At 54.8% G+C, this 135,643-nt stretch overlaps 3 protein-coding genes across 6 annotated transcripts; 2 read left to right on the top strand and 1 right to left on the bottom strand.

Annotated features, from left to right (window-relative positions):
* Nucleotides 1-1,548: 1,548 nt before the first annotated feature.
* STING1 (stimulator of interferon response cGAMP interactor 1) lies at nucleotides 1,549-8,125 on the bottom strand. 2 transcript variants are annotated; one of them, XM_074883983.1, is made up of 7 exons: nucleotides 7,952-8,125; nucleotides 7,378-7,622; nucleotides 6,043-6,223; nucleotides 5,028-5,136; nucleotides 4,632-4,870; nucleotides 2,862-3,048; nucleotides 1,549-2,012 (listed from the first exon to the last, which is right to left on the bottom strand). In XM_074883983.1, exons 2-7 carry the CDS (start codon nucleotides 7,620-7,622, stop codon nucleotides 1,819-1,821), a joined length of 1,155 nt encoding a protein of 384 aa, XP_074740084.1. In that variant the 5' UTR covers nucleotides 7,952-8,125; the 3' UTR covers nucleotides 1,549-1,818. The 2 variants fall into 2 exon arrangements, with proteins under 2 accessions (XP_074740084.1, XP_074740085.1); XM_074883984.1 differs by having other exon boundaries at nucleotides 7,985-8,125.
* A 15,057-nt stretch (nucleotides 8,126-23,182) lies between these two features.
* Nucleotides 23,183-53,704, top strand: UBE2D2 (ubiquitin conjugating enzyme E2 D2). The gene is made up of 7 exons (XM_074883967.1): nucleotides 23,183-23,571; nucleotides 34,404-34,467; nucleotides 39,190-39,221; nucleotides 39,310-39,387; nucleotides 39,476-39,581; nucleotides 50,867-50,960; nucleotides 52,836-53,704. Exons 1-7 carry the CDS (start codon nucleotides 23,548-23,550, stop codon nucleotides 52,879-52,881), a joined length of 444 nt encoding a protein of 147 aa, XP_074740068.1. The 5' UTR covers nucleotides 23,183-23,547; the 3' UTR covers nucleotides 52,882-53,704.
* A 42,853-nt stretch (nucleotides 53,705-96,557) lies between these two features.
* CXXC5 (CXXC finger protein 5) lies at nucleotides 96,558-135,103 on the top strand. Of its 3 annotated transcripts, none has more exons than XM_074883861.1 (3): nucleotides 96,558-96,604; nucleotides 128,026-129,073; nucleotides 134,090-135,103. In XM_074883861.1, exons 2-3 carry the CDS (start codon nucleotides 128,288-128,290, stop codon nucleotides 134,129-134,131), a joined length of 828 nt encoding a protein of 275 aa, XP_074739962.1. In that variant the 5' UTR covers nucleotides 96,558-96,604; nucleotides 128,026-128,287; the 3' UTR covers nucleotides 134,132-135,103. The 3 variants fall into 3 exon arrangements, with proteins under 3 accessions (XP_074739962.1, XP_074739958.1, XP_074739959.1); XM_074883857.1 differs by having other exon boundaries at nucleotides 96,570-96,604; nucleotides 134,087-135,103; XM_074883858.1 differs by lacking the exon at nucleotides 96,558-96,604 and having other exon boundaries at nucleotides 127,847-129,073; nucleotides 134,087-135,103.
* The last annotated feature ends 540 nt before the right edge of the window (nucleotides 135,104-135,643 follow it).

The raw sequence follows: 135,643 nt of genomic DNA, 5'->3' as shown, positions 1-135,643 counted from the left end.
TTGCCATCCTGCCCCATGGCACACAGCTCTGGCCACACTGTCACCCGTGTTTGGTTGCCGGAGGGACCAGATGGCTTGCCTGCCCCAGGTCATGCGGGGCACCTTTGGGATTTTGCTATCTTCAGGGCTGGGAAGGCTCCTGGCAGCAGCCCACCACAGGGACTGTATTTTTCAGCCACTTCCTTGGCCCTGGCAGCCCCCCAGGAGCAGGCTCTGTCCCCTCACAAGCCGAGTCTTTTCAGCGAGTGTGGCCTTATGTCGGGTGTCCAGGCATTGGGGCTGGCCCGGGAACAGCCCCTTTTTTAGCCTAAGCATCTCCAGGCAGATCCTGAGTACCATGTAGGTGGGTAGAGCCAAGAAATCGTCTGTCTCAGAGCCACGCTGAGCAGAGCGGCTGCACATCCTCTGCTCTGCTTCCTCCTGACCACAGAGAGCAGGAAGGGAGGGCCCAGGCTGCTGGGCTTGTGGGGGTAACACCCCCAGGCACAGAGGGCTGAGACATGTGATGTCTTGCACCAAAACCCACATGCAAACTGTCTCAGGACTGCACCCTGCCCCTTCCCCAGAGCTCCAGGGCGTCCGGCACATCCTTTGGAGCTGGAGAAACATTTCTGCAGAGCCCCTGGGAGGAACGTGGGCATGAAGGGCATCCGCAGGCACCAAAATGGCAAAATCACTGGCTGGAGCAAAGGCTGGGAGGTTTCTTGCGCTGTGGGGCCACTGAATGTCAGAGTTCCCCAGGCCAGAATGTTACTGTAAATCTGGTCTCAAAAGAACCCTCTAAGCCTTGGTTTGAAGTTTTAGAAGGCAGGCATTCCTTCCTATGGCACAGAGGGCTGCTCCACCCAGCGTGCGTGCCACACGTTGCAGCATGCAGAGCTTATATTGTGCAATAATTTATAGATGCATTAGATTTCCCAGAAGAGTCATACATATTCATTCTTTTTCCTGGAACTAATTGTAATATTTACATCCTAATTATGCATCCGCTTGGAGTCTCTGAGGGTCTTTCCTGGGGGTCTTTGGTGGTCTTCAGGGGTGTCCTTTAGCTGAACTCTCCTCTGGAGCAGGCGCAGTGTGGGTTAACCTACACCTTTTTTTTTTTTTTTTCTATATGGTTGGCTGGTTTTGGCGAGTTCTGACTGCAAGGTTCTCTGAGCCCAGTGTCTGATTGTTCTGAAGGTTTGACACATGTTAAGCAAACATGGATCAATCATACGAGGGTGACTTTAAAAGGTGTAACAGGACATTTCTTTCTACCTGTTGCACAAGGCATCAAGACCTCCTCTTCTTCCACCTTCACATCCCAAATGGGTGGAAAGGGAGGATGTTTGTATGTGACTGCACAGTGCGTCAGGCTGGAGTTTTGCACACACTCCTTGTGCCTGCAGAAGCCATCAGATTCGTCAGGCCATGCTGGCTGGATGTGTTGGACTCAGCACACACAGACACACTCACGGATGGGGTTTCCAAAGCTGCATCCAACACCACAGGATGTCCAAGGGCAGACCGCACGCTGTGCCCGAGATTCAGGATAATACAACTCACTCCAGAGGAAAATGCTTTATATGACACAAATCAAAGCAGACTGAAAAAACAACCATCCACGGATTAATATACGAGATATACATAACAAAGAAAATGGGAAGCATGTCCCAGGAGTGCGGTGTCAGTGATGCGCAGGAGGTTCTGGTGAGCAGTTCCCGCAGGAGGCTGGGGATCGCTGGCACGGGCAGCACTTGCTGCGAGAGGAAGGGGCGTGGGGAAGGGGGACTGGAGCCCTGAGGTGGTGGTGTGGGGCTGGGCAGCGCTGGAGCTTCAGAAGCAGTCGCTTCGCAGAGGGTGCGGCAGGTCTGAGGCGCTGATCTGGAGGTTGAGGTCCGTGGAGTCGAGGGTCGTGGATGGGGCACGCGGGTGGTTCCCCTCGCACACGGCATACTCCTCGTGGTGCTGCTGCCAGAGGTGCCAGAGGATCTCTCTGGACAAGAAGTGGGTCTCTGCTTCTCCTGGCTCTGGAATAGAAGAAAGACAAAACCCCACCTTCACTGGTCAGGCCCGAGGCAGGGGTCTGGGCAGGGAGCAGAGTCTCTGCGAGATGCCCCAAAATACGCAGAATTTCCTGAGAAGTTAAAACACAGTTCTGACTTCCCCCTTTCAGCACGCCAGAAGAAAGAAATTAAAACACAGAGTGCATGAAGGAGAGTAAAATACAACCACAATGTGCTGAATTCCTAGTAGTGCTTGTTGTGATGGGAACTACCTCCCCCATCAGGGAGAGTGCTGAATTTCCTCTGAAAAACGAGATTCATTCCAGCACGAAGCAGCAAGCTGTTTTTAATCCCTGCCGCGCTGGCAGAGGTGAGGAGAAGGGAAACGAAAGCAAGATGGGAAGAAGGGAAAGCCTCGCTTCTTCCCATCCCATCAGGAGGAATGCCACTGAGTCAGCACACGCATGCACACCCATCCCACTGCTGGGGAGGGCTTGTCAGCCCCAGCCATTCCTCCCACGAACATCAGCAGTGAAGGGAGCTGCTCCTTCCCCTGGAAGCCCACTATTATACTTAATCCTTGAGGCAGCGTTCCTGCTGCCCCAGGGGAAGACTGCTTGTCTCGGGTGCCTTCAGCAGGGACCAGCTCTGCTAGCACCCTCCCTGCTCCTCTGAGACCCGCAGCAGAAGTCCTTCTGTGTGGGCAGGCTGCCCCTTCCTCCCACAGGGCCATCTGAGAGCGGAATATCAGCCAAGCACTGCACAGATCCTGCCTACTTCGCCTTGTTTGCCCTGATCTGACATCAGTCAGGGGGCTGGGAGGGCAGAGCCGCCGTGCTGGGCACTCCTGCCCCTCTTCCCCTCCTCACTCACCCTCGTACGCAATGAGCCGGTAGGTACCCGCGCACTCCTTGGAGCCTTTCAAGATCTCCTCTAAGGTCCTGTAGAAAAGTTTGGCCTGCTCCAGGCGCTCCTCCCGGCTGAAGGCAGCGCACTCGTCCTGGGACATGGCGTAGAGGGACTGCAGCGGGGTGGCATACTCCACCGCGCAGTGCCAGAGCTGCAGGGATGGAAGAAAAAAGACATGGGGGCAGGAGCACCCAGCAAAGGGCTGCTGGGGGACCCTGGCGCTGCGCAGAGCCCTCGAGAGCTCTCTGCGGGTCCTTGGCCTGCCCTGCACTGGTGCTGTGTGCTGGACGGCCGGGACAGGGACACAGGTTCTGGCTGCAGGGTCCCCCTGCCCTGGGTTCAGCAGGTACAGCTGTGCCCCACGCTCTGGGTGGCCTCAGGGAGCTGCCCCCCTCCCTCCGGGCCCTGGGGTGCAGCCACCGGCTTTGTCAGTGCTCCCAAGGTGCAGCCTGGGGGGGGATTTTCCCCATGGAAATTGGTCCCCTATGGAGACACCCCTTGCCCGTGTCTGATCACACCTTCTTGGTGGCTTCTAGACAAGGGGAAGTCTGAGAATCCTAATGGAGAGTAGGAGAGCAGAGAAGAGGATAAACACTGGCAAGATGAACGCACAGCTAGGAGGAGGCTGACCAAACCAATGAGGAGAGACTGGTTAAGGCCGTAAAAAATTCCAAGGAGGAGCAGTGTGACCAGTAAGTCTTATACTGGGTAAACTGGAAAGTTTAATGAAGTGTGTTAGAAGGAAGAGGGCCAGGATCCCTGGGTAAATACAGAGCAGCAGGAAAAGCTGCCAGGCTTGGCAGGCAGTCACCACAGTGACCCGGAGCAGGTGCCAAGGAGGACCTGCCATGGACATGTTCACCAGTGACTGGGCAGCAAGACGAGGGGTAGATTTTACCAACAACACCCAGCAGGTCAGGACAGGTCCAGGCTGCAGAGCTACTGGAGCTCACTTAGTGCTGAGTGACTCAGCAGGGGACTGGCAGATGAAACACAGCATCAATGCATGCATTGTAGCGGGAAAAACCCGATGCTGCTGTACTTCCCCAGGAGCAGGGCCAGGAAAAAGGCCCTGGAGTCGCTGCAGACAGGGCTTTAAAAGCAGCAGCTCAGCACTCAGCCACCATCAAAAGGCAAATTAGGGGGACCCAGGCTCTGCCGACGCCTTCATCCACAGCTGTGTCAGCAGGACCAGTGTGTTCCCCTCCAAGGGTGCAGGGGCAGAGGCCCATCTGCCTGGAGATGTGGAAGGAGATGAATCCAGCATGAGATGGGGGGATTTGGGGCTCGTCAGCCTGGAAAAGAGGTGACTGGGGGAATGGGAGAGAGTCAAATTATACAACGACTCACACGGACATTTTCAAGCACCTCTTCACAACAAAAGGAAATATTCATTCGTCCCGTGGGATGTGATGCTTTGTATCTCACATCTGCTTTTTTTCTGCTCAGTTTTCTGCTGTTTTCTGGACTTAAATCAACTCCAGGAGGGGTTAAGTGAGCCCAACATCCCTGCAAGGGCTGAGCCTGGGAGGAGGCAGCCAGGAGGAAGGGGTGCAGGTGGCCAGCACCAACAGGACCTCTCCATCTCGCGGAAGCCTGCTGAAATCCTGGAGTATCTAATAGGAGAGGGGACACTGTCCTGCCCTTACGCCTATTCTGGGCTGGGATCTGAGGCCAGGAAGACCTCTGGGCTGACGCATCCCGACTGCTCTTCTGACACCACACTCAGTTTACCTTGTTGTCTTTATCCCTGATTGTGTAGAGGCTGTGTTTGTAGACCCTTTTTTTGGTGCCAGCTCGGGTCAGGGTGGTTTCGGTGAGGTCTGTCAGGTACTGGATATTGCTGTCAGCTTTCTCCAGGTCATCACAGACGTCACAGCTCAGAGGGACCAAGATGTGGAGCTTCCAGGTCTCGCTGCATGCCAGCACATTGGGGTTGGCTCTGCTGAATTCCTCCATCGACTTTTTCACCCCTGGTTGAAGAGAGCATTGCACAGAGGGGCCTGGTGTGAGTTTAGCTGTTTTCTACCTTGCTCCCCATTTCCCAGCTAATGCTGTAAAAGTGGGAGGATTGTTATTAGGAGCTATTTCTATCTGTAGGCATGATAATGCAGGGAAACAGTTACGTACGTGGCAGGACTATTTTTAGGTACCCAATGTAATAAGACCAGGCAAGTCCATGAGCGACATTCTGCTTGGACTTTTCAGACATCTCAGACACCTCCACTGCTGAGGGCTTCTGCAGAGGGAAGGAAAGACAGACCAGTGGTGATGAAAGCAGCCACCTGGGCTCTTCTGCAACAGTCGGTTCTCTACAGTCATTGGAGAACGGCCGCCCTCTCCAAAGAGATCTGGAAAGTGAGCAATCCTGCTGCCCCCTTCCCTCACACGGCGAGCAGTGGGGCCCTGACAGCCCATGCAGCCCCTGCAGATGAGGAAGGTGATGCTGGGGAGAGCCATGGCTGCACCCTCCATTGGGCTCGTGTGTCCCAGTGCAATTTGTGCATCTGCCCAACGCTTCCAGCATGCAGGAGCAGCCATCCCAGTGCCTGATGGTAGGATTTCCAGGGCCATCAGTGGCCCCTGCCAGCTCTGTGTGTTCATGTAGGTGGAAATAGGTGTTGAGCCCCCGCAGGCGCCTGGTGGCTGCCCTCCCCAAAGCACCCTCCTGTAGCCTGGGTGACCCCTCTCCCCCTCCAGCTGGGGTAAAGCAGAGCCCTCCCAATGCTGCAGAGGAACCTGGAGCTGGGCTCTGCCGCCCACAGTGTGTCTGATAATCAACCCTTTGGGGACCACACAGGCTACCCTTTCCCCTCAAGCACCAGCTTGACTGACAGATTTAAAAATACACTTTTTTTTTTTTTTTTTTTTTTTGTGTCAGCGGGGCTCTTGGCTGCAGCAGGGCCATTGCCAGCACCCTGGGATGGCTGTGCTCATTAAAGGCAGCCTGGCCCTCCTGCTGATGCCTGTGGCACTATGGGGCTGAGGAGATCAGCTCTTCAGGGCTGAGCTAACGAGAGCATTTCTCCTGCCGCGGGGCTGTACGTGCAGGGACCATGCAGGGCCAGGCCAGGTGCCCCCACAACTGCTCAGGGCTGAAGTGCTCCCCAGGAAGCTGGCCAGGCTAGAGGTGTTTGTGCCTTACGTGGAGCCCCAGAGCGAGGATGAGGAGCTGGCACAGGCTGGCGAGGCCGAGGTGGAGGCCGAGCAGCTGCCCATCTCCATCGAGAAGAGCCACATAGGCTGAGCCACAGACGAGCAGCATGAGCCCATGCCAGCGCTGGGGGAGGCAGGCATTCAGGGCCCTCCAGAAGCTGCCGTGGTGCCTGGGTGGGAGAGGGAGACAGAAGTCAGGTTGGTGGCCACCCACCCACCATCTGCAGCCCACAGGGCACAGGCCAGGGGATGCTCCCACCTCCCTGCCAGGGTCGCTGACCCTCTGGAGCAGTGTGGAGCCAGGGAGCCCTGTGGGACCCTGCTCAGCGCACCCCAGGTGCCCCGAGCCAGGAGAGCGCTTAGGCCTCTGGCAGCACCCGTGGGTCTCGGAGGGGAGCAGGCGTAATGTCACCCTGGACAGCAAGGGCAGACTGTCTCCAACAGCCCTGTGCCCTCCGGTGCTGGGTGGTGAGGAAAGGCTGGGGGCCAAGTTCTGTTCCCCAGGGAAAGGGCACACTAGGGAGCTACCACGGAGAGGAAAGGGTGTCCTGGTTTCGGCTGGGATAGAGTTAATGTTCTTCCTAGTAGCTGGTATAGTGCTGAGTTTGGATTTAGGATGAGAATAACGTTGATAACACGCTGATGTTTTAGATGTTGCCGAGCAGTGCTTACACTAAGTCGAGAACTCAGTAAGCGAGGAGGCTGGGACGCACAAGAAGCTGGGAGGGGACACAGCCAGGACAGCTGACCCCAACTCGCCAAAGGGATCTGACATCACGCTCAGCATATAAACTAGGGGGAAAGCTGCCAGGGGACCACTGTTTGGGAACGGGCTGGGCATCGGTCAGTTGGGGGCGAGCACTTGTTTTTCTTGGGTTTTATTTCTCTCTCTTTTTGTTATTTTCCTTTTCATTACAATTTCTTTATTTTAATATTTAAAAATTTTATTTCAATTATTAAACTGTTCTTATCTCAACCCATGAGTTTTCTTACTTTTACCCTTCTGATTCTCCCCCACCCCACCGTGGGGGAAGTTGCTCGCGAGCAGCTGGGGTTAAACCACAACAAAGGGAGAGGTCCATAGACATATGGGGGATCTGGGCAGGCAGGAGATGGGGAGAAGAGGGAGGAAGAGATGAGAGAGACAGGAGGCTGATAGGGAGCAGTGTGTGCTGCCGGGGGCACGGCAGGGCACGGGCACAGCCGGGCATTGCCACAGAGGGGATGTGTGGGAGCGCAGACAAGGAGCAGATCCCCCCCCAACACCCTTGTCCCCAGGGTGTTCCCAGGAACTGGGGAGACAGCCACCCCCACGCTGGCTCACCTGGATTGGAGGTGGAAGATCTCCTCCGCCAGGTAGCAGGTGCCCTTGAGCAGCACCCCGATCTGCAGGGCCGTGAAGTGGAAGGTGAGGCTGCGGGCGGTGGGCGCGAGGGGCTCCCCGCTGAGGTACAGCGCCGCAGCGCCCAGAGCCAGCAGCAGGTACACGGCACGCTGCGCTCGCCCTGCCCGCGCCTTGGGGATGAGCAAGGCGCTGGGGTGGCTCGGCCGCCACGATTCCTGAGACATCTGTGGCAGAGAGGGGAGGTCAGCAGCAACTCTTGTCCCCAGCACCCACAGCAGCACTGTGGGGAGTGGTGAAGCGGGGGGACACACACCCAGCGCTCGCTGAGCACCCCAAAGCACACAACAGAGCCCCTTTGCGCGCTGCTGAAATGCTTCTGGGCAGGTTCCTTTGGGCGCTGCCCAGGCCATCTCAGGGCTTCCCCCACCCGTGCCCAAACGGGCTCGGCAAGACAGACCCTGGCTGGCCTCCCTGCTCCCAGAGGGATGGCAACCACAGGCCAGCCCTCCCTGCTCCGCAGCCACCCGGCCCTCACGCCTCTTGTCGCACTCACCGGAGCAGTTACCAGCGTGACACCGGGCGCTACCTGGGTTTCCCGCGCGGCGGTTTGTGGGCTCTGTGCTCCCGCCTGGGCAGCCACAGCTCGTTTTGGAGGCTCCTGCCGCAGATGGAGACCGAGAGCCTCTCCACCACACAGGCTTCTGATGCCACGGGTGGAGCTGCACAGTTCCCAGCACTGAGAAAAATGAAAATGAAAGCAGCTCTCGCTGCAGGCAGCTTGCAGAGAGCATCAGAGCCCTCCTACGCAGGGCACCAATGAGGTGTCCGAGGCCACTGGAAATCCGGGCACTGGGCAGTGCTGGGTGGATGTGGCAGGTTTCAATGCTCATGAGCTCACGCCTCTGGCAAGCCCCAACATACCTGTCAGGTCATAATGCACCTGAGCCAAAATGGAATGAGGAGGGAAACAAGAATTTATTGAGATTTAATTTATTAAGTGCAGCAGGGTTCCAGCAGTGAAACACAAGCAAATTCCTTCTAGCAGAGAGGGTGACTCACAGCACCCTGGATCCCCGCACCCCACACAGCTCTGGGAGATGCTGTCTCGGGGGGCAGTGCCCATGGGCACTGGAAACACTGCAGGGGGTTCCTGCAGCTGGGCTCTTGCTGGCCAGTAAGGGCCCTCAAGCCTCTCGGGTCCCTGGTCCTAGTGACACAGACCCAGGACAGCCGAGGTACACAAAGCCTTTGACTCAGCTGTTATTGCTGAGGTTTGCCCTCAAGCCTCCCAGGTCCCTGGTCCTAGCAGCAGAGTCTGCAGTGAGGCATTACCCATCCTCGAGGAAGACTGACTTAGGGCACACATACACAAGCCCAGAGGACCAGGTGGGATGCACTCAAGGATGCTGAGGGAGATGGCCAACGCCCTGCTCTCTGATGTCTTTGGAAGTTCACAGAATCACAGAATCATCTCGGTTGGAAAAGCCCTTGAAGCTCCTCCAGTCCAACCATGAACCTCACACTGACCGTTCTCAACTCCACCAGATCCCTCAGCGCTGGGTCAGCCCGACTCTTCAACCCCTCCAGGGATGGGGACTCCCCCCCTGCCCTGGGCAGCCCATTCCAACGCCCAACAACCCCTTCTGCAAAGAAATCCTTCCTAAGAGCCAGTCTGACCCTGCCCTGGCGCAGCTTGAGGCCATTCCCTCTTGTCCATTACCTCCTGTTTGTAGCAATCAAGAGGTTCCTGGTGAGTGGGAGAAGGCAAACATCACACCCAGCTTCGAGCGAGGGAAGAAGGAGGGCTTGGTGAACTACAGCCTGCCCAACCTCACCTCTGTCCCTGGGAAGGTGATGGAGCAAATCCTCCTGGCAATCACTGCCAAGCACCTGAAGGATGAGAAGGGCACAGCCAGCAGAGATTTACAAAGGGCACATCGTACCTGACCAACCTGAGTGCCTTACAGCCATGTGGATGAGGGGAGACCCTTCACTCCAGCATGGCCTCCTATGGCCTCCATGAGCCAAACTGGGTAGATTCAGGCTGGGGAAAGAGGTGACTGTCCAGAACGTGCTCTGGGTCCAATTGCTTTCTGCCCAGGAATGCCTGTGGATGTAGGGAGGCTGCCTGGAGACCCTTGCAGTCCCCACAGACCTGCAGACTCCTTGCCAGGGGTCTGCACAGGCTGCAGCAGGCACACAGCACAAGGATCTTGATTCAGACATGCCCACAGGTCACATTTAATTCAACCATTTGCAAACCCAGAGAGTGGAAGAAGGAACAGATGCCCAGAGAGACTGGCAGTGTGCTACTTGCGCTCGTCTCAAGGTTGTCAGAGTCTGTTTTGGTGGTACCTTAGAAACCCCAGCAAACCCACTTTACAGGGCATCTGACCTGTGTTCCTAGCTGGGGAGGGCTTGTGGATATAGCCAACATGTTGTTTGCTTCTTCAACACAAAAGCTGGCTAAAAAATAGAATCATAGGGTGGTTTGGGTTGGAAGGGACCTTAAAGATCATCCAGTCCCACCCCCCTGCCACAGGCAGGGACACCTTCCACTAGCCCAGGTTGCCCAAAGCCCCGTCCAACCTGGCCTTGAACCCTTCCAGGGAGGGGGCAGCCACAGCTTCTCTGGGCAACCTGTGCCAGTGTCTCACCACCCTCATAGGGAAGAATTTCTTCCTTATATCTAATCTAAATCTGCCTCCTTTCAGTTTAAAACCATTAACCCTCATCCTGTCCCTAGCCCCCCAATAATGAGTCCCTCCCCCCCCTTTCCTGTAGCCCCTTTAAGTCCTGGGAGGCCGCTCTGAGGTCTCCCTGGAGCCTTCTCTTCTGCAGCCTGAACTCCCCCAACTCTCTCAGCCTGTCCTCACAGGGGGATGCTCCAGCCCCCCCAATCATCTTCGTGGCCTCCTCTGGCCCTGCTCGAGCAGGTCCATGTCCTTCTGATGTTGGTGCTCCAGAGCTGGACACAGCACTGCAGGGGGGGTCTCACGAGAGCAGAGTAGAGGGGCAGAATCCCCTCCCTCACCCTGCTGCCCACACTTCTCTTGAAACATCAAGCAAATCACTTCTTCCTCCTGTGCTGGGTTGTCCCTGCCAGCTGGGATTCACTGACCAGCTCTGGCTGCCTCTTGCAGTGCAGTGGAAGAGGCTGCCTGGCTCCCCAGCCCCCTTCTCGTGGGTCCCTGAGCAGCTGGGTGGCAATCCTGCCCATGGAGCCTGGCCTCCTGCTTTCAGTTCTACCTTCAGCATGCTAACACCTCTGGTATTTCTTTCTCTTTCACTCTGCTCTGAGCCAGCCTTTGCCTCACAACCCCAGACCTGCCTTGTAAGTAGGTGTTGCTAGGGTGCTAATTGCAAAAAAAAAAAGCACCATGGAAGAGCCATTTTGTCTGCCAGAGCCTGCAGAAGCAGACTACAAGGCTGGAGGGAGGTGAGGATCGAAGCAAAGAGGAATTTCATCTGCAGCTTGTGGGCCAGCTGCAGATGGGGACAAAATGAGAGCTCACATGCTCTTAACCATGTCGCATCACTTCCACACCACTTTGGTCTTGAACAACCCTCCCAGCCACCCCCCAGCCTTTCCAGGCTCCCTGCCACACTGTGCTTGGGACTATGTTTGAGGTGGGCAGTTCAGAGCAGAGCTGTGGTGCCTGGTCCGAGAGCCGAGCCTAAACTCCAGGAATGAGATTTGAATGTCTCCAGCGGAGGCTGGACATCTGCGACATCTGAGCTTGCCTGGGAATGGACAGCCCAGTACTGCCCAGTGCCTCTGCATAGCCAACGAGAAGCAGCAGCACCAAAACTGCCCACTTTGTCACCCTGGTCTTCTGCTCCAGCCAACAATTTGCGTTTCCAGATCGTGTCTTGGTTGAAATTCCCTCTTTCCCTGCTTGCTGTTATTCTCTCAAGTGGAGGGAACCAGAAGTCATGCATGATGCCAGAAGATTTCAGATGCATAAAAAACCATGGCAAGTGACCTCCCTCTCCAGCCCAGTGCCATGGCACTTCCAACCAGACTAGTGTTGATACCTGTAAGATTTACTTGGGCAAAGAACTCAGCTCTCTGTAAAGCAATCTACAAAACCCACCTACACTGCAGACCTCATGGAGATTAGTAATTTCTCACCGTAGAGGTTTTTAAAACACCAAAGTGGCAGGCAGCATAAACCCCTCATGCACCATGTGCCATGGCCTTTCGCTAACCACAGAGCAGCACGTGCATCAGCTGCTGCTTAGGGGACGCATGGGGCACCTTCACCTTCCCCACTCCCCGTGTCTCGGGGCATGCGTTGTCCTAGGGCAGTGTCCTGGCAATGCATCCTTGGGACGCTCCGATGCAGCCAAACCACAGCAAATTATGTTACTGGAGATGTCCACGCTCAGCTGCTGGACTCATCAGCACCACACTAGTTGGCACTGACCTCCCAGTGCGGCCTGGGCTTGCTGGTTTTCACACTGCTGCTGTGCTGTGCAGTGGAGATGGGCCAGGGCCAGGGCAGCTCCACGCCTGCTGTTACCTGGGTGCCTGTTCCTGGCCTCTGCAGCCTGCTCTGTGTCACCTTTCGGGGCACCCAAAGGACCCTATAGCATCTCTCTGTTTGTACACACCCAGGCAGAGATGTAGGAGCTTGTGGTCCAAACTCGCTGTCCAATCCATCCATGGTTTAATTCCTGTCCAAACACAGCAAGAACTAAGCTGTCTGCCAAGCGGCAGAGGTACTTGCAAAGGCAGGGGAAGACAACTTCTACCCTTTGGAGCATCCAAAAGAGCTGGCCTGTAACACAACACAGGCTGGTTTCTAGAAGGGCCTTGGCGTACCAGGTGTACTCGTTGAGGCTGGGAAAGACCCCAATGGCCACAGGTGGAGTGGACAGCTGTATCCAGGACTTGGTTTAGACAGGAAAGAGTCTTGGTGAAATGCTTGAGAATTTGTAATAACCTGGAAAAAGAATGTAAAAGTCCCACAGTGATAGGAGGTAAGATCCCTCGCAGGCAGCCAGATGCTGCGAATTTCCTTGAAGTCTCCCCTGACCTCTGGAGACGCCCTGGCTGCTCTGTATGAGGTGCCTTCGGTATAAGGTGGATTAACCCAGGAGCTGGGCCTGGTCGCTGCCCCCGTGCAAGGCTGGAGGAGGTTGGGAGCAGGTGCTGGATGCATGTGGCGTGTCCTCAATCCAAAGCCAGTCCAGGAACACGGCGCTTTCCCTGGTGTCTCCTGGTGACGGGCACTGCAGCAGCGTTTGCTTACTCCCCTTTTTTTTTTGCATCATGTGCTGCTGCTCTGCAAAAGCGAGTAGAGCTGCTGGCTTCGGCCGCAAGGCAGGCTGCCCAGTGACAGCTTTACAGCCAGGATGCCTGTGGGGACAGGGTTCGGCTGCCACGCTGGTGTTAAGAGTGCCGTTGGTCTCTTGGCTAAAAAGTGCTGCAGTTGGTGTTTTTAGTGCTGCAGTTGCACCAGCAGTACCCTCAGGTCCTGCGCACTGAGAGGGCTTGCTTTATCGCCCACCCTAGCAAAAATAAAGTGCTCTGTAACACCCTGTGTTGCACTGGGCTGTGTGAACTGGATCAGCCTCTCTGATGCAGTCAGGAGCCATCCACATACTGGGTAAAATCTTATGGAAGCAAGAGATCTGCTTCCTCCATCTCCCAAACACGCTTTGTCTCTCACTCATTCAGCAAAGCAGTTTAATTGCAGAACAAAAGAGGTGACAGTCAGGGGAGCCAGGGAGGTGTCCTGGACAGATTTTCTGCTCTGTCTCCAGATGATGCAGGGCCCTCATCTTTGCTCACAAAGTCCATGTGGAGATGGGATGCCTTTCCAGGAACATGCCCAGCTTGGGAGATCCTTTGCCTCGCCCTGACCTGGGGCTGTGACCCCTCAGCAATTATGAGTTTAAAATCCTGATGGCAGCATGGACCAGTCCTCCATCCCCGGATCATGGGGCTGCTCTGAGTGCTGCACGTCCCTTATCGATTAAGGTTCTTCCTTCCTCTGTGGCACCAGAACTTCCTGCCTAAGAGAGAGTTTTTATCCATCTAATAAACATCAGTGGATCAATCTGTGATCTATTCAGTCTTTTGACCCCTGTCTACTGTCAGCACCTGCAGTATCCTGTGGCACTGAGTCCCCAGTTACACGTTGGGTGGAGAAGTCATTTTTTGCTTGTTTTGAAGCTGTCATAGGCTAGTGTGGTTTGGGGCGCCACTGCTCTTGTGCTGGGAGAGACATGAACAACCAGCCCTTTCCTCCTCCCCAGAGCACTCATGGCTTCAGACCTCAGCCCTCTCTTTCCCAGGCTGAAGCATCTCAGATACTCAGTTGTTCTTTGAAAAGAAGCTGTTTTCTACTTGATTGTGCTGGTCAAAATGCTTTGAATAATTCCTCCAGGTCCCTTCTGGGTCTGACTCTTCCATGTCACATGTGTTAAGCTGCCCGGGTCTCAGCACAGGTCTCTGGGGAGCTCCCACTGGGACCCCTCCACTCACAAACACATGTACTCTTGCCCTCTGTCCTCTCACAGTCATGTACTCTCCTACCCTTTGTCGCCAGTCACGCTGGCACTGAGACCAAGGAAAGGGAAGTGGCTGTTTGTGTCTCCTCTGGCCTCCCACCACATGTCCCCTGGGGACCCAGCCAGGCTGAGCTGCAAACAAATGAAACTACAACACAATAAACGGCTGTGTACATGTGTGCCTTTTGGGTTCTTTTACAGGTACCTTCCAGCCTGAAGGTCAGGCAAAGCTGGCTTTGGGGATGAAGCCACCAAAAACTTGCTGACAGCGGGTGGTTGCTGAGTGCTGCAGTCCCAGGGACCCCTGGGAAGCTGCTCTTGCCCTAACGCATCCTGACTCCCACCTTTGCCGCACGGGAGGGGACAGCCTTTGCAAAGACAGGACCCCATGATGGGGTAGCCCCAGGAGCCAACAGAGCATCTTCTGAACTGGGTGTGAGACCTCGAGCAAAACAGTGCTCCTCGCCTGAACCTGCTTTTCACTGATGGTGTTCCCCCTTCCTCTGCAGCAGCGGGCTTGCAGCTTTGCTGGGATTGTCCTGTGCAACAGGGCGGCACAGAAAGCCCAAGCGAGGCCAGATCCCCCTGGGCAGTGTTATAAAGGCACGGAAGAAGACCTGGCAGCTGACCCTAGAAGCCTGCCATTGATACAGCCAAGGGGGATGAAAGGGGGATAAAACAACTTGGGGATGAAGAGAGGAGAAGGTGAGTGTGTGGTATGGAGGGTGATTGTCTCTCTGAAAAAAGGAATTGAAAGTGGCAGGGAGCCGCATGGGAACTGTGCTTGCAGCTCCCAGGGATCTCCTCTGTGAGGGCTCATGCAGAAGGAGGCAGCCGTGGCGGGGAGATGCTTGGTGGAGGCGAGGAGGCACTGGGGTGAGGGGGGGCCTCCAGCACAGCAGTGCCCGGCGGCACTGGGAGGGCAGCAGGCACGCAGAGGGGCTGAGCAGGGCAGCCCGTGGCATCAGAGCAAGGGGCAATGGCTGCGTGGAAAATGGAGCCAGAACCTGACTGCCAGAGATGGGAGCCAGGCTTTCTTTTCCTATGCAAGCAGGTGTAATGACCTGTGTGAATATTCTGTTTCTTTCCTTGTTCCTCCTCTCTCAACCACTTACAGGAAATTTATTGTTGCCTACTTGGTCAGGACATGCATCCAAGGGAGATTTATTGGCACTCTCATGGCCGGAGAGGAGAGAGATATAGGAGCCCGTCCCCACAGCACAGACAGGTAGACCCAGGGCATAACATGGAAGTCTCTGACTTACTGTGGTAAACGGTGGAGGTACCAGCAGGCTGACTGGCAGGGCTGGGATGCTCACTCGAATACGAAGCCCAAACTGCCCAGGAGGTTTTTAGCAAGCTGGGAACAGGGAATGAACAATTCAGGACCTGCTATAGCTGTCAGCATTGCCTGAATTTTTGCCCAAAAAGCTCCTGTTGTTTCTCTTTGACTATGTTTAACGATTCCACGACTGCCCTGTCATTGTCCTCAATATCCCACGGAGAGCACTGCAGTGGTGGCTGAGCTCAGCAGCTTCCCAGCCTGGGACTGAGGTAGAAGATCTGGGTCTACCCCTCTTCTTTTATTTTCTGCCTCTGATGTCAATCCCCCGGCCTCCTGCTGAGATTGGCACGGCAGTGGGCTTGAAGCGGGACAAGACTCTGGGATTGTTTGCTCCAGAAACATGTGCCTTGAGGAGGGGAGTTGGGAGAGGATGAGTCTGATCTTGAGTGATGGGGAAGTTTTTGACCATCTTGGTCAAGTGAAGTTTTGGTATTCATGTTTGTCTCCTGATGCAGGAGATGTGGTGGCCGTGGCAGGCTGAGGTCCCCACTGTGCCCCCCATGCTCATAGCTGTTTGTGGGACTGTGCTGTGAGCTACATCCATGTTTGCACCAAAACCAGCAAAAGCCTACAAAAGAAAAATTGGAGCTTGAGAGAAAATGGGGTGGTAAATATCAAAAAAGAAAACCACACCAGCAAAACAGCAAGGTGGGCTTTTTCAATCTGTAAAACCTGGCAATACTTTTTTTCAGGTTTGGATCTTTTTACACTGAAAACTCCATTAATACCTTTTTTTCTTGTGGAAAAATTCATGAAGTTTAAAATAAAAAAGCAAAACCCCCAACCCCTGCTTTATTTAAAGAATAAAAGTTTTCGCAGCTTAACACACCTCTGCAGCAGAGAAAAATGCAGCTCTAGCAGCTGCTTTGGGCATCTGTTCCCCAGACAGTCAAAGAGGGGTGAGAAGGTGGGGAGGAGATGCCCTGCAAGCCCCAGCAGAGCTGCCTGCTGCTGGGCAGCTTCAGGAGGGCAGATGGCAACGTGGTGAGGGTCTAAGGAGGCCCAAACAGAGACTGAGAGTATGGAAAAAGGTATAATAAAAGCTAACAGGGGCAATGAGAGAGGAAGGGAGGAAGTGTACCTCAAGGAGGAGACATCAGACCTGGCAGAGCTGGTGAGAAGGAACATGGCTCAGCTCTGGGAGCAGTCCTGGGTGGACTGAGGAGGTGGGCTTAGCACCGGGGGACTCTGGGGCTCAGCTGTTGGCTTCACTTTCACAAAGCAGACTTTGCTGGTGACTGGCAGGCTTGGCGACTGCTGATGGGAGCCTTCTCTGGGACATCTCCAAGCAGCCTGAAATGCAACTGAGGAAGTTTCCTCAGTGCTCCTCTTTGTATTGTAAGGATTTTCAGGCAATGCTGCCAGTGAAAGACATGGTTTTGTCCTCTGCCGGAGGCTTCCTCCAGCCCATTTCCTTGTGTTGGCACGAGTGATTCCAAAGAGAACCAGATCAGCTCACAGCCCTAGATGCCATGTCATGCTGGGTGAAGGTAGAAATTACTTTTGGATCAAGTGATCCAGCTTAAGCACAACCGCATGTCAGAGAACAGCTAGCCATTTGCTTGCGGGGCGGAGGGCAGGACTGCTTTTTTCAGCAACAGCTTGCAGTTAGATCTTTTAAAGCCATTTGTGAATTTGTACCTTCTGCCTCCAATGCCTGAGACTACGAAGCATAATAATACGCAAGGAGAAGGGTTCTGTCCTGCTTGTTACACCAGGTCCAGGATATCCAGCCCCAAGAGAGCTAGAGATGGGCACCATGCCTCTTCCATGACACCAGTAAAGGTGCCACTGAGATTTACAGTTGTGATACCTTCAGCCCACATCAATGGATTGCCTGCTGGAAAGTTTCTCGTGGACAAGATGGTGGTGGTAACTTGTAGATTCTGCTTTGTGGTTGTTTCAGTTTGTTCTTTGCCTTTCTCTGAAGTTTAAGGTTGTTCTCTCTTCTAGACTGGAAGAGTTTATAATGGTGTGTTACGAGAAATCCCATCTTCTATGTTCCTACACTTGGCAATCTTATAGTCATGTTCAAGCCTGGGATAGCTGGTGCCACAGGACAGATTAGCAGAGACCTTGCTGCTGGGTGCCCTCAGTGGGTGATGGAGAGCACAGCTGTTGGGCTCAGGTGGCCACTTTCACCTTTCTGCCATATACCATCATAAACTCAGGGCTCCTGGACTGTTCCCAAGCTTCTGTTTTCAGTTTTGACTTGGAGTGCAATCATTTTATACGAAGACTCATCTGTGAATTTCAAAACGAATATGGGAATGATTCCATGTATTTTCTTTCTGGTTGTGATCTCCCATGTTCTAACAACACACAGTCATGGACACATACTCCACAGGATTGGGCCAAGGCTAAAAAGAGCATTTCTAGAGCTCTTTATCTGGGCTGAAAACCCACAGAATTAGCTTCTTGATAACTTTTGCTGTGGATACTGACCTGTCTGGTCTCTTGGTGGAGAGGACAACAAACAATGCTATAGCTGACTTACAGGTTGCCCTGGCATCTGAGTACAGCCAAGCCTAGGATTTGCAGCAGGAGAGGGGAAAAGTGTGTTTTATGTGGTGGGAGTCTCCATGTGACATACATGACAACTTATGTATATAAGTTCAGTCCAGAAGTTCTTTTTAGAAATGCTTTGAACTGAGGTGCCGAAGAATCCTCTCTGAGACTGAAAGGCTTTTAGCTGCTCGCCTGGCCAACTCACCTCAGGATCTGCAAGCTTCTGCACTTGAATTGCCGTGGTTCCTGCTTCTGTGGATAACTCTGAGCCAGACTGGACCTCGGCTAACTCTCCTGTTGGCAAATGACTCTGCAGGGTGTAACACAGGGAAGAATTTGTACGAAATCGTACATTTGGGTGGCACTGCTGGGCAGAGCACCTTTGGGACAGGAGCTGTGCTGCCTATAGCTGAGAGCAGTCTTCACTACACCCGCTCTTCTGCCTGCAGGTCAGCAGCCAGGGCTTCAGCTGCTCCTGGAGGAAACACCAACGAGCAAGGGGTAAAAATGGCCTCTGTGCCTGTTTTTTAAAGACACCAAGGTTTTAGCAGCTATGGAGGCAAGTAATTCTCCTCAGTTCATGGCTGCACAAGGGGATGCAGGTCCTTTGCTGTTTGCTGAGAGGCAGAGGCAGAGCTTTCTTCTCCCTAACCCTTCACTTCACTTTCTCCTCTGCTCCAGGTCCATTTTTCTGGGAGTTTTTTTCTTTGAAGCTTGACCACTAGTGTGAGCCCAATATTGGTAAAGTGTGGGGTTTTTCCTTTTCCACATGTGTCTTACCTCCTTTAGAGTTATCTTTTTTCACCTTCTAACAAAGGCCTCACTGGTTACCGAAGCCTAGAAAAATCAGATTTAGCTAGCTAGGCTGGGAAGTTTGTTTAAATTTTAAATTTTTCCTTTAAATTTTTGTGCCTTTGCGTAAGCATGTCTAGGTTTTTTCCCTGTTACAGCACCGCAATCTGACCCTGTTGAGCAGAGCCGATCAGAGGAAGATGGTGAAGGAAAGGCACATGGAGGCAGGAGTCATCTGAGGATAAGGCAGGACTCCGCTCACTCCCCCGGTGATGCTCTGCTGTTCTGTAGTGGGTGATGTTGGCATGGGATGGTGTTGGCAGGCACAGACAGCAGATCACTCAGTGCTTTTCTTTGGAACAGAAGGCAAGAGCACAGTGGTGCCCCTGGGACGAGAGACCACAGTGCCCTGGGTCTGCAGGGCCAGCTCCCTCCTTGAGAAAGAGAAGGCAGAGAGCTGCAGGTGGAACACCTCCTAAAATGCTGTGGCGAGGTGCTGCACAAGGGACTAGCACAAACTAGTGTGGGGAGACAGCATCGGCCTAACAATCAACGCTCTCTCTGCAGCAGGGCCTGCTCTGGATGGGGATCAGCCATGAATTCTCACAGCAGATGCAGCCCAAAGCATTTTCTCTGGTGCTGGTGGACTGAACTCATCCTTTCGAAGAAGAGGACCAGGATAGGATCTGATGTGGGATACAGAAAAGTGCGTATGGATCAACCGCCCTGCCTTCATGTTTGGGCAGGGGTGGGAAGAGATGGAAACCTGAAGGAGGACACTGGCAAAAGTGACAGGCGAGGTGGAAGAGAAGCAAGGGAGAAAGGCAGCAGGTGGGATAAGGAAGTCCTAACAAGAGAAAGTAGAAATCAAAAGCCAGCAGGGAGACAGACAGTGAGAAAGTGCTGCAGACAGGACCACGAAAGGAAAATCTAAACAACCAACCTCAGCAACGAGAGAAAGCAAAGGGGAAGAGAGTGCAAAGGACATGAAAACCATAGTGCGATGGGTCGAAGAGCCAGGAGAAATCCTGACCTCAAGCTCAACACGGCCAGGTGTTCCCTGGCTCTGCCCCCTCTGGTTGTAGGTTAATGTTTATTTGGCCTGATCTTTCTCACATCTCATGGCATTTTTAGACATGTCCGAGCTCTGGTGGAAAACATTTAATCTATTGCCACATCAGACAAAGATCTAACTGTGAATCTTGAAGAAATTACCTTCTGGATAAGACACGTCCCTGTCTTCGACTCCCTGCAGCCTACACCCACCAAGTTCACATCTACCCGTTACAGCTACAGGCCACATGTCAGAAGCTGCAACTGAGATTTGCCTTTCAGCAACTCTAAGGGGACTGACCTTGTGAATAACAACGATGAAAATTACTTTTCTACTTCAATTTCTTATCTCTTAGAGAAGTTCATGCCCATCTGGTAAGAAACAGCAGATCATAGTTATCCTGGGTACTAAACCCACAACAAAATTATTTTCTTATCTCTTTTTTATTTTCGTTTATTCTCTGTATTGAGTTTTATGATGCTTTACTACTCAGAGAGGACTTTTCAAAGCTCGACAAGGAAAAAGCAGCAATCCAGACTGTTTCTGTTGCTACTGTGAGCCAAAAATAATTTTCCAATTTCAGGACAACATCCGACACTTTTCCTGAGAATACTGGAAAAAGATTAATCTTGGCTGATGTGCAGACCTCTGAAGTGAAGTCCTTAGAGGCTGTGACTTGAAGGTATTTTGAAAAGTGCCCCAGAGACATGACAAGGTTGCTTCTGGAGAGATGCTGGAGGAGAGGGAACCCCTTGTGCCCCCAGCAGTCACCCCTATGACCGCAGCTCCAGACATGATGTTTGCCCTGCCAAGGTGGGCCAAGTTTGAGCGAGGGGCAAAGCTGTTGTGGCTGTACAGCTCTCAGGGACCCAGGCAGCATCTCCTAGTAAAGAGGAATTTGGGATGTCACGTCTAGTAAGTGGGATCAGACTGCCTGACTGGGATCAGACATTGGCTGGGCAGTAAGAGAGGAAAACAGAAAACGATGGAAGAAAAGCAGTTTTGCCTCTGCCCCAGGACTGGAGGGAGCCTTAAGGGCCAGAACTACTTGAGATTAGTTTTTGAGCATTTCCAGCTCCCCAGGCTGGTGGAGACCGGTGTGGCAAGGAAGGACCGCAGGCTCCCTTGTGCTGGGTGTGGCAGAGCAATGAGCTGGCGCGCGGTTGTTGTCTGCTCTTCTGCAATCGAAGGGTGTCCCGCAACCCAAAAGGTGACAGAAAAGAGGGAAAAGAGCAAGAAGCCACAAAATTAACCAAAGAAGTTGACAAAAAAGCCCCAGAAAACCATTTTTATGAATCTGTGATGTATTTTCTCCATACCAAATGCGGAGGAGGAAAGAGAAATTAATTCAAAACACACCCTATGCTAAAGCCACCAGAAAAGAAATCTTGAATTGTTGCAGAAAGGCTGGCGGCAAAGTCAGCATGAGAACAGACCACAGCTATTGCTGAGAGGCAGCTCCTGAGAGGCCAGGGAAACACTACCAGAGCTCCTCACCTCCGCCGGGAGCAGCAGCTACGTGGGCAGGAGGAAGGAGTAGGTGCTTTGGGAGGAGCAGGCATGAGTTCATCATCACCAACACATGAGAAGTAGTGTGGGGTTTCCAAATCTTGCCCGTTCAACAGCAGCCAGCAAATTAATCCTGTGGGTAGCTCTGCTGGCTACAGGGACCAGGTGGCAGAAGGGTGCTTTAGCAAAGGGGCAGTCTGGCCCCAGGGGACGTTCTGGAGCTTCTTGCTGCTTGGAGTTGAGTTACCTACCTCTAAATTTTCTGTTTAAGCCTTTCATCTCTCTCTGCCAAGAGATGCACAGGAGGTGTGGGATTGACAAGAACAGTGGAAAACACCCCTGCTGCAGTACTAGGTGAGGAAAAGATAGGCAATAAAAGAACACTGTAGTATACCTCACTAAAAATATTAGTTACACAGGAGAGAAATCCATAGGAAACCAGGCTTTCCTGTAAAGGAACAAAAACTAATGTCTTCTTGGAGTCTTATGACTTCCAACCCTGATTAAAAATGCTCTTGGTGTGTTTCTGACGCGACTCAGTAGCAGGACTGCCAACTTGGAAGGGTCCAGACAGCACAAGGCACCGGCCACCCCAAGCCCGAGAGGGAGGGGCAAGCATCCAGTCCCAGTTCATGATCCAAAGCTGGCAATGGGAAGAGAAGCAGGACCAACAGAAAAGACTCCAATTTCATGTAGATTTTAACATGTCTTACTGTTACAAGATGTCCTATGGGTTTGTGCACGTGCAGGCCGTTTGGCTGTTAGGCTGAACTCGCCTGCAAAGGCACCTTGTTTGAACGTGTGCTTGTCCCAAGCAGTGTCCTGTTCCCAGCCCTGTTCGCTCAGTTTTTGATGATTCAGACCCGAAGGGAAGTTGCCCTTTTGTTTGAGCTGGCTGTTTACAGCTTTGATCACGCAGTTACGCAAACAGGACGTGGTTATGGGGCTTGGAGTTTGGCTGAAGCTGCGCAGAACCCCTCAGCTTGCTGGAAGCCATCAGGAAGATTATTTGATGGAATTTTTTTATACAAGCTGCTCAGTCATCTGACAAGAGTCATTATTTTTGCCTGTATCTGTGTTCTCCATGGGGACGCTGGATGGAAATGAGTTCTTCTTCCCCCTCAGGCCACTGGGGCTACGGGTGCTGTCGCTGCTGCAGAGCCTTTGCCGCCCTCCGCGATGCTGCTGGCCGCTTGCCTCAACACTCTGGGTTTGGTACGCTCAGTAAGCCTGGTATTTGAGACACTTTGCTGTATAAATAAAAGGCCATTTGATGGTTCGAACTTTTATTATGCAGCCACGCTGTGATCTACTTGGTGTACTTAGTCCATGTGTCCTCCCAGGCCTACACAGGAATTGCTGTGTGCCAGTTCCCTGCCACTACCCCCAGGGAAGGGATGAGGAGCAATGTGCCACCCCTGCTAGGTACAAGGTGTCACCAGCAGGGCTTAGTGCCACTTCCCGTGTTCCCGGATGCCCCCCCCAGGGCGGGTACACCGCCGGCCCGCGCCCCAGAGGCCCCGGCCTTCATCCGAAAAGGGGCCTCGGGCCCTCCGCGGCCTCAGCCGGGGCACCTGGGGCCGGCCACCATCTCGCGGTGCAGGGTGCACCGCAGGGGAGGGCGGAGGCTCCCCCCAGGGCTGCCGGGGCGCGGGGTCCCGCCGAGGCCACCGGCACCACCTCAGGCCCGGCCCGGCCCGGCCCGGCCCGGCCCCGGCGCCTCAGGCCCTCCCCGGCCCCACAGCGGCGGCGCGGCCGGGACTTCTTCCCGCCCGGTGTTCTCGCGAGAACGCGCCGTCACACGCCGCCGCCGGCCAACCCGCGCGTCACGCCGCCGCCGTATCCTTCCGCGATCTCCCCCTCCCCCTTCTGGAGAGTTCTGCACGGCGGCCGCACGACAAATAGTCCCCGCCGTCCCCCGCTCCTCCTCTCTCTCTCGCCCGGCCCTCCCCCTTCGCTCCTAGACCGGTCTCGGCCCCCGTCGCGGCGGCCGCCTCCGCGCCGCCAACCGGCGGCGGAGCGCGGCAGCGGCGGCGGCGGTTGGGGAGCCACGGCGGAGTGATACGCGGAAGGCCGGCGAGGAGGCGCCAGTGCATAAAGAGGCGGCGGAGGGATGCGGTAGGAGCTGCGGCAGCGGCAGCGAGCTCCATCCCAGCGGCGCCGCCAGGGGAGCAGCGCGCCAGGCCGGCCCGCCCGCAGGCCCCCCGCCCCCCCCCCCTCCGCCGCCGCCTTCTGGGGGGGCCCCCTCCTTCCCTCCCCCCCTTCTCTCTCTCCTTCCCCTCCCCCCTTCCCCTCCCCCCCCTCCCTCTTCCGCGCCGCCGCCACCTCCGCGCTCCTCCTTCCCCCCCTCCCCCTCGGAAAATAGTCCCCGCGGGCTGCCCCCTCCCCGCCCGCCCCTCCTCGCCGCCTCGCGCACACAATGGCGCTGAAGAGAATCCACAAGGTAAGGGCAGGGCCCCGCCGCCCCGCGCCCGGCTCCGCGCCCGCCCGCCCCGGCCTAGCGCTCGCCTTACATAACCCGGGTAGGCCGCCGCCGCCCCGGCCTGGCGGGGAGGGAAGGGCCGGGCCGGGCCCTGCCCCGGCGGCGCGGGGTCCCTCCGGTGCCCGCCTCGGCTCGGGGGGGGTACGGGCGCCTTTCGCCGCCCGCGCTGAGGGGACGGGCGGCCCCGCCGTCAGGAGAAGGCGGCAGCCGGGCCCAGGGAGGTGGGAGCCGCGGGGAAGTTGCCCGGCTCCCCTCGGCGGCGCGGGCCGGGCCGCGGCTGCCGGAGCTGGGCTCGGCGGCTCCGGCCCAGCCTGCGGGGCGCTTTGTTCGTCCCCCCGGGAAGGTCCGTTCTGACCGGGGTGGGGTGCGGGGCTGGGCCCTGACCCGCAGGGCTGTTACCCCGCGGGCGGAGGCCGGGGCCGGCGGTGGTCTGCGCGGCCGGGCCCCTCCGAAGCAACGTGGCCCCCGGAGCCCGGGCCCTGGGGCCGCGAGGGGGCGCCGGGCGGCGGGGCAGGGCGGCGGGCCGGGGGTGGGCAGCAGCCGCCGCCAGCTGTTGCAGCCTGAGGGGCTGCTCCTCGCCCTCCGGAGTCGCTGGGGGCGTGGAACCGGACACGCGCGGGGGTAGTGAGGGACCCCGCGGTGGAGCGGGGGCCGCTGCTCTGGGGAGAAGGCGCCCGGAGGAGCGAAACGCTGCCCGCGCTGGAAGTTTTGGCATAGCTCGGTCGGGATATCGGTGGTGAAAGGCCCTTCTTCCTCCAGGAGCGGCGGGCGGTCTTGGTGTTGGATACTGAAGCGCTAAGCGTAGTAAGCTTGTCACGTTCAACTAGTCAAAATAGTGTGATTTATTATTTTAATGGAGCCAGTGCTGCTCTACGACCTGAGTCATCTAGCAGACTTGTAGGGAAAGGCATGCGAGGTGCCTTTTCCTCCTGGAACAGGAGGTGCACAGCACTTGGCCTTTTAGAAAAACACTGCTGCCGAATCCCCTGTTGACTTCAAACTGTACTTTGCTTGATCATCATAGTATCTTTTACCGGGGGGAGCGGGAAGAGGATTATTGAAGTACACTTTTATTGCCTTGGTGAGTCAGGCAGGGAATTTCTATCCTTTTTCCCTGCAAAGCACCTAGCTGTCAGTTTGGAGTCTCCATTCAAGGTTCAGGTGTAGAAGCCACTCCTCCCACAGGGTTTCTATGTAAATCTATTACTGTGTCAATCTAATTACTATGTAAATCTAACTTTTGTCTAGAACCAGATGTGAACCCGCTACCTAATATTTAAGATCAGTTTGCCAGCTCTGTTTTATGTATGTAGTATCAGATTTGGATTACGTGTTAACATCTTTGCTTTGATTGTAGGTTATCCTGAAGTTTTGGTGAAGCTTCATGTGTCGTATTGGTCTAATTAAGGTGGAGAAGAAAGTTGAAGAGAGCGTGAAGGCTTGTGTATGCTTGTGGAATAGGTAGAGCTTGAAAGGGAAGGATTTTTGAGTATAATTTTAGTGTATTGAAATTTCCAGATGAGCACATGGTAGCGGGTTACATAAGGAAGTTGTGCTCCAGCTGAGTATTGTTTGTCTGCATCATTCTGTCCCTTACTTTAGTGACACTCAGTACGTTGTGAAAACTGTTCCACAGTGTGTTTGTGGGCTTGCAGGTGTTTCAGAAGAGTGCTTCCTCCCTGGGAGCGTGTCGTGTGCCTGCCATTGGGATAGACCTAAGAGACACAGCAGTGAACGCTGAGCAGGGTAAATGTGGCTGCTGGGGGCGGGGGGGGGACGTGCAGACAGTGCAGGGCTCTTGTGGGGAGGGTATATCTTCTATCAGGTAACTCGGGAAGCAAGGACAGCTGCTCTGTTGCAGCTTGTGTGCTGAGGTTCAGGATTCAACACTCTGAGCACTTCTGTTTCTAGCCTGTGGTTTTTAACAGGAGAGAAGCTGAATGTGTTGAGTCTGTTAAAATTGGGTGCTTGTGGACCGATTCTTTATGCTGCTTTTCAAAGAAGGAATCCTGATGGGTAATGGGGATTGTGTAAGGTTATGAGAGCCTTGGGAAGCAGTGAGACCATTGCCCAGGCAGTGGTGTATATTGAGCTCTGCAAAGTACCAAGTGTTTCAGTGGAGTAAGAGTGGTGGTTTTTGAGGAGAGGGGAGATGATAGGGTTGTAGGTGGCATTTCCAACAAGTATGTGAAGGGAAATAAAACTGTGCCTACAGTCTGGATGGTTTAAAAGCTAGATGGTAGTTAAGCTACGGACTGGAGAGGAGTACTCTTAATTTGAGTTACTTCCTTAACTACTTAAGTAATAGAATCATAGGATGGTTTGGGTTGGAAGGGACCTTTGAAGATCATCTAGTCCCACCCCGATGCCCTGGGCAGGGACACCTTCCACTAGCCCAGGTTGCCCAAAGCCCTGTCCAACCTGGCCTTGAACCCTTCCAGGGAGGGGGCAGCCACAGCTTCTCTGGGCAACCTGTGCCAGGGCCTCCCCACCCTCACAGGGAAGAATTTCTTCCTTATATCTAATCTAAATCTGCCTCCTTTCAGTTTAAAACCATTAACCCTCATCCTGTCCCTAGCCCCCCAATAACGAGTCCCTCCCCCCACTTTCCTGTAGCCCTTTTAAGTCCTGGGAGGCTGCTCTGAGGTCTCCCTGGAGCCTTCTCTTCTCCAGCCTGAACACCCCCAACTCTCTCAGCCTGTCCTCACAGGGGAGGTGCTCCAGCCCCCCAATCATCTTCGTGGCCTCCTCTGGCCCTTCTCGAGCAGGTCCGTGTCCTTCTGATGTTGGTGCTCCAGAGCTGGACACAGCACTGCAGGGGCAGGGGGGTCTCACGAGAGCAGAGTAGAGGGGCAGAATCCCTTCCCTCACCCTGCTGCCCACACTTCTCCTGATGCAGCCCAGCACACAGTTGGCTGTCTGGGCTGTGAGAGCACATTGCTGGCTCATAGTCAGTTTTCCATCCACTAACACCCCCAAGTCCTTCTCCTTGGGCTGCTCTCCATCCACTCCTTGCCCAGCCTGTGTTTGTGCTTGGGATTGTCCCGACCCACAGGCAGGACCTTGCCCTTGGCCTTGTTGAACTCCATGAGGTTTGCATGTCCCACCTCTCCAGCCTGTCCAGGTCCCTCCGGGTGGCCCATCCCTTCCCTCCAGCGTGTGACCGCACCACACAGCTTGGCGAACCTGCTGAGGGTGCCTCGATCCCACTGTCTGTGTCTCCAACAAAGATGTTAAAACAGCGCTGGTCCCGACCCCTGAGGAACGCTGCTTGTCACTGCTCTCTACTTGGACATCGAGCCATTGACTGTAACTCTTTGATCACTTAATAATCACTGGTTGTTTACACTCCAGCTCTCTTAAACCCTGTGGAGAGTGTTTGTATCATCATCTTGGTTTTGTTCTGGTCTTTGGGAAAAGCAGCAGTATCTGGTGTGTAGTGACTGTACCATCCCTGTCAGGATAACGAGAGGAACAGTGGCAAGAACAAAAGCCTGCAGAACGTGGATCAAGTAGAAATAATCCCAATAGACTTGAGTACAGAGAAGCAATGGAAGGAAAGCTGCTGCTTAGGCATTTTTAGAGGGTATTATCGGACTCGATAGATCAGTGTTTAGGTCTCAATCTTGCCACTGGCTCTTGTGCTTGGCAGTTTGGATTTTATGTTCAACTGCAGCCTGTGAGCTTTTTGCCAAAATTTTTGTGTCTTTGGACAATATAGGGATGAGAACGTGGAAACAAGCAGGAAATCCTAAGAGTAAACCTTTGATACAGTGTTACCTGAAATGGCCTCTTTCATGTTGAACTTTCCTGAGCTGGCAGAGGGGCAGAACAAGAAGGTTTTTGCAGCTGGGTAGGTAATGTTGCTGGTGCGTGAGGTAGTGCAAGAACCTGCACTGTCCATCTTGGCATGTCTCTGGTAGCACGATTGCTCTTGGGCTTGTCCTGAGACTTGAGCTTGAGTTTCTGCACGAAGCAGCAGCAGCTGTTCTTTAATCAGATGCTCCGAAAGAGCTCAGGCTTGAGACCTGCTATCAGATTGCTGCTTGTATTATTCACTGCAGTCTTCCAGGCTGTGGTGGTCTTAATTCTTGCTTAGGTGCTTACTGGCTCTCGGGTCTAAAACTTGGAACTCTTTTTCTTGTGAGAAATGTTTGGGGTGTAAGCAATGATACTAGCCAGGGTCCCCATGAAGTGTGGGGATAACAGTGAAGTATAACAATTTCAGTGTTACTTTAATGTATATATCGATATTTTTTTATCAAGGATATATTTTATAAGAAATGCAACGTGAAGATATCCAGGGGTAGGGTGGGAGTGATACTGGAGGGCAATAATGAATGGCTTCCATTTTAAGGTTTAAGGCGAAGCACTTTGTATTCAGCCGCATCCCATTTGTGTTGCTTATCTTTAGGAAATGCATTACCTGTGACTGAATAACTAGGGCACTGTTTGGGATTCTTCGAATGGGAGAGCACGTAAAAGACAGTGGACTAACATGGGAGTCCTGTATGAGCTGCTGGATGGACCCTAGGGTTGAGGGGGAAGGAGAAAGTGGAAGCTGTGCTTCAGCCCTGCTGACGTGAAACTTTTTCTTATAGCGGAGGAGTTTATAATGTAGAAGCCTAAAAAACAGGTAATGCTTTGCAGAACTAAACTATATATTTCCTAATGATGTCCCTGTTTAGCTGCGGAAGATGATGGGCTTGCCTGTTGTCCAGAGCTGCTTGCCCTCCTGAGATGCTTAAGTATCACTTCTGCCAAAATAAACACTACCCGCAGATGGGGTGCGTTAGATGGACTGGCTAGCTGAACAATGTTAGTGTTCACCGAGTTGTGTGCATGCTACCTGTGCTGAGCAAACTTTGTGTTATTTCTGCGCTACCGGTTCTGCTTTACAGCAGCCAGTGGGAACAACTTGTTTCTTCCGTTACGGCCTCTTGCTGTGTTCATGGAGCTGCCAGCGCAGCCCATCTGTGTTAAGTATCTTGTGTGTTGCTAGTACAGAGAATACTGGTTAAGCTTCTGTTAGCTAGCTAGGCTTTTTGATACTCAGATTCCACACCAGGAGGAAGTTACACATTGTTTTGGTCTTCTTGCTGTTCAAGTTTTAAAAAAAAAAAGGTGACAGTTGCATCAGAGCTTGTTTATAACATGTACCTTGGTTATTCCCGTATTTCATGCAGCTTGACTTCTCTCATGCTGCTCACTTAACTGCTTGCCTTCTAACTTCTGCAGAGTCTTGTGGATCTGAGTCATTTCAAGCATTGAAAAGGCAGATTCTCTCAAAGGGAGAGGATTAAAATCTCTCTGAAGATTAAAATATTTCTGTTAATAGGGGTAGTAGCCTTAGAATGACAGATGTTCTGGAATCACAGAAGTCCTGTAGACCAGGAGAGCACCGACGGATGCTGCAGGGCATCAGTGATCTGACCTTGGTGTGCACACGTGAGCGCTACCTTGTGCAGAGTTACTGCTTGGCAAGTAGAGAGCAGAGCTGAGTGAAATGTGTGGTGGATGTAGGCTCTTACACCTTGCCCTACATGGTACCTTCAGCAACAGGTAAGGGTAGAACCTGCTGGCCCAAGGAATGAGCAGCAGGATCTCGCCCTACGTAGCGACTGTGTCGGACTGCGCAGGTAGCTGGCAGCTGCTCATCTGTGCTGTGGTCTTGCTGCTGAGGTAAGGCAGAGTGCTGTTGGCTTGACTTGGGCCCTGATTCTGGCACTGCTCTGTTGAAAGCTGCTAATGATTCATGGCTAAGTGGCTGAAAGTTCCTTTTTGGTTAGGTAAATCACAATTTTGTAACATAGTGTTAGACTACTTGTCACAGAAGGGTTCAGGGACTTGCTAAAGTCAGATTAAAAGCTTGCTTCACTTAACAGAAGCAACCTGAAGAAAAATTAGGCTTATAATCGAGCTAGTGATGTGATCTGAGTAAATTACAGCTTGAAAACAGCTCAAACTGGAGTAGGGAGGAAAGGCTATGGAGTCCAAGCTAAAAGGACTTTGGATAATCTTTGAAGGCGTACATCTAGTGTGTTGGGGTGTATTTGGGGAACTCTACTGTGTACCAAGGTTTATTAAAATTGCTGGAACTGACTGCTAAAGGATGCTGGCTTTTTACTTGCTTGATTGGCTTCTTGATGTTGCCAGTTATGTTGGTTATTCTTACTGAAGGCTGTATTAGCCTTAATTTAATCCTTAAAACTAGTCTTATCTTCTGGCCAGAGCAGTTTTTACCAGGAACATGCTAGACTGAGGAGGGAATTGTCTAGAATAAATCTGAACTTTTAACAAATGTCTTTGGAGTTTACAATTAAAACTAACTTGAAACATGCGCAGAGTTAAACTTTAAGGTTAAGACTTAAAACGCTTGTGTTTGATAGTGCTTTAAAAACTTGTTGGGCAGTTTGTGAACTTCTTGAGGAAGATGCATTTTAAATGCTGCTGGGAAATGTACTAAGGGAGGAGGGTAGGAGTGAGACTTGTGACACTGGCTTTCCCCTGTGCCCTGAGGCCTCACTGGCAGCTGATGCCTTTGGTGACTTGGGAAGCACAGCTGGGGAGGGTGTCTGGCATAAGCACACATCTTCCTTACAATGCTTTCCTGGCACCCCTGCGTAGGGGGTTGTTTTGTTGGGAACTTATGAACACAATTAAGTCTTCTTTTGGAGCCTAAATGTCAGTTTCTTGGGAGGGTTTTGAGGCTTTTAGGATATCTAGTTCATGGATGTACTGGGAGCAGTTGCATTCAACTTGGCCTTTGGGCAAGACACCTTGAACCATGCTTTGCTTTGTGCTGTGCTTCCACTTCCTCATTTTTGCTGAGGAACTAATTAATCCTTTTAACTGTAAGATGGGTTGAGGTGATGGTATGATCCACAGCAGTGGGCCCAACCTCAAGGGTATTTTGCTGTAGGGGAGGTGGCAGAAGCTTTAAGTTCTGTAAGTTGGCTTTCCAGCTGAAGGCAATTCATGGTGAGGTAGCCCCCTGGGTGCTGAATAACTCAAACTGAAACTTCATCTAAAGGCTGCTTGAGTCTTCACTTTTAAGTTCCTAAAGCAAAACCTTCCGCATGTGCTTAAGGATCAGAAACTGTCTTGAATGGTAACCAGCTACAGCTCTCTTTGGGTTTTGGTTTAAAATCAGCATTGTCAAGATCAGACTTGATCATTCACCAGCAAGCCTTCCCAGGTGACAGGGAAATAGAGCCGGCCTTGCAGCTTAGGATCTGGTACATGCAGTAATAGCTGGCTTGTGGATGATACCAAACTGTAATTGAATCCTCCATGCATTATGAGTTCCAGTTTTATGTGAACTTGAGTCCTTTGTTCTGAGTTACAAACCAGCTGGTTCTCAGTCTCCCTCAGCAACATCTGGAAGCAAAGACTTCACTAGGTCTGGTATTGTGCTAGCTGTACCTTGAAAACTGCACAGGAGTTTTCAAAAGGCAAAGTAACCTCTTGGATGCAAAAGCTTGGCACTGTGCTGCAGCAGTGAACGCTCCTTTTCATTTGTACCTGGGTAAATGCAGCTATATGTAGCTACCATTCCTGTTTAGAACTTGGCTTTGCAGGTCTGACAAGTGAGTAGTGGGAGTCTTACTAGCATGTTGGTAGCTTCAAGAGAACGGCATGTTCAAGCCATCATCTGTGCCCTGCCAGGAAATCTGGTGATGTGTTGGCCTCTCCAGTGTGCAGAGGCAACTGGTGGTCTGCTGCAGCTAGTGGCTGTGCCCCAGAGGTTTCTTGTGAGGTTAAACTTCCTTCTTGTTATCCGAGCTCTTGCTCTACAAAAGCTGGGAGGTTTTTTATTGCAGGGGCTTGAATTGAGAGTTGTTGCTAAACTTTTCCAAGTGGAAGGAGCTTATGCATTGCTTTTTACAAGGGCCTTTTAATCTGTGATGTTTCAATCTGAATTTATAGAGCAGAACCTGAAATGCTGCCTTAGGTGAGAGCTGCATCACTAAGACAAGTAGTATGAGTGTTCATTGCAAGTAATCCCTTTCCGGTGAGATAATATACACGGCTTCAGAAAACCAAAGTATTCCTTCTAGCTGGAACTGAAGATTGAAGAGAGAGTATTTTGATGAGGAACAGGGCTGCCACTAACAACTTCATTGTTACCTCTGCATCTGTTGTGAGAATTACCTCGTGGTATTACTGAAGGTGTGTTGTTTCATCCAGTTTGGTGAAATGATGCTTTTGAGCAGCAGGACGTAGGGTGAATGTTGGGGCAGCTTTGGAGCTGTGCATTCTACTAGCTGGCAGAATATGTGCTCAGGCTGCAGCCTGTGTTTGTAACTATTTCCCCTTTATAGTAGGGAAGGTCCATGCTAGGTTCTTATTATAATCCATAGTAGGTTGTGGTCTTACATGGAAAACATGGATTCTTACAGTTGTTCTCTTTCTGAGTCTAGTGTTGCATCTTATGCACAAAACAGGAGTGAAGGGGATGAGAAGTGGTAAGGAAGAGAGGTTAGATGTGTGTGGTTTTTTCTTTAATAGATGTGTTTGGGGTTTTGAGTACTGTAGTGTTAAATTGTTTCTTCCAGAAGATTAGAGTCCAGTGGCATTTGGAAATGGATTGTACTCTATACACCTTTAGATGGAGTAGGTGCATTCCTGTTTCTAAGTTTTCATGCCTGTACTTCTGAATTTGTGCACGTGGAGATACACTTCATTCCTTGTAGCCACGACTAGACTGACCACCAGTGGAGCTGTAAGTGGCTTCCTTCGCTGCAGTGATGGCACAGGCTGTCTCTTGGCTTACCGATGCTGAAGCAGAGCACAGTGCAGTCAGCTACTCTGTATTTTTCAGACTGGCACTATCTGAAAACTCCTACAGTACATGCACTTCTCTATGGTAGAGCAGTATCCTGTTGTGCAGGATGGTGCTCAACATACTTCATGTTCTGGAGTTAAAGCAGAGAGGTGTACAGTGGGTGCTGGGAAGTGTGCTGTGGGAAGTGAGAGCACACTACTGATCTCCATGCTAGCTGGTACTTGCAGCTGGGAGGTGAGGAGGGAATCCTCACTTGGCTAAAGTTGGCTGCTCTGAATTGCCATGCATAACTGACAACTCTGAGGGCTTTCCTCCTTCAGAGGATATCTGGAGATGCTCTTCACCTTCAGGAGGGAGCAGGCTCTTCAGCTATACTGCATGTTCAATATCTACTCCTGTCCCAAGTCCATGCTGAACCGTGAAGGGTGGGAGCAAGGTTTGCTTGGGTCAGCACTGTAAGGAGCTCACTAAGATCAGTAGAAAACTGTCAGGAGGCCTTCAGCTGGGCTCCTTAGGAGTTGGGAGCCAATGAGAGCAAAGCCAAACTTGTGTATGCTTTACAGTAGTCAGGGTATGTGAAGCTTTGTATCTCCACTGCAAGGCTTTTGGAGAACAGCATACTGAGGGGAAAATCCTGAGATTTACCTGTTTGATGTGAGGCAGCATTCCTGTGCTGTAATAGAGGATTTGGTTAGTGGTGGCCTCCCAGTTCATGGGAAGTAGAAGCTGGAATTCCAGACATCATCTATTCCAGAGCTTAAATACTTCCTGTAAATAGCAAAAAGCCATTAAGTGGCAAGCTTTTCCTGTTCCTGCAATCAGCTTGTCTTGATCATTGTCCTTAAATGTTTTGTCTATCAAAAGCTTCAGATAAGTCTGGTATCTGCGACTCCACTGTGGACTGTTGCTGGTAACCCTTGCAGGCTGTGAGGTGAAGAGCTGAACCGCAGGGCCAGGGACAGTATGGGAGTGTTTCCTGAATGCTACATTTAGTTGCGCTTGTAATGGTTGTCTGGTATGTTTAGCTCTCTAGACTGAGTTAGCACAGAAAAAAGTTAATATGTTTGGGCCCATCATGCAAAGTAGGTCCGTGGCTGAGCCAGAAATAGAACAGACAAAGTTTGACTTCAAAACTTTACTCTATTTGCATTTCCCACTAAATGTCCACCTCCTGAGCAAATTGCTAATGTGAGTTACTGGTGACAATGTGTGGACGCTCTTTCTTGATGTGGGCTGAAATTTTGCTTCAAATTGAAACTTGATATAGTTGAGAAGTATTCTGAATTACTCAACCTGTTTAGCCAGAGCAATTGAGACTCATAATAGGATTTCTTCAGAGGAAAATCTGACTGACACAGCTACTTGAAAAGTGAGTATTTCCATTCATGGGTTAGCAGTTCTATAGGTACAGAAGGCCTTGTGTCTTACTCCATTTAACCACCTATGTTCACTGATGCATATAGCTGGAGATGAAGCAACCACAGGTTATTGAAGCTTTGTATACTACAAAAAGGCCACCGAAGGCTTGAGACGATGATAAACTAGATTGTTGCAGCTGGAGCAACCTGGGAGCTGTTACAATACAGGGGATAAAATGAGGCTGATACTGAGAGTCATTGGATTGAGGCCATCTTACCTCTCTGACCTGAAGATAGTAGAATATATAATACCTTGGTAATGCTTGGGATCTCTTAAGTTCTATTATCAATCAAGGCAAATTGATAGACCCTATGACTTGATGAGGATTGCTGTGACTTAGTACTCTGTGGAAACCTAGAAAGGTAACTGATGCATATGCCGAACGTGGTACCTGGATTTAAGATGCAACTTTGCTTTCTGGGCTGTTAGTCTTGTGGTGTTGCCATTCTTGTGGTTTCAGAAAACTCCCTAATGTGAGCATTATGTTCGTGAGTGAGAATGATAGCCAAAGTGCCACTAGTTTTTTTTTAGCAATGACGTGATTGGGTCTGAAATTAAATGAAATAAACTGTTCCTGTTTTTTTAGGAGTTGAATGATCTGGCACGTGATCCTCCAGCACAGTGTTCAGCAGGGCCTGTTGGTGATGACAGTAAGTATGCTTCTATCAGCAAACACATGCAGTGTCTAACTTTTTTTTTCCTTCTAAAATGGGATGTCTGGTTCCTTAGTAAGGAGAACCCTTCTGTTTCTTTTGGTTAGAGTACTAAACATTACTCCGCATACTAATCTTAAATTTGTTGCCCTTCTGTATCTCTTAATACTTCCCTTGTGTTTCACTAGAGATGTGTGTTAGTCCCATTTTATTGATTGGGCAGCTCTGTTCACTGACATCTGAAGTTGCATCTTTTGAATTAACTGTTCTGGCATTCTCATAGGCATGAAGTTAGGAAACTTCAGTAGCTCGGTGGCTGAACCAGCAAGCAGCTGCATACAACTGTCTTGAGTTTTGATATCTAAACTGTATGTGGTGTAGTCACACAGTTCTGTAGAAGTCTACTGCTAATACTAGATGCTAGTACAGCAAGGTCAGGGTTAACTATTTTACACAGGAGTTAGTTAACACTGCATTTTTTTAAAGAGAGTTACATGTAGTCCTTGAGGATAAGAGGCTAAAATGTGAATGGAAGGAGAACTAGTTGGTAAATTAGAGCTTGAATCATCAAGTAATGCTAGATTTTTAAAAAACTTTAATAGTTACTGTGGTCAACTGAGTTATAGAAACACTGGAAACATTGCTTGTTCTTTAATCTGTTCTGTGCTATTGTATTATAGGGCAAGCCAGAGTATAAGAACTGAAAACCAGGTTTGGCTCTTTAATTTTTTAGGCAGGATTTCACTCCGTTTTGAATACTACTTGTGGCTTTCTCACTAACAAAATCTAAATGTCCAGATCCTGCTGTCATGACTACCTTGTTGCTTTATTTGGACATAGCTGCTTAGCTATGAGATAGAAGGTGCAGGTGGAGTGTCCTTAAATCCCATGGCACTGTTCTGTTTGAAAGCTGTACTCAAATCAGTTGGCCCTGCCAGGTTCCGTGTAAGGGATAGCCTAGGACAATCTTTTTGGCCTACACATCAGCTGGTTGTCTTTCCTGTGCAAGGTTGTTCACCTGGTGTGTGATTTGGAGCTGTTTTCTGTCCTTTCGAAGCTCGAGGACCTGTGTTAAAGTAGAAAAAAAAAGCAGTTATTCTTTAAAGCCCTACCCTGATTCTTTTTGCCCGACATTGTTTTATAGTAAGATCTACTGTCATCTTGTGCATTTATGTTTTGCGTAGGGAGGAGGGCAAGATATATTGTGTGACTTGACTTTAAGAAGCATCCATATAAACACCATTATCTTATTTGTAGGTGATGTTCCCCAGTCTGCTTTGATTAGCTGTGAATAAGGCAACTTAATTGTTTCCCTGTTCTTTATAGTGGTTTTCTGTGAGAGGCCTTTAAACTGCAGTGGTTTTGCAAGCTGTACAGCCTTCTCCATATTAACTAGGATTTTACACTTTCCGGTGAACTGATTTTTTTATAGCAATGTTAGACTTTTGGTCATATAGCTTAGGTGAGCAAGATCAGTAGGATGTTTAGTGAGACAAGAACACTTGCAAATTCACCTTTTGCTTTATAACTTTATAGTGGGCCCTGGGGTAAATTCAGGTACTGCATATTGACATTTAGTGCACAAAATGCCTGAGACAAGGGAGTGATCTTATATTTGTAGCAGGTCTGCTGTGTATAAAAGGTTACAGAAGAACACTTGGAGTCTTTGACTGGGATGTCCATTAAACAGCATGCATTGAACTTGCTGTGCACCATGGTCTCTGACAAGGGTGCTGTTCAGCAAAGCATCCAAGCTCATGAGAGTAGGGGATGTTTAAGTAAGGAAACCCTCAATCTCTGTGCTGAGAGCTCTAAGCTTGGGTATCCTTTCTAAAAGGAAAAATATGTAGACACCTAATCTCAGGGAGCTGTGCTTCAGCCCTGCTGAATCACTTCTGAACTATTCAGAGTGCTGAAGTTTCTATAAACTTACATTCCTATAAAAATCTAGGAATAGATTAAAAAAAGCACTTGAAACCTGAGAATGAAAATACTGAAATTAGAGATGTTACTGTTCAGCAATGCTTTCAAACAAGTGGAAGCTGCATTTGGTTTTGAGGGTTTTTGCAGTAGTGTCAAGCTGTTTCTAATTATTCCACAAGTTATTTCTGCTTTCAAAATAGTATTTCAAAAAAGCTGGTAGTTTCATGGAAGAGAAATTACTAAGATGTAGAGCCAGTTTGTGGCTTTTCTTCCCTTAAACTAGCAAGTGTGACTTGTGCCATGATAAACTACTTCATAGTTTCCAAAAACTATCAAAGGTGATGGAGATCGTCTGGTGGAGGAGGTGGTAATATAAGTTGGTGAATGCTTATAATGGAAAGTTACTTCTGAATACAGAAAACTTTAGTATTCAATTATTCTCCTCGTGCCACCTTTCTGAAAGACCTCTAATGAAAGACTTCCACTATTGAGAGCAACGCTTTGGGTGTGTGTAAGTGGATAGCAGTGGCAGCAACAGAAAGGTGCCTTCTCTTGAGATCCCTGTGCTCTAGGCCTGCCCCAGTTGCCTTGTCAGAATGACACTTCTCGGAGTTCAGGACATGCTGTGCTTGCAAACTGGTATCCTGTGGCTAGTCCAGCCGATGTAAACTGTCCCCAGTTATGAGCTTCTTGTCCCTGTAGTTCATAAACTGGGAAGTGAAGAGCTATTTCTGCCTTGGTAAGTGTAGGGACAGGGTTTTCCTTCTCTTGGTAATGTAGTTTTAGCCCTCTTCCACCCACCTCTTGCCTTTGTTTTGGAAATATGCTTGGGACTGAATTACACTTGTACGCTTCCAGAGTGCTATGCAGTGGCTTAGTTTGCTTTTGAACATGTACCTGTGCTTAGCTACTGAAAGTCAGCAACCCCATTAATTTGTAAATAACTTTTTTAATGGCTGATTTCGAAGAAAAGAATCAGTTGAAATAAGCTCTGTGTGACAGATGCATCTTCTAGTTTGTCAAACTTTTTCTGGATGTTGTGAGAATCTAAAGCTTAGGTTAAATAAGCACTTTCCTTGAGCCTGGGGTGGGAGTTGGGGAGGAGGGGGAAAAACACCCAAAACAATCACACCACCCTTATAGCTTGTAAAATGTTAAGATTCACTGTGAAAACATTTTTCTTTCTGGTTTCTTGTTGGGTTTAAGACAATAGTTGATTATATCTGGTTCTCTTTTTCAGTGTGCAGAGGTATGCAGGTTAAGGTCCAGTGCTGTCTGTGTACTCCTGTGCAGTCACAGTCAATCTTACCAGCATCTACTGATGCCTGTGAAATTCTTGGTGGTTTTTCTGTCATTAGCCACAATCTTCACTGCTGGGTTTCTGCTGCTCCTTTGTCCTCATGTTCTAAGTTTCCCACTGTCCTGCTACAGATAAGGGCTTCATGTGAAGCTGTCTGAACCCTTTTAAAATGGGTGAATGCTGCATATGAACACATGAGCCACTGTCTTGATTTCTTGACTCTACACTGAATGCAGAGTTTCTCGAAAGGCTAGCTGGTGTTACCGGCTGTGATACCCTTTGTAACAAACCTGCTGCTCTAACCAAACGCTCTTTTCCCCTTGCCTCGGCAGGGCTGTTCCTGCTCTGTGTTTTTTCCCTTCCTTGTATGAGATCATTCACAGCTGTAATACCTGTTCTATGTGTAATTAAAAACTGCTCATGCTAGATTAGAACAAGTAGTGCCACTCTGGGCCAAAAGTCATTTTGGCCCAGCTAGTCTTGAAAGCTGTTGACACCAGTTACAAGTACACAGCTGCAGGTGGCTTCAACTTCTGTGTCTTGAAGACTTACCTTGCAGCAACTGGAGTCTTCTGCCCAGCTTCCCAGTACTGAAGATATGATGTAGCTGACATTCATGCAGAGGGAAACTCCCCATGGTACTATTTCACAAATAATTTAAGCTGGCTCTCTGCACAGGCTAGCATTAGAGCCTTTGGGGAACGCAGGAGCCCTGAGAACTTCCTAACGTGCCTCACGCAGATTAACAGCTTTGATTGTTTTCCTTGTTTTCTGCAATGTAAAGACATTCTTCATGAACCTTCTGTATTACCAGATTAAGATGTTCTCTCGGACAGATGCATATGAGTGAGGCTTAATTTCTGTCCATTTAACCTAAAGTGTTTACTAGCACATCCTGAGCAGACGGTCGTTCTTGCATTCTCTTAAGACTCGTATTGCTTTCTACTGCTTTAATGAAATCTTGAGGCCTCGGTGGAGACTAAGCCTAAACATTCAGTCAAGATACCACTGTCTTAGGTTACCTCTTTACATATGGTATATACAAATCTTAGGCTTAGTCTCCATTTGACTAAGGATGTGTGTAGGAGAGATCCTGCCTAAGAAAGGTATGAGTTCATACTGTACGTTTGCCGTAGCTCGCTCTAAGAGGGCAGTCATTAGAAACTGGGCTTTGATTCAGGCGCTTCATTGGAAACCACAAAGTAGAACTCACAGGTTTGTTGGGTCTGAAAAGTTGACTATAACTGTGTTTTTTTTATTGTAATAGGATTTTTTGCAGGGCGTGTGTGTGGTACCACAGCAATCCCAAAGTATGGACCAAGTGAATGTGGAGTGAGGAGTACTTTGCTCTGTCTCTTTAATTCTTTGGCTTGCTTCCCTGCAGCCTTTCAGAAGGCTTTGTTTTTAAAATAGACTTTTCTGTGCTGCTTTGTCTGGAAGAAAGTAGTTCATTACTTGAGCTTCTCCAAACTGAAGTAAATCTTTCTCTTTTTCAGTGTTCCATTGGCAAGCTACAATAATGGGACCAGTAAGTATGAGAGAATTGATGTTCATAGCTTTTTATGACTAGACTTCTTATAACTCCTGAAGCTGCAATGATTCTTTTTCATTAACAGAATGACAGTCCCTATCAAGGTGGAGTATTTTTCTTGACAATTCACTTCCCAACAGATTATCCCTTCAAACCACCTAAGGTGAGTGGCTTGTACCATAAATCTATTCATTACCATGTGGTGTAATGTATATTTGTGAGCCTACACTGAAATTTTCCTTCTTCTGCAGGTTGCATTTACAACAAGAATCTATCATCCAAATATTAACAGTAATGGCAGCATTTGTCTTGATATTCTACGATCACAGTGGTCCCCAGCACTAACTATTTCAAAAGGTACCTCCAATGCTCATTTAATTTTACTCTGCTGAAATGAATTACTGATTTGGATTTAGAATGTAAAAACCGCTGCATTCCTGCTGTCAACCATTTCTGTGGTCACTACTGCAGTCTTGTGACTCTACATCTACATCTAGCTTGCAGCCAGTTCATGAGCACAGGATGCTCTGAACATCCAATTTCCCTGTGACCGCAGGGAGACTGTTCAACTTTGCCGGTGGATCAGATAAGTTGCTACACTAAGTGCGTAGTATTGCCACCTCACCTCAGGCTGAAGACTTAAAAAAAATTAAACCTAGTACATGAAATGGAAGACTTCAACGTTCAAAATGCACACCAAGTAAAACACAGGGGAACAGCTGTGGCTTTTAAAAAATGGTAAAGCTGCTTTGATTCTTCGTAATTTTAAAAAAGTCTGTTTTCAAGGAACATCAGAACTTAATGTTGGTCATTTTTTAGCAAAACTTTCAATGATATGGACTCTAAAGCATGTTTTGAAACTTAACTAGCTTGCACTATCTTTTTTTATCTAAATACATCTTGGTCCCTGTGAACTGTGTTAGCCTGTGGGGCACTGGAGTATATCCTTTGCCTGGTTAAAGCAGTATTCATATTAATGTAAATCAGAGGCTTTAAACACCTTGAAGACCCAGGTTTGAATTTTTTTTGGCTATTGAAACTGTAGATCTACAGTTTGTAGATCTAGCCATGGTTATTGAGAAATGTTTTGGGTCTCTTCTGTGCATTGACCGTGTCTCAATCATTCTATTTTGTAGCTTCACACTGTCTTCGTAATTAAATGTTGCAGTCATCACATTTAATTACAGTATCCTCCACATCGTGTCCCAGCTCTGTGAGGCTGTCCTGTTGCCTGTAATTCTTCTCTCCAACTACATGTGATGTGTCCAGATGCTTTTTGATTCAGACAGATGACTCCTGGTACCCCTCCCTCGGACATCATAACTGTCTCCCTTTTACTGAACTCACAAAAGTTCCTACCTTCTGTGTCCAGCTAAAGGCTTCTGCATTGGTGAAAAGGCAAAACAGTATCTCAGCTTGTCTCTTGACAGAAGTGAATCTGCTAGTGCACGAAGCTGAAAGTCTTCACTGAGTTGAAAGAACTGAAGAAACAGTGCCAGTAAAGGGGAAATGATTGTCAGGTTGATACAGCTTTCCTTACAAATGTTTTCACTCAAGTACTGGCTACTGTTAGAAGCGCTAAGTTAGTACTAAGTACTGTTGTCTATTACACTTTGATTAAATTGGTGTATAACTGGTTAGAATACTATAGTTGGAGAAGGTGTAATGTGGCACAGTATCTTTAACTTGATTTAGAGCATCTAAAATGACCTTATAGGCAGTAGGGTGATAGACAGCAGGTTTGAAAATACTGGAAGATAGACTGGAATTAAGATAGTTGGAAAAAGACAGTTGGAAGAAGATGGGTCAAGAATTTAAAAGGCTAGTTAAGGGCATCAGTGGACTGCATATTAATGGCTGTCAGCTTTAATCACTCACAAAATATATCTTAACATTAATTTTGCAACCCAAATACAGTTGCAGTATGCTTTTAAGATCTCCTTCTGTTTTCTGCCTTGAACTCCTCTTCCTTACGTCTTCAAACTGCATCCTGGTGGCTTAGCTAGAGTAAGCCATGGGATCAGTGTGGCCATTCTGTGCTACTTAGTCCCTTCTGTTGCCCCATCTCCCTCTTAAAGTATGCTCCCTGGGATTAGGTGTCTTTATATTCCTGATCATTTTTCACTCATTGCAGAAGAGTTCATATGAATGCACAAACTCCTGCATATAGCGCAAAACGCATATAGATCTTGTCAGAGTTCCCTTGCTGTTCATTTCATGGAGGAATTAAAGGCAGCAAAAGAAATTCTTCTAGGTGACTTTATAGAAATTCAGAGTACTTCCCTTGGAAATAACAGGGACATCTTGTCAGAAAGCAGACTTCAACTTAAGAGACCTGATAGTTAGAAGTGTTCCCATCTTGAGCAAGTATAAGTAAATTCCACAAAGGCAACTTGAGTCTTTTAGGGTGGAAATCTTGTTTTCAGTCAGGTTAGAACTGTGTTGTTCAAGACCTTGGGGCTATTTCAGCTCTAGTGACTCTTTGATTAGCTTTATCAAAGAATAAATGTGATGCTAGTAGGAAAAGCTGTTGGGTTAGGTAACTTAAAGTGAATAACGAGTTATTCAGCATGAAGCTTGTATCCCTTCCAAAGCAGCAATTTAGTATTTCTAGTGTAAACTTCTTAGAGTATTTCCTGAATTGTGCCACCTTTTAAAAGGGATGCTATTGGAGCAAGCTGTTTGAATTTAACATCTGTAAGCAGATGACTAGAACACAGCTACAAAAAAAGTGTACTTTCTACTGGTAGTGAAATTAGGGAAGCCTAGAAACAGTCCTTCTAGGAAACAGCTTATAACACAGTTTTCTCCCTCTGAGGCATCTGGTAGGCAACATTGTCAGCAGCTCACATGGGCTAGATGTACTACACAGGAATTGCAACATAACATGAACATGTGTTTCACCCTAACCTGCCAGGAGAAAGGTGAAGGGGTATGCAGTGACTTCCTTTTAATCTGTAATGCCACTTCTTGGTGGAAACACAGAAGTAGTCAGTGCTACTTAATCCATCCTAGTTAAGTGGTAACGGTAGGGATCTTGGCTCCTCACACTCTGAAGGATGGTAGGCTGCTCCAGAGGGCACTTGGAATATCTGGCTTGGGAGCCTGCCCCTGCCCTCTCTGCTGGGTAAGATAACGAAGGCCTGAGTGTGGGGGCTCTTGGAGCAGTTTTATTGGAGCTAAATAAATAAGGAAGTCTCTCCCTCTGTAAGCAACTTGATAAAGTGATCTTGGCTGCGATAGTAGAGGTGACTAGCATCTTGGGGTTTTTTCTCTCATTCTAAATGCTTGTCGTGCCTAGACTTGCTAAAATGGCTTCTGAAGAGTTGGGAGAACAACGCTGATTGTCTCAGTAGAATAGTTAACTTGCTTGTATTGGTAATTCTGAAGTAAGTGTTCCTTAAAGAATACATGTGGTAGAAGAAATTATTTCAATATAGTCTTAAGCACCTTGGTGGTTAACTTAAACTCCAAAGCTTAAGCAGAATGCATAGGCTTAAACTAAAAATGTTATCTCAAAGTCTGCATAAATAAGAATCCCTGTTGCCTTAAACAGGAGAATAAAGTGTTTTAACATGATTGTAACTGTTCTCAGCAATTTTTGGGAAAATCCCACTTTCTCTTAAATTTGGCAAGTGGCTGTGAAAGAGTTAATACTAAACTCAAGTACTTCTTCAGGCTAGTCTGAAGGTCAGGCTAACTTGCTTTGTCCTGTCCCACTTCTCCCCACTGTGGCTGTAACTAATGAACCATGAAGCTTATGTTAAGTGTGTTGGAAGACCCTGCCTGGTGAGTGGCAGAGAATAACTTCAGTCTCACACATTCAAGAGTTTAGCTCACACTGCTCAAACTCTTCCATGACCAGTGCAGTGTGAATTTTCTGTGGTGCTGCTCTTACAGCTGTTCAAGAATTGCTTTACTAAAACTTACTGGGTGGGAATTTCCAAGTACCCAGCAACCGAAATGAACTTGATCTTCACAGTGCAGTTTTCAAAATCAGGAAGTCTGTTTCTGATCATCCTCTTGGCTTTTAATTTGCCTGTTACAATGCTTACCCAAATAACTGGTGTAGGGGGTGTGACTTTGGCAGGTAGCATGGATCAGTCCCTCCCTGTGTGCTGAGTCAGGGTTCTAAGGGGAACTTTCATTCTTTTGCATTTCAACTCTTTTGCAACTTCAATGTAGCTACATCTGTAGCTTCCCAGATGTTGCTCTTCAGCAAAGAAGGCTGCACGAGGAAGAGTGCTGCTGGCAGGTCATGGGAGGTGAACCTTCCCCTCTGCTTGGTCACGCACCTGGAGTGTGGGTCCAGTGCTGGGCTCCCCAGAACAAGAAAGGCATCTATGTACTGGGGAGAGCCCAGTGAAGGGTCATGGTGCGATGAAGGGACTGGAGGATCTCACTGAGGACAGGTTAAGGTAGCTGGGACTGTTTAGTGTGGAGAAGAGGAGGCTCAGGGGGATCTTATTAATGTATATAAATAGGTGGAGGGACAGTGCAGAGATGACAGAGCCAGACTCCTCTCAGTGGTACCCAGTGACAGGAGAGGAGGCAATGGGCACAAACTGAAGCATAGGAGGGTCCCTCTGAATGCAGGAAACTTTTTTTTACTGTGAGTATGCTGAGCACTGGCACAAGTTGCCTTGGGAGGTTGTAGGGTCTCCTACGTTGGAGATACTCAAAAGCCAGCTGGACGTGGTCATGGGCAACCTGTTCTAGGTGGCCCTGCTTGAGCAGAGGGGTTGGACAAGATGATCTCCAGAGATCCCTTTCAACCTCAACCAGTCTGTGATACACTGGGAAAAACTTAACTTTTCTTCTCTTGTCACCAGAAATTGTTGAACTGACTTAGCAGGAATTCAAGTTGCTTTGAAGCAAGAAGTTTAAACTGCTCAGATTTAAAGGTACACTTCCTGTGAGACTAGGTAAGACTGCTGAAAGAGTTTGAAATGGGACTATGGTTAAGAAATAGGATGTAAGTTGAGCAGAGTCCAGAGTTGCTTTAATTTACTCAGATGCATCTTGCCCATTCAGTCAGAAGCCAGTCATTTGGTACTTAGCACTTGAATTTGTTGGACAGGAGTGTTCAGTTGTTTTTTCAATGTTAAAACCTTAACGTTTGTCAGCACTGATAAAACTTTGACAACTTTATGCCTCAAGAGTTTCAAGGGTCTGGGGCCTGAAACTCAAAAGTGGTGGTTGTATAGGCAAATGGTCCTTCCAGGAGTCAGATTTCTTCCTATTTTTGAGGAAGAGAGATCTAAGCAGTAGTGGACTTTGTGGAGGCTTTTGGCTGTCAGGGTGATGATTAGGAAGGGAGGAGCCCTAGCTGGTGTGAGAAGCAGGACAGCTGGATAAAGCCTCCGAAATGGAATTAAGAATTCTTCAGCAGTGGTATGTGTCCAAAGCTCAAATTTATATGCTAGTAGATGTGTTTCATAATCCCCAGAATACAAGGCTGAATTAAGCCTGAGCTGACAAACCATTGTTACTTTAATATTCAGAAACTTGGCTGGATGAGCTGGATCAAAAAGCACAGTACTGTCTGTTGGAGCCTGTGTCCTGGTCTCCTGAAGGGTGACAAACTGCTTTCCATAACTGCCATAATATTTGTCACTCACCTGGGGCAGAGCTGGCAAGATGGGCTGCTTCCATTACTGTGAACTCATGACACTGGCATGGTGTCCAGGAATGGATGCTTCCCTGTCTGACTGCTCCATGTCAGTGCATGAGCTTTTTAATATGGTAGTCTTGAGACTACTGTGTGACCTCAGCCAGGACAGATAGCTGAGCAGGTATCATCCTGCTATCCTGAAAATCTGACACACAAAGTAATTGTCTTACCAGCTTATTTATACTTCTAACAAAAATTTTGTTGGTCCAGTCTCTGTGCTTGCTTAGAACTGGAACTTCTTTTGGTGGGAGAATACTGGCTTTGGGTCTGCTGAGGCCTTTTGCTCCATGCAGGAGTTGAGCCTACAGGAATAAATTTTTTTTTAAAGGCAACTTACCTATTCCTCTCATTCTACTGATTTAGTGATGTACTTTTTGCCTTTAATATAAAAGTTATGATAGCAGGGGCTTTCAAGGAGGAGAGCTAAGGCTTTCACTCATGATCCATTTTTGATCTAAGCTATTTGCCCAAGAAGAAAACCCCTTTACTTCTAGATGAATCCTAAATTGTCTTCTCTTCTTTAGAGAGCAGTAACTGCACCAAACAGCTGTCAAATCGGAACACACCAGTTAAGATGTTTCTTCTGGGTGGCTCATTACCTTGGAGGAATTGATGCTTGCTTCTTATCTCCCTGTGGTGATTCAGCTGGAGATTCCATTGCTCCTCAGTTGCTTCTCCTTATCCTGAAGTGTCCCATAGACAGGTTTTTTACTGGAGCAAGCTTTGTTTGCAATTCCAGCTAGGATTAAATGGTCGTATCTATAGTGGCTAGTGTCCTATGTTAGGGGGACAGCTGGAAGTGGTGGATATTAGACCCATTCAGACTTCTCAAACAAAGTGAATGATTTGAGTTTTGCATTTGGAAGGTGACTTCTGCACTGAGAACGCAGAGATAATAATCAGCTGCTTTTAGCACCCTTTTGGAAGTCTGTGCCTTACCTATCATGCCTTGGGCTTCTACATGAAAAGCATCTACACTTCTTGATTAACTGGGATCACTGTCTCAGTATGGGCTGGTAGAGCAGAACTAATACTTGCCTTTCTAGTGCTGATATGTGAAGAACTAGAAGGTGTAGCTTTTGGGTCTTACGTCATGCCCTAACAAAGCTTAAATAGAGTTTTTCAGAGATGACCTGGACTGCTGAGCTGCTGTAGAAATTGGCTTAGCCCAGCTGACTTAAACATCAACACAGTGTGTGCAAAGGTGTGTTAGCGCTGTGGCTCATCCATGGCTGCTTCTGGCTCCTAAAGACCACTTCCAGGTCAGCTACATGCTCTGGACGTACAAGGGTGTGTCATAGCTGCATGATACACTTGGTTATAAAGTCCTCCCTGACATTAAGGGGAGTTAATTGCCATGTATAAATTGCTAGGCATCTTGGACTTCCTTCCCCTGTTGACACTCTATGGAAGATGTCTGTCTTCTGGCTGTGGAACTTACTGCCCCTGCCTGGAGCTGGTGTCTTGTGGCTTTCAAGAGTCTCTTCAGCTCTGAGCTCCAGGAGCTTTGACATGCCTCTTAGACTTGTATAAGCCAATAGATGTTCCAGTAGACAGATGGGGGTTTAAATTGTTTTCTGTATTGCTCATTTGGCTAGTGCTGGAAGGATCTGTGGAGAGCTGACAGTGAATTGTCCTGACTAATGATTGAGCTGCTTCATAGCAGAAGAAGCTCAGCTGTGGAGTTTATATATTGAATTTGTACCTATCCTGCACATTCAGTCTGAGGCGTGGCAGAACCAGGAAGATGAAATTGCTCATCAGAAGTGGCAGGCTACTCTTAGTGATGTAAGAGCACAGCACAGAAGCCTGTTGGGAAGGTGAGGTGGGTCATGCAGTGGTGAACTGTAGCTAAACTTGTTGACAAGCTGGAAGTGGCATGATTATCTGCACAGAGGAGCTGCCTTGAGAAAGACTGTCCTTGAGTTTGAGTGTTATGTACTCTGTACAGGGAAGTCTTGCAGTGGAAACGGATCAGAGTTGTGCTGTGTTACACTGGTAGACCTCACTTTGCCTCAAAGAGCATGTTGCTGGAGCATTCTTAATTAAGTGTTAAGTGATCATTCTGCTTGATGAGAGTGCGTTTGTATCACTGCTCTATGGGGAAACTAAGCCCATTACTTTTTTAGAAACACTGTTAGCAGTCTTCCTGCTTGGTTAGTTTGGCTCTCCGAGTTCCTTGGTCCATGCTAGTCTGTAGCAGTAGGAAGCCAACTAAAGGATAAGTTGGTTTTGTTGTCTGCAGTAGGTGGATGGGGATCACAGTTGAAGTACTGGAATTAAGTAGGCTGTGTGGTTGGTGAAATAAAGCAAAACCAGTCTTTGAATGAAAGGGAGCTTTAAACTGACAATGTTTTAAGTTGCCTAATGTTTTCCTAGAGGCTGGACTGCTTTGACAGTTGAGTGAAGAGATGAGAAATAACTCTGTACTTGAACCCCTTGAATCAATGTGAAGTAAAATTTATTTGCTGACAAATATTACTGACAAAAATCCAAACTGAAATTCTGAAGAGTGCACACTTCTAGTGCATCTGTTTCAGTGAAAGGCTTGAGAAGGGATGCTGTCAGACTGATACCACTAGAGCAGCTTTGCCTGTGGTCATGCAGGATGAATAGGACAAGGTGTAGAAGTGTTACTTACCTGTCTTGTGTAGTTACTCAGCCTGATTCTGTGGTTACAAAACTTGATTTTTGTGAACTAATTTTTTAATTGTCTTCTACTAATGTTGTGGTCACTTGACTAATAAATGTCAAGGCTTTGCTATGAAATTCATTGCAGTAATACTTGATTGCAGAAGATGGTCTGGTGATTCTCTCTATTCCACAGTGTTGGTTTAATTAGTTACTCTGATGCATTAAAGAACTCCTATACACAACTGACATTAAGGATAACTTCCTCTTTCCTCTTGCACTTGGCTCCTTTAAACTTTATGAGAAGGTACCTTCTTCCAAGGGGTTCTTCACAGTGGTCTGGAGGCTGCTTACATTGGTTGGTCTAAAACGTGTGAGTATATGCAGTGTTCTGGTGGAAAACCTTGAGAGAAACTTCCTGAATTTCTTTTTGACAAATAGCTGGGTTCAGCAGGCTATTAAAGTTACACTAGTTTGGATAACTCAGTTAAAAATGTTTTCCTTGCTGAGGCTATACAGATAAAAAGGGAAAGATGTGAAGTTACCAGTGAGAGCAAGCATAATGGAGAATAGTTTTGATTAATGAAGACTTACAAAAATAAAACAAAGCAGCTGAATGTGGCAGTGCAGCTTGAAGCCAGTCCATTTTTATTCAGTGTTTTTGGAGTGACACTTCTTATAAGACACCTGCTGAGCAATGAAATCTAGAAATGTGTTTTGAAGCAACTAGATTGGCAGAATTAATCACAGGAAGCATTTAGCTACTGATTAAGTTCTAACAAACCACAGCCCATTTTAGTAAAGAGTATTAGTGGCATGGGATCTTTTTTTAATGGCCAGCAAGTACCAATGATACACTCATGTTGATAGCCTGTAAACCAAGAATGAAAACTCAGACTGGGCCAGGGGTTAACTCTCCTTTTCCTTTCAGCAGATGAGGTGCAGTTCAAGGCAGACTTGCATCTTGCCAGCCAAAACTGACTTGTGGGCAATGTCAGCCTGTTGGCCTGCTGTTGCTCTGGAGGACACAAGGCAGCACCCTGGTTATTCTGGTGCCCATGCTGACCAGCAGCTGAACACCACCTCTGTCTGGTGCCTAGAGCAGATGGGGGGTTTGCAAGGCTGATGTGAGGTGTGCAAGGAGGAACTCCTGACCAGTACCGTGAGTGCTGGGGAAAGGGGCGTTATGGTGGTTGGGGAAGCTAGTCAGAGAGGACTGGGCAGACTTGCTGCCTGGTTCTGCTGATGAAGGGTGAGCTATCTTGTTCAGAAAAATCTGTAGTTATTAAAGGGCTGTGATGAGATAAAACTCGAGAGAATTGTAGTAGTTGACCAGAAAACTTTGGATTTCCCATGGCTTCTGTTAAAGGAAGGGGACTGATGTTAGCTGTTTTACTCATCCTACCAGCTGAAGAAGCTTCAGTGCCCAGAGCAGTGTAGTCTGATAAATACAAAGAAAGGAGCTGGAGGAAAACAGGTGGGGAAATGACTGTGTTTTTGAAGCTAAACTGACTGGTGGCAGCAGCTGGATGTAAGGTGGCAGAGATTCCCATTACGAGCACTACTGGGAGTTTTACTCAGTGTACTTGGGAGGGGGGAGGGGAAAGGGCTGAAGCTGATGGAAGGTGCTACAGGTACTAAGCATGCTGTGTCCCTTGCTAAGGGACAGCAGTCCAGGACTGGCGGCTTCTACGTGCCTCCAGCACAAAATTAGCCTTAGCACTCTGAAGCTGTGTTCTGAGAGGTAGCTGAATAAATGGTCCCAGTGTCAGTCAGTGGTAGAGAATAATTAAGCTCTTACCTCTTTCACAAGTGTACAATAGAAAATCAGGTAAAGAAGGAAGAGGTTCTTTATTCTAGCACAAGAAATATGTTCACTTAAATCAAGAACATTTTATTACTAAACTTGTTCTAAAAGCTTTTCACTTTCAACTGATAACTTGTCAGTGAAGGGTCTGCAGAAATACGTAGACAGACTGAACTAACTGGGCTTCTGGGTCCGTGGCGCTCCCATCACTGAGCAGCTAGCTCAGTTAAGACCTAGTGAAGCTTTCACTTTTGTCCCACTTTAAAAATCTTCTCCAGTTCCAATGATTCAGACCTGTTTTCCCCCTTCTCTCTGGCTGCATTTAGCCATTCTTTGTTTTGCGGCCTCTCTTTTAACCTATCTTAAAAAACAACAAAAGAGTTAAGGAATGCATGTTGTTCTCCTCCGTTTTTCAGCTGATGTCTTTCAGCACGGTAGCTCTGCCTCCTGCTCCGTACCACAGTAGCAACCAATGGAAGTTCAAACAGATTTGTGTTTAGTGCCTTCAAACTTCCAGCAGCTGTCACTTCCAACTAGCTTGGAGGATGCACTGTGACAACTCTGCTGTTGCTGCTATTGGTGAAGGGGCATATGGAATGGCACCGTTTGATTAAAACAGGCTGAGAGAAAGCAATCAAAGGAATGCTTGGCATTTCTTATGGGGGGGGAAAAATGTCCCTGACATGCCTCATGTAGTGTTGTCCCAATATGCTTTGCGTATAATTTACTGCCTTCTCATCTCTTCTACTTTGGTGTGAACGTAGGAATGTGCACGTGCTATTTGTAGCTTTGCAGGCAGCCTCCTGGCTCCTTATATGGCTGAAGGCTGATGCTGTGCCCAGCGGCATCATGCAAGCGGGATGTGGCTTCTGGGATATATGCAGTGTATATTTATAGGGAAACTTTGAAGTTCGGGTCTTTGTGGTTGGTACGAGCGCAGCTGATTCATTTTGTGTACTATTCTACAATTAATCCATTTCAACCTTCCTTATGCTCAGAAAATAATTGGATAAAGCCTCTTAATTCTCCGCAAGACTAGCGTTTCCTTAAACAGTTCTGGAGGAGCTGTGAGCAGCTCTTGCTTCCTTCATCTCATTTGGACCTGTCTGCTGTTTGACTTTTGATTAGTGCTTCTGCAAGTCATTAACAGTGAGGTGGTCTGGTTTAGGGAAAAGCTGAATTTCAAGTCTAAAAGCAAGGATGTTTTCTGAGAAGGGTTTTAGGTATGGTTTCAGATAGAACACTTCTGCCTTGGGACTTAAGGCTGTAGTCGGATACAGCTATCCAGGAGGCTATTCATTGTGATATTTAAAAACTTGCGGTCATGAAAAGTTGAGTAGTTAAATGGTAAGGATTTTTGTTCAAAAATCACTTCGCTGAAGTATGTGGGATTACTGCTCCTTGGCAATTTAAAAAAAAAATTATGCTAATACTAATGGCTAGAAGGGAAGCAAGTGTGCGGGCTGACTTCTACAAGTGTCTTCAGCTGCACTTAAACTCTAATCCAGTATCTTTTTTTTCTCTCCCTAGTACTTTTGTCCATCTGTTCTCTGTTGTGTGATCCCAATCCAGATGATCCTTTAGTGCCTGAGATTGCACGGATCTACAAAACAGATAGAGAAAAGTGAGTATGGAAGCCAAAATAATGTGTAACATTCTTGACAGAGCAGAATCCACACTTAAATAGTAAAGGGGAACTGAAAGCACGTGCTTCTTGGAAAAGAGTGTGAACTTTGATTTGCCTTTTTCACTTCAACTGTGGTCTTTTCAGAGTGTGTGGTTTTTTTTTTTTTTCCCTGGGATCTGTAGCACCTCTAGCTTAGCAGCACTGCATTGCTCTAGGAGAAAGGTACACATGCCAGTAGAAGTGAGGGATGTACAGTCTTGTACTTCTGTGGTTTTATTGCTGCATTTTCATTCCACACAATGGTCATTCATTAGTGTTGTAGCTGTTAATTACTGGTTTGCTTGATTTAATGAAAATGTGAAGTGAACAATGCAAATCTGTTTAATGTGGAGCTCTAAGTTGAATGTGACCAGCTTTTAAGAGCCTTCACTGCCTGCTTTAATTCTACATAACCAGCAGAGGGAGAACAAGTTACTCTAGTGGGAGAATATTTCCATGCTGGCTATTGGTGATGGAATTACACGAGCAAATAAGAAAAATACCCTGTTTCGTCTTCATTTGACAACACAGGGGAAGAACAAGTGGTGAAGAGGTGGGGTGAGAGGACTCCAAACTTCTGTGAAGTAAACAGCAAGAATGGAGAGAACTCTAGCACTAATGAGCACTTGAAAAGCAACAGCTTAATGACTGTTGTAAACACTTTTCTACCTCACTGTTCCCTTCCAGATCTGATCAGTAGTGTTAATTACTGAAGCTACGTGGCCATCCGAGAACAAGATAGGAAGGGAAAATAATCTACAAACGTACTCTGCTGCATACTTGAGAAGCAGTGTTAGAAAAGTTCAGGCATCCTGCAAGAGCAACAGTATGTATTTTGAGACGCAGCCAACAGTGACTGACTGCACTTAATGTATGCAGGACTCGTTCCTATTTTTTCCAAAAATAGGGAAATTAATTTTGTGTGTAAAAATAACTGGACTTGCTTCTTGAGTAGTCTCTGAACAGCAACATGAAGGTGAGAGCACTTGTTATGAGTGGATTGTCAGATTCTTTAAGCTGAAGAACCTTGTCTACAGACTGAATTCTAGCACGAGAACCCAGTTGTTGTACATAACTAGGAAACTTCTTGCTGTGTCTTGTTATTTTACAGAATTTATAGAAAAAACATAACTTGCCTTCTGTTGTCAGCAATAAGCTTTTAGCAGTACTGTTAATCACAACTGCTTTGTTTTACATAAGTGTCCTGAGCTTCCTCTAGCAGTGGCTCTGGCTATGAAGGGTGTTTGGGTGCAGAAGCTACAGGTGACTTGGGAAACGGAGCATATTGTGACTTCAGAATAAAATCTGGTGGACAAACTGTCACGTCCTGATAGTCATGGAAACAGCCAGATGCAATGTGTAGCAAGAACCAAGCCTGTCAGGGTTTGGCAACCTGGTAGATACCAGGTATTAGGCTTAACTTTCTAAGGGAAGAAGAAGAAAAGGCGAGAGCGACACATTAATCTATTTTTTCCAGAATGTCAAAACCTGCAGTAATAGTTTCCCATGCAGCAGTTGGGGGGCTGGGGGAGGCACAGGTAAAGACTTCCTGAAAATCCTTTCCCCTCAGACCTGTGCTGGTTCTGGTTTGTGGCTTGAGTCACAAAGATCTTGTATTCCTGTTGCAAATACGACTAGTTATTTCTTTTCCATGAAGTACTGTGGGCTTTCTGGTTTCCCCTGTTTGCCTAATATTTCAGTTTGCTTTTAAATTTTACAAATCCATGATACTGCTGGAGAGAATGTGAGTTCATGCCATGTGTAGACTAGACTGCTGGAGTTGAAAGACTGTTCAGATGCTATGTTAAGTAAATCCTCTTTTTATACATACAGGTACAACAGAATAGCTCGGGAATGGACTCAGAAGTACGCGATGTAATTAAAGAAATTATTGGATAACCTCTACAAATAAAGATAGGGGAACTCTGAAAGAGAAAGTCCTTTTGATTTCCATTTGACTGCTTTCTATGAGCCCACGCCTCATCTTCCCCTGTGCACATGTTTACCTGATACAGCAGTGCTGCGTGTTGTACATACTTGGAACAACAAAATAGAAATACTGTATTTCCCCGTACCAACATTGACTCCTAGCAGAGAAGTGTGTGTGTGAAAAGCTGGTTCTTCAGTCATAACTTTGAGCCTAAAAGCATTCCTTGTTGATTTAAATGGGGTAATAAAATGTGAATGGGAGAGTTATGGTGGATTTCATATTTCTAGGGACAGGGCTGATCCGTGAAGGATTTTAAGTGGAATCCTTTTAAACTCATAAGTTATGAAAAGCAAGGTGAAGAACTTGAAGCTGTTTCTGTATTCATTTTATTCTGAAGGACCTACACCTTAGGTAAATGTTATGACCAATGAGAGAAACTGTACCCACATCCTGTGTTTAAGGTCTAAGTTTAACCGGTCAACATTAAATGGATTGGAGCTATTAGTGCATCAAGTGATGTTGATTTGTTTCAACTCTCTCCCTTCCTTCACACTTTTTTGGGTTTGTATGTGGTTTCTCAGTTAATACATAGCTAATAGCTCTTACTTTTCTTAAGTTTTTTAACTGCTTAGGTCTTTCTGGATGTAAGGGTAAAAATCCATTTGACAGAAAACTTGTGTATATTTAAAGACCCAACTGCTCCCCTGGAGCTTGTACGTTCAAGAATGATTAATCTGTGTAATAAACTGATTACTACAGTCATTACATATAACTTTGTGTGAATAGGCTTTTAATTTTAAGAGCAGTTTGTTACAGGCTAAAACTAATGGTGGATTTCTCTAAAACTTTTGCATTCACGAATGGTTGCATTTGGAAGTCATGAAGCAGTTTGGTTTGCATCACACAAGGCTATGCACCTGAACAAGACAAACATTAGCCTAAGCACTTACATGAAATCAGGATGTGTAGTGTGCCAGGAACTTGACTGTTAAACCAAATAAGCAGTTTACTAAATGAGAACCTGAGCGACATTTTACAAAGCCTAATGGTATTATTCCCACTTGCATGGGACCTAACACAATGCATATGTACTGTAGGTAAGTGAAACCTTATGTAACTAAAATAATGGATGTAAAAGGGTAAAAAACCAACAAACAACCTATTACCAAACACATCAGCACAAACTTTCATAAAATGTAGCTTTTACATAATTACTTTGCACTAAACATTTGCAAATGTTCATACAGTTTTAAATTGTACTTGTATGTGTCTTTTTTTGAACAAAGTCTTCACTTGAATCTAGTGAAAAATGTAGTTTGAAACTTTTCTTTGTATACAAGTGTATTTGCCAGCATCGTTGGTGTGACAATAGGTGAGTCTGCAAGATTTATCTCCTCTTAGTAGAATTGTAAACAAAGCCATCGACTGAAGGAGAGGCTGTGGCCTCCAGCTCTCCAGCCACAGGGGTCTGTCCCATCCATTTTCAAATGCATCTTTACACTCTTGCACAAATGAGGAATAAATGTCCACTGCTTTTGGTCTAACTCTGTTCCACTTGTCTCATCTCTCAATGTCCTTGTGTACACACCGCTGGATGTAAACGTTAGCAGTGTTTCTTGGAGCCCTCTTACAGCGAGCTGTAGGCGAAACCAGGATCTGTGTGCGTCTCCCCCAGGCGTGAAGACAGCTGCTCTAGCAAGGTGACGCTGCGGTGTGGGGACGGAGCAGCTCTAAAGCTTCACTCAAAGAATGGAGCACACGGGGAACGTTTCCTGGCTGAGTGACAACGTAGGGGTGACGGCTGCAGGGGAGGGGAGAAACGCGGTGTACAGGTTCTGAACCTGGCTATTGGCTCATCTTGGGCTATGCCACGAGGTGTTGAGAAGGCGGTACGTGACCTATCACTGAAGCGTGGCTCTGGGTAAAAACTTGTTGCATTGTCAAAACTAGAGTGTAAGCGAGTGGCTGCTAGCCTATCTTGGGTTTGTGTTAACCTTTCACTGTGCCTGGACTTACCTCTTACTAAACTGTTCACACACAGGGACTAACGACTGACTGAGGCAGAGAACACGCATCAGCGAGGGTGGAGTCGTCCTCTGTGCTTTTGCAGTGGGGTCACCAGATACTCACTTTGATAAGTACAGGGAGGGTGGATTGGAGTGGTTGCAAATCTTGCAGCAAGCTCTTCTTGGGGGATTCCTCTTGACTGCTTTACAAGTGAGCCACCCAAAAATCAGTTTTGTGGCAGATTTGGCTGGTTTTTGGCATTGGCAGTTACTGGGAGAGATCAGGGGCCTGTACAGGAGAGAAAGCAAAGGGAGCATCAACAAGTGTGGAAGTTGAGGAGGATGGTTTCCCTTCTTGGTGGGGCAGGAGTCACATGTGCTAGGTGATGGGAGAGTAATGGAGCCATACATGAGTTGAAAGAGTCCTGAATGTTGTAATAACACCACCTTAGAGACCGTATTAGCCTTTCTGCTTGTGTTGGGGTGATTGTCTCACACTTGCAATGCAGTGTTTGAACAGATCTGACTTTCTTGCTGATGGCATGACAAAAGTTGTGGTATAGTGAAAGCAAGTCTGGTGATCCTGAAGTAGGGAGTACATATGCTGTCCCTCATGTGGGTTGACCATTTGTTGTTGAGGGTTGTACTGTGAACTAGATAAATGAGCCTTTTTTTTTCTAGGATTTGACTTAAAACCTGATCCAGTTTGTAGCGTTTTTAGGGACTAGAAACTTGCTCTTTTGAAACTGTATTGTGAACGTTCCAATGTAAAACAGCACAAGAAGCCAGGGGCCTTGGTTGTTGCCTTTCTAGGAACTCTGAACTTGTCACATCATGAACTTTTTCAGTCCCTGTACATTTTTTTACTTGATTTAGTATTTTCAGTTAATTACTTTGCATGGCTTGCTTTGTGCTGGGACTTCTGTGGATGTAGGTTGTACACGCCATTTCCCTTTTTTCCTGTTATGTACTAAGCAAATAAAATAAATGCTGGGCTGCTTAGATTCCTCTAGTTCTGGCAAAGCTGTAAAGCTGAAACACTGGATGTGTTGCTTGTGTTCGCCAGCACCCATCCTCTGTAACAGAGTGAACCTGAGGACAAGCAGCTCCCAAGTTCAGTGAGCCCTACGGCGTGTCCGTGTCCTAGGACCACTGTCCCTGAGCAGCTGGCATTGTGTGACACTGCATATACCTGCTGTAGTGTGTGTTGCCTGCAAGTTGAGTTTTCAGGGTCTGTTTCTGTACGTGTGCTGTGCTTGCATATGAGAACATGATCCATTTCAGAAACTCTTCTAGCTCAATACTCAGTGTGCAGGAGTTGGCAGTTAGCTCAAGCGTTTCCATGGCTTAGAGTCCAGCATCCGTGGACCTAACGGCCTGGGATGGAGCTGATTCTGGGCAGTACTGGAGACCTGACTGCTGTGCTGGAAATACCTCGTTTGTCTTTTGGTAGCATGTGGTGCAGCATTTCTTTAATAGCTTTTTGGCAGTGCAAGAGTGATGTTTTGTTCTGGTTTTTCTTTTTGGTGTTAATACCTTGCTTATACCAATGCTTTCAAGTAAGCTGCATACTGAAGTGTGTACAGACTCTTCAGTCTGCACACATCGAATGTTGTAGAAAAAACAGTGGGACTGAGTTGGATACAATCTTGTGTCCCTAGTGTGCTCAGTAAAGGAAACTCTGAACTGTCCCTTGCCACTGCAGGCCATGGCTTTCCTCGCTTTTGGTAGCTGCAGCTGCTGACAAATGCCTGGCTGCGCTTTCTGACAGTCATCCTCTTGCTATGCACAGCAGCGAAACAGCTCTAGAGCTGCGTGTTCCTGGCTCTGGATGATAGATCAGGATCCTAAAGGAAGGACAGTAAGTGCTTTGCCCAGGTAAAGATGGATTTCCTTGTGCCCTGAGCAGCATTTGCTTAGGGAGACCATGGCATCAGACCTGAGCATGTGGGAGGTACAGAAGAAAGCTAGTGCTTAAAGCAGTTAAAACTTACTCGTATGTCACTTTGCTCTAAAGAACCAGGATAATAACACATCACTGAGCTTAGCACTTCCACTCCAGATGGAGGAGCCCTTGGGCTTAGGCCCCAGGCGTGCGTGGTTGCCCAGGCGGAGCCCTGCAAGAATAAAAGCCCCATGGTATATTTGAGTAGAAGGAAGGCTGTCCTCTTAAACTTTGGAGCAGTTTTGCTCTCATCCCTTCAGCATTAGGGAAGCCCACCTCTGTCTCCTACAGATAGCTAGAAAAGCATTTCATCCCCCCTAGTTACTGTTTCCTTCCATTCCTTGGCTCCTTTGTGTAGACTTAGAGCAAGTCTGTGATCAAAATTGGAAATCTTAGTAGTTTTGGGGTTTGGCAGAAGCTGTTTCCTACAGGGAATGCACAGCGACAAGAAATGTGTTGAGGGCACCTGATGGAAGGTTAGAAGCAGGAAAACTGCTGTCCAGCTTTCTGGATGCGTGGAGACCAACCCCTGCATGAATAACAGCGATCAGAGGCTTTGGGAGGGGTTCCTGCAGCCACTGCCTCGCTGCCCCTGCACTCACCTGGAAGTGTGTGTGACTAGATCTATGCTAACACTACTTGTACTGTTGTAATGTGTTGCAATTTGATCACCATTAAATAATTCCCTTAAACTTACTGTGGCTTGATTGCTTTTTTTGCTTTACCTCTGCCTTTTATCCATATCTTTTTTTTTTTGGCTCATTTTCTTTCCTGTTGTGGCTAGTCTCTCCCTTCTCCCCAGTTACCCCGTCTGCACTGTCCTCTGCTCAGCTGTCTCCAGTTGCCTTTGTCTTGTGGGGTTTTTTTTAACTTTGTGCAAAGCCTGGCTTCTCTCTGAACATGGGCAGTACTTTGTGGGCGATGTTGAGTAGCCTTGGTGGTGGTCTACCCGCTTCTTGACATAGAAATGCATGTGCTCTCACCAAGCCCAGAGCTGTCCTCCTTGTCGGAAGCTGTGATGTAGCAGCAAGCTGCTGCTAACACCCGTGTCCTTCACTCTGGGGGCTCACTGCTAGTTCTGTAAAGCTGGGATAATCCCTGGTGCAAGAGCAAAAGGCACGCGTGGCATCGGAGGAAACCACAGCCATCTTGACTGTGCAGGGGTTCCCACAACTTGTGACTTCCTTGTGGCTTACTCTTGCTCCCATTTGACATCCACGGGTTTTGTTTTATTGCTGTGTTTCTGCCTCTCAGCTGTCCCCCCCTTTCCTTCCCTCTGTGAGAATGTTTAGTTTTTATTGTTGTACAGTTAGGTCAAAGCATCTCAGGGTGAGTGGATGGATTTACAATTCTTGCCCTTCCATGAACAAATGTATTCATAATGAATACTCTTTATGGAGAAGTCTGAGTTGCTTGGTGAGAGATTTATCAGTGAGTTTATCTTGGTGAGTTGCTCAGCCGTGTACGCTTCTTCCTTGCCCCCATCTGTTGGGAAAAGTTGCCATCAGTGGAAGCTCTTGCTGGTCTTTTACCTCTTGTAGGTGGTAGCTGGGTCCACTGAGCCTGCAGAACAGATTTGGGATGGAATTGCAAAGGTTTGGGTTGAAGGACCCAAGTCGTGAGGTGTAGATGTAACTTGGCATTTTGAATAAGCTGGCAACTCAGGTTTGTTTGGTCACTGCAAGCACTATTGTTGGTTCTCCGGCTCTTCACTGCCTTCCTACGTAAGAGAAATGTTTATTGGCACTGGAAGTCCAGCTAAACCCTATTCTTTCTCCAACAGTCACCAAAATAAAGGGCCTGTGTGAGAAGACAGGAACAGGATGGGCAGCTGTGATGCTTGACCTGTACTTGCTTCCAGCTGAAGAGCTTCCTGAGGGGAGGTGTGGGTTCTGTAAAGGTGTCCCTTCTTTCATTTGTGTAATGTCTTGTTTATCTGTATTTGGTCTTGTCAGTGTGAAGTAGTTCAGTGGTACCGCTGATGGGGGCAGGGTTTGGGGGAAGCAGGGCTTCTTGTAGGTGGGAACAGTCAGAGGCAACTTGGATGACTTGGAATAGCATTACTGGTAAGAGCTGATATCAAAACAGAGTTGCTGTTAAACTTCTACCCTAGAAAACTCATCGATGCCTGTGATGGAAAAGTATTTTTTCTGAACTGAAGGTAAACACTGAGGAAGCAGCTTCCAAGTCCTGATGGAGGGCAGTCAGTGCTGTGGTGCCCCTGCCCTGACCCAAGAGCCTGCTTTGCTTCACCCTTCTGGTCTTGACAAGAGAGAATTTACAGTCTGCAAAGACTGAAAACTTTGTAGGGCTGCTTTTTGCTGGTGTTGGACATCTTTTTTTTTTTTCAGAAGACAACCTAGTTTGGGGGTTTTGGGTGGAGGTTTGTGTTTGTTTATTTGGGTTTGTGTTTTTTAAACATTGAGTTATGTGACATCCTTCACAAGCTGGTACTGACCCAGCAGACTGAGGGGAGCTGTGGACCCGTGTACTCTCAGGCTGTTATTACAACATCAACACGTAAAGCATCATGTCAGAGTTGTTGGGGAATACCAACCTGCTCCTGAAAGCAAAGTTTTGGAAGGGAATGTGAAGCAGGACCACATTAGAGACCAAAGTCTTAAACTTGGACCAGCTGATGGGGTGAGGGAGGGTGGCAGGGTGCTAAGCTGTGGTGCCAGCGGTCTGGCTACGGGCACGGTCTTGTGTCGTGCTGCAGGGGTTTGCCCATTGTTCTGGCACTGGCTGCAGGGGAGTGCAAGCTCTTCTTCCAAGTGTGTTTTCCAAGTTCCTCGAATAGGAGATGATAGGTGTCCTGAAGCCACGAACACTGTGCCTGTAATTTCCCTCTGATCTGCGTATGTGGTCCCTGTGTCCAGCTGAAGCGGCGTGGTCCTGCCCTTACCCAGCCCCAGCTGCTGGAGGTGGCTCAGGAGACAACTCCAGCTACCGCAGGCAGCGTCTTGCTCTCAGTGTGGAGTTGTTTGGGCTGATCCGGCTGTGGAAAGGAACAAGCCACTGTTAGGGCACTGCAGCTGGTGGCAAGATGGGAAAAAGTGCGAGTGATGGTGTTCTAGATGGAGGGAAAGCATTCATTTCTTGGTCTGATGGAGCAAAGGGGGAACATGGAAATACTGTTGCAGAGGTTTCTGACCCCCTTCCCCATAAACAAAACAGGTGTTTTGTATCTAAATCCTCTCCCTGCTCACCTCTAGAGGCACCCTCAGTAGTTGTGTTCTCGGGAGATCTGATTTCCCTGCCTTGTGTCTGCTCTTGAGCCAGCTTTTAGCAAATTTTAATAAAACTTTCATATAGCTTGGCAGTGTGATTTTTTTTTTTTTTTTTTCTTGACCTAGAGCTTTGTGAGTCAACGCAGTGACACTGTCAGTGGCTGTTTGTGGGGTCTGTGTATTGCCAGTTCAACGTGGGATTCAGTAATTCCATATTTCTGCAGGGTGTCATGCATGTCCCTCACTCTGTGCTTGGGATCAGCCCCATGAAATCCAGCAGTCATGTGGTGAGTCATGTTGAACAGTTGAATAACTAGACAGAGCTTCAAAAAAAAAAAAAGCCATCACTGCATGTTACGGCTTAGTCTTGGCTGTTGTATGGCTTCCTGATGCTGACCTGCCTCCTGCTCTGCTGAGGAAAGGTGCTCTGAAATGTCTGATCTGCTGTCCTGTTAATTCCGTGCATGGCTTCCCTGATTTGCACCCCCCTTTTTTTTTTTTTTTTTTTTAATCCCACTCGGCTGACACCTTGCAGGATAACAGCTCAGATTTTCAGGAAAACAAATGGGATTGAGCAGAGCAGTTGGTGAAGATGCACGAGCAGGGTGATGCAGGATGGTGTTGTGACAGCCTGCTCCTGGACGTACTCGAACTGTTTGCTGTAACTAAGCAGGTGCAAGTGGCACCTCGGCTGCGGAGATAAAGGTTGTGTGCACAACTCCGACACAGCCCCGCGGTCCCTGGTGAGCTGTCAGCAGCCTCTGCTGTGTGGTGATCTCGCCGAGTTAGTGACTGGGATTGACCCTAATGGATTTATCACTTTTATAAAGCTCTGTGTAAGTTACTTTTCTTGTTGTAACCCAAAATATCAACGTAAAGCACTCGGTGTTTCAACTTGCAATCCCCTCTTGGAAAATGCTGGTGAAAAAGCTGTAGGAACTGCTCTAAATTCATGCTGGACGCCTCATGGGAGAACAGGCTTTTGTCAAGCGGATTTTGCTGGGTTAGTTGTGGGGTGACTGTTCAGATGCTGCAGCCTGAGATGGCGTGAAACAGGTAAGCATAGACACTCTGTATTTAAATGCTGAAATCTTGCTTCGGTCAACTCACAAATGACGTGTTGGCCTCTGTAAGGCACCCCCAGGAAAACCATACTCCTTGTCCAGAGGCTGACTTGCAAGACTTGCCTGTGTCAGTGCCTCCCCCAGAGAAGAGGTGATCTCGGCTGGGTGTCTGGGAGCACCGGGGAGCAGATGGGGCAGACCTGGGAGCTCCTCCCGCCAGCAATGCCTCGAGCCCCAGGCTAAGGGCACGTGCCCTGCGTGGAGATGATGCGGGACGTGCCTCAGGGAGGTGTCGGCGAGGCCCCGCTGGTGCAAAGCTCAAGGGTCTTCACTGTGGGACCTGAACCTCCCCTGCTTCCACCGGTTCCTGTCGCTCAGTAGTGATGTGCTGGTGCCTCGCGTTGCCTTACCACGAACTGCATGAAACTGTTACTCCTTCAGGCTGCTCGGCCCCATTTATCCTTTTTATTGCTGTCCTTTTCCCTTTTTTTCCTAGCAAACTTGACTTCTGCCGGGCTGTGTTTGTCCCAGACGTCTCCTCAGCCAAGCCCTTGGCTGGGTAACGGCAACATTCTGGGCTGGCTGAGTGGCAAATGCAAACCTGAGGCCATCGCTCTGGTTGTAGCTGACGGAGCCCCTCTGTGTGGGGGGGGGAAGGTGTGGAAGCAGTGGCAGTGATGTGGGGAGGGGTCACTTTGCTTTTGCCGTGGGCTTGAAGACCAGCCCTGAGCTGGGCACTGAGGGTGAAATTCCTGCCTCGACGCTGCTCCCAAATCCTTCCTCGGAAGTCAGGAGTGCCGAATACCTGCTGCGACTGCGCTGCAGGGATGCTTGTGGGAGCCTGGGAAAGGGACATGGTCCCTGGGTGATCCAGCCTGGCGGGGGGGGAGCCTGGCCCTTGCCTCCCCACCACGGTTCAGCTTCACATGCGGAAGGGTGGTCAGCAAGAGCCGTGGGACCATTTTCCCTGTGTAGGTTGGTATGGAATTGGGGTGGTGGGGAGCTGGAAGCCTCTCGGGGCTGTCCAGCCACTGAGGGAGAATCCGCTTGTACAACTGCTGTAAAAACTGCTCCCTGTTTCTAGGTTTGGGGTTGGTCGTTCTTTTTTTTTTCTAGCTCTACCTTTCAGCCTGTGGCCATGACTTTTTGCAGTTCTGTTTGCTGGGAGAAGAGCTGGAGCTGGACATGAGACCAGGAGTCCTCAAACCTCTCAGTGTAAATAGGGGATCTGCTGAGTTTATGCCCCTCGCTTGGAGCCTAAGCCAAATCACCCCCTGAAACAAAATGTTCCAGACTGAGCCTTCACACAAGGAAAGAAAGTCAACCCAGAAACTCCTTCCAAAGAGAAACCATCCTTCCTCCCCCAAGGCTGCCTGTCTCTGTGTGCTCCTGGAGGCTCAAGGGCTTCTCCAGAAAGGACCAAGAACTGGCCCCTTGGCTCCCCAGGGCCTGCAAGGCTGAGATGGAGCTGGTGCTGCTTTTGAGTTGCTTGGCAGGCTGGGGCTGAGGTTGCACAAGCCCTTGCCCCGGGAGCTCACAGCCCCCGGCCAGGCAGAGTGTCACATCCTTGCTGCTTGGGGGGGATGCTGGGGCAGCTCTTTGCAGGCAGCTGCCTGCAGCCAGGAGGGTAGGGATGCTGCTCCCAGCAGGGATGGGGTGTACTGGGTGGCTGTTACACCTTCACCAAGGGCACAGGGAGGCTGTGAGTGACCCCTTGGGTGGCAGGGGGTCACAGGGCAAAAGTTCCCCCCACAACTGCACTGCTGGGGAAGCATGGATGTGGGAAGGGGCCTGAGAAACAGCTTGACCCCCACGGGGAAGAGGCCTTTATCACTTGGGTGTGATTTATCGGTGCAGATTTGGGCTTTCCAGCTGCGAGTGGAGCTGGGTACAAGGGGACTCCCATGTCTGTGGATGCTGGGAGGTGAGAACAAGGGGAAGGGGGCTGGGGGACAGCAGTGTGACCTGGCTGGGGACCTGCCCCCCCACGGGTGAGCCCATTGCATCGCTTGGTGTGGGTGAAGAAAACAGGGCTGAAAATAGGAAATACCCCCCAGCAGGGCCAAAAATAGAAAGTCCCCCGGCTCTGGAAGGGGGATACCCCCCTCCCCGCTCCTCTGCCCGCTAGCGGGACCCCGCTGCCGCCGCTCCCGGCCGCGGCTCCGCTCCGCCGCGCTGCCAGGGGATGGCAGCAAAGGCCCGGGGATGGCAGCGCTGCCGCTCCTGCCGCCTCGCCGCGGGGGTGCGGGCCCCCCCCCCCCCCCCCCCCCCCCTCCCTCCCCGCAGCCCCGGGCTGCCAGCGGGGCAGGGCACAGAAAACCCTTTTCTTCAGGAAGCTGCTATTATTAGTAGTTTTATTATTAGCTATTATCATTATTTATTATTATTGCAAAACGCAAGCTTCACCGCCCCCAGATGAGCAGATGCGCTCTGTGATGCTCCAGTGCCCCAAATCCTCCCCCAAGTGTCTTGCGGAGATGGGGAGGGCTCGTCCTGCCGCTGTGGCTGCTCAGCAGCTCCTGGGAACCCCCCCGAGCAGTGCAGAGGAGGTGCCCCTGGCGCAGAGGGCGTGGGACATCCCCTTACTGCAGTCCTCTTCTGCAGAGCCAAGACCAGCATGGGGGATGCTGAACCTGCCCGCCACCCCCCCCCGTGTCTGCCAGGAGCACCCCCAGCCCCGCCACCCCCCTCCCGTCAGCAGCCACCCCAGCAGCCTGGTGCCGAGGAGCGGCGCAGGTGGACCCGTGCCAGCCATCTGCTGTGGCCGCTGCTGGCAGGAGGCACCTCGGGGCTCCACAGCACGAGGCTGGGGTGCAGCCGGGGGTGGGTGCATCCTCCCCGGGGCCCTCGCACCTCTGCTGAGGAGCTGCTGGCTCCTGGCACACGGGGTGGCCTGGCCCCAGCTGCCCCACAGCCGGGCTCCAGCTCAGGGTACCCCATGGCGCCAGCTCCCCCCCTCCCCGGCCTGGCTTGCTCCGTGTCCTGCCATCTTGTGCCTGTGAATAATTCACCGCCTCTGTCCCCGTTGTTTCCTTGCAGGTATTTATAGCCTGTGATCACGTCTCCTTGGAGGCAGCTTGCTTCGCGGCGGTGTAAATTTAGCTCCCGCCGTCTCTCACATGTCATGCCCTCCAGTCCTTGCAGGAGCCCTTCCATGTGGCTCCTCGCCGGCGGGTGCTGGAGCCCCCACGTCCCCCCTCTGCTGCTGCTGCAGCCCCATTGCTACCCCCCATGGCTGCCTGCTGCCCCCCCGGGACCACGGGCAGGGGTCCTGGGGTGCGTTGGGGAGATGCTGGGCCGTGCCGTGCCGGGCTGTGCCATGCGTCCTCCTCTTGGCTGCCCGGCCCCGGACGCCAGGGCAGCTCAGCTTGCCTCCGGCAGCTGCACGGGGCCGCCGAGCTGTTCAGCTGCTGCAGCACGGGGGATGCTTTGAAATTCCTGGGCTGCCATCTGTGCTATGCAAATCCCCCAATCTGACGGCTGTGTGTGGACCCGCTTCCGGACCCAGTGACGGGAGCTGTTATTATCTCGCTCCTCCTCCCTTCCAGCACCCAGCGGCAGATTTGGAGCAGCAGAAACAACACCCTTCCCCGCAGAAAGAAGCCTGGCATCCTCTGACAAAAGGCCTTTGCTCTGCCCGAGCTGGGCCGCAGTCAGGAGGGAATGGGTCTGATGCGGGGGCTCAGGGTTGTGCCGCTGGGCCACCTCGAGTCCGCAGGGTGCTGGGTCTGGGTGCCGGCAGTGCGGTAGCCCACAAGCAGCTGTCCCCTCCAAGCAGGAGATACAAAGCCAGGGCTGGGGGTGAGGGGCAGCAGGCTCAGCCCCCGGGGATGGAGCTGGGCGCGTGGCTCGGCTGTGCTGCCCGCGGGCGGGCTCTGAGGATGGCGACCGGTGAGCGCTGAGGCCTGCTCAGCCGGTGGAGCGGATGCCCCAGCTGGTGGGACAGGGACAGGCTCCCCAGGCTGATGGGGGCAGTGGGGTCCCCAGCACCGGGAACTGGGCAGGAGACAAGTGCAGCCCCAGGAGCAGCGCGGATGTCCGGGGCGTGGGGTGAGCTGTTCCCACACCACACCCTGCTTCCCCCCGCCCCAGGGACCCTGTCCGCAGCCTGGGGTCTGCATGAACCACACACAGACACAAAAAAAGCATAACAAAGCACTGTCCCCCTGCTCCTTTCCCCACTGTGGAGCTGATGTGCAAATACCTCAGTGAGCTGCCCCGGCATTCCCCCAAGCACACCCTGAGGTGTGTCCGGAGGATGAGGCTCTACCCAAGAGATGGCAGTGAGGGGCCACCATCCCCAGCACAGCCCCCTGCTACGTGCTCCTCAAATGCCGAGCTGGTGGGAAGGCAACAGTTCCCCTGCCCGGGGTCGGAGCGGCAGCGGCTCCCCGGGGTGCTGAGGGAAGCGGGGGGCAGGTTTGCCAGCGCCGAGCGTGGAAGGTAATTAATGAGCATCCTGCGCTGCTCCCCGCTGCGCCTCCGTCCCCGCAGGGACCCCTCGGCCGGCAGCGCGCGTACCGCCTGCTCCTGCCGGCGCTGGGGGCCGGGGGACCTGGCGGCACGGGGCCTCGTTAATATTTTAGGAGCTCTTTTGTCCGCAGGGGATGGGGAGGCTCGCTCGCAATCGCCTTTCATCTCTGTGAGGCCTCAGCGCGGGCTCCAGCCTCTTATCTGCCGCCTCCTCGCTGCTTTGCTACAGCCAGCTTGTTATGGGGATTTTTTTTTTTTTTTTTTTGGACAAGGGCTGGGAAAAAAGCCTGGCTGCTCCTGGCCAAAGGGCATCCGCCAGCCACGCCAGCGGCAGCTGCAGGAGCATCCCTGCACGCCTCCTGCCTGCCTGCTGCCGCCCCTCAGCCTCCTGCTTCTGGGCTGGAGCCCCTGCCCAGGCCGGGCTCTGCCAAGGGGCTGGGGCTGGATGTGGCCCCTGTGACCCCAGGGAGGGCTCTGAGGTGGCTGCTGAGCGTGGCACATGTGGGTTCACATAGTGGCAGGAGAGGGGGTTTGGGGGAGCAGGGGGGGATGTGCCCTGCCTGCCAGGTCCCTGGGCACGTGTGAAGCTGGGGTGGCTGTGTCCCTAGGGCTGTGCCAGCGGGTGCATCCCTGTCCTCCGGGTGGGATGCCAAGTGTGGCTGTGAAACACCAGCCCTGGCACTTCCCAGCCAGCTGGGATGGGGCAGATCCAAGGGGCAGAGCTGGGTTGGTGCAAGGAGGAAGAGGGTGATGAAGGAGCAAGTGGCTGGAGGGGGAAACAGAGGCTGAGCTGCATTTCTGCTCCCCCCAGAGTGGAGGGTGCCCTAGGAACAGGTCCAGCTCAGCCCTGAGGCTCTTTCCAGCCATGCTCCATGGATGGTCCTCCCTTGGTCCTCTCCCTGGTCCCCTTGCTGGCTTGGCCGATGCCTGGCTGTCCCCATCTCCCACACTTGCAGGCATGGCCCCCCCTTGGCTTTCGCAGCCAGCGTTGCTTGTGGTGCCCTTTCCTCAGTGCTGGTCCCAGATCACTGAGATGTGGACTGCTCGGGGTCCTTGCTTGGGGTCCCTCAGTGCCCCCCCCCCCCCTCCATGGGCTCTGCTGGGGTCAGTGTGGCATTTCTCTTGCTGACTCTGTCCATTGTCCGACCCCTGTGTCACAGAGGAACGACGCACCAGGACTCAGCTCGCCCTGGAAGAAACCCAACCCCTGTGCCTGACCATCTCCAAGTGTGGGGAACGGCCCTGGCAAGGGCATGATGTGGCTGCCCACATCTCTGTCCCCCTAGAGCTGAATCCATTTGCCCAAGCACAAACCTGGGTCCCAGGAGATCTGGGTGAAGGCCTTCAGGGGACTTTCCCAGCTGTGTCCTGCCAGGGCTGATGGCTTCTTCCCATGGGAAGGTCTTTCGCCATCACCCAGTGATGCACACCAGGGTTCAAAGCTCCTCCATCCCACACCTGCACCAGCTGCAGACACACCGCTGGGGACTGCTGCCGTCCCCTGGGGAGGTGGGCATCCCTCCTGGCGCTGCCACCGCTGCTTTGTCACCCCAGCTGGAAGGCCAGGCTCAGCGACCACAGGGATGGCTGGCGCCTGCGCTCAGGAAGGCGGTGAGCTCACGGGTTTAATTTTCTCAAGGCTTCGTTCGGCTCTGACATGTGATCCTTGTTACAGGAAGGACGCTGCAAACGCGTTGTCCCCCGGGGCTGGCTGGCTCGACCTTGTGGGAAGAGGTAAGAGCACATCACAGCTTTTCCGCCCCGCTGGTGGTGCTTCCAACAGCAATTTAATATCTCTCTGATAACCCAGGACGAGTTTCAGACACCGTTAAAAAAAAAATAAAGAAGCATCGGCCGACAAAAGTACACGTCCTCGGTTGAAGTCCCTGGGTGTGGGTGTGCGTGGCTGGCCCTGCACCACAGCTGGTTGGTGCTGCCCATCGCCAGACCCTGGCCTGTCCTTGTCCCCCGGCAGGGAGCAGGTTCCCCCAGCCAGGGACCCAACACCCTCCCAGGGCGGCGAGCAGGACCACGGAGGCTCCTGGTGTGGGGGCAGCGACCCCTGGTCTCTGTGCCCAGTGGAGGGGGAATGGCCACCGGGCCCATCTAGGACAAGGTGGGTGGCAGCTCCAGACCCACCCCATGGCAAAGCTGCCGTTGCTCCCCCTGGCATCCCAGCCATCCCCACGTGATCCCACCCAGCCCTCACCCTGGAGCAGACACACGGGGGCTTTCCCTGACCCTGAGGCAGCTGCAGGGAAAGGGCTGGGATGCTCCCGTTGGCTTTGCACAGTGCTGGGCACAGCCACCGACCTCGCCGGTGGACCCGCACAGGCAGCAGGGAGAGCACTTTCCTTTGGATGAAGCAGGACTGGAGATGGGCTCATCTGCTTGGGCACAGCCCTTCAGGCTTGGCTCTCCAGGCTGGTCTGGCCGTGCACGTCTCCACAGCCAGGTCTCTGATCGTGGCTCCACAGGCTCAATCCCCCAGGCTCAGCTTGCTGAGCTCAGTTCTCCAGACTCAGTTTCCCAGGCTCCTTTCCTTGGGCTCAGCTCCCTGTGCTCAGCTCTGCAGGCTTGGTTCCTTGGGCTTGGCTTGCTAGGCACGGCTCTCCAAGCTTGACTGCCGGGGTACGGCTCTGCAGACTTGGCTCTCCAGGCATGGCTTGCTGGAGGTGGCTCTCTAGGCTTGGCTCCCAGGGTACAATTCTCCAGGCTTGGCCCTGTGGGCTCAACTCTCCAGGCAGAGCTTGCTGGAGGTGGCTCTCTATGCTCAGCTCTCCACTTGCTGGAGGTATCACCCCAGGCTTGACGCCTCTGCGGCGGTTCCTGGGCTCGGGGCCGGGCTCCTCGGCCAGGCCGGTGCCAGCAGAGGGCCTCCCTTACCAAACAGAGCGCCGCGCCGCTGTGAAATTATAAAACACATTATCTATTTGGCAAAACTTTGTGCAAGGACCAGGAAATGGGCTGGAGTTCATTCTCCTCCAGAAGATCGGAGACAACGTGTCCCCCCCTGCTTCTTTTTTTAATGCCAGCACTCAAGATGCATTAAAGCCGCGGGAGTGTTCATCATTAAAATGGCAATTGCGAAGCGAGGCAATAAATTTAACATCATAAAAGGCACTGGGAGGGTCTCGCTCATCTGTTGCTCTTCAAAGAAAAGTGTTAGTTGCTTCCGACAAAAAAATTGGGAAGAAACAGGTGAGAGGGAAAGGGGTGGCAGCCCTCCCTGGCTGCTGGAATGCTGCGGGGGAGCTGGCGGTGGGGCTTTGGCCAGGGAGACGTGACCTTTCGGGCTGCCCATCCTGGGCTGGGGCTGCTGGAGGAGGGAGCGTTTGGGCTGTGACTCTTTGCAGGTGATGGAGAAGCGTGGCCCTACCTCCCGGCAGCTCCCCCCACCAGGGTTTTCCTCCCCAGGTCTGTGCATCAGAGGAGAGCGGCTGTGCTGGGACCATGTCCCCTTCTGCTGGCTGGGGTGGCTCTGTCCCCCCGGGTCGCTCAGCAGCAAGAGGGAGTGTGAAAAACCCAGCGGGCAGGGTGAAAATCAGGCAGGGACCCCCCGCTTTTCCCTTAACTGCTGCGGCGCCGGTGGGTCCCCCCGGCCGGTGGAGCTGCCCTGGGCTGGGACCACCCGGCTCCTGCCGCCAGCACCCGCCGCGCCGGCCCTTGCCGATAGCCATCTCCCAACGCCAGGCTCCGGCAGCCGGCGTCTGCTGGCAGAATTAGCCGTCGTATTGGAACCGTTCGCTAAATAATTCAGGAGATTTCTCTTTTTTTTTTTTTTTTTTGCAAGAAAGCTGTTTTCATTTCTTTTTTTTCCTTAAGGTCGTAGTATTTTCCAAACTGGGTTTCAAGCGGGGGGGGGCATGGACACGCTCAGGCAATACCGCCATGTGTTTACAGCTCAGCTCCCGGCGTTATTTAGGGATTGTAAAACCACAGCAGCTCGCTCGCTCCCCCTCTCTCGCCGCAGCCAATTTTTTTCCTCCATGCGGCTCTCATTGCAGCGGCAAAGGTCAACCCTGCTCCTTTGAAAGCAGCACCCCCCCTCCGTTATCAGATTTAGGAATCCTAGGGGGAGGCCTAAGCTGAAATGCAGGCAGAGCCAGCTGGCCGTGGCCCGGCAAGCAGGGGTGCCGGCCGGGGTGGGAGGGTGGGAAGGAAGGATGAAGGTGGCTGTTGCGGGAGGTGGAGGGCGGTGGGATGAACCCCCATGCCCGGGCAGCACGGGGGGCAGCGGGGCTGGGAGAGCCGCGTGAATAATGGGGGTGAAGATAATACAGCTGATTAGAGGCGGCTCTTGCGAGGAGGCGTTGAGCTGGTCTTAGGGCGGGGGTTATGCTGTGAGGATAAAGATCTCTGTCAGGGTGAAGTGAGTGTGGCTCTGGTGGGGGTGTGAGGTGGCTGGGTGAGCCCCGTGTCGGAGGGATGGGGGTTGTGGTGAGTCCTACAGAAGAGGGTTGGGGGTCATGGTGATGGGATGAGCCTCATGGAAGAGGTTTGGGGGTCACAGTGATGGGATGAGCCTCATGGCAGAGGTTTGGGGGTCACAGTGATGGGATGAGCCTCATGGAAGAGTTTTGGGGTTCACAGTGATGGGATGAGCCCCACGGAAGAGGTTTGGGGGTCACAGTGATGGGACGAGCCCCACATAAGAGGGTCAGCAGTCATGGGGACGGGATAAGTCTCATGGAAGAGGTTTGGGGGTGTCACAGCGAAGAGATGAGCCCCACGGAAGAGGGTTAGGAGTCACGGCAGCAGGGTGAGCTCCATGGAAGAGGGCTGAGGGTTGTGGCAGAGGGGTGAGCCCATGGCAGAGTGATGGGATGAGCCCCATGGCCGAGGGATGGGGGGCACAGTGATGGGATGAGCCCCATGGCAGAGGGATGGGGGTCACAGTGATGGCATGAGCCCCATGGCAGAGGGATGGAGGGCACAGTGATGGGATGAGCCCCATGGCAGAGGGATGGAGGGCACAGTGATGGGATGAGCCCCATGGCAGAGGGATGGGGGGCACAGTGGGTGGATAGGGCCCATGGCAAAGAGCTGGGAATGATGGCAGGGGGCTGGGTGTGGGTAGTCCCCAGGGGAACCCTGCTCTGGGGGCAGGGTAGGAGCCCTGCCTGTGGCTGGTCAGCTGAGGGGCACCCCCAGCCCACTGACCCCCAAGCTGGGCAGCCCAGGGACACCTCAGCGAGTCTGGGCATGGGGAGGGCTCCCCATGGGGGCACGGCTATCGATGGCGCCATCAGGGGATGGCAGAGCAGTGGCTTCAGGGGGTCCCTGGAGAGAGGGAACAAGGCAGGAGGAAGAAGAGGAAGGGGTGAGGGAAGAGCTCAGGGCATGGGGCAGGACCCAGGTGTGGGGCAGAGCCCGGATGTAGGGCAGGAGGTCCTGGCAGTGCTGCAGGCAGCTGGCAGCCCTGGTGCCAGTCGCTCCCCCGGAGCCGTTCCCTGCTGGCCTTGTTCTAGCCCAGGCACTGCTCACGCCTTCAAACTTTGCCAGCGGATGGTTTTTAATTAAAACCAGAAGATGTTGCTCTGCGCCCTGGCCCTTCAGGGATGACCACTGCTCACATCCTCCGTCTTTGGTCTTCCTGGCTGCACAGCTTGACGCAGGGAGATGAAAGTCCCCCCTGCCAAAAAAGCCCCAGAAAAAAGGCAATCGTAAAATCATGCCGCCGAGACGTCCCCAGCTGAGGGTCCAGAGAGGTGCTGGCTACCATGAGCCGTGGCCAGAGCCGAGCGGCAGCCTGGGGAGCGGGACCGACGCCTTCAGCCCTTCTAAAAATAACAGCTCAGAGCGCGGCGAGTGCCGGGCGCCTAACTGGAACCAGCTTTCCAAACTCCCAGCTGGAAGCAGCTTTCGAAGCCTACACCAGCCTTTCTGGGAAAGAGCAATTAAAAATAGCGAAGGACTGAAAGCGCCGTCCCTGCTGCCCGTCCTGCCCCTGCTCGGGGAGCACACGGAGAGACGGGTTTGGAGAGCAGGTGTTTCCCCTTGCTCGGCTTGGAAAGACCGTCAGGGCCTGGAGAACGGCGATAGGGCTGGAGGAGTGTCATGTGGGGGATTCAGCCTCCCTGATCCCCGGAGAAGGGGGGCAGCGGGGCTGGAGTCCCCCCAGGGAGAGCTGCTGGGGCTATTCCAGCATCTTCCCCAGCTGTTTGCCAGCATGCTTGAGCTGAGGCTTGCATACAACTGAGGCCGCATCCAGGCTGGAGCCCTGAAGGGCAAAGGCCAGGCTGTCCCTGGCGGGTGGTTGGCTAGAGCAACATCCTGCAGCCCCACTCCAGCCAGCCAGGGCGGAAGGATGGCTCTGGGGCCAGGTGGGGGGCTCTGAGCAACCCACATGGGCTCCAGCCCATCCACCCACACGGGCTGCAGCCCATCCTTCGGGGCTCAGCCCCACCACTCTGGCAAGTGCCCATGGGTGGGATGGGTGCTGAACCCCTGCCCACGGAGATGGCCCCTTGTGGATTTGGCCAGCGGCACCTGTCCGATGGCCTGTGCCAAACTCGTCACCTCTTTGGTTAACCCCCCCGTTGCACAGGCATGGAGCCTGCAAGCCCAAGCGCTGCTGCCCACCGTTCCTGCTCCTGCTGCACCCCCAGCTCCATGCTCGCTCGCTTTCCCCACCACCAGCCTCGCAGCTCAACCCCTTCCCTGGCGAGGGCCGGCTCGGCCCATCGGGCAGCTTGGCTGCCCCCTTGGCTGGGCACCCTCCTGGGGGTGCGGGGCTGCTCCGGGCATCCATGCTGTCACGCTTTCCCCAAGCTGTGGGTCGCCTGCCAGAGCCTGCCTGCGTTTCCTTCCACCTCCTTAATGATAGCAAACGGGGCCAGGGCAGAGCCCCCGAAACTCCCCCAGCGGCAGGTCCCCTGGCGTTCGTTTCCTCCTCGCTGCATTCGTCTCGTTACGTCCTAATTCCCTAACGAAGGGCCATGAGAGAGGAAGTCTTGCGGAAGCCCGTCCTGGCAGCAGTCTTCCTGCTACCAACCCATGCATCGTCTCCAGCAGAACATGATTTCCTCGGAATCAGACAAGACCTAGTTCGTGTATTTGGACTGGCATAAGCCACACAGCTGGCCTTCCCCTCTTGACTGAACAGGGCCCTGCTCATTCTTTTCCCATTTTGCATTTATCAAGGCTGCAAACAAGGATGTCCCACGCCTTCCTTTAAAATACTGGCAAAATGCTCATTTTTTCCCACACCACCAGCACGCAGCGGATTTTGAGGTGCCTTTGAGCATCCTGAGCACTCCCTGTGTGCTGGCAGCTGCCAGCTGAGTGGCTGCCACTGGTACCTGTGGCCACACAAAGTCCTCCTGGTGCCTACGTGAATGATGGTGTTTTGGCATCATCCTGGGATAGCAACCGTCCTGTCCCAGCGGGGTTTCAGAGCACAGATGTGAATATCCACCATCACTGGTTCTCCTTAGCAATGTGCTAATGTCCCTGCTCGCCTCTTCTTTATTGCTGCTAGGGAGAAACCCTCGCCCTTTGCCATTTTTCTGTGGTCTAGGGAGCTCCCGCATCCCTTGTCTTCCCTCACCAACTTCTAGCTCCTGCAGACTCCTTTTCCTCCCTCGTAGTCTGACAATGACCTTCAGATCTGTGAGAAACGAGGCAATGGAGCCCCTCGGGGCTGGGGCAAGGGGCCAGAGGAGGGATGGACAAATGGACACAACTGAGGTTGAGGAGCAGATCTTCCAGGGCTTGGAGCGATGCTCAGCCTGTCTGCCTGGTAGCCACCCCTGCCAGCTCCCACCGGACGTGCTCCCACTTTTTGGTAATAAAATCCTTCCTCCGCATACATATATGAACCATCAGGGGCTTTTATTGGTTTTTTTGCTTTCTTTTAGAGCTAGCCATGTCCACACAGTGACACCGGAGACGCCGGGCGGACAGAGCAGCGTAGACTGGTCTTCTCTGCCGCTACCGAAGGACCATGGTATCCCAGCGGGGACGGATGCACACGTGTGCAGGAGCGATCGGGTTGAGTGTGGGTAATGAGTTTAACAGTCTAGAAGCCTCCTTTGGGGACATGGACGGAAAAGCAAAGCTTTGCAAAGTGACAAACAACGGGGTGTCTGCTGGCTGGGAGGCCACCCCGTCATGCTCCTGGCTCACTGCTTGGCCAGCCGGGGTAGCCCAGCAAAACTCAGAACATGGGGATGTGCCCCTGCACCCCTTCCTGAGGAAGTTTTGCTTCTGCAAAGAGCCAAGGGAAAGCCCAGGGCAGGGAGACTCAGCCAAGCAGTGGGTGCCCCAGCGGGGATGCCTGCCACAGCAGTGGTCCTGCACGGTTCACAGGGTCACTGGGAAGAGGGGCAGCTCACGGGGGGGCTCCACCAGGTAGGTGGAAACCAGCTCTGGAGCCTGGCAGAGATCAAAAAGGGAGATGGGGCTTCTGCTGCCTCTTCTGCGCTCGCTGCCTTCCTGAGCACGGCTCGGCCCCGCCAGGTGAAAGCAGGAAGGCGGCAGGCAGCCACACAGGCTGTGCAGGCAGGAGCACAGCAGGGGCGGTGGGAGTAGCATGGTGGGGGGCCCAGCTGGTGCGTGGGCCCACAGAGAGGCTGCACAGAGGAAGGAGAAACAGGAAAATGGCTTCTTTAAATCCCTGGGCTTCGGGTGCCGTGGAAGGCAGGAGCAGGGCAAGGCAGGGAGGGGCAGAGCCCGAGGGGAGCCCCTGCCTCTGACCCAGGAGGGGATGGAGAGCCAGCGTCCAGGCAGGGAGCTGGGCAGGAGGAAGGCAGAGCCCCTGGGGCTGGACCAAGCTGCAGTGGTCGAGCTCCACCAGTGAATACAGGCATTGCCAACGCAGCTGCTGAGCTAGGAGCAGGGCTTTACCAGTAACCCACAAACCCCACTGAAACTTGGTCCCCAGGAGCCACCAACACATAGACTAAGCCCCTGCACTCCCCCCCCATCCCAGCCCAGGGTGGGGTCCTGGCAGGAGAGGTGCAGGCAGGAGCCCTTTCTCCTGGAGCCACCGTCCTGCCCTGCCCAGGGAGGTGCTGGTGCCTCCTCAAGGGTGCCACTACAGCATTTTCACACTTTTTGGGCTTGGATCCTGACTCCCAACCATCCTTCTGGCTCGAGGCGGGGCAGAGCTCCAGTGCTGCAGGGCTGCAGTGGGAGATCTCTTCCAGACCATCAGGTACATGCTGGGATGATTCATGTATGGCCCAGGGAGGGGGGCATGTTGCCAACCTGGATCTGTTCTACACATCCACATCCATCCACCCGTCCATCCTTCCCCTCCTGTTCAGCACCAGTTGTTTCCCCAGTTGGAGGTGATGGCCAATGACAGACTCCTCCACTGGCCCAAGAGTGCTGATACCCATTCCCAAGGGGATGGAAGTGCCCGTGAGGAAGCACAGCCAGCTTGCTGGTGACTACAAGAGCTCAGCTCTGCCCCAGGAGCATCTCTCTGGCTGCCTTGGAAGGAAAGGCCAGGGAAGCCTGGGTGTTCCTCACCATGGGACAGTGGTCAGCAGCTAGAGCTGACCCTGCAGCATTCCAGGGGCTTGCATTTTGCGTAGAGGAGACACCAGCACTGAGAAGACATCCAGCATGCTTGGGACATAGAGAGAGTGTCTCTACAAGATGACCACTTGGTGATACCTTCATGTCTTCAGAGTTGCCAGCTCAGCTCCTTGAGCGTGTCACCACATCTGTCTTGTTTCAAGAGCTTCTCTCTCTTTGCACCATGTGGAGCAGTAACCTGCTACCTCTGTGGCTTTCTGCCCATAGAGGAGACAGTCCCTCAGGGCAGCTACCCCCAAGAGCCGCTGATATGCCGTGAGCGGGGTCATGACATGGACAACCACTTCTTGGGATGGCATCTCCTGGGGGCAGCAGCCAATGGAGGGTGGACTGAGACCAAAAGGGATTGTTTCAATGAGGTGCAGGGAAAAATGAGCTGGGGCAGGAGCCCTCCAACCATGGGAGACAGCGGGAGAGGGCTGCAGAGGAATGACAAGGGAGGAGGTGGCACCCTGAGAGGAGGAGCCCATGTTGGTGGGAGGTTGGAGGGGTGAAGGTGCTGCAAGGTGTGTTTAATTCCCTGGATGGCTTCAGCAAAGGACGCCCTGGCAGCACGGCGCAGTTTCTCCCAGCTGTGCTTGTCTGCAATACAGCCATCCCTGCTTCCCCAAAATACTTGGGAGGGCTGGAGTAGGCCAACTCCACCACCCTCATCGATGCTGCAGGGAGCCTATTTTAAGCCTTGCTAACGTAGGAGGATTAAATTTGGCTGGCTGAGACACGTCCTGCTCCCAGCTGTCCCCCAGCCTCCCCTGAGGTTGGCAGCTCTGCTGCAGGCACGGCTCATGATGCAGGAGACTGCCCTGGACCTCCAGGGTCGGCTGCCCTGCACAAGGGGAACCCAAAACTGGGGCATCTTCTCGGTCGCAGAGGCACCCGGCTCGGGTTGATGACAAAAACTCTTCTGGGCACTGGCGTCAACGGGTTGACCTGTGGGAACCTGGTGGGAAGCACCGTGGGATGAACCTGGGTGATACAGATGGGTCTGAAGTGAGTCGAGGTCTCCAGCCCCATGGTCCCCTCTACAGTGCCCTTAACTGGGGGCAGCTGCGTGATGGGGGAGTCCGCGCCTCCCCCCCATCCCAGCCAGCCCACTGCCTGCCCCTGCCCTGCCTGCTGAGGATGCAGGTGCCTGGTGAGCCCTGCCAAGACCAACTCAGTGATCCACCTCCACAGGCATCGAGCTCCCCGCGGGGTGTGCAGTCCTCTCGCTTGCCCTTGCTCCCCGCATACGCTCTACCTTCCTGGTCAAGCGCGTTGTTTTATTAATTTATAGAGTGCTTGTTGCTGGAGGCCTTGCAGAAGAGCCTCATGGAAAATTGCATTTTGCCTGCGCAGATTTATCTGCCCAGAGCCTGCAGTGTGTATATTTAAGCGAGCGTCACACCCAACCATCGCTGGCTGCATTACCAAACGCCGTCTGGAGGCTGGGCAGCGAGGGACAAATGTTCAGCTGGAGGAAATGAGGCAAGCGGTGGAGGGGAGAGTGCTGATTTACACCCGGCGGGGCAGACCATCACCTCCTCCCAAGCCCGGCACCGGCCTCTGTGGCTGATTCCTGCTGCCACGGGGAACATCACTCGATGGCTCTTCCTCCGTTTGCTCATTTGGAAGACAGGGGGTAATAATACCCATCACCTATTTGCGAGGCTGTTGTGAATTTTCATGAGCTACCATCTGAACGGGGCTTTGAGCAGGAAAACTGCTGTATCAGCTCTAGGCAATGATAAACAATACTCAGCATTTACATATTCAAAGCACTTTGATTAACTCTTGGGGTTTAAGGACTTGAGTCGATTCCCACCCGACCGTAATGGCAGCTGGACGGGGTTAGCGGCGGCGCTGGGTGGGAGCTGGGGGGAGAGCTGGGGCTTCACCCCGCCAGGCAGGGCCAGGGGAAACCCCCCGCCGAGGTCACGCAAAGCACCTCCCGCCTTAAATCCCTGCCTGATAAAGGAGAAATAAATAAGGCTTGTCCCCGCCTGCGGGAAGGGGCGAGATCCCGCGATGCAAAGCGGGTGCGGAGTGTGGGGTATCATCGGTTCTGCTGCTAAAGCTGTAACCAGGTGTTAAATAGCTGTGAAATTCTAACTTGATTCATGCAGGAGTTGCCAAATAAAGGGATTTTTCTTTTCCTTTTTAAAAAAGGTATTGGAGAAAGATGGGCCTGTGCCTCCGCTGATGTAAAGCGCCGTAGATACGGTGTGACCTCCTCTCCAGCCCATCTGCTAATGCCATGGGGGCAAAGAGCGAAGGAGACCCAAACGCAGAAGCCCGATTTATCATTTTATTCAGCAGATTTTTTTTTCTGTCTTACCAATTCTTTTCAGTCCCCTGATTTTAAATGCCCCCCTTTCCCCTAGCAAATGATCAGTCTCCCCCAGGGTGCCTGCTGCAAGAGGATCCTTCAGAATTATTGTTAAAATCACCGTCAAACAGACACAAAACCTGGTGAAACTTCGGTCCCACCATCATGCAGTGACTTCAGATCAGGCAGTGGCCAGGGGCTGCCTGCGCAGGGCAGGGGGTGTCTGGGGGGAGCTGCCAGCTCCCAGGTAAAACCCTTCCTCAGTGCTGCTGAGCCTCCCCGTCAGCTCCTGCTGCCATTAATTAAAGGCACTCCCGGACAAAGTAGCTCTCCCTGCCCCAGCGTTGTGGGACAGCCCTCATCCCACACTCAGTGATTTCGGCGCATCCCCCCACCCCGAGGCAGACAGGGAGATGATGCTGCGATGTCCGACGCCGTCGTTTGACACTGCTACCGTGTCCCTGGCCCTGAAAATGTGGCTCTGGCTGGGAAAAATAAAGGGCAGAGACACAGCCATCCCTCCCGGGTGGATACAAGCGGTGAGCTGGGCTGCGCTGGCCCCGGCGCATGTGCACTGCGAGACAGCCTCTTTGGTTTCCTATATTAAAAAAGATTTCCCTGCCGCCAGGAAGGAAACTTTGGGCAACGTCCCCTGTGCAGCAGCCTGAAAGCAGCAGCCGGAGCAAAGCCCTCGCCAGCTCCGGGGACAGCAGATGCTCCGAGCTGGCAGGGATGGGGGAGTGTGGGGGTCTGCATGGGCACAGCCGCTGCGGTCCCTGTCCCAGGGCTGGTGGCTGATCTCGGAGCTCCGTGTACCTGGTGCTGGAGACACCTGCAAGGAGCAGCAAGGCCCAGGGGGATGGAGCGAGGCCAGCGGGAGGGACGGATCCTGCCGCCGCGCCTGAAACGGCTCCGACACCTGGGGGAGGGAGAGACCCCAAGCAAAAGTGTCCCAGCTGGTGCCTTCGGCAGGAGGGCGAGGGGGTGGCCCGGGCTGGGTTCGGGGTACAGGGCTGAGCCCATCTGTCCGCGTCCCGCTGGGTCACAAGGACGCAGCGATGGGGCAGCGTCACCCCACCAAAACTCGCTGTCGGCTCCCGGAGTCCCGTGTGTCCCCCCCCCCCACCCCCCCCTTAGTCCCCCCGGGCCTGGCAGGACGTCCCTGGGGCTGGGCTCTCGCCGTGCAGCCCCCGCCCGGTGCCGGGGGCCGCGCATCCCCCCGGGCGGCGGGGCGGGTTCCCGCTGCCCCCCGCGCCTGCAGCGCGGCCCCTTCCGCGGGGGCGGCCCGGGGGGAGGATGCGGGGGGGGGGGGGGCGGTGGCGGCGCCCCAGGGAGCCCCCAGCGGGCTCCCGGGCGATGCTGAGCGGGGGCACCGGGGGAGCGGGAGGGGGGGACCGGGCGGGGGTGGGGGGGAGACCGGGGTGCCGGGTGCCGTGCCGTGCCGCGGTGCCGCCCGCGCCGCGATCGATCCGCATCGACCGTCCCCGCCGCGCTGCTCCACTTTCCAGCCAATGTCAGGCGGCGGCGGCGGCGGCCCGGGGAGCCCCGCCGGTGGCACCGCACACCCCGCCTGGCGCGCCGCCCGCGCCGCGCTGCCCCGAAGAGCCGGCCTGGACCGCGCCGCGCCGCGGAGCCGCACCGCCGGGCCGGCAGCGGAGGGCGGGCAGCGGCGGGCAGGCAGGGGGCCGGGCAACAACCGCGCACCGAACCGCGCACCGGGCCGGGCACCGGACCGGGCAAACCACCGGGCACCGAACCGCGCACCGGGCCGGGCAAACCACTGGACACCGGACCGGGCACTGGGCTGGGCAAACCACCGGGCACCGAACTGGGCACCGGACCGGGCACTGGGCTGGGCAAACAACCGGGCACCGAACCGGGCACCGAACCGGGCACTGGGCTGGGCAAACCACCGGGCACCGAACCGGGCACCGAACCGTGCACCGGGCCGGGCAAACCACTGGGCACTGGACCAGGCACTGGGCTGGGCAAACCATCGGGCACTGAACTGGGCACCGGACCAGGCAAACAACTGGGCACCGAACCAGGCACCGAGCTGGGCACCGGGCTGGGCAAACCACCGGGCACTGAACCGGGCACCGGACTGGGCACCGGACTGGGCACTGTGACAGGCCCCAAACTAGGCACTGGACTGGGCGCTGGGCTGGGCAAACAACTGGGCACCGGACTGGACACTGGACCGGGCACTGAACTGGACAAACAACTGGTCACTGGAGCAGACATGGAACCAGGCACAGAACCGGGCGTTGAACCGGGCACTGTGCCAGGCACTGAACCGGGCACTGAAGCAGGCGCTATGCCGGGCACCGCTGCGCTGAAGCAGGTACCGAGCCAGGCGAAGAGCTGGGCACTGGACTGGGCAGCACTGCACCGGGCACTGCCGCACTGGGTGCTGCACCGGGTACTGCTCCGGGCATCGAACGGGGCAGGCAGTGCTGGGCCGGGCACCAAACATGGCACTGCAGGTGAAGCAGGCACTGAACAGGGCATCAGGCTGGGCAGCATCACGCCAGGCACCGAATGAGGCACAAACCAGGCACCACACTGTGCTGGCACTGAGCCAGGCAGCACCCAACTGGACACTTAACCAGGCACCGCACTGGGCAGAAAATCTAACGGGGCACCACGCTGGGCAGCCCTGTGGCAGCGTCAAACTGGGTACTAAACCGGGCACTGAAGCAGGCGCAGTGCCGGGCAGCACCGCACCAGCACCAAACTGGCCAGCGCTGGGCGCCGTGGCAGCACGGGTGGGCACCGTGGCAGGCGCTGTGCCAGCTGGGCTGCGTCTGCCGCAGCCACCCCAGCCGTAAGCGCCACATGGCAGCGGGTGCTGCCCCGCGGCCGGCAGCACAGCGGGCACCGCTGCACCGGGCACTGCCCCGCCGCCCCGCGCTGCACCACCACCCTGCAGCATCACCCTACACCGACACCCAGCACCCCACACCACTACTGCCCCACTGCACCCCCCCTCCAACCCCACCCCACCACTGTGCCAGGTCCCCATCCTGTGCCCTGCTGCCCTTCACCCTTGCTCGCTGTGCCACCCTGGGAAGGACACTGACACCACACCTCTGTCCCCTCAGCACCCTCCAGGGACTGCTCCTGCGCCTGCCCAGCGCTGCCACCCCCAGAGCCTGTCCCAAGGGTGCAGGTGCCACCCACCACCCATGGTTAACTGGGTGCAGCAGCAACAGGTCTGCTGTCCTTGGGCTGCCGGGATGGGCGCAGCAGTACCCCACCGCCCTTAATGCCTTTGGGATTTCGAGAGTGGGACCAGCCCGCGGAGCTGGGGGCTTTGCCTGGCTTTATCCCAGCAGCCCAGGCAGCACGGCCAGGCCCACAATCCCCCCCCAAGTGCCTGTGGCGCCGGGAGGGTGCCGCGGCCATCGTGCAGCTGCAGGAGGATTGCCGGCTTGCGTTATTTCCGTGATAGCGCCGAAATATGTCCAAACACTGCCTCCATTATCTCCTCCTCGGTTCTCGGCGCAAGCGGGAGAGCGACCCGAGCGTGTTTTGAAACGCAGCCTTTGCGCTAGGTACACAAACCGGCGACTTTTGCTTACCACGGAAACGCTCGCCGCCGAGTTAATAGAGCAGCTTTTGATTGTGTGGGTAACGCTTTCGAAACCCTCCCGCTGCTCGCCTCAACCGCTTTACAACCGGCAACGCAAACAGTTGAAAAACAAGGCTGGCCAGAGCCTGATTTGAAATAAGCTCCTAATAAAGGTCCCACCCGAGGAGTGGCGCTTCGACTGTACGTTAAGATGAGAGCACTAGCGATGCGTTTTTTCGAGGCATTCTTTATGAAAAAGCCGGGGAAGGGGGATTTTTATATATCTAATGCTGCGGCACTGAGAACTTCAGTGGATGGTTTTAAGGAACAGCGAGTAGCTGGAGGGACTGGGAGAGGGAGAAGTGTTGGGAGCAGCAGGAAAGGTGGGAAGCTGGGGGCTGCCGGGATGGGATGTTCAGAGCTGTGGAGTGCTGGTCCCCACCACTGGACTTCAACCCGGGGCCGACATCACCTGTCTGCTGCTGGGGCGCCCCGTGCCACTGCCTGGGGCCAGCAGTGCCCCTCCAGTCCTGGCAGCAGGCTGCAGAGGCAGGCTTAGGTTGATCATCCATGTGGGACCACGCCAGCACCCCAGCAGTGTAGGGGGGGGCCCCATAGTCTGTTGGGTAAGTGCTATGTGCAGCCAGCCCTTCTCAGTGAGAAGGCAATGGGTGCCAGCCAAAGTGGGCAGCAAGGAGGGCTGGCGGGGCCCAAAGGTGGGTCGAAGCCCCTCAGACGTGCTGACATCCCATGTGGCTGGGGCCAAGGGAGGTGAAGCCAGGACCTCGGGGTAGCTTTGGGAGGTGACTCAGTTTCCCTGCACCGATGCTGGCAGGGGGCCCGGCTGCCCCCACCTGCTTGCCGGGAGGCCAGTGGTGGTGGTGGCGGTGGTGGTGGCCGTTGGGCTGGCAGGCGGGCGGTTGCAGAGGCTTCCTGTTTCTGCAGGATCCGGCTGGCATTGTGCCGCACAGCGAGGGGGGCAGAGCCTCTTCTTGCACCTGCCCAGAGCATCTGCTAGGGAGAAATCTCCATGGCAACTCTGCCGGTTCCTCTATCCCTGTTCCACGGGGGACAGGGGGCTCTGCCTCTGCCTCCCACCACACAGCCAGGATGTCCCCAGGGTGGGGATGGGCCACTGGTGCCCTGGGCGATCGGCTTCTGGGAAAGGAAGGCTTTGCCATCGGGCAGCCTCTTGCCATCGAAGCCTGCTGATCCCTCCCTGGGGGGCTCCAGGTCTCAGACCACCAGTGGTGGGAGATCTGGGATTCACCCGATTTAGGGGGCAGTTCCCCACCTTGCTCCCAATTTCAGGGAGGGCGGATGGTTTCCCATCTTCCCTGACACATCCCATCAGGACACACCGAACCTACCTGTGCCTCAGCTGGAGTTGAGACCTTTGCCCTTTCCAAAGCAGGGGTGGGGAATTTTGGGGAGGTGACATGAGGTCCAATGGGGTCAGGGCTCCGGAGCTAGCAGTGAGCCTGGCTACAGGGTGCAAAGTCCACACTGCTCATTTGGGCATCCTCCCCTGAGACGCCTGATGGGGGTTGCTGACCATCAAGGGGAGCCCTGGCATCTCCCCCTCACCTCGTACAGGTGCAGGGGAAGCGATGGGAGATGCTTTCATGGGCATGAAGGTCCTTGCATATCTGGTGTCCGTTGGGAGGCTGAGCAGCGTGAGCACCCTCAGCCAGCTCCCATGAGCGCTGAGCACCCATCGTCTTGCTCTGGCCCTGCTGCAGGGGCTCTCCGTGGGACTGTGGGTCTGGGCTCCATGAGCTGTGGGCACTGGAAGGGGCCGTGGAGGAGGTGGGAGGAGATGGTTTTCAGTCAAAACTGGAGAAGAGAGGGAGGGAAGTGAAACCGGAATCAGCGTTCATGAGGACTACGGAGACTGTCCTCATGTCATCTGGCCCTGCACTGAGGGCACTGCTTTTTTTTGAAGGGCTGGAGTGACTCAGTGCCTTGCAAACCCTCTCCTGGTTCCAGGAGTGACTGGGATGCTGCGGGATAATGCCACCTCTCTGAAGGCCACCAGTCCCACCAGACCCTCCAGGCAGCTGCCACCCCTGCAGCCCCAACCTGGCTGGCAGTGCCTTTTCTCCTTCCTGGGACAGCCAAACCCCACGGGACACACTGACCACCCCCCCCGTCCCATCCCTTGCCTCTTCACTGAGCCCCTTTCCCAAATCAGGGCATTTGGGCAACCCCTCCGCTCCTAGAAATCCACAGTCCGTGCATTTTTAATCGGGGAAAAGCAAATTGCAGTGCCAAGGAATCGAACTAGAGAAGACCAGGCCTCGCTCTGGCTGAGGGTAGGACCATTCCTCATGTGCAGACAGATTGCCCCACTACAGCAGGCTGCCCAAAGGTTTCATTTCTGCACCCAGGATGCTGCCAGTCCCCACAACAAGAGGCAGCCTCTGCCCCAGAGGGTTTGCAAAGGGAGGTTAAACAGCGGGACAACTAAAGGCACAGCCTCTCTGTTTTATAAAGGTGGGAAACTGAGGCACAGGATGATTTAGGGATTCAGTCAAGCCATGGGACTCAGTGACATGGGTGGTAAGTGATGTTGAATGCAGATGGCCCAAATCCCAGGCTCTTTTCTGAATTGCTGTTGAATTTTCCCAGAGGCAAAAAATAGCAATTTTTGATTGCCTCTGAAGCACCCGTTGAGGATGCTGAGCCCTCAGGAAGGAGGGAGCGGTTAGTGGAAAGTCTCCCAGGGCATCGACCCAAGCAGGGGGAGATGGTCCAGTGCGGGGGAGCAGGGGACAGAGATGACGTCCTCCTCAGGACCATGCTGGAGATGGGTATTTGGGATCATCTGAGAACTGGAGTGAGTGTCAGCTGCCAGACTCTGTGGAGCACCTACTAGGGCACACGGCAGCCCCCTTCCAGGAGGTCATTCATGCCTGGAGAGCTTGGGGCAGTTTGTACAACCTCCTCGTGCCACGTGCCCATGGGTCCTCCTTGGGACAGTCTTTGTGCCCATCCCCACACTGACCCAGGCACACGTGCAGTGCCCAAAGCAGCACCAAACCACTACTACTGGGATGAGGACCTGGCTGCTCTGACACCCATAAATCTGACCCCACAGCCAGGGCACTGCTTGAAGGAACCTGGTTTCCACCTTCGGGCAGCATTTGTCCCTTCCTGGGGACCTTGCTGGTGGGCTCAAGCCGGGCGCTGGGGACCGTGTGTCCCTTTTCCTGGCTGCTTGTGGGACACATACGCTCTCACACCACTTTGCCCTCGTACATGCCAGGTGGTGGAAGGGTTTGGCCTTTGCTGCAGGCAGAGCAAAGTGCTTGTTGAGAACTGCCCATGTGTGAAGATAAAACGAAGGGAATGTCACGTCCCGGCGCTGCCGTCTCCAGGAGAGGCCGAGGGGGCTGGGACGTGCTGGAGGTCAGTGCTGCTGGTGCCGCAGCACCACGAGAAGCTGTGATGGGTCAAGCTTACCAGCTTCACCCCTCTCAGACACCATCTGTGTGGTTTGTGCAGAGAAAAAGGACCCCAGGAGTGTCTGAGCCCCAAACCCTCCCATTTGCTCCACTGTGGAGGGTTGTGTCCCTCCTGTCCCACTGTGCCTGGACTCCAGTGGAGGTCCCCAGTTGGCTGTGGATGGCCTCATCCTGACAGGGTGCTGGACTTTTCAAGCGAGTCTGAAGTGGGGAAGAAGTGCTCTCGAAAGCAAGGGGTTTCATGCCTCCTGGCCTCATACCATGGTCGGGTGGCACTGGCACCCGTGGGGTGGCTGGTGTCCCCGCTCTGAGCTGTGACTGCGTGCCTGGAGCTTGGACACTTGGGACCTGGGCAAGAGGTGGACAAAATGTGCTCATCACCCTGATTTGGACCGGAATCTGCTATTTTAGGTGCTGTGACATAATGCTTTGTAGGTGCCTTTGAAAATAGATGGAGGGCAGTCGCAGGGGCGGGGTTTCAGCAGGGCTGAACCTGAGCCGTGATGGAGCAGCACCACGGTCCAGCAAAACAGGGCAGTTTGACAGAGAAACCCCAAGGAACTGGAATTGCTGAATGTGGAGCGAGGGAAAATGTTTGATCCAGATGATGCTAGAGCACCGGGTCGTTGCAGAACGTGAGAACAGGAAAAGATGGCAGAGTCCAGGGGAATGATGCTGAAGTCATCTGTGTTAAAAATGGCACCAAAATCAGCCTTTTCCTGTGAAATAATTTGGCTGGAATGAAATTGTTTTTCCTGATGGCAGCCAGCTCCTTTAGGGGTTAACTGCAGCCCTGTCTAGAGAACTGTAAAAGGTGTTTCCGAAATATTTCCACTGCCCCGTTGTTTTTATGGCCAGGAAAGGCAGGGCAGGCCTGCCTGGGCAGGAGGGGGCTGCTGGCTGGCCATGCAGATGGAAACCAGGATTGGGAGAGCAAGTGGGAATTTCAGGCTGGGCATCAGGAAAGTCACCCAGTGGTGGGGGTGGATACAGGAAGGGACCCCACCCTATCGATGTGCCCCAGATGCCATAAGGGTGACAAATGGTCCTCCCTGGCTTGGGGACAGTGGGAGGCTGCTCAGTGGCAGTGGGTGGTGTTGGGGTCAGCTGTGGCCAGTTGCTTTCAAGTAGGGTTATGAAGAGCCTGTAGCGGGGCTGGTTTTTGGGGATTGTGGAGTCACATTCAGCCAAACTAATTGTCCCACCCTTGCCCAGTGTTGATGGCTGAGACCTTTGTGAGTCTCAGACAAGGGAGAGGATAGAGAGGAACCACACCCTGCTGATTCTGGATCTGAAAGTCAAAGAGCAGAGAGATGAAGGTTTGCAGATCAGAAGGCCACAGGAGATGCTGTGATGCTGCCCAGGTGCTCTCATCCGTGTGCCCTGGGCTATTGAGCACATGTGGGAGGTAACGTCCTGAGGGACATGGAGGGTGCTGGCCATTGTCACGCTGGACACCCTAGAACTCACCCCAAAAAGCCCATTGCAGAGGAGCTTTGCTCTGGCCCATGATGAGCATCTAGGAGGTTCCCCGCGCCTGATCCCTCCTTTCAGGCACCTCCAGCACTCACGCTTGTGCCGTGCTTGCTCCCTCCTGCTCTCCTGCGCAAGCCTTGGCTGCCCCTCTTCCCTGTGCTTTCAGGCCAGAGAGGTTTCCAAGTGCTTTACACTTAAGCTCAGGCCCAGAAATTCATGTCCAGGCTGCAGCAAAGAAGCAGCAGCCAAGTTTTATTTGGGCAAAAGCTATATTGAATTCCCTGACCTGTGCAGTGCAGGACATGAAACGGGAAGGCAGCCAAGGCGTTGCCTCTCCGAAGCACCCCTGCATTTGCAGGGGGGTCTCCAGCGAGCCCCACTGGGACAGCAGCTGGGTGAGGAGTGTGTGAGCTCTGGGCTCCACCGTTCCTGGGAAGGGGCATCCCAGGGTTGAGGATAAACGTGATGTTTTGCAATGGGATTTCTGCAGATGTGTGGCTCATGGCCAAGGGCCGGCTTGCAACTGCGTGGATGGGTGGCTGGCGGGAGCAGGCACTCAGTGGCCAGGCTCACCCAGCCGAGTTGAAGGGACTTTTTATTTTTGCTCTGTGCTTTTCTCGCTCTCAGAAGTAATGAAATGCAGGAGCCAGCATTAATGCACCATTAAGACTGCAAATTTCAGCACGCAGCCATCAGGAAATGCAAATACTTGGGTCTGCTGTCAGCTCTACCTCTGCTGTGACAGCAGAGAAAGGGGCTGGCACATGGCTGACCTTTGCTACTGTGATGCAATCCCCAGTGATGCTCGGCTTCTGGCTCTCCCTCCCTCCCAGAACCCTTCATCTTCCCCCACCTATGTCTGGGCTTCCCCCTCTGCCAGCCCCGGAGGGCACAGAGGGGAAGGGGGTGGCACAAGGTGGTGGCTGGGCTCATCTGTGCCCATCCATGGAGGGTCTCCCTTGCTTTGGGAGCCCGTGCTCATACCTGTGGCTTGGGGCGCTCCCGGGGGGCTGGGGTTCCCGGGAGAGTGGGATGGGAGGAGCAAGCTGTTCCATGGGTGCTTCGGCTGTGCAGGGATGTGTCCGTCCCTAAGCCACCGAGGGTGACAGCCTGAGGAAGAGAAAGAGAAGGGCTGTCAGCGGAGGAGGCTGCAGGAGCTCTTTCTGCAGCCAGTGAGCACCGCCTGTTCTACCTCGCGATTGTACTGTTCTTCGCTGGCAGGGACCTGCTTTTCCATAAATTTGGGTGGAAGGGAGAGTTTGGCAGAGCCCTGGGCTGCAGGGAAGGATTTACGGCTGCTCTGGCTGCTCTGTGTTCTCCTTGCAGGGCTGGGGCTCCTGCAGAAATGCCCCGTGGGAGGAGGAGGTGGAGGAGGTGGAGGAGAGAGCCCGTGCTGGCATTCATCTGGGGCACAGGGCCCCAGCCAGCACCAGATCAACAGAGCAGGAGGAGGCAGGATGAGGAGGGACAACCTTGGTCTATCCGTGGGTCTGCAGCAACCATGGGGCTGGGAGCTCCAGGGCAGGGGTGGGACCCCCATGCTGGCTCTGGAGGTGGGTGATGCTGCCCAGCATGGTCATGGCTAGACACTGAATCTCCCAGCAATGGGGAACTGGTGGGGAGGCACCTCGTTTGCTTACAGTAAGCCGGTGACATCTCCCAGCTCCAGCTCAGCCACGTGCTGTGGTCCCCTGGAGCATCTCAGGGCACCTGGAGCACCTCATTCCCTGGAAGACCTCAGGCAAGGCCACTGACTGCTGCGGGTCCCAGCGGTTGAGCACTGTTCTCTTCGAGCAGGCAACAGCACGCTTCTAGGCACACATTTGCTGACAAATGGTGGGTTTCCACCACCAGTCCGTTGCCTCCTGCCTGGCTGGCAGCCCAGCAGGTGGTCCCAGGCGCTCCCCTCAACTCGAGCAATGCGCGTCAGTGCATCCCTCCTGGGAGACGTCAAGCCCAGGCAGCATCTGGGGCTGGGTCATGAGGATGAAAACATGCAAGCTGCAGCTTGCTCTGGGCTATCAGAGGTGACGAGTTGTGCTGTCCCAGACTGCTGGGGAAGGATGTTTTTCACTCTTTACACCAAGGTTTGAGTTTTCCAGGCAGCCTGAAGCAGCGCTGGAGCTTTCCCAGTGGAGCCTCGTGGCTCTTCATTCTTCCTGTCTCTTCTGCCCGCACTCTAACTCAAAATAAGAGTCGCCCGAGGAGGCAGATGCATCTCAAATGTCCCTTTGTGGTGAGTGCAAAATAGGTATTGGCCACGTTTCCAGATGGAAACGTGAGGCCTGAGGATGGATAAAGAGTTTTCCAAGGCTTTGGAGCAAGGTGTGGACAGCGCTGAGAATAGCATCGCGAAATCTCAACTGCCAAGCCCTTAGCCTAACCAGAAGGTTATTCTTCTTCCCTTATGCTCATACATATCCATTAGGATGAGACCATATGTGTGAGATGTAGATGAATTTCTTTCCTCTTGACAAGTCCAGTTGGTCTTCCTAGGTAAGGAGATGGTGGTCTGTTCCCATCCAACTCTAGGCTGGCTCTTTGCCGTGTTTTCTCGGGTTGTGTTTGCCCCAGAAGAAATGGAGCTACAAATCAGAGCTTCAGGCCTAGCTCTTCTCCACCCGCTGGGACTTGCGATGCCAGACCTCCCTGGGGAGATGCAGAGGTCTCCCCTGAGTGTGGGGAGCGGGTGGGTGCAGGGAAGCCTTCAGGGGAGGAGAGCAGCAAGGTGGGATGGGGTGGTGAGGAGGAGCGGCTGGCTGGTCCCCAGTAAGGACCCATGTTCCCAGCCAGGTCGCAGAGGTTTTCCTGGTGAAGAGGCGGCTTCTCCGACAGCAGAAGCAGTGGGTGAGTGCACCCCGATGCTCCTGCTTTTCAGGTAGCTGCACAAGGTCTCTCCCGGAAGATCTTGATGGGACCCTTGCACATTTCAGCTTGCCCAAGAATTTGGTGCTGCCCCTGTAGTTGAACTCTAATGTCGAAGGGTCCCTTGAAGATGAAGCAAGGAGAGATATCTTGGAGGTTCCTAGATGGTTAAGGACGTGATGTGATAGACATGCAGTTACTGCTCAGCCCCTAAGCTTCCTTTCTGGAGGAAGAGTCATCTGGATGTAACAGGTCCTTTTGACATCTTCCAATCCATTACAGGCTGCAGATCAGCACAGAGGTGGCATCAGCCTGGATGATGGATGGTGTTTAGGTGATCAAGGGGGGACACCTTCCTATACCCATAGAGTCAGAGTCAGCTTCTTTCAATAGCATCAATCACACACTGCTGCTGACATCTTTTATGGGCAGTAAATGGGAGCAGAGAGGAGTGTGGTGGGTTTGGAGCACTGCTCCAGTGTGTAAGAGTCAGGGGGTGATTGCTCCTCAGGTCTAAGACGGTGGAGCTGGGCAAAGGAGACCAACCCAAGCAGAGAAGGTATATTTTGAGAGTCTTCTGCAAGGAAGGGTGTCCATGGCTCCTGTCCACGGCCCCTCTGTCAATGGTGTCTTGGTCAAGGCTCAGCTGCAGTGGCATTGCTGGGAAGAGGGGATGTGAAATGGGGGGAAATGAAATATGTCCAGGCGGGATCTCGCAGCGGAGGGACCCACTGTGTGCCTTTCCCCAGAGGCCTTGTGATTGTAGGAGGTAACAGAGCATCCTTTGTCTGCCAGACTGCCTCAGCCTCACTCAGACGTTCTCTCTGCCAAAGTGCAGCCTGGGCGCTCAGCAGGGTGACCCGACCTGCCTCCGCAGGGATGCGATGGACCATGGGAGTTTTCATGGGGACCCTCAGAGCCCTTAGCCCTAACTCTGCTCTGAGGTTACTGTGCTCCTGGGGCTCCCAAGAGATTTACTTCTTCAGAGCATCCTCCCAGGCTGGTGTCCCTGATGGCAAGGGGCTCTGCTCCCAGGGCTCCTGCTGGGCCAACTCCCCCAGACTGGGCCCTGCTGTGGTGCAAAGGGTTCCCTGTAAAATGGGGATGGTCCCCTGCTTAGGCAACCCGGAGATCATCTCCTTCCTCTGTGCCCATGGACACTGCTGGCTGCTGGCCCACGTACACCAACCTGTCTGGAGGGATGCTGCCATGAACCAGGTCTTACACTACAAGCTCCAGGCCATTGCTTCTCCGTGGCCTTCAATAAAACACCAACAGATGAGACTCGCCATCATCCTCAGGCACCCAGATCCTGCCTGCCTGCTGAGGCTGCCTGCCGGGAAGGTGTATGGGCAAGACCTGGGGTGTAGGCAGCATGGAGGTTGGTACGCTGGGCAGAAGGTGCTGGCCCGGCTGCCATACGGGCAAGGAGGAGGCCAGCACGGCTTTCGCAGTTGTTTCTCCATTTCTCCTGACTCAAGCGTGCCCAAATTAGCTCTTGCCATAAGTAACTTCTGATATTTCCTGGGGAAAATCCTTTAACTTGCATGTGTTTTTCTAAAATTGCGGTTGCCCTGACCCATCGATGTTTGCTTGTTTGGGGCGGATGGCTGCAGGCAGCAGCAGTTCGAAAAGCCCCACCTGGCCCCGCAGTCCCAGTGGTGGGGGCTTGCAAGGAGGGCCTGTGTCGAGCAGGTCTCCTCTCACCCCAGGTGCTGGGCTGAAGGATCCCGTCCCACCACAGGACCGATGCTGGATCCCAGATGGTGGCAGAGGGCCGGCCCGGAGATGAAATGTGGGAGGACACGAGCAGAGCAGGAATAATTTTCCCCCTGAGCGTGGCTTGCTCTGCATTTCAGCTCCCACCTGAAGGGCAACCACCCTGGTCTGAGAACAGGCATTTTCATGCCACTAGTGTCTTCCCAGACCTGGCTGCTGAGCAGAAGCTTGGGGCGAGCCAAAAATCTGCAGGCCCTGGGAAAGCGCCTGTGTTAATGTGACCCAGAACCAGTGTCCTCTGCCTGGCCGTGCATCGCGGCGCTCGCCTGTCCCTCTCTCATTGGCAGGGCTTGGGCACCGCTTCCGCAAACCCTCGGCAGCAGACGTAGGCAGCAGGAGCCACCAGGAAGGGATCTGAGCCGTGCCGACGTGCCCCAGCCCCGCGGCTGCCTGCCCTGCCTGCACAGGCAGATGGCTTTTGCAGGGCGCTCCGGATGTTGGAGCGAGGCTATTTTGGACCACGTGGGCGTCTGAATTCCAGGCGAATCCCCGGCTCAAAAAAAAAAAAAAAACCCCAACGCCTGCCAGGGTCCCCGGAGGTGGAAACGCTGCAGCTCGCGTGTCCTCGTGGCTCTCCTGCAGCCTGGCACGTAGGCGTGCCTGCAGCTCTGCCTGCTCGCCCCGCAGCCCACCTGGCCCCCGGCCCCGCAGCAGAGACCCATTGCGCCCGCTCGCCCTTCTCCCGGCACAGGCTGCACGTCCGGGGCACCCGGATGGCCGTGGTGTCCCTTGACACCATGTGAGCAGCTCCTCAGCCCCCAGGAAGGGCTGATTTGGGTGGGGGTCTTGCCTTGCCTCCTTGTTGCGGGCAGGGGGATGCTCGCCAGCCCCTGCGGCTCCCCATGCCGCACTCCCCCCTCGCTCCACTGCACAGGGGTGGGAGAGGGCAGAGGGAAAACGGCTTCCTGCCCTTCTCCCAACCACCGGCGCGGCGTCTTGTTTGCTTTGAGGCCCGGGTCCCTCCTGCCAGGACATTCCCGGGCAGTGGCTGCTGCCTTTGTAGAGGAGCTGGGGGGACAGCGCAGACTGTGGCCCCCCCAGCTGCAAAGGCCAGTGCCACATGCCTGCCCCGCACCTGCACCCCCCTCCCTGAGCCCCACGGGGACCCAGGCTGGCCTCCCACGAGGGACACAAACCATCCAGCAACCCCATGGGCAGTGGGAGCTCGTGTGTCCCCCCCCCCAGCCCTTTCCAGGAAGGGGTGGCCGGTCCCTGTGCCTCTGAGCGGCTGCGGCACGTCCCTGGGAAGCGGGGCCAGCGTGAGCCGCTGCGGCCAGCGCCCGCCATGTGGGAGACAGCTGGGGTTAAAAATTAACACAGACAGAGCCTCAATTAACGGGCGGCAGGGGCCAGCGGAGGGCTACGTGCTGCTTGGGGCACCCCCTTCCTGGGACTCAAGGCTTTCGCATCCAGGAAGGTGGGAACTCCTCTGGCCCCAGCCAGGGGACGAGGGGGTGCCATGTCCCCTGGTCTTGGGTGGGCACAGGCGGATCCCCATGGGCAGCCTGAGGATGACTGTGTGTCACTGAGGATGATTGTGTGTCACTCTGACCCCAGGCACACAGTGGGCACGCTCTCAGAAGTGGGCACCCAAAAAATTCCGACTGCTCCAGCTCTGCTTTCCAGCACCATTAGGGTCAAGGGGAGCAAATTGGTTTCTAAAAAAAATAAGGGGTTTGTGCCAGCCTGAGCCCAACTTGCTAGGGTGAGGGGGTCTCCTGGCACAGCATCCAGAGGAGCTTCTCCAGCTTCCCAGTGCTGGGTCCCACCAGGTTCCCCCATCCCAGCGGCTGAAGAAATCTAGCCCCCTCTCCAAAATCAGGGATGTTGCCAAGGTCTGGGGCTCCCAGAGCAGCATCTGGCTGGATTTGGGTACCCTCCACGAGAAGTTGCCCTGCACCTGGCATAGAGAAGGTGACAAGCAAGTGCCAGCTCTGTAACCCACTTGGATGGCAGTGGCTGGGCTGGGAGGGTTTGGGTTGGGGTTGGGTATTTTGGAGCGTGTTTGCACTTTGGTGGCTGTTGGGGCGCATTTCCAGCTCCAAAGCCTTGGCAGCCCTCCAGCTGCCATTCCATAGTGCCCCGCTGTCCCCCAGGGAGGCCACGGACCTGCATGACCCCCTGCTTATCACCACAGGGTCTGGCTGCCCAGCATCACCTCCACCTTCTGTGCCCCTCCCTCCCCCCCTCAGTTATTCCCAGCCCCGTGCCTCAGCCTGGAGCTGGGCAGAGGTCCTGGATTAGCCCCCCTGGCTGGGGAAGAGGCAGCGCAGACCCCACTGCGGGAGCCGGGTGCCTGGCATGGCGGGAGAGATTTTGGCACCAGTTCTGGCAGGCAGAGACCAGAGGCAGCGCTGCTGTTTGCAGGCAGGCTTTCCACCCTGTCCCCCTGCCAGCCGTCCCTCTTCCCTGTGCCTCCCAGCCCTGTGGCCTCCATCCCCTCCCTGCCCCCCTTGCCTTCCATCCCCATCCCTGTCGTTCTCCATCCTTGCTCCCCTCGCCCTCCATCCCTGTCCCCATACCCCTCACCCTCCATCTTTTTCCCCCTTGACTTCCACCCCCACGCCCCTTGCCCTCCATCCCTGTCCCCCTCACCTTCCATTCCCAGCCCCGTCATTCTCCATCCCTGTCCCATTTGCCCTCTATCCTCATCCCTCTCATCCTACATCCCCGGCCTCTCACTCTCCGTAACTGTCCCTGTCATCTTCCTTCCCCGTCCGCTTTGCCCCCCGTCCCCACCCCCCTGTCCCCCCCCCAGCACGCCGAGGGATCAGGGTCCAGTGGCAGGATGGAGGCTCATGGGCTCAGGAGGACGCCCTTGTCCCTGTGCCTTGGGGATGGGCCAGTCTGGGGGCACTGGGGGACCACGTCCCCCCCCCAGGGCTGGGTGCTGGCCAGGGGGTACCACCTTGGGGGATGCTGGGGAGCCTGGAGGTTCACTGGGGAGTGCTGGGCTGGAGCGCCAGCTTTGCTGCCAGCACTGTGAGCAAGTGCCCACTTTGCTCCGTGCCTCAGTTTCCCCTCTCCAGAGGACTTCAGCCCCCAGCAAAGGCCATTTTCATTCATGTGAGTTTTTCACATTTGCTGAGCGGTTAAATCCTGCTGCGGCCGGGAGAGGACCTTGGGTGGGTGGCAAACTCCAGGTGCAGTCGCTGCAGGCCCTGCCTCTGCAAGGGGGACATCAGCACCCCGCATCTCACGGCGGCATCAGGGCGGTGGGGCACGCTCCAGTCTGTAAAAATAGCCAAAAAAAGGGCAAAGGAAACTCCCTGGGTGAAGCCCACCTGGGTGAGAAGGTGTGGTACGCTGGGCAGCAATGGCTGCAGAGGGGCGGTGGCGGCTGGGGTGCAGTGCTGGTGGGATGCTGTCCCTGCATCCCGCGTCACTGGTGCCACCCCCATCCCGTGCGCCTGGCACGAGGCTCTTCCGCCGCCTTTTTTTTGGGGGGGGCGAGAGGCTGAACGGCGGAGGCAGACAGGCAGGGAGCGCGCTGGGGAGGGCGAGGAGAGGGGCTGAGGGTGACGAGCTGGGGCTGGCAGCGATGCCAGCCAGGGAACGGGCACAGGGGGTGTCCCAGGAGGACAGGGCAGCGCCCTCCCATCGCTGCCAGCCGGGAGGGAGATTTTTGGGAAGCCAGAGCATCGTCACAGTGCCCGCGTTTGAAAATCCCAGTCGCTAAATATGCAAAAGGCGCATAATTAACGAGACGTGGATCAAATACAAACAGCGCATCCGTGCTGCTCGCGGGCCCCCCCCCCCCCCAATCTTACATTTTTTGTTTCATTTCGAGGCGGGAGCAGGGTGGGAAGCGATTTTGCATTCCTGTGAAAATAAAAAAAAAATGAACGGCAACACAAACCCAGTTTCATTTTTGTCAGGGTTTCTGCTTTCGGGAGGTTTTGGTTATTTTGCTGGCAACCGAAAAGGCTGCAGGAATTGGGGGTGGTGGTTTTTTTTTGGGCTGTTTGTCCCTGGAAAGCTGCTCTCGGCTGAGGAGTGGGGGTTTAATGAATTTTTTAAAACTTCCAATTTTTCAGTGCCCACCTCTCAAAGGAGGAAAAAAAATCTCCCCCCCCAGCAGCAAAAAAATCTTGCCAAAAAGTTGATCAGGAAACTTCTGGGCCAAGCGTGTCCCCTGCTGCCGGGGCCAGACCTCGGAGGGGTTAGTCCCCTCCCTCCGGGGGATTTATTGGTACCACGGATTATTTGCTGTTTATTCAGGGGGATTTCAACTGATGCTGCACCCTGGGGACCGGTGAGGTCCCTGCTGGTGGCGGTGGCAGGCTCAGGGCGCAGGGGCTCCGTGGTTTGGGTTCCTCACCCCCCACCCAACATGATGCTCCCTGTGGACCCAGGTGTGGCAGTGGGATGGGGGGGGGGCTCTGCACCGTGGGGGACCCCCCCTTCTGCATCCCGGGCACTCGCATCTGTGTTCCGCTGCCAGCCGCACCCCACGGGGGAACAGAGAGACGGGGCAGCCCATGGGGGACACAGAGGGATGGGGTACGGTGGGGGGACAGAGGGATGGGCACCCCACAGATGGGACAGAGGGATGGGAAACACTCCGGGGTCACCCCACGGTGGCGGACACAGAGGGATGGGGGCCACCTGCCAAGGTGAAGCTTCGTGGGGTGGCCCGGGGCTGGAGGAGCACCCTGGGATGACACCCCACGGAGCACATGGCTGGTGGGGCACAGGGTGACCCCCCCGGGGGTGGGGGGGGACAGGCTGTGTGATGGAGGGGGAGGGGGAGTCACCCCTCGGGGCAGAGGGGCGTGTGGGGAGGCACAGCAGGGTGACACGCCACAGAGAGGGTGGGGACACTGGGGTGACACGCCACTGGGGATGGGTGCCGGATTAGGGGGGCACGGTGGGGTGACACCCGTGGGGGCAGGTGGGACACGAGGGGGTGCACAGTGGGGTGACACCCGTGGGGGTGTGTGGGACATGGGAGGGGCACAGCAGGGTGAAACCTATAGGGACGGGTGGGAACGGGGTGCATGGGGGGGTGACACCCATGGGGGTGGATGAGACGCCGGGGGGACATCACAGCGACACCCGTGGGTGTGACTGGGACACGGGGTGCACAGTGGGGTGAAACAAAGGCTCATGGGGTGTACAAAGGAGGTGACACCCCTGGGAGCAGCTGGGACATGGAGAGCACAGCACAGTGACACCCCTTGGGGGTGAGTGGGACATGGGGGCGCACCGTGGGGTGACACCCGCGTGGGCAGACGGGACATGGGGGGGCACATCACAACGGCATCCTGTGGGGGTGGGTGGGGCGTAGGGTGCACGGCGGGGTGGCACCGTGGGAATGGATGGGACACGGAGGGGACACGCACCACGGTGATGTCTTGTTGGTGCTGATGGGACACGGGGACGGGGGGGGTACAGTGGGGTGGCTAGCATCGGAGGGGGGGGGGGGGCCACACCGCAGCGCCACCCATGGGGGGCACAGCGGGGTGACACCCGCGCGGGCAGGTGGGACACGAGGGGGACACCCTAGTGACACCCGTGGGGCGCCTGGGACACGGGGGGGACACGACACACCGCGGGGGGGGGGGGGGGAGCAGATAGGACACGGGTGTCACAGCAGAGGAGGGCAGATGGGACGCGGAGGGGCTCGCTCCGGTGACACCCGTGGGGGCGGACGGCGCACGGCGGGGCACAGCGGGGTGACACCCGTGGGGGCGAGGAGGGGGTGTTTGTACAGCGCGGCGGGGGTCGGGGGAGCCCGGGGGGGGGTTCGAGGGGGGGCTGCGGGCGGCGTGGCGCGCGTGGGGCGGCGGGGGGCGCGCGTGGGGCGGCGCGGCGCGGCGTGGCGGGGCGGTCCGGTCCGGTCCGGGTTTTGCCGGCAGCCGCGGGCAGCGGCGGCAGCGCCGTGCAGCGCGATTCGGGGGCTGTGCACTCCCAGAGCGAGCGGCGATGTGGAGGTGGGTGTGCGGCGGCGGCGAGGCACCGTGCCCGCCTCGGCTCCCCTCTCGTCGGGCCCCCCCCCCCCCCCTTCCCGCTCCCCAGCGCCGGGCAGGTGCTGACCCCCCCCCCCCCCTCCACCCCCCCCACCCCATCCCTTCCCTCCCCGCCCCCCCTCCCCCGCTCCCGGGCAGCCCCCGCCGCTCCCGGCAGCGCTGCCCGCAGCGGCGGCGGCTCCCGGACCGGCGGTAGGTGCCGGCCCCCGGCGGCGGAGTTGGGGGGTGTGTATGTGTGGGGGGGTGGTGGTGGGGAAAGGGGAGGGGGGAGAAGAAAAAGTTTGGCGGGGGGCGGCTGCGGCTCGCCCCGCTCCGCCCGGCGCCGTTACCGGGCTGCCCGCGGCGGCGGCGGCGGGGCGCGGAGCTGGCCGCCTGCCCGCGCCGGGGCCCGGCCGGTGCTGCCTGCGCGGCGCCCGAGCGGCCCCGCCGCTTCCCGGGAGGGGCGGCGGGGTAACGAGCAAAGTTTTTCTCGGTGCGGCTGAACCACCCCCCCGCCCCGTCCCCCCCCCCCTCCCCCGTCCCCTTTCCCGGTACCCCGCACCCCGGCGGGGATGCGCCGGGAGCCGGGGCGGGGGGGAGGGATGGAGGCGAGCCCCCCCCGCACCCCCCCCCCCCCCCGCGCCCCCCGCCCGCCCGCCACCCCGGGCCGCCGCGGCATCGCCCGGTGGTTTCCCGGGTGACAATGGTGGCGGCGGGGCCGGGGGGCGGCGGGGGCGGCAGCGCGGCGGCGCCGGGGGGAGGCGGCGCGCCCCGGGCAGCGGGCAGCGCGCGGGGCCGGCCGCTGCCACCCGCGGCGGATCTCGCGTGGGGGGGTGGTGGTGGAGGAGGAGCCCCCGCCCAGCGCCTGTCGGTCGCAGCGGCCCCTCCGCGCTCGGGTTCCCCGCGTGGGTTGCTCTCGCCTCCCCCGGGGGTGCGCCGAGCTTCAGCGGCAGTTTGGCTCCTCCACCGGGGACCGGCCGTGGGAGCGGCGCCGCTCGCCATCGCTCAGCCATGTGCAACAACTAACCCAACTTTATCATCCCCCCCCCGCCCTTCCCAAGTAATTTCCACCCCCCGCTTCGCCGTCAGATGGGAATCCCAAACCTCCCGCTCCCCCCCACCTCCGGCGGGGAGGGCACCCAGCACACCCCGGCACCCAGCACCCAGCTGGATCCCAGCGGCTGCCGTGTCACATCCCTCGTCTGTGCCCGGCGTGGGTGCTGCCAGCCCCAAAGCCATCGTGGGGTTGGTGAATTGTGCCTGAACCCTGGGATCACGGCACCAAACTCCGCTGAATCGTGGCCCCACAGGCCCCACGGTGGTGTTGTTTTTTTTTTTTTTCCCTCTTATTTTATTTTTATTATTACTATTTTTTTTTTTTTTCATCGCATCCCCCAACTGGCGACGTCCTTCTTGCGGGCCCGTGTTTGCTTTGGGTCGGTTTTTTCTTTGCTGGGATGATTGATTGGGGAGAGAAGGGGAAGGGGGGGTGGGATGGGGATGGAGGGGGGGGCAAAGCGTCGGCGCCCGCCCCGCTCCGCGTCCCACGCATAAACAAAGCTGCGCACACATCCTGCGATAACGGATCACATGTGTGCGCCGCGCCGTCGCCCCTGACCCCGGCCGGGCAACCTTTACCCCCCACCGCCCACTCCCTGCAAGCGACCCCGGGAAGGCGGGGAGGGGGGTGTGGAACAGATTGGAGAGGGCTGATGTGCTGCGGGGATGGGGGGCGGTTTGAGGCAGGATTTGGGGAAGGGGGGGGGATGCACAAGCCCGGCTACCTGGGGCGCAGGGCCGGAGCCGGCGGAAGTTTTGTTTCTCTGGAAACGGGCCCTTGCTGTGTCAGCAGCCCCTTTGTGCCGCTTTGTCCGATCGCCCCCCCCCCCGGCCCCCTCGCCTGGCGGCGGGGCCGCACCTGGGACTGTGGAGGGATGGACCCCCCCGCTCCGCTCCCCAACCCCTCGCTGCTCCCCGGGGAGTTGAGTTGCATCCCCCCCTCCCCGGGAGGGCAGCGGGGTGAGGACGAGGAGGGGTTGGATGGGAAGGCGGGGGGGGTGGGGGGGGGAGGCGAGGTGGTGACCCCCCAAAGGTACCGCTCAGCGGGAGCGCTCACAGGCATGGAAACCCTCTCGGTCCGTCTGTCTCTCCTTACAATTTCTATCCAGAAAAGCTTTGCAGAACCATCTTCTCTAGCAGCAGCCCCCGTTCGTTCCCAGCATCCGAACCCGGTGGGGACGCCAGCGCTCGCCTCCCCGGCGGTGCCGGCGGCTCTTGCCACCACATCGAATTCAAACCGGTCGCGGCGTCACGTGGGCGAAGCCTCGAACCCGAAAAGTGTCACGGCGCGTGGTGGCTCCGGCTCCCGGCAGATCCCCCCCGAAGGCCCGGCAAACCCGGGGTGCCGGTACCGGCATCGCCCCGGCGAAGCCGCCCGGCGAGCTGGCAGATGTTGCGCCCTGACCTCGGGGCCAGCGTCGGTGTGTGTGTGTGTGTGTGTGTGTGTGGCGGGGGGGGGGACACGATGACGGGATGATGGGGACGGGGACGCGCCGGCGTGTGACAACAAAAGCAAAGTAACAAAGGACCCGCCGGTGGCGCTCAGAAGTTCGTCCCGGCCCCCCGCCGCGGCCGTCCGGTGCCGTCCGGGGATTTGGTGGCCTCGTGGGCAGGGAGGGGGTTTTGCCTGTTTGCCGGCGGGGAGGGGGGGGGGTAGGCAGGGGTTTGGGGGTGGATTTGTGCTGGGCGCCGCGCATGCCCCCCCCCCCCGCCCCCGTCTCGGTGGGAAGAAGGCAGGAGGCGGCCGAGTCGTCCTTGACATGGATTTTTGTGGCGGAGATGCGGGCAGCCGGCGCCGCGCTGCCAGGCGCCTGCCTGCACCTCCTGCCCGTGGCGCGAGGTGGGCGGCCAGGGGAGAGGGGCTCTGGGCGCCGTGCCCCGAAATTCAGCCTGTCCCTACTCTTTCTTCTCCTCAGCAAAGGCGGGTGTCAGGGAGATGCCGTGGGGGCACCGGGGCTGGATGTTTTGGGGATCCCCCACCTTGGGGCTCCCTCACCCGCCGGCACCTCCCAGTGTCACCGGGGCCATTCCAGGCTGGGGACGGGCAGGTGTCAGCAGTGCAGGCGATGCTTCCCAGGACCTGGGGACGCTGCAGGACTTAGGGGTGGCATCCTCCCCCCAAAAATGTCCCCTCTGCCACAGCTCCTGCTTGGGGGGCTGGGAGGAGGGCCAGACCCCGGGTGCTCGGCCCTTGCAGCCAGCATTGCCCCAGCACCTCCTGCTGTGGCCGTTCATGGCTCAGCGGGGGCTGGATCTGGCCCCGGCTGGTCCCAGACCCTCCACCTCTATTCCCCCCCAGCAGGGACATTCCCTGGGGTGGCAGGAGCGGGTGCCGCTGCTCCCCTGCCTCTCCTCACCCCGCCGGCGCGTTTGTTTTCCCAAACCCTGGCTGTAGGAACAACCTCTTGATTAAGTGTATTAATAGTTAAACTTTCAGCTCATAGCTTAAACTCACCAGACCACGAAAAGCTCCCTCCTTTACTCATGCTCTGTTGCTCAACTAAAATATTGCACTCAAAAGGGTTGGGTTTTTTTTTCTTTCCCCCTCCTTTTCCCCTGACTCGACTTTGACTCCTGGGAGCATGGGGGGTCTTGCAGGGCCCCACTACCCCAGTTGTCCCCACTACCCCTCACCACCACCCCTCTGCGAAGAGCCCAGGCATGGAGGTTGGGGGGGCTTGCCTGGCCAGGTGTCCCCCCAGTGAATAGGGCTCTTGAAGCTCAGTCAGGCTGAGGAGGAGGATGGGAACCACCATCCCAGGAAGAGGGTGGCCCCCCATCCTGTTGGGGACATGGGGACAGGCTGTGGTGGCTGGGGAAGGGATGGAGATGCTGGCGGTAGCTGGTGTGTGGGATCAGCTGTTTTCCTGCAAGGCAGGCGATGGAGCAGGAGGAAGGGTGGGAGTTTCAGCCATGCCGAGTGCAACGTCCTGCACCTGGGCAACCCCCAGTCCCAGGACGGCCTGAAGGTGGATGGGTTGGGAGTAGCCCTGCAGAGGACTGGGGGATACTGGTGGGTGACAGATGGGACATGAGCTGGCAGTGTGGCAGCCCAGAAAGCCAACTGTATCCTGGGCTGCATCACCAGCAGTGTGCCCAGAAGGGTGAGGAGGGGATTGTCCCCCTCTGCTCTGCTCCCCTGACACCCCCCGGGAGCACTGTGTCCAGCCCTGGGGCCCCCAGCACAAGACAGACATGGACCTGTGAGAGCGAGTCCGGAGGAGGCCACTGAAATGGTCCGAGGGCTGGGACAGCTCTGCTGTGGGGAGAGGCTGAGGGAGACGGGCTTGTTCGGCCTGGAGGAGAGAAGGCTCCAGGGAGACCTTACTGAGGCGTTTCAATACTTCAGGGGGGCTTATAAGAAAGACAGAGAGAGACTTTTTACCAGGGGCTGTCATGACAGGACAAGGGGCAGTGGTTTTAAACTGAGAGTTGGTAGGGTTAGATTGGACATAAGGAAGAGATGTTTTACGATGGGATGGTGAGACAGGTTGCCCAGAGAAGTTGTGGATGCCCCATCATTGGAATTGTTCAGGGCCAGGTTGCCCCTTGGCTTTGAGCAACCTGGGCTAGTGGAAGATGTCCCTGCCCATGTCAGGGGAGTTGATCAGGTGGTCTTTGGAGGTCCCTTCTGACCCAGACCCTTCTGTGAGTCGATGAAGGGGGGCAGTGGTGTAGGAGTGGCAGGAGGGAAGAGGTGTTGGAGCAAAGGGGTGGTGGGAGGAGGAACCATCTCCAGAAGGAACCGTCTGGGGAATCTCAGGTCTAGGCCAGTGGGAGGAAACATCTGGGTTTGCTCCTGCTCAGCAGTGGCTCTGCCATGGGGAGCAGGGCAGGATCAGGCCTGCAGCAGACTTTGCCTTCACCAGAGGGACATGTCCTGGTGGGGAGGCTGGGCTGTGTCTCCCCATCCTGGGAAACCCGCTGGGTGAGCACCAGGGCATGAGGGTGAGGAGCAGTCTGCATGCCTAGCCATGTCCTGTGTCCCTTGGGGGACACCTGCAGTGCTGGAGACCTGGGAGATCTCCAGGGAGAGCCAGGCAGCAGGACAGTGTGACACCAATGAGTGGCTGAGGGTGACCAGTGGGTCCCATTGCCTTTGGAAGAGTCCAGAGGGCACCTTTTACCCTGGCCACTGGCCCTCAGTTGCCTGAAGACCAGAGTCAAAAGAAGCTTTCGGGTCCATCAGCATCTCAGCACTGGTGGTGTGAACGTGTCATGGAGCAGGTTGTCACCCGGCCCAATAGTCTCTCCTTTGGGGGTGCTGTGGGGCTGGGGAGGGGGGTGCATCGATAACGTCTTTGGAGTGGTTTCATCCTGGCTCCTCTTCTCCCATGGCTTGCAAGCAGGTGGAGGTTATTGACAGTCAGAGATGACAGCCCTTGCCACACAGGGGTGGCAGCCTGTTATTATGTGAATAAAAGGATTTTTAAGGTCAGAAGGTTTTGAGAGGCTGCTTTGGTGACTCTGGTTTCCACCCATCCATCGTTACGGCATGGAAGAGGGACCTGAGTAACAGCCCTGCTGCGTCCAGCTTGTGAAGGCTTGGCTCTCAGCCTTGCCTTGGGATTTGTGGGTCTGTTTCTATGTCCTTGTCCTCAAATGGTATCGCTCGTACCAAAGCATCTTCCATCACCTGAACTTGGACATCCTTTGTGCTGGGAGGATGAGGACCCGTCACCTCCCTGGAGTGGTGCTTACAGCGTGGTGGCCCAGGCGTGGGAAGGTACGTGTTGGCCTCGACCCTGGAACTGGTGGCAAAGAAAGAAAATGCCATTTTCTGATTTTCCAAGCAGGATGTGCTTTTCGTCTTCACTCTCCCAGATCGGAGAGGTGGGAGCTGGAAAAGAGCTTATGTCACTGGCTCTGCCCCGTGTTAACACTGTGATACACTTCTTCAGGGGCATGGTGTGGGTGATGGATGGGACCTGCGCCGCGGTGTGAGATGTAGCCTGTCATTTCTGGGTCACTTCTGAGATGGGCTTTATCCCAAGGGTCTGGTTGTCACCTTTATGGCACCAGACTCTGGGTGGTGGGGTGGTGGCAGGACTGGGGAACAGCGCTGTCCTGGCCTCGTGGACTGCGAGGTGCTTCTGTGTGACTCCGGTGGGTTTTTGGGTGGGTGCTGCCACCCATGAGACCCCAACTGACCCTGGCATATGTTTGCTCAGCACTTGCTGAGCTTCCTGGGTGTGGCCCAGGCTTGAGCAAGGGTTGGGTTTGTGCTCCGGTATGATGAGATTGGGCATGTTCACTTCTGGTGTCCTCTTGCTGCTGTCTCTGGTCATCCCTTGGTTTGCTGGTGGTTGCCCACTGTTGGAAGGCAGCCCTGGTCTCACCTGCGTTTGTGGCTTGATGGATGTTTCATTTTTGCCTTTGCAAACCTGCCTTGAATTCATGCCTGTGCTCCAGCTCTTCATAGTGGTATCTGGGCAATATCCATCTCCCACGATCTTCCTTATGAGAGTCTTCGGCTGTGCCCAAACAAGCAACACGGCTCCATCCGCTTGGACCCCAAGTGGTCTCTTGGTGTCCCCAGGTGTCCTGGGGCCATTGGTTCTCAATTCTTTTTGCTGGGACCTGCTTTGTGGCTTTTGTGCCTCTTTCTCTCCCCCAGAGACTGGCTGAGAAGAGCAGTTTGGGGTCCAGATCCAAGTCCTGAGTCTCTCACTTGAACATCCCGAAGGCTGAGGGGCTCTCACTTGAACTTCCTGAACCTGAAGGGTCCCAAGCATTTGGAGATCCAGGTGCTCTCATCTCTGCTGCCTCCATGCCCTGTAGGTTCTTCTCTGTGTCCACTTGCTGGTCAGAGGCAGGTTCCTGCTCTCCAGCCTCTCCTGCAGCTGGAGCGTGGCTGGGGAGGACCATTTGTGCCCAAGGAGTGTTGATGTCTTGGGGATGGCTTGAGACCTTTTGATGCTGGTGCAAAGCCTGATGGAGGGAGGTCTACACCCACGGGAGGTGCAGACCAGTGCTCTGCCCTCTGCTTTGCAGGAGTCTGTCTTTGGGTTTGGGTCCAGGTCAAAGGAGGGCAAACGAGCTGTGCCTGCAGACGTTACTTGGAGGCTGTGTGGGGTCTTGCCTCCTTTTACAGACTCAGAGAATGAATGGGTTGGAAGAGAACTTCAAAGATCATCTCGTCCAACCCTCACCAGAAGATCTAGGGACATCTTTCACTAGCCCAGGTTGGCCAAAGCCGTGTCCAATCTGGCCTTGAACACTTTCAGGGAGGGGGCAGCCACAGCTTCTCTGGGCAACCTGTGCCAGGGCCTCACCACCCTCATCATACAACATTTCTTCCTTATGTCCAACCTAACCCTGACCTCTTTCAGTTTACAACCATTGCCCTTTGTCCTGTCACAACAGGCCCTGGTAAAAAGTCTCTCTCTGACTTTCCTATACGTTCACTTCATACGTTGAAAGGTCTCTCAGCAGGTCCAGGTCTTGACTGGGCCATGGGGAGGTGAGGGCTGGGAGTGGCTGGTGGCCGGGATGTGGAAGCAAGCTTGCAGACAGCCTGGGTGGCTGAATGCAGGGCTGCGAGTGCCATGCTGGGTTGTCCTTCCCCACCTTCCCCTCTTGCATCCGTGCCGTGTCCAGCTGGGATCACAGCAGACAAGCAGATCCCAGGCACCCATTTCTCCCGGGGTCCCCATGGCTGCTCTTTGTCCCTGTGCCCCGCTGCTGGCCAGGGACTTTTCCCCTATTTCCTGCAGCCCGTGGGAGTGAGTGGCCGAGGATCGCTGGCTCGGGGAGCGCTCCTCTTGCCCTCTGCTTTACCTTCTGCATCTCACTAATCTGATGACCGGAGGTATGCGAAGCATTTCAAATATGGCCTCGTTAGCTGGCTCCGGACAGAGCACGCAAGAGGCGTTTCTTCACACTCCTATTCCAGCCGGCTGTTGCCGTTCCCTCCTCCCATGGGCATCCCACTGCCATTTGCCCCGTGCCGGCTGGGTTCAGCACGGCCAGTCGAGCCCATCCCACCCAGCCACGGGATGGATGTGTCCCTTTACAGGTCAGCTCTCTGCTGCGCTGGTGGCTGTGGGAAGGCGTTGGGTCCCGTGGCAATTTGAGAGTGTTGTTGGGTGTGTGTGCAAGGGGCGAGTACGATGCTGGGGAGTAGGATGTCCCCTCTGCCTGCAGCCTTGGTGGGTGCCCAAGCCTCCCACAGTGCCCCAGCCCGCTGGGAAGAGCTGGAGGGGCAGCCCAGGCCTTGGGGGGGTCACTGAGCAGGTCACTCTGAAAGTCACCAGGGTGGGGGATGCAGGATGGTGGGTGCTGGCCCCGGTGGGAAGCACCCAGCAGGAGGAGCGGACCCGGGGAGTGGCACGGTGTGACTCTGGGCGCAGTGGAGGGGATACCCTGGGTTCCCCAGGGAATGGGTGCTGCCCAGGGGCACTGCAGCCCGTCTCTGGCTGGCTCTCCGCGGTGGTCCTTGCGGAGCTGTGCACGGGAGAGTGCTTGTGGCACCCACCTTGGGGTCCTGTGCCACCTGACCCACCCTTCTGGGGTGGCGAGTGGCACATCCAGTCCATCTGTCCACCCATGTCCATCTGCACCTCCTCATCCCCCCCGTGCCCTGGTGCACGTTGCCGGACCGGGCTGCCCGCCGGAAGGGGCCCCGTTACCGCCGGCGCTGCCGTGCTTCCGCCTGGCTGGGGCCGCCTGCCCGCAGCGCCAGCGCTGGCGGGGACCCTCCGCGTTTGATGTCCCCAGTGTCCCCTGCCTTGCTGCGGCAGCAGCGGGAGCCTGGCAGCGTCTCCCCGCTTGGCTGAAGGAGCTATTTAAAGCTGGGGCTGGGGCGGGGGGGAGGAAGGAGAAAAATAAATGTAGAAGATGAAGATGATGAGGGTGGCTCCGACCGCCCCTGGGGACAGCTGGCCCAGCGTCAGTGTCCCTGGGGAGGGGATGCCATGGCCCGGCATGGCCTGCCCCGGCCCCGGCAGGGCTGGGAGCTGGACGCCAGGCGTTTGCGCTTTAATGCATCAGGACAGCTTGCAAATTCCAGCCTGGCGCGGCAAGGTGCCGGCCGCGGTCGAGCGTGCGCTGTCTCGCAGGCGAGAGGGCCGTGCTGCCATAACCGGTTAGCTCGGCGGCCGCCGGCGGGGCGCGAGGGCCCGCGGGGGGCTGGGGGCCAGGGCAGGGCTGCGGGCAGCCCCTGCCTCCTGCTGTGCTGGGGGGGCTCTGCGTAGCCCCCTGCTGCGGCAGAGGTGGCGGCCAGCCCTGGTGCGGTGGTGGCACAGCAGGGGGTTGGCCTGAGAAGGGCAGATCTGTAGGGACCCTTGTCCCCGTCATCTGTAGGGACCCCCGTCTCCCTTGTCCTCTCCTTGTCTGCAAAGCCCCCTGTCCTAGACTCTCCTGCTCCCTCATCTACAGGGATCCCTGTCCTCCCTTCTGTAGGGACCCCTGTCCCCTTGGTCTGCAGAGACTCCTGTCCCCCCATCTACAAGGACCCTGCACCCCCATCATCAGAATCCCATGGTCCCCCCTGTCTTCAGGCATCTCTGTCCCCCGCTTTTGCAGATCCCCCTGACCCCCTCTCTGCAGAGCCTCCCATGTGCAAAAGCCCCTGCTCCCTCTGTCCCCCCCTTCTGCAGAGCTTTGTGTCCCTGCATCCACAGGAACCCTTGTCCCCCCATCTGCAGACCCCCTGTCATCCCGTCTGCACAGCCCCGGGGCGTGCCTCGCCCAGCACCGGTGATGACCGGGGGGCAGTTCAAGGGCATCCTGTGCAATCTGAATCCCTGGGGAGAGGGGGCGACCCATCATCTCTACACACGGGGAAACTGAGGCAGGGAATGACAGCACTGCTGCCGCTGCCCCCAGCACCACCGCACTCCGGGGCCTCGTGTGTCTGGCGGGCTGGGAGCCAGTGGTGGGGGATGCTCCTGGGGGTCCTCCTGGCCGTGGGGACATGCAAATCGGTGGTGGATGGTTTTCCACCGAATCCTGTCTAGGAGGTGGTTTTTCATTCTTTCCCTAAATATTTCCTAAATGTTTGAGCCGGTCAGTCGAGGTGAGACCCACAGGCTTTCTCTCCATCGCCCAGTGTGCCCTCATCTCGCCTCCCTTCTCCCCATCATCCCGTTTTGGGTTCCTTAAATAAAAAAGCCTTTAAAAACACATATGAGCCACCTTGCTGGGAAAAACTGGAGTCACCTTGAGCGCTAAACCCGTGGTACTCAGGGGCCTCGGCACATGCTTGCCAGGCTCTGGGTGCTCCCCAGCTCTGCTCCTGCCCGGAGCAGCTGGTGGTCGTTGCATCTCTGGCCAGCAGAGGATGGGGCTTCTTTCTTTGCAAAGGCGTTGGGGGATTAGTGAGAGGATTAGTAAATATGACCCCAGGTAAAGATTAAGACCCAAAAAAAAAAAGGAAAAAAGGTGGTTTTTTTTTTTCCCCCATGCTGATGCACCATGAAGATTAAAACAGGATGAATTCATGCCACAGCCGGCAGTTGGTTTAGGGGTGGGAGGGGCAGCAGGGAGGGATGGGGGGACGGGGTGTGAAGATGCCAGGGGGGAGCAGAGGACCTGGGGGGTGTGACAGGTCCCTGGGGGTCCCCAGGGGCCAGGCTGCCTGTGGCTGGTGCTGGCTGCAGGCAACCAGAACTGCCAGCAGGCAATGGGGACGGGATTTTTTGGGGGTGAGATCTTGGTAAACTACAGCCTAATCCTGGAAATAACTGGCACTAGGCTGCGGGGTGGTGGCTTCAGCAGCTCATCCCGAAGGCTGATAGCTCGGCAGATAAGGCTGGAAAACACCCCTGGCAACTGGGAAGGCAGCAGGGAGTAAGTTCGTCCCTGCCCACAGCCTTCCCCATCAGCCCTAGGCCATGTTCTTGTCCCACCTGAGCATCCCAGGCAGCATCCTTCAAACATTCCTGCCATTCAGCACCTCCGAGGATTAGCCGGGGACCTGGTGCTGAATATTCAGGCGATAAAGCTCCTCGCCTTAGGCTGGGCCCCCCTCCCTTGCTGGCTCTGGGGCCATGTGACCGGGAGGGCTACTGGCAGAGCCCTGGCAATCTCGGCTTCCCCTGGGAAGTGCTGGGAAGGGGGTACAAGGGGGTCCCCTCCAGGACATGGAGAGTCCCCCCTGCACTGGGGACATGTCCCCTCCCGCAGCCAAGAGAGGCGGCTGGGAGGAGTGTGACTTCCGTGCCATGGTGCTCCCGTGTCCCTTTGGTGATGGCAGAGGGGGATGCTGAGGCTGGGGACAAAGGAGATTGGGGACACCCGCCCTGGGCTGTCTGGCCTTTCTGAAGGACGATGTGACCAGTATGTGTATTGGGAGGAAACTGGAGTGGCTGTCTCAGGGGGGATGGGGAGCAGTGACCCCGGCAGAGCCATATCCTCTCCTTTCTCCTCCCTGTCTGCCCAGGGCAGCGCTGGCCCCGGGGGAATTCCTCTCCTGGGAGCCCCGACCTCTCCCCTGGGTCAGTCCGCTGGGGGGGAGCAGAGCCAGCCCTGCTTCGGGCGTCTCGCCGTGGGGTTGACCCCTCCACTGAGGCTGAGCCTTTCTCGGGGGTTGAGCACTGGCTCGGTGGTCGAACGCTGTTTTGGGGGGTTGAGCACCGCTTTGAAGGGCTGAGCACTGGCTTGGGGGTCAAGCAGCGGTTTGAAGTGTTGAGCACTGGAACGGGCTGGGGGCTGAGCACCATTCTGATGGACTGAGCCCTGGCTCGGAGGGTCAAGGGCTGTTTTGGGGGGCTGAGCACCATCTCAGGGGTCAAGTGCTGTTTTGGAGGGCTGAGCACCATCTCAGGGGTCAAGTGCTGTTTTGGGGGGCTGAGCACCATCTCAGGGGTCAAGCGCTGTTTTGGGGGGCTGAGCACCATCTCAGGGGTCAAGCGCTGTTTTGGGGGGCTGAGCACCATCTCAGGGGTCAAGTGCTGGTTTGGGGGGCTAAGCACCATCTCAGGGGCTGAGCGCTGGTTCAGGGGGCTGAGCACCAGTTTGGGAGTTGAGCACCATTTGTGGGGCTGAGCACCATCTCGGGGGTCAAGCACCGGTCCAGGGAGCTGAGCACCCGCTCAGGGGTTCAGCACCGGCTTGGTGGGGCTGAGTACTGGCTTGGGGGTTGAGTGGTATTTTGGGAAGCTGAGCACCAGTTTGGGCATCAAGCACCAGTCTGGGGGGGTTGAGCCCCATTTCCAGGGGCTGAGCACCGGCCCTGCAGCTGGGTAGGCAGATTCTACACTGGGGTGATGTGGGCAGGTGTGGCCACCGCTTGCTTGGGCATTTCACAGCCTCCAGGGTTGGATCCAGCAGTGGTGAAGACCGGCTGGATCCTTCCTGAGGGGGGGTGCTGTGAGGCTGGGGCTGGTGGTGCCAGGGGACAGTTGTTCCTGCTCCCTCTTTGCTCCCTGTCCTCCTCCTTGGCGCTCACTTGTACCGTGGTGGCCAGAGGATGGGGAGTAGCAGGAAAAGCTGTCTCTGGGTCCCTTTGCTGGCACCAAGTGTGTAGGCACATCTCAGCCCTTCCCTGCCTCAGTTTCCCTCCTGCAGCGGAGCTCTTCCAGGGGTCTCCACTGCTGCCTCCTGCCCATGGCGGTCTGGCTGCTCTCCCACTGGGCTGCCATGGGGCATCCTTGCCCAGACAGGCAGGGATGGGAAGAAAAGCCTCATTCCCCACTGCCCACAGCAGGGCAGCTGGTACCCTGGGTGATGCTGGGGTACCAAGAGCATCCCTGGTGGGAGCTCTGGTGCGGCAGCATGTGTTGGCAAACCCTCACCTGGCCAACTCCGTGCTGGAGCTTGAACCTGCTCTCCTGGTGCTCCTGGCAGCTGTCACTGGCCAGGAACCGAATCCACCAGGACCTTCTCCTGGAGCAGAGGTGGCCTTTGAGCTGGTACCTGTGCCTGTGGTGCCGGTGCATGAGGGGGTGTGTGCAGGGGCGCAGGGAGCACCATCCCCTTCCAGCTGAGCTGCTGCCATTGGAGGGGGAAGAACTACGCAGTCCCCTTCCCCGGGGGTCTGCAGGCCTGGGGCAGCATGAGGAGGTGGTGAAGAGGAGCCCGAGGTGTCTCCCAGCCCACAAGGCAAGGAAAGGTGCAAGCCCACTTTTTGTACTTCGCAGGTCACCTTGAACCCTGCCGGTCCCAGCTGTCCTGGGGACCAGTCTGTCACCCTGCCTGCACCTGGGATGGCAGCAGCTGCACCTTCCCTTCCGCCCCGGGGAGGCCAGGGGATGAGGGCAGGGCTTTTGCCTGGCGCCAGGGCTGTGCTGTGTCCCAGGGCTTGTCCCTTGTGCCATCCCTGCCACAGCACCTGCTCTGGTAGCACCCTTGGGCTCCTCACAGCATTTCCTTTCTTCTGTGGGATGCAGCCCTCCTCCTCCTCGGGGATGCCCCCTCTCTTCTCCAGGGGTGGGGGACAGATCCAGAGCAGGAGGAGGATGCCTCAGGCTCCATGCCCAGTGTCTGCATCACCAGCCCTCCCTGCTGTGGGACTGGTCTCTCTCTGCATCCCCCAACGGGGGTCATGCCAGTGCCGTGTCCCTGTGGGTTTTGCGGGATGTGGTGGCACTGGGAGCTGGGTGGGGTGTGATTGTGATGACAGTAGAAGGTCCCCTCGTAGGAGAGGGAGGAGTGATGCTGGTGGGGACACCAAATCCTTCTCTTCCCCCCCTGGCTGGCTTTGCCCTGGGATGCTGGTGCTGGCTGCATCCCCAGCTACCTCCCAAAGCTCTCCTGGGGGGTGATCATGGGGTGAGGGGCCAGGGGTCTCTGTGTGCCTATCCCAAACTTGTCCAGGGACCCCATCCTGGAGCTGGAGTCGGTGCTCAAGAGTGGGGAGCAGCTCCTGGGTCACTGAGGAGCGGGTGCACCCCACCCAGCCCCACTGCCCCTAAGCACCCAGCATCATTTATTTATCAGGGGAAAATAAAAGGAGAAATCTGGAAGTACAGGGTTAGAGAAGGGCCCAGGGCTGCCCACGGAGTTTGAAGGCACGGGTGGGTGCTGAGGGACAGAGACCATCACTGGAGTGCAGGCATGCTGTGCAGCATGGCTGGCTTTTTTGCTGGACGCAGCAAAACCTCTTTTCTTCCTGCCCCTGTCTGTGCATGCTCTTACGGGGTTGGCCAAGGGATGAGGAGTAGCATGAAAAACTGACTCTGGGTCCCTCAGCATGGGCGCATCCCAGCCCTTCCTTGCCTCAGTTTCCCACCAGCCGTGCAGCTCTTCTAGGGTCTCCCTGCTGCCTCCTGGTCATGGGGGGTTTGGTTGCCCGGCTGCTCTCTGGCTGGGCTGCCATGGGGCATCTCTGCCCAGATGGGCAGGGCAGGCAGGGATGGGAAGGGATGCGGTGCCCCGCAGCGGGGTGGTTGAATCCTGGGTGATGCCGGGATGCTGAGAGCATCCTGCTGGTTATTCCTTGGGAGTCTGGCCGTAGCTGTGCGAGGGGGGCTGGGCTCTCCAAAAGACACAGACACCCTGTGCCCTCAAGGCTGAGACTGCCCCAAACTCATCTCACGGGTGATAATAACTGCAGGGCAAGGAGGATGCTTGGCTGCATCCCTGCCCAGCTCTCCTCCAGCTGAATCCCGGCTACGGGAGCTGCCTTGCTCTGGAGGGACCCTCTGTTAGGGGCCCCTGGCCGGGCTTTGTGCTGCAGGGAGGGGGCTACAGAGTGGAGGAAATCACGTGCTTCGGGGACCTGGGGCTTTACGGGAAGCGAGGGTTGAGGCAAGGGGCGGAATGACCCTGGGGGCAGCTCGGCCGGTTTTAAGCTCAGGATTGGGCCCCCAAACCAGCTGCCCCGCGGCGGCTTCCCGGCAGGCGCGGGGCGAAGGGTGGCGGGGGGGTGAATGACGAGCCGCCATCCCTCCCCGGAGCAGATGGTCCCTCGGCAGCAAGCTGCCCCTTCCGCATCGATTACCCAGGCTGGCCGTTTAACGATTGCTTTCCGGGGTTAATTAAACTCTCCTCGCCGAGGGCTGCTGTGTGGTGGGGCCCTACCTGCCTGCAACCCTGACAGACACCCCCAAAAGGGGGGGTGACGAGCCTGTGACTGAGCTGGGGTTTGCTTCCAAGCCAAACCTCACCCTTAATATCCATCCCGGAGCGCGGCGTGCGTGCGGGGAGAATCGCCGTCGCCAGCTGCTCTTCTCTCCAGGGCATCCGGAGCAAGTCACTGTGGAGCAGCGAGGTTTGTCGCTCCACGGTCACTGTGGAGCAGCGTGGTTTGCAGAGCGGGTCGCCAGCCCTCCAATTGTTGGGAGTTGCTGCTTCTTGCATATCTAAATGTGCCCTTTCAGCGGGCGCTCTCGGTTGAAACTGCCATCTTTTGCCTCATTGTCAACCTCAGCGAGGTTACGCATCGTTTGCTGACTCACAGCCTCCTGCTCTAATTACTCGGCTCGACTCCCTCCCTGGAGCCACCCGGCCAGTCCCTGCCCATCGCTTCCTGTGGCCAGGCTGCTCGCTGGGGGGCTGGAGCGGGGGGACCCTGTGCAAACCCCCTCCCTACACCCGTCCCTGTCCACGGGCATCACGCAGAGTCTCTGGGCGATGTCTCTCATCCCACTGCTTGCACCCCCCCCGGATCGTTTTGGGGGGCTGATGTTTGCTGGCAAGGGCGAGCACATGGTGTTGCCCCACCCATCGCCCAGGTGTGATGCCGGGGGACTTCGGGGCTGGCTGCCTCACCAGGCACCCCCCGGGCATCCCCCCACTGAGGGGTGCTCACTCCTGCCGGCACCGCTGGGCTTCCTGTGAGCATCCTGGGCGCGCAGCCCCCCCCGGGCGAGCGGGAGCCTGGCCTCCCCCCTCGGCGGCAGCGCCGGCTGGGACGAGCCGTGCACTAAACCCGTTAGCTGAGCCTCTTTGATCCCCGTCTGATATGATCAGCCGGCCGGTAAGCTCTCAGCCGGGCCCAGCGTGATTTCCAGCGTCGCAGCGATTCGAACAGACGCCGCAATTACCGCTGGGGTCGGGCTGGTCCCGCTCCGGGTCCTGCTCCTCCACGCTGGCTGGGGCTCCTGTCTGCTCAGAAGCAAAGATGCAAATGAAAGCACTGGCTCTGTCCTTAAAAATAATAATTATTTTTATTTATATATATATATTTTTAATATCCCCCCATCCTGGGTTTGCCATCACGGTGTGCTGGGGGGAAGAGCCTGCTCTCCACTCTGGCATCTGGCTTCTCAGAGGCTTGCGCCTTCCAACGAGAGGGGACACAAACCCACCTATCCCAGCAAGCCAGATGGGTGCAGGGGCCCCAGCTGCCTTTAATTAATTTAATTTTTATTTCCCCCTGCGTTCAGGTGGTAATATTGGGGCGGAAACAACATCTCTGCAAATCCATCTTGCTAACGGAGGTGAAACCAAGCTGGGTAATCCGGTGGTAACGACAGCGCTCCAAGCCGGGTAATGCAGTCGTGCTCGCCTTGGAAGAGGAGATATTTTATTTATTTATATATCAAGAAAAAAACCCATATATGTGTTTGCACAGGCTTCTGTCTGTCACAGAATGGTACAACCACGCATCTTATCTCATAAAGCCATATTTTGGCCCTTTTTTTTCCCCCAAGAAAGTGAATTTTAAGCACTGGGAGACAGTGATGGTTTCTTTGGAGCTGTTACGATCTGCCATGTACAATAAATCCGTCTTAGTTTGTGGATTATTGGCCCAATAGACCGTAACAGCTCTGTCAGCCCCTCCTGGCGTGCTGTGTCCGGCGAGCTCAGCCTTCTGTGGGTTTTCCTTTATTTTTTTTATTTTTTAGCAGAAATTTGCTAAGGATTTTTCCATGCCATGTGCATGTACAGCAGCTGATATGGAAATCACAGGAGCTCAGTTGCGTGCCCAGGTTTTTGGGTTTTTTTTTGCTTTTTTTTAAAATATATTTCCCCTTTGAAAATACCTGAAGGCACAAACCTACACGCTGGAGTCCAAGCCCCCAAAATATGATGAAGCGGGAAGGCAGAGCTGTCGCTCCCCGAGTGTGGCAGGCTGGTGAGGGGTCGGGCTTGTTGCGATGGGGTTTTGCTGCTTTCCAGCAGGATTTTCCCTGGATGGCCCTGCTTCTGCTGGCCGTTGTTCCGGGTCCCCTGTGCTTGATCCAAGCCCGGAAAAACAGGATTTCCTGGGGATGGCATGGGATGGTGTGCTGGCCCCTCCACTGTTACCAGGCAGGGTGCTGGGTGGCACATGCTCCTATCACCTCCAGCCTGAATTTGAGGGCGGTCTGAGCCCCCCAGAGCATGAGGTGCAGGCATGGGGCACAGGCATGGTGTGCTGGTGCAGGGTGCAGGCATGGGGCACAGGCATCGGGGTGTGGGGACTGGCACAGGCAGGGGTGGGCGTGCTGGCTTGCTCTCTGCCACCAGCTTGCCTGTGCCCCCCTCTTTACCTGGGACCTTTCTCTCTTCCCTGCTATCTGTGATCTCTGCTCTCCCCAGGGGATGCCAGGGACCGGTGGCACAGGGTGGGGGGGATTAGAGCTGCTGTAGGGACAGGGCAGCTGGGGGACAGATGCACCCGCCTTTGTCCTCGAGAAGGAGCAGGGGATGCCTGTCTGGAGGAGGGGTGTGTGGGATTTGGGATGGGGTGGGAGCAGGCTGAGCACTTGGCACTGTCAGCGATAGCCCATCTGGGACGGGGCTGGTGGGTGGCCCTTGCCGTGCCAGGGACGGCTGGTGTCGGTGGTGCTGTGGGGGGCTGCTGGCCGGTGGTGCCTTTAAGTCCTCCCAGCCCCTGCGCTGGGGGAGCCGCTCTGGTCCCAGCAGCTCCATAAGCCCATTAAGAGCTCAGGGAGCCTTACGCCTTGGGGGTCTACAGGAGGGACTTGCAGTAGTTCAGCTTAAACCCCTTGAGCTGAAGAAGGGCCGCCCGCAGCAGGGACACGAGGATGTTCATGGCCATCCCCCGAATATGCCCGTTCTGAACCCCCTGCAGGTGCCAGCCACAAGGGACAGTGAGGCTGCAGCCCTGGGAGCACCCTGGCATGGTGTTTTGGCTTTGATGCATTGTTAAAATGAACCGTTGGGGTTAAAATGTACCTCTTGCTCTGCAAAACCCTTGATGGCGGATCTGCCCCCTCTAGGTGCTGTGGTTCAGCTTCATGACATGTAGGAGAAAGGTGCAGGGAGGGCACATGGGTCCATCTGGGGTGCACGAGGGTGGGGAAGCCGTGCTGGTCAAGTGGAACCTGGTCAGGAATTGCTGGGGTATTTTTTCTGCCCTTAACGTGGACATGCTTCCTGAAGAAGGAAAAAAAATCCCCAAGGATGGGTCTTTGTGATGCCCTTGGGATGGAAATGTGACTTCGTCCACTTTCTAAGCACAGGGTTCCCCACACCCTGCCCTCAGTCACCCCTTGAATTTGCTGACCACACACCAGAAGACCAAGGATGGTGTCGTGGACAGTCCCTAAAACGCTGGCATCTCATCCTAGACGCAGGGATGGGTTTCTTTCTGCCCCATCCACTGCCTGCAGGACCAAGTCCCCCCAGTGCTCCTGCTCCCTGGGGGATGGAGGCTGCTGGGGCTCCCTGCCCAGTTTGCCCTCACAGCCTCTGCTCATCCCTCAGGCTTATCCACCACTGAGGTTGTCACTGAGGGCAAGGTGTAGGACTGCCTGGCATGGCAGTGCCAGCGTGGGGAAGAGGGAGGAGGAGGAGATGGAGCAGGCTGGAGAAAGCAGCAGATGGAGGAAGATGTCCATCGTGGAAGCTGAGAGCAGGCAGTGGGGATGTCAACTCTTTGGGTTGGTGCCCCATGCTCTGGAGGCCTCCGTCCTCCCATCGCAGGGGCTTTCCACTGCTGTGGCAGGAGGACCTGTCCGGAGATGGGGATGTGGCTGTTGGGTTTCAGGAGGGCATTGAATCAAACCCTTCTGCATGGGTGAAGAAAAGAAGTTTCTCTTGCAGGAGGGTCACCAACTGATCAGGCAGGTCCCTGGGAGGAGGCTGGGGACTCTGAACCCACCCTCCACTGTCTGGAGAAGGGGTGGACCACCATGTGGCAGACACCAACTGTGACAACCACATCCAGCTTGTTCCTTGCCATTCCAGCTTGCCACCTTGTTCCTCAGCTTTTGGGGAAGTGAGGAAAGGCAGAAGCATTGATATCTACCTCTAGTTTTAGTTGTAGACTCTCAGAGCTTGTGGCCAAAAAGGACCTGTGAGTCCAGAAGGATGCTTACACCCTGTAATCAAGTCCCCTCACAGCACATCTCCAGTGCGATAAGCTCACCACATCGAGCCCTTTCCAGCTCCCACCACGCAGTGTTTCCTTCATGCTCAAGGCTCAGTCTTGCAGCTCTTCAAGATGTGTTGTGACATCTTGTCGATGGGTTTTTCCATGGCCACCCTCCTCAAGATCACACATAGAGTGAACCCCTCTGTTTCTTACTGTGTATCCTGCAGCTCTTTCATCTGAAGTTCCCCCCATCCTGACTCATGTCATGGCTGGTGGTGGTGGTGGCCCCTTCCTCCTTCCCAGGGCCTGTGCTCTGTTTTCTGACTGTCCTGTGGCTGGTTCTTTGAGATCTGCCAGCTTCACCCATCTCACTTGTGCTTTTCTGGTAAGGCACAGTGCTGGTAGTTAAATTACTGTAGAATCAGAGAATGGTTTGGGTTGGAAGAGACCTTCAAAGATCTTCCAATCCAGGCCCCTGCCATGGGGGGCATGGCACCGTCCAGCCTGACCTTGAACACTTCCAGGGATGGGGCATCCACAACTTCTCTGGGCAACCTGTTCCAGTGTCTCTCCACCCTCATCGTACAACATTTCTTCCTTATGTCCAGCCTAACCCTGACCTCTTTCAATTTAAAACTGTTGCCCCTTGTCCTGTCACGACAGGCCTTGATGAAAAGTCTCTCCCCATCTTTCTTATACTCCCCCTTCATAGAGGGAAAGGACACAGTAAGGTCCTGTGGCTGTGTGCGAGACACCCAGTGAACATTGAAGTGTTTTGTAGCAGTCCACATGCTTTCTGCAGCCAAACTGGTGTCTGATCAAAGACAAGCTGAGCCTTGTTGGTACAACCCCTCCCCACCATGCCACCATATCCCTGAGGCAAGACTTCTTGTCCCAACAGTTTTCTGGGAACTCTTTTCCTAATGGCTCTTCCCATCAGGCTGCCCAGGACTGCTGTTCTTCCATCCTCTGCTGGCGTGCTACAGGGAAGGAAGACACCTTTCCTCTTAGGCTGATTCTTGAAGAAGCATAAAGAACCAGGAGAGCTGTTAGACATCTCTTCTGAAGGAGAACTTGGCTTGGGTGGGTGCATCGCCTGTGCTCCTCTGGCCTCAGACACGTTTGCCCATCTGAGAGCACAGTGTGTGTTTGGGGCAGGTTTCCTTCCCAGCCGTGGTCCTGGTTGAAGGTTGAACTTCTAGCTTACGACATCACAGTTGGTCGCCATTGAAGCCAGTGTCAGGGACTTGCCATGGCAGCCAAGACAGGGCTCACTGATCCCCAAGACGTGGTGCAAACCCTCCCTGCGGCTCTGCTCTCCTGGAGGAGGAGCTGGTTGCTCCCTGGGTTCCAGCAGGTATGAACAGGAGGAGCATCATCTCCTTCCTCTTTATCCTGGGATGCTCCAGCTCGCCCACTGCATTGGGCACTGCACCAACATGGTTTCCTTGACTGCCCCTTGCCCTTAAGTGTGCGGACGGCTTGGGAGATCTGGGTCTAGTGCTGTGACTACCAGTCACGGAAAAGCCAAAGGGGAGGAGAAGGGCAGTGAGTGTCACAGGAGACCTGAGGACTGGCGAAACCAGTGTCTGAGGTGTTCCTCAGGGTGAACCGAAATAATGGAGCATCTGCAGAGCATCATGGGTCCTGGAGGTGTTGATAGCAAGTGTCCCTGTCCTCTGGTACCCACTGGCCTTGTGGCAGCAGTGTTCCCTCCGCCCAGGTCTCCAGCACTGTCCTCTTGCTCAACATCTTCCAGCCTGGCATGCAGAGCCCGGCAGGTCACACTCAGCTCCCCTGTGCTGACTTGAGCTGACCTGGGCTCTCCAGTTCCATCCTCACTGCCTCCAGCAGGATCTGGCTTGGTGCTGGGGTCAACCGTGACCTCCCAGTGACACTGGGGAGTGGGAAGCTCCCAGGGCACATGGCAGTGAGCTTGGGTGAGCGCTTGTGTCTGAGCTAGAGCATGTTGGGGTTTGCTTTGTGTTATTCTGGATTTAAAAGGAAAAAGAGTGATTTCTCTTTCCCAGTTCCTGCATTTCCTGAGAGCAGCCTAGCTCCTAGCTTATCTTCAGACAGCCTCAGGGGTATTCCCTTGGAGTTTGGGAGTTTAATCAGGCATTGCTGGGGCATGTGAACTCTGTGTCGAGTCGCCGTTCCCATGGAGGGGAGCGCCTCTTGCAGATATTTGGGTTGGCGTGCCTGGGCTGGGGGCTGGGCTGGCTGGGAACGTGCTGCTCCTTTTCCTGGGGATGGGACTGGGAATGGCCAGGGGGTGACGACCTGCCTGGCCGGGGGCGGCTTGCGGGCAGGATGCTGGCAGCTGCCGTGGTCAGGGTGGCTTCCCGAGGACACCCCCTGCTGTGGGGCTGGCTGTGCTTGGATGCGCTGCCAAAACAGCGGTGGGAGCTTTTGTCCCCTCCAGCCCTGCCTCTGCCACCTGCCTCATTTTTTCCCCAACCCATGAGTTTTCCCTTGTAGCATCCTGGGTGGGGTCTGCCGGTCCCCACTAGTCCTGACCTGGTGCCCTCCTCCTGGCCCAGGGGTGGCTCTGGCCCCTTCGGCCCTGACCCGACTTGGTTGCTCATTTTTATTTTGGGTGATTTTGAATTCAACAGAGAATCAGGACCTGGGTGGAAATGCCCGATGACGGGCTCTGCTTTGCTGGTGAAATCGAGGGCTTTTGTTGCTGGCTTTTTAGCAGGCAGTATTTCTTTTTTTGGGGGCTGGATATATTCCTGGCAAGTAAAATGACGGATGCTCTGTTTCGTTTCCAGTGGCAGCGTTTCAGATTCCTTGCTCCAGGGCAGGAGCCGAGCGAACTCCGATTCCGGAGCAGCTCTGGTACCTTGGCAGCTTAAAGGCCATGGGGTTTGCTTGAATGACAAGCAGCGCCGAGCGCTGAGAAAGCTCAGGAGAGGCGGCTTTGTGCAGCGTGCCCTCCATCTCTTGAAGGAGCGCAAGCCCACCAAGCGGGGAGGCAGCTTTTTATTGTCTTCACGCTTTGCAGGCAGACCGGGCGGCGGTGGAAAGGCGACACACAGAAGGCTGGCGAGCACTGCCTTGCCGGCGAGCGGGGATGCTCCCCCCAAGTTGCTGACGGGTAGATGGGGAGAAGTGCAAAGTCTCGGGGCATGGCTGTGCGTCTTCTCCCTGGCAGTTCTTGGATGCTCCTTACCTCGGCTCTGCCCACACCTCCCGGTGTACCCAGCTGGGAGGCATGGGTGCACAGATCCTAGCAGCTGGCTGAGCTGCATCCCGCAGTGTTGGCGAGCCGAAGCCATCAGGGAGGATGGGACCTGCTGGTGGGGCTTGCCTGCTGCCTGGGATACCACAGTGCTGGGGATGAAGCGTGAAGGATGGGGGTCCACAGCCTGGGGGGGGTCAGGGCAGGTCGGAGACCTGCCTTCACGAGGCTTTTTTGGTCCATCTGGATGGACCTGAGGCACGTGTGGGTCTGCAGGCAGGGCTTGGGATGGTGCTGGCAGCGGGCAGGGTTTGCCTGTCCCTGCTGCAGCTCCCCTGTGCTTTCTTTTGCTTCTGGAGACAACCCCAACTTCTGCCTGTGCAGGAGAGTGCTGGCAGCTGGGCAGCAAGACCTGCCCCCACAAACCTCTTGAGCCTCACTGGTCCACTGGGCTTACTGGGAACAATTTCCCTGGGCACCAGGGGAGGCTGTGATGCTTGGGCCGGCCAGCCCCATTGCTGCGGCGAGTTTTGGCTGTGCTAAGCAAGGCTGTGGGACTGGGAGGAGACTGACCCAGACTCCCTGAGGGCTGTGGGGTGGCCCACTGCCCCCCGCCAAGCCCTGCCCAAGCAGCCTTCCTCCCCTTTCTCTTCTTCCTCCTATTTCCCTCCTGCCAGCGAGGCCAAGCAAAATGCAGTGCTGACCAAAAATAACAACCGCCGGCAGATCCAGACAATGGATAAACCCCCGGTGAGGGCGAGGGCGACCCGAATCCTTCCAGAGGAAGACGGGATTATTTGCCGTCCTCTTAGACATCTGTCAATAGCTGCCGTTCCTGGACCCCGGCGGCTTTCCGATGGTGCTGCTGCCTTCCTGGTGGTAAAAGCAGTTCCTCCAAAGCAGTCACCTTCAGGAGCGGGTGCTTGCGGGGTGCTTAAGGGGGATCGCACGCCTTAATCCCACTGTTGCAGAAGCAGCGGGGACCCAGCCCTCCAGGGTGTTTCTGGTGTGAGCAGTGGAGATGCCTCTTGGATGCCAATGTCTTCTTCAGCGCACAGAGTGGTGGCTGGGCAGGCTGGGTGCTCACCACACCATTGCTTGCACAGCTTCTACCTCACTTCCCTGCACTTGCTTCGTCCATGGGGCACAGGCACTGAGGGGCCTTGCCCTGACACCCTTGAGGTGGGGGGTCTCATCACTAAGGACCAGGAGGTCCCCACCACCCATGAATGACCAAACTCAAATCCCCTGAGCTTTTTGCTTGCTGGCAGTGACAGTCACACTGGTGCTGGCATGGGTGCAGCAGCCCTTCCCACTGCCGGCTCTCCTGGGACCTGGAGTAGCCCCTCAGTTTGTGCTCTGCCACCACGGAACTGTCTGGTGGGATGTGGAGAGATGAGGTTTTGAGAGATCTGGGAGCGCAAGTGGACCTCTCCAGGCTGGGGCTGATCTTGGAGGTGACACTGATGGATTTGGACACCACTGGAGGTGGCACTAATGGATTTGGGCACCATTGGAGGTGGCACTTGGAGGTGGCACTAATGGATTTGGGCACCATTGGAGGTGGCACTTGGAGGTGTTACTAATGGATTTGGGCACCATTGGAGGTGGCACTTGGAGGTGGCACTAATGGATTTGGGGCTCTTAGCCATGTGGCTGTGCCTACAACTTTTTTCTTATTTTTAATTAACTTCTTGGAGCTTTGCGCCTGCTGATCGGTCTCTCCGTGACCTGGTTATTGGTTAGACCCCAAGTAATTTATGCTGTACTCGCCCCATCTGTTAACGGGAGTAATTCACACATCTTAGCTTGGCCTTGGTGAGAATGCATGCGGGTCTCCCTGGCGTGAAGCCTTGCCTGGACTCCCCGCAGCCCTTTGCAGTGGCTCCTGGGGCTCTTGCTGGGATGCCCGATAATGCTGGCATCAGCTGCTGGGAAGTGCCTGCCCTGTCCACCTGGCCCAGCCCCCTTGGGTCATTCAACCTGGTCTCCTGAACATCACAGCCCTGCAATCACCTTGGGGTGCTCCCTTGGTGGAGGGGACATCGGGGACTAGCTGGACCAAAGAGCTCGGGTCCCTCCAGGAGGGTCTGGGGGGGCGGGGGGGCTTTGCAGAGGGCAGGGGGGTTCTGCTAGGCTGGGAGTGATGCCACATCTCCAGGGGGGCAGCGTTAGGCAGGGCGATGCCAAGCCGGGGGGAGTGGGCGAGCGGCAGAGAGCCGTGCCACGGCGCGTGAATGTCAGATGCTGCTTGGCTGCGAGCTGGGCTCGTGCGAGCGCAGATCTGTTCAATCCCATTTGGAGGGGGGGGAGAAGCGGGGGGGGCCCTTCCCGAGGCTCAATCTGGTAGGTTTTAGTTACAGTCATTTTAGGATTTGGGCAGCGAATTGGCGCAGCTTTGGCACAGGGAGGGGGATGGATGAGCGCTGGGAGGTGAAGCTGCCAAGCCTCCCTCGTCCCCCCGAATTGGGGAAGGGGGGGCTGCGCAGTGGGTGCAGCCCCCGCGCTGAGCAGTGTGGCCGTCACCCGGCTCTCTGGGCAGCAGCTGGGCGAGCGGAGGAGGGGAGGAGGTGCCTGGCGTTGTCCGCAGGGCACCCGCAGCCCTGCAATGCTCGGGTGGACGCTTCAAATCGTGTTATCTCCATAACCGCCCGGCTCCGGCCGCTCCGAGTGGCAGCGGAGATAAGTGGATTTCCAGGGAGCGCCTGGTCGTCTGACATTTAAGACTCCTTAATCCGTAACCACCACCCTGCGGAGGCAGGACGCAGCCACGTTTCCCAGCCGGACAGCGTGGGGCAGTGCCCTGGGCACAGGTCGGTCCCCATGATGGTGGCTCTGGCTGTACTGGTGCTGCAGCTCACTGGGATGTCGGGGTGTGCATGGGGGCGGCCGCAGCGTGAGGTTCAAGGATGTGTGTGGAGGTGGTGGTGTCCCTGGGGACATCCTTGTCCTCTCCATGGTCGTAACCTTCTTGGAAGTCCAGGGCACGTTGGGTGTGTTTGCCAGAGGCAGGTGTCCCTGTGGGGCTCTGCCGTACTGGCCCAGTGTGCTGGTGGGTTGGGAAGCCTGCAGCTGCCATGGGGTTATGTGGGGAAAGCCACCACCAGTGGGCTAAAAATATGCCTTTGCTGGCACCCTGGCACAGGGAGCCCACCAGGGGAGGTGGTGTCACCTCCTGCCTGCTCAGCTGCGTGTCTGCAGGATGGTGGCATGGCCTCACCGCACCGTCCCCGGGGGTGGCCAGGCGGTGTGTGCGTCCAGAGCTGCTCCTGGGGGGCGTCACCAGAGCAGAGTGGCTGCCTGCAAGGAGGAGACAGGTGAAAGCCACTTTGTGCGCCATGATGATTCACCATCTGCTTCCAGGGCTAACTCCAGATGCTGGATTTAATCTTCCATAGCCTTTTTAATTCAGGAGTTGGCTTCTTAATGTCCCTCAGTGCCACCTCGGCAGCAGAGATGAGCAGAACGGCTGCCACAGCTGGCCCTTTGAAGGGTGTTCTGGAGCACAGGAGATGAACTATATCCATTTGAGTTGTCCATCTGGTGACCTGTCATACCTATGGCTCATTAACCTGCAAACGCCCAGGGTGAGGCTTAACATTTACAACACTGCCCAAACCTCCCCCAGGCCTGGGCGTCCTCTCTTGATGTCTGGAGAAAATGTAGTGGGTGACGGTAACTTCCATGGTGCATCCAGGAGTCGATCTTCTAGCTGGACCAGTTTTTGGGAGGATGAATTCGAAGAGCAGGGCTTGGGGGCCGTTGGGTTGACAGAGGTGATGGCTTGCAAACAATGTCAATGAAGGACGTCCTTGTCTTTGCTTCATGGTGCCTGTGCCTGGTTATCAGGTACCATGTTCTCCCTGAATAGGTGTCCTGCAGGGATATTCAGCCTTGGGAGATCGCTACTTGATTTCTCTCTTAGTTCACCTTGTTCCCCGATGTGACTTGGACACAAGTAGCAGCCCAGAGGGGACGGTGCCATGGGTCTCTGCCCTGCCATCAGTCCCCATGGCCAGTGCTCGCCTGGCTGAGTCCCCAGCAGCCCAAGACTTGATGGTGCTTCCTTGTGTGGTCAGAGAGGTCTGACCCTCTGACCCTGAGCCCTTTGGTCTGGTGCCTGCTGCCTGACTTCTGACTGATGAGAATGTGATGAGACATCACCACCAGCTTTCAGTTGACCTGTGTCACCCAGTGGAGGAAGCAGCAGGTTTGAGTGTGCTGTGGAAATTGGGTACCTGGGACCTGAGTCAGGTGTTGGGGTGCTGGGGTTGGAGCTGCTTTGAACCTTGTTCTGGTTGTGCTTGTTCTCCTGAGCCTTTGACCTGAGTTGCAGCTGGACCCTCTGACCCATGACAGTGCTACAGGGTGGAGGTCCTATTCTGCCTGCTGTCTTTTCTCATCTCAGGGCATGTTTCAGACACCAGGATGCCTCAAGGGCATCTTGGGACTCCCCATGCGTCGCTCCCACCACCCATAGCCCTGCAGTCCTGGCCATCCCATGGTCCATGGCTGGTGGCCAGAGTGGTTGAGGAGCATGGGGCCCACCTCTGGCCACTCTCTGGGGCGGCGAGTGGTACCTCCACCTGGGAAGGTGCCTCCAGCTGCAGCCTTCCTCGACCTACACCCTTCCTGGGATGCCTTGGAGAGGAGCAAGTGCCAGTGGTGGGTGCCTGCCGTAGGTCTGCCCATGGCATGGCTGAGTCTGTCCATTTGTCTGTCCGTTCATCTGTCCATCACCAGGGCTTTGCTAGGGAAGTGGGGGCCGTGCTGGGCGGGCGGCTGTGTGACGAGGGGGAGGAAGCGGGGACAAAAACCCAGCGGAGGGGACAATTACTGCCTTTCTCGAGGCTGAAAAGACGCCGGGGTCCCTTCCGTCCTTGTCCTCTGTCTGTTCTGGGTGGACAAAGCCACCGCCCCCAGTGCCCACCCAGCGCCCAGGGATTAGAAAAAAGATGAATTTTTATTTTCTCCCTTTGTCTTTAGAGCCTGGGAGCAGCTCGGCTTTGGCTTTGCTGCTTTCTTTTCCCTTTACGGCCGTGTCTGTGCACGGCTGACCAACCGGCAGCTTTTCTGGGAGGAGGTTGATTTATTTAAAATTAAAGGAAAGCAGAAGTTCTTCCTCAAAGACAAGACTTTTTACGTCGGCAGGAGCTGATGGCTTTCCAGCAATGCAGTTAAATAACACAGGGGAGCAGGCTGGAAATCGCAGCTTGTCATTTTTTTACGAGAAGCGAAGCTCCTCTCCTGCTCCCCTCTGATGGTAAATGGTGCCCACAATCAGAGACACTCTTAGTCCATCAGCTGGATCACCAGAGATCCTTTTGCAACCTTTATTTTTTTTTGAGTTGTTAGGACTATTGCAGTGTGGTCCCCGACATCAGCCTATGTGCCAGGATGCAGGGAGCCCTGGGACAGGGTGAAAGGGGGCATGTGGGGTGGTGCTGGGTGAGCGCAGGGGGAAGCCCTGGGGGGAGGACACCTCCCTTTCTCCCTCCCTGGACCATGTGCTGCTGCCTCGCCCCAGCCAGGCATCCTGGGCTGGCAGTGGGCAGGCTTTTGGGGTGACCCATGGAATGGGTCTCGGTGGGAGCGGGGAGGGCGAAGTGGGTGACACCCAAGTGATAGCCTTGCCTGGGTGCTGCAGCTCACCGGTCACTTGAGCTCCTGGAGCACCTGGCTTTCAGAGCCTGTGGACTCAGCCCGTACCTGGCAGGGAGGTTGCAGGGAGGGAGCAGAGTCCTGTGAAAGGCTGGGAACCCCCTGATTGTGGGTTGGGGCCTCCCGACCTTGGTGGTGTCCCCTTGAACCCTGGCATCCCTCCAGGCTGCTAAGCTGCCCGGTGCAAAGACCCGGACGAGGGAACCCATCACGTGCCCCTTAATGCCACGGCCGGGACTAAGCACCTTCTGACAGGGACCCAGATGACGCTGCCCAGCGCCTTTCCTAGGGGATGGGGGCCAGAAAAGGGACAGAAATGGGACGGGGGGGCCCTCCTGGTCTTTACTGTGGTCAATCATAAAGAAGGGATTAAGATCATTAATTCCTCCCCCTGCTGCAATTAGCAACGCGGCCGGGCAGAGGCTGGCGAGGAGCAGCTAGATGTCTGCTGCGCTGGGTGACCCCACAGTGTTGGGGTTGGCGGGGGGACACCCGTTTTGTGCAAATTAGCCAGGCACCATGCAGCAAGCAGGTCCCGGGGTCCCTGGAGGGGACACTGTGTGGGGACAGACCCGTCCCACCTGGCATGGCAGCAGTGCCCAGTGCCTGCCACCGCAGAGGAGCACGGCCCTGGGGGGCTGGAGGGCTTCACTGGGCGGTTGCAGATGGCAGGAGCTGTGGTGGAGTCAGAGGGGCGGCTGTGACAGCGGTGGGACTGTGTGACGGCACCGCTCAGCACGGCTTGGCACGGCTCGGCGCAGCACCCTGCTCCAGCAGCTGGGCACCACCTTGCAGAGCTGGGGCTGAGGGGGGACACAGCGGTGTGCCTCTTGTCCCCATGGGTGGCAGGAGAGGGTACTTTGGTGACTTCTTCTGGCTCCAGTTGGAGGAGGTTGTGACTGGCGGGGTCTTGGAGCTGCTGGCACCCAATTTCCATGGCAGGGTGTGACCAGTGGGCATCTGCCTGCTAGAGCCAGCTGGGCTAGGCTGGCCGATACGGCTGGCTGTGGAGGAAGATGAGGACTGATGGGGATTGAGGCCAAAGCATGCCTCCAGCCGGTGGCCTCCCTACTTCAGCACCCGGACCCCGCCGTCCTGTGTCGTGGGGCTGAGGGGGACTCCTCAGTGTGGTGGCGAGCCCCACGTGGGCACGACTCCAGGTCTTTGCCATAGCGAGGCGCGCTCCCGGTCGTGGCTGGAGACCCCAGGTTAAGGCCGCAGCAGCACCGCAGCTCGGCGGTTCCAGGCTGGGGAATCCCGGGCGGATCTGGCCCAGCGCTTGGCTCCCTGCTCGGCGGCTGAGGGGGGCTGCCGCGCCACGAGACGGAAGAGGTGCAGGGCCGCAGGAAAGGCAGCCGCGGGCGGGCGTGAGATAACACCGCCGGGCAGCGTTATCTCACATCCTCCCGTCCGGTGCTTTTCCTGCTGCGCTCCCCACTCCGGCCCCAGCACCCGTTGCTTTCGGCGTTAAGGTGTGACCTGCCCTAACGCCTCCAGGGAGAGGCCCCCCCCCCTTCCCCGGCAGCTTGGGATGGGTGCCCCAGCTGCACAGCAGTGGCTCACCCACCCTCCCAGCACCCATTTAGGGTGCACCCCAGCCTCGTCACTGCCCAGCATCCCCCTGCCCAGCGTGGAGCATGATGCTCAGGGAAGGGCAGTCTGTCCTGCCTCCGCAGCCCTCCCTCCCCACGTGGCCTAGCGAGCTCCAGGCTGGAACCCAAGCCCTGCATCGATCCACGCTGCATCTTAAATCCCGCAGCAGCTGAAGCAAGCGGTTTTTAGTGTGAGGGCGGGGGTGCGTTCTCCACAGGCGAGCCAGCTCTGGCACCGGGGTGAGACGGGTTGTCTTCCTCTGCCAGTACCATGGCGGTTGGCGCGGGGACCTTGCCCCTGTCAGTGTTTTAATGGTGATGCCCGCAGCTCAGCTGCCGAGCCGTGTCCGTGGGGAAGGGTCCTGGGCTGTAACGGGGTTGCTGGGGGTGCATGGCAGCTCGGCTGTGATGAAGGTGCCACGAAGGGTGATGGATGAGCAGGAATGGGGTGCAAGGGGGTGCAGGGGTGCCCCTCGCTTTGCTGCATCACCCCTGGGCAGGAGTGAGGGTCCCGGCAGAGCTCTCTGACTGTGGCTGTGTCCCTGCCCAGACTCCGGAGAGGAGGCTGCCGGGATGGAGGGATGGGGTAGGCGAGGGGCCTCCTCCTGGTGCTGCCCTCCCCCAGCTGCTGCTGGGGTGGGGACGTGGGTTCCTGCTCCGCTAAGCCCTGCAGCTTTTCTCCTCTAAAGCCTGATTACTCCGGCGGTGCCTGTGCGTGCGTGCGTGCGTGCCCGGGAGGGGAGGAGGAGGAATTTCACAACAACAAGTGTTCACAGCCACCCTGGGCCCAGCTGCCCCAGAGCCACCCAAGGGACAGCGGCATCGCCCCTGCTCCTGGGAATGGTGCCGAGGGGGAGCTCTTGCCATCGCTGCTGAGCCCCTGCCTCCACCAGAGCGGCTGGGCGCCTGCGGTGGGTGTGCGGGCAGGGCGTGCGGGGGCATGGCAGGAGGGCAGCACTGGGGCTTGGAGGTGGACGCCATGGCTGCCCGTGGGGTTTGGAGGAGGACGCTGCAGGGGCTTGGGGGGGTGGATGCTGCAGCTCCCTGTGGGACTTGAAGGTGGACAACTGCAGCTCTTGTCAGGGTTTGGAGGTGGATGCTGTGGCTCCCTGTGGGGCTTGGAGATGGATGCTACAGCTCCCCATGTGGCTTCCTTCCCCTGCCCAGCACTGGTGTGCAGTGCCCAGGGACAAGGGCCCAGGAGGAGGAGGAGGGTGAGGGGTGCAGCCTAGCCTGGGCTGGGTGAGCAGCAGCATCTCGGGGGGGCGGTGGAGGGGAAGGGATGGGAGCCAGGGCACAGCCCCGTAGCTTGCTGCCTCCATGGCACCCAGCTGGGGGGACATGGGCTGCAGGGTGGGGACCAGGTACCCCTCACACGAGCTCTCCTGCCGGCCTGGGGGCATCCTGCAGGCGCCGTCCCATCCGGTCTGGGGGCTGCACGCCGCTGGAGCGGAGCAGGAGGTGAACCCCGTGACTTCCCTGGGGCTGCAGTCCCTGGGGGAGGAGAGCTGGGCACAGAGAGCCTTTAAGCAGCTGAGTGCCATTGCTACCAGGCCAGGACTTCCCCAGTGACCCCCCATTTCTGTCTGGATGTCGACCCTTTTAAAGAGCAGCGGAACGGATCTTCACCGAGGTCCGTTCCCTGGAGTTTCTTTGTTCACGGTGCTGAGACTTTCATGGCAGGGGGAGGAAGAGCTGCTTTGAAAAGCCCGTTGGCTCTTGCCAGCGCTAACTCTCTTTTCTTTTCTACTTCCAGAGCCGCATGTTGTGTACCAGAGCTGCAGAGTATGTCTTTGCACTGAGATTGGACTGAAGTCCTCTGCAGGCGACGCTGGAGGAGACGCCCCATTGATGAGCGTTCCCGCCTAAGCTTTCCCTGGTGGCTGGCGGGCTGGTGCTACCAGAAGGGCTTTGGGGGTCTTTTGCTTTGGTGTTGGGGGTGGGTTTTGGGGGTTTTTTTGTTTTTTTTTTTTTTTTTTTAATTTTGGGTTTGGTTTTGTCGTTGTGCTCCGGGCACCATGTCAAATTCGGGCTCCCATCAAGACACTGGGAACAAGCCAGAGACGGAAAAAAATAACCAAGATGACTCTCAACCCCCTGTCAACTCTGAGAGGAGGAACAAAAGTGGAATAATAAGTGAACCTTTGAACAAAAGTCTTAAGAAGTCCCGTCCACTCTCCCACTATTCCACCTTTGGTAGCAGCAGCTCAGTAAGCGAACATTCAGAGAAAGGCAACCCCTTAGCTAATGGGAACGAAGCAACTGTGGATAAAAGTCATTCTACCTCAAAGCACAAAAACATCTCTAGTATGCTGAGCAAATTAGACCGGGTGTCGGAGATCTCCTCAGAAGGACAGACCGCCCTACAACAGTTTGCTCAGTCGACAGAAATGCTCAAAAGAGTGGTACAGGAGCATCTTCCTCTAGCAAGCGACCACGGGACTGGTATCTCTGATATGGAGGCAGTCTCAGCTGCAGAGACAATGAACGGCCCCTCTGATTTTCCTTACCTGGGGGCTTTTCCCATCAACCCAGGCCTTTTCATTATGACCCCTGCCGGCGTGTTTCTGGCAGAGAGCGCGCTCCATATGGCTGGCTTGGCAGAGTATCCCATGCAGAATGAGTTGGCATCTGCCATCAATTCGGGGAAAAAGAAACGGAAAAGATGCGGCATGTGCCCGCCCTGCCGAAGACGGATAAACTGCGAGCAGTGCAGCAGTTGTAGGAATCGCAAAACTGGCCACCAGATTTGCAAATTCCGAAAATGTGAAGAACTCAAAAAGAAGCCTTCTGCAGCACTGGAGGTAACCGGCCCCTCTCAGGCACCCTAACCCCTCCTCGGGCTGCGCTCCTGGGTTCGGATCTTGCCCTAGATAATAAAACACCTGGTACTTCTTACTTTTTTATTTTTCCCTTTTCCATTAACAGTTCTCAGCGTGAGATGTGTGCTCTGCCCAGTGTCCCCAGTTCCCGCCCTCCCTTACATCCTGGGGTCGATTGGCTTGGGGAGGAGGGCTGGGGGCTCTCCCTGGGGTCCCCGGGCACACTGGGTTTCACTTTCGCCTTTGCAGGCATGGGCAGCAGCAGGTCTCTGCTTGAGTTTCAGTGCCGGCATCCCTTGTCCTGGGTGGGCTGCACTCCCCGAGCCAGGGAGCAACTTCTAACCCGGCAATTGGGTCAGAGGATTGGGAGGCAGGAGGCAGCTTTTTGGGGCAGAGCTTGGGGGTAATCAGTGACAGTGAAACCTGTGGCCATGGTGCAGTTAGAGCCCAGCCCCTTAGCTGGCTTTTCACTCTGAGTGGAAGCACGCTGGAGCTTGGTTTTGGGTGGTAAACAGCTGCAGTGTGCACTGGGCAGCATCTCCTGTGATGTGGCCGTGCTGGCTCTCCTGGGGCCAGCATCCATTGGGGGTGGTCAGGATGAGTCCGTAAAGCACCCGTCAGATTTCCTGGTGGCAGCTGGGCCGCAGTCCCCACGTGTGGTGCGCCGGCTTCGGCACCCGACTGAGCTGGGAGCACCCCTGCTCCTGCTGCACCTGCCGAGCACGGGGATGCCTGGATCTCCCCTGGTGTGAGGCTTTGAGGTGGTATGCTTTGAGTTGTCACTGCCCACCATGGTCTGCCCATGGATGTTGCCCTTGGCCTTGGAGGAGAGCCACTGCAAGCCGCTCTTGGGCTGAGGTGCCACCTTGCCCAATCCTCTGGGGAGGTGCGATATTCACGTGAGGAGCACAGCAACAGTCTGGTGACCCAGGTCATCACGTGAGTCTGAAATTCAGCCGAGGCTGTGGGCAGCTACTGGTCGCATGGCATGGCGTGGCAGGGGTGAGGGCTGGATGCTGGTGGTGCTGGGATGCGGGGCAGGGGTGGCACGTGGGCATGCCGTTCTGGCAGAGCCTGCCTCTTGGTCACACCTGGGGGTGCTCTGGGCCAAGACCTGTCTGCCGGGTCCCCCATGTGTTGTGCTTAAGCCAGGTTTGATTTTTCTGGGAGCTGATCCAGAATCTTCCTGATGGTGAATGCATCCCCAGAGCCGGCAAAGGCTAAAACATCACCCGGACATCAGCTGAATCGCACATCCCGGCACGAGGGCATTGCCCATCCTCTGGTTGTCCCAAAGAGACAACCCACCGTTTTCTTAGCCTTGTTCTGTGTTTTTCAATTAGCATCAGCTCTGAATGAATAGTGAAGGGGGAAAAAAAAAATCTATTTGGGCGGTGGGGATGAGGAGAGGGGGACTGTGTCTTTCAAAAACCGCTGTATTGCTAAATTATATTCTTGTTCTAATTTGCTGAGTCAGTGATCTGGAAAAAGGGAGAAAGGGAAAAAAAAAAGTTCATCTCTTCCAAAGAGTCCTAAAGCAGGTCAATAGACTCAGAGCTTGCAGCAGCCGGAGGAGTCACTTCCTTCTCCCAGCTATGTGTCGGGTCTGGGGATGATCAATAGCACCGGGAGCCCATGAAACGTTCACCCCCTTGATTGGTTCCCCCATCTCGTGGCTGGCTGAGAAATTGAAGCCACTGAAATATGGCTCTTCATGTAATAGAGTTGGGCCCCACCAAAGATGAGTCCTCATCCCTCCTGGGCACGACCATAGGTGTGCTGAAGCTGAGAAGAGATGTTGTGCTGGTGGGGATGGATGTCTGGGCAGATGTGGATCTCTCCAGGGCATCACCATCCCCTTTTCAGAGCAGATCCTCCCCTCTCTCAGGATATCCACTTGCGCTGTGTGTTGACCTTGGTAGGGTTGAACAAGATTGTGGCCATATGTGGCTGGGACAGGGGTGCTGGGACCCTGGCTGATGTCCCAAGGTCATCTGGGTCAGGGACTGGGTTGTTAAACCTAGCCCTGTGTCAACCAGCTTTGGTAATGCATTGTGTTGAGCCAACCCTAGGGCAACCACCAGCACCTGCCTTGTAGTGGAGACCCATCTGGAGGTGGTGCTGGCTGGGACACAGAGCTGCTGCCAGCAGCTCCATGGACTGCGGGTCCTGGTGAGGTGCCATCACACCATAGTGCTTGTTACCAGGACAGGAGGAGCCATTCAGTGGCCCTTTATATGGAGCTGAAAAATTCATAGGACTTTGTGAAGCATTGTCCCCCTCTGTGGGGATCTGTGCCATTGCCTGGGAGAAGAGCAGCCGTCAGTGACTCTGGTCTGCCAGCCTGGTGTGTCCAGGGGAGCGTCCTTGGAGAGCCCGGACAGGGGCCGCAGCTGTGATTAAACGTTGATCTAAAATCAAGCAGTAAAAAAAAATAGAATTAAACCTTTATAGTGGCATAAAAAACTGGGCTAAATCCCTTTGCTGCTGTTAAGCTTTATCTGCACATCTACAGAGCCTGAATAACCGGTCACTGCTGGTGTCCCGCTGTGGTGGTGGCTGGCTGAGGGTCTAAAACCAGCAAGGCTGGTTGGATGCTTGGAGCAGGCAGCAGCACGTACCTGCACTGACTAGGCTCCTCCAGGCTCTGCCAGACCCAGCAGCCCCAGGTAATGCTGTGGGGGCTGGTGGCCAGCTCTGTATAGGTCACCCTGGGCTTGTCTCCAGAGCTGTAGGTTACGTTAAGGCCACGAATAGTGATTTGACTCAACAGAGCTGTCCTCCATCTGGAGAAACCTTGGTGCCTTGGTGCCCCAGCTAGCGCTGGTGTGAGAGTCACTGTCACCCTCGTGTGAGTCTCACAGAGAGACTTTTCACCAAGGCCTGTCATGACAGGACAAGAGGAAACAATTTGAAACTGGAAGAGGTCAGGGTTAGGTTGGACTTAAGGAAGAAATGTTGTACGATGAGGGTGGTGAGACAATGAACAGGTCACCCAGAGAAGTTGTGGATGCCCCATCACTGGAAGGGTTCAAGGTCAGGTTGGACAGAGCTTTGAGGAACCTGATCCAGTGAAAGATGTCCCTGTGCACGGCAGGGGGGTTGGACTGGATGGTCTGTGAAAGTCCTTTCCAGCCCAGTTGATTCTGTGATTGTGGGGATGAGGGGGGATCTGTCCTGGGCATCCACATTAGAGCTGGTTGTGCATCTTCCTTTAATAATGAAGGGGAGGGGGTGTTTAAAGTGACATGTATCAGACATCTCCTTCCAGACCCATTAGGAGCCCCTTCTCCCCTCGTTTCTCTCTCCTGGGATGATGTATCTGAGTAGGTGGCCCTTGCTGGAGAGTCCACCATGCTCTGCCCCGCTGGTTCTGCATCCGGTGCCTTGGGCAGGGTCCAGCATGGGCAGTGTGCCATGCCACAGCCCCGTGCATCATTGGCCAGAGGCACTTGTGTCTCCCCTAGATGCCTGATTACATATTGCAGAGACCTTTGGGGAAGTGGTGATGCCTGCAGCTCTCTGCTCATTGACCGCCCCAGCGCAGTTTGCCCAGAGGACCAGACATGGGCTGGGAGCAGGATAAGGTGCCATCTGTTAGCAGCCAATCTCTTGCACCATCTCTTGCCCATTCTCGCCCTTCTCTTCCCTCCCCTTGCCCAAGCCCCATGTTTGGTCATGGTGCCTGTAGAAGTGAGCACGTTGGGGTCCCTCCTGCAGGGGAGATGCTGCCCTGGTTATTCATTGAGGATTGGTGGGTGTCTTGATCCAAGAGAAGGGCCCGATAAGAACCGACTGGCTCCTGTGTGGCGTTAGGGACCTGAATGTGGCATGGTTTTGACGCTTGGGACAACACATGACGTGCCCTGCACACGGGCTCAATGCCAGGAACTGGTGCTGGGGCTGGCTGTTTCCCCACAGCCCCGTGGCAGCCCAGCCTGCTGCCCTGCTCCTGTTACCGCAGCCTGTGGCTTGTTTCCTTTGCTTATTTGGAGATGCAGGACCCGAAGGGCCCTCTGAGGCATGTCCTGTTGGTGATCATGTGGCCCTATCCACTGGCTAGCATGGCTTGGCCTTACTTGGGTGCTGTTGGCATTGAGAGACATTGTGGTCCTTGCATACTCTATCTATGGCCTCATGAACATTGTGTGGGCTTCCCACCCCATCTAGCTGGGAAATGTCCCAGGTTCTCCCTCCATAGGACCGCAGAGCCGTTGGGGCCGTTGCCCCATACCACCTTTCCTGGAGGTGGCTTAAAGAAGTCTTGTCCATTGCTGGGTGCTTTGTTGCATGTAGGATTGAGCCTGCTGTGACTCATCCCTCTTTCCCTGCAAGATGCCAAGAGGTCCTCAGTGGTGCCTTGGGCTGGTCTGTCGGGGATAAGGTTGTCTGTTGTGGCCAGGCGGTAGCAGGGTGATGCCCCTGTGTCCCGAGCAGCTCCTGCGTCTGGTAGCCCCAAGCCTGGCCAGCTCATTCCCTGCCTCAGTTTCCTCCCAAATGCCCTTCTAAACCCATCTGTTGACTGGGCTCCTGTCCGCTGGCTGTCCGTCCATCTGTGGCAGGGCAGGTGGGGGCTGGCAGGCGAGGGGGCTGCCGTGCCGGGCCACGCCGGCTCACTGTGGCCCGGCCATTGTGCTCGCTATCAACTGGAGGGGAAGTCGGGGGCCGCGCCATTGTGCCGGCCACGGCGTAGAGATGCAGTAACAATGGCTGAGCCGCTGTGCCGGGGGGTGCCCTGCCGGGGTGGGGGGCTGGCAGCAGGGGGACCCCTGTCTCCCTCTGTCTGGCATTCCGGCATGGCTGGTGGGCTGGAAACCTCGGGATGCACGGCTGCGTCCGGGGGTGCCGAGCCCAGGCCGGTGAGGGGGGGGCGGGCGCGGGGGTGCGGGGGGGGTGCGGGTGCACAACCCTGGTGCTGCGCGGCTGTGCCGGACCCGACCTAACGCCTTGTCCCTTCTTCTTCTGTACCCCCTCCCTGTCTCTCTTCCTTTCCAGAAGGTGATGCTTCCTACAGGAGCCGCGTTCAGATGGTTCCAGTAGGAACGGGAATCCCAAAGCTCTGTCATCCAAGTGCAATGTCACTGCTTGCTTGTGTTGTCTCAGGCAAGGGATTTTTGGCTGAAATGAATGGATGCACCTGTGTCTCTTTAGAACCAAAAATATTTTCTCGCAAATCTCATTCCTGTTTTTATAATTTTTTTTTGCGTTCGTTTTAACATCTTCGAGTCCTAGTCAGACATTTAACTGCTTTTCAAATAAAAATAATTAAAAGAAAAAAACAATGGATCTGTAAAGTACCAAGACTTAATAGACAGAGTATGGACAATCAGTTTCTTTCTGTGTTTTGGTGTTGATGTTGTTTATGTGTGAAAGATGCAGTATTTGTGTAGGGAATGTAAATTTACAGTAACCTTTTAAAATCTAGTTACTAATAAGCACTACTGTAATTTAGCACAGTTGTTTAATTGCACCCTCATTTATACTTTTTATTTGATTCTTTCCCATCATACAATAGAGTGGATAGTTTCTAGAATGCCTCAACTTCATGTTTATAAATGAGAATATGTTTAAAGCGATGTAGTATCCCTTTTCCTAGCCATTCACCCATGTAAGTTTAACCCGCAAGAGGTTCGGTATAAAAGGTGGAAGAAAACAATTGCTACACAACTGGCGGTCTTTGAAAAAGGAAAAAAGAATAAAAAAAAAAAAAGAATAAAAAATTCATTGTTAGTTTATTAATATAGAACAAGAAACACCGCGTACAGAAAAACCTCCTAATTGCAATGGTTTACTCCTAGAAGTAATTTTTGTAAACTTACTGAACTTAAAATCAAAATAAAAATAATATTGCAGGACCTGTGCTGAAGCAGTTACGAAAAGTGATATTTCTCTTCTGTTCAAATCCCCGTCTCTCCAGCTCTCTCTACATCATTAAATTGAAATGCTGTTTGTAATGTTTTAGCAATCCAGGCTGTTTTTGTGAATAAAATGAATGCATGTTTTGTGTCATGATTTACAGCTTTGTTATTTCTCTCCCACCCCTCCTTCCAGCCATCCGGGCCCCCCAATGCCGACGGCGGCTGATCCCCGCCTGCCTGCGTGCCCCGTCTCCGCTGCGGCGCTGGCTGCCAGCCGGGGTCCTGCTGGCTGCCGGGGGCACCTCGCCGGTGACGATGCTGGAGCGCGGCCGGCCCAGGTGGGATGGTGTGATGAGCTGAGCTGGAGCCACCCTGGCTGCTAAATCTGCACGGTTAATCCTGGCAGTGGCTGGGCTAAGCCAGCCCCAGCTCCTCCCGGGGATATTTCCCAGCTTGACCTGCCTGGAGTTTTACCGGGTAGCGCAACACCATTTCTTTTGGTAAAACGGTATCATCCATGTGCCGTGGAGATCTGCAGTGAGGCTTGTTTTGTCGGGACAAGTCCAGAATGAGCTCCTGAGGGTGAGTGGGCTCAGGAAGCTGAGCGTTCGGTGCAGCCGACGGATGGCTCTCCGGGATGGAGGGGATGTTGGATGGGCTCGGCCGTGGGCAGGCTGGTGGGGTCGCTGGCAGT

Source organism: Strix uralensis, chromosome 14, assembly GCF_047716275.1.
Source record: "Strix uralensis isolate ZFMK-TIS-50842 chromosome 14, bStrUra1, whole genome shotgun sequence".
NCBI lineage: Eukaryota > Metazoa > Chordata > Aves > Strigiformes > Strigidae > Strix > Strix uralensis.
The sequence above is the reverse complement of the archived record's forward strand: the minus strand, read 5'-3'. Positions and strand labels throughout refer to the sequence as shown.

What these genes read in the sequence shown, in the direction of transcription:
- STING1 (XM_074883983.1), bottom strand. Translation starts at nt 7,622, where the DNA reads ATGTCTCAGGAATCGTGGCGGCCGAGCCACCCCAGCGCCTTGCTCATC. An exon ending in TCCTCGCTCTGGGGCTCCAC is followed by an intron (nt 5,137 to 6,042) that starts GTAAGGCACAAA and finishes TTCCCTCTGCAG; the next exon opens with AAGCCCTCAGCAGTGGAGGT. An exon ending in CCTAAAAATAGTCCTGCCAC is followed by an intron (nt 4,871 to 5,027) that starts GTACGTAACTGT and finishes CTCTTCAACCAG; the next exon opens with GGGTGAAAAAGTCGATGGAG.
- CXXC5 (XM_074883857.1), top strand. Translation starts at nt 128,288, where the DNA reads ATGTCAAATTCGGGCTCCCATCAAGACACTGGGAACAAGCCAGAGACG. An exon ending in AGCCTTCTGCAGCACTGGAG is followed by an intron (nt 129,074 to 134,086) that starts GTAACCGGCCCC and finishes CTTCCTTTCCAG; the next exon opens with AAGGTGATGCTTCCTACAGG.
- UBE2D2 (XM_074883967.1), top strand. Translation starts at nt 23,548, where the DNA reads ATGGCGCTGAAGAGAATCCACAAG. An exon ending in CGCTGAAGAGAATCCACAAG is followed by an intron (nt 23,572 to 34,403) that starts GTAAGGGCAGGG and finishes CTGTTTTTTTAG; the next exon opens with GAGTTGAATGATCTGGCACG. An exon ending in AGGGCCTGTTGGTGATGACA is followed by an intron (nt 34,468 to 39,189) that starts GTAAGTATGCTT and finishes TCTCTTTTTCAG; the next exon opens with TGTTCCATTGGCAAGCTACA.